The 107240-nt window shown below is 38.3% G+C and overlaps 4 protein-coding genes across 6 annotated transcripts; 2 read left to right on the forward strand and 2 right to left on the reverse strand.

Moving 5' to 3' along the window:
* Nucleotides 1–5936: 5936 nt before the first annotated feature.
* hapln1b (hyaluronan and proteoglycan link protein 1b) lies at nt 5937–20902 on the forward strand. Of its 3 annotated transcripts, none has more exons than XM_079600334.1 (5): nt 5937–6062; nt 15616–15759; nt 17048–17410; nt 18276–18578; nt 18765–20902. In XM_079600334.1, exons 2-5 carry the CDS (start codon nt 15654–15656, stop codon nt 19052–19054), a joined length of 1062 nt encoding a protein of 353 aa, XP_079456460.1. In that variant the 5' UTR covers nt 5937–6062; nt 15616–15653; the 3' UTR covers nt 19055–20902. The 3 variants fall into 3 exon arrangements, with proteins under 3 accessions (XP_079456460.1, XP_079456459.1, XP_079456461.1); XM_079600333.1 differs by lacking the exon at nt 5937–6062 and adding an exon at nt 14893–15084; XM_079600335.1 differs by lacking the exon at nt 5937–6062 and adding an exon at nt 15246–15263.
* A 797-nt stretch (nt 20903–21699) lies between these two features.
* vcanb (versican b) lies at nt 21700–49879 on the reverse strand. Its single transcript, XM_079600600.1, has 15 exons — nt 49747–49879; nt 48886–48956; nt 47113–47523; nt 41562–41736; nt 41344–41471; nt 39940–40233; nt 35925–36659; nt 32262–34274; nt 31955–32068; nt 31742–31855; nt 27094–27252; nt 25532–25614; nt 23675–23819; nt 23414–23596; nt 21700–22720 (listed from the first exon to the last, which is right to left on the reverse strand). Exons 2-15 carry the CDS (start codon nt 48947–48949, stop codon nt 22587–22589), a joined length of 4752 nt encoding a protein of 1583 aa, XP_079456726.1. The 5' UTR covers nt 48950–48956; nt 49747–49879; the 3' UTR covers nt 21700–22586.
* A 1915-nt stretch (nt 49880–51794) lies between these two features.
* Nucleotides 51795–87488, reverse strand: xrcc4 (X-ray repair complementing defective repair in Chinese hamster cells 4). Its single transcript, XM_079599386.1, has 8 exons — nt 87161–87488; nt 81086–81228; nt 80783–80976; nt 69519–69685; nt 67001–67150; nt 64361–64506; nt 61365–61506; nt 51795–52631 (listed from the first exon to the last, which is right to left on the reverse strand). Exons 1-8 carry the CDS (start codon nt 87163–87165, stop codon nt 52517–52519), a joined length of 1062 nt encoding a protein of 353 aa, XP_079455512.1. The 5' UTR covers nt 87166–87488; the 3' UTR covers nt 51795–52516.
* Nucleotides 87289–93405, forward strand: tmem167a (transmembrane protein 167A). Its single transcript, XM_079599387.1, has 4 exons — nt 87289–87361; nt 88484–88593; nt 92383–92417; nt 92515–93405. Exons 1-4 carry the CDS (start codon nt 87359–87361, stop codon nt 92583–92585), a joined length of 219 nt encoding a protein of 72 aa, XP_079455513.1. The 5' UTR covers nt 87289–87358; the 3' UTR covers nt 92586–93405.
* The last annotated feature ends 13835 nt before the right edge of the window (nt 93406–107240 follow it).

Below are 107240 nucleotides of genomic sequence, written 5' to 3' on the forward strand. Positions count from 1 at the left end.
TCTGCATGTACTGTGGCGCTGCCAACCACTTCGTGTCAGTTTGCCCAGTAAAAGCCAGCGCTCGCCAGTAGTGGAGGGATTACTGGTGAGCGCTACTTCCATCTCTCCGTCCAAGTCATGCACCTTGATCCCAGTGGTCTTAAAGTGGTCCAGCTCTTCAGTTTCGTGTAATGCCTTGATCGACTCAGGGGCTGAAGAGAACTTTATAGATGAGACGTGGGCCCGCAAGCGAGGCATCCCCTTGAGGGGTCGCAAAGAGGTTACTCCCCTTTTCGCCCTTGACGGTAGCTCCCTACCTAGGGTTCATCTCCAAACTATACCTTTATCTCTCACTGTTTCTGGCAATCACCAAGAGACTCTTTCTTTTTTGATTTTTCACTCTCCTTTTGCTCCTATAGTTTTAGGACATCCTTGGCTAGCCAAGCACAACCCCCATATTAACTGGTCTACCAATTCTATCCTCTCTTGGAACTTGTCATGTCATGTTGAGTGTTTAATGTCTGCTAATCCCCCTGTTTCTACTGTCTCTGTGTTACAGGAAGAGCCGGGCGACCTAACCGGCGTGCCGGAGGAATATTACGATCTGAGGGCGGTCTTCAGTCGTTCCCGGGCCACTTCTCTCCCGCCTCACCGTCCGTATGATTGCGCAATCGATTTGCTTCCGGGGACCACGCCCCCTCGCGGTAGGCTTTTCGCGTTGTCCGCCCCTGAGCGCGAGGCGTTAGAGAAGTATCTGTCAGAGTCTCTTAGAGCGGGTACTATTGTATCCTCTTCCTCTCCAGCGGGTGCAGGTTTTTTCTTTGTAAAGAAGAAAGACGGATCTTTGCGACCCTGTATCGATTATCGTGGGCTCAATGACATAACTGTTAAGAATCGGTATCCATTGCCACTTATGTCATCGGCCTTTGACTTGCTGCAGGGAGCAAAGTTTTTTACTAAATTGGATCTGCGTAACGCGTATCATCTTGTCCGTATCAGGGACGGAGATGAATGGAAGACTGCCTTTAACACGCCCCTAGGGCACTTTGAATATCGGGTTCTTCCTTTCGGCCTCGTCAACGCCCCGGCAGTCTTCCAGGCTCTAATAAATGACGTTTTAAGAGACATGCTCAATATTTTTGTCTTCGTATATCTGGATGACATTTTGATTTTTTCTCCGTCTCTCCAGGTCCACGTACAACAGGTGCGCCGGGTTTTGCAACGCCTCCTCGAGAACCGCCTATTTGTTAAAGCAGAGAAGTGCACTTTCCATGCATCCTCCGTCTCCTTCCTCGGATCGGTTATCTCATCCGAGGGAGTGAGTATGGACGTTTCAAAGGTACAGGCTGTGACAGACTGGCCCGTTCCTGACTCTCGCGTCGCGCTTCAGCGTTTTCTGGGCTTTGCAAATTTCTATCGGCGCTTTATACGCAACTTCAGTCAGGTGGCAGCTCCTCTTACTGCACTAACCTCGATCAAGTCAAGTTTTAGGTGGTCAGAATCTGCACAAAGAGCTTTTGACCATCTAAAGTCTCTCTTTACCTCAGCGCCTATTCTCGTGACTCCGGATAGTACTAGGCAGTTCATCGTTGAGGTCGACGCATCAGAGGTGGGCGTTGGGGCTGTTCTCTCCCAGCGCTCATCCTCTGACAATAAGGTGCATCCGTGCGCTTTTTTTTCCCACCGGCTTTCGCCTGCAGAACGCAACTATGATGTTGGTAATCGCGAGCTGTTGGCCATTCGTTTAGCTCTGGAAGAATGGCGCCAGTGGTTAGAGGGCTCTACCGTGCCATTCGTGGTTTGGACTGATCATCGTAACCTTGAATACATCCGTTCCGCAAAGAGGCTTAACGCTCGGCAGGCACGTTGGGCGTTATTCTTTACGCGTTTTGACTTCGCCATTTCGTTTCGTCCAGGCTCTAAGAATGTGAAACCCGATGCGCTTTCCCGTCTCTTTGATTCTCCAGACACTTCCTCCGCCTCGAAGGAGATCATCTCTCCTTCCCGAGTCGTCGGTTCGGTTGTCTGGGGAATAGAGAGAGTGGTCAAGCGCGCCTTGTCTCACTCCGTCGCTCCGCGAAATGTTCCTAGGAACCTACTTTTTGTCCCGACAGTCGCCCGTTTAGCCGTACTCCAGTGGGCTCACACTTCTAAATTGACTGCTCATCCCGGCGTTAGGGGCACGCTGTCCACTATACGTCAGCGTTTCTGGTGGCCAACTCTCGACCATGACGCGCGACGCTTCATTGCCTCTTGCGCAGTTTGCGCACAAACCAAGTCCAGTAGCGCGCCGCCAGCAGGTTACTTAAGACCGTTACCCACTCCGTCCCGTCCTTGGTCTCACATTGGCCTTGACTTTATTACTGGTTTACCTCCATCAGCCGGTAATACAGTCATTCTCACGGTCGTAGACCGGTTTTCGAAGGCCGCGCATTTTATTCCTCTCGCTAAGCTACCCTCGGCCAAAGAGATGGCGCAGGTTCTTGTCGCGCATGTATTTAAGATACACGGTCTTCCCACTGACGTCGTCTCGGATAGGGGTCCTCAATTCGCGTCCCAGTTTTGGAAGGAGTTCTGCCGTCTGGTTGGTGCGTCCGTCAGTCTGTCCTCTGGTTTTCATCCCCAGACTAACGGCCAGGCCGAACGCGCTAATCAGATCGTGGGTCGCCTTCTGCGCAGTTTAGCGTTTCGAAATCCTTCCACTTGGGCTGAACAGCTTCCCTGGGCCGAGTATGCCCATAATTCATTACCTACTTCTGCCACCAGTCTGTCTCCGTTTTTCTGTTGCCTGGGTTACCAGCCTCCTCTGTTCGCTTCTCAGGAGGTCGAGTCCAACGTCCCGTCTGTTAATGCATTCATTCGCCGTTGTAAGCGTACCTGGAAGAACGTGAGATCCGCGCTGTGCCGTACTAAGACCCGAGCCCGTAAGGTTGCCAATAGGCGTCGTAGAAAGAGCCCAAGATACCTTTGTGGTCAGAGAGTGTGGCTTTCCACCCGAGATTTACCTCTCCCGTCTACTTCACGCAAACTGGCTCCCCGTTTCATCGGGCCGTTTCAGATTTCGAAGATCATTAATCCTGTCGCAGTTAGGCTTAAGCTTCCTCCCGGTCTCCGCCGCGTTCACCCCGTTTTTCATGTCTCGTGCATTAAGCCGGTAATTCGTGCGCCCTCTCGCGCGCCTCAGTCTCCTCCGTTACGCGTTGAGGGCGCGTCTACCTACACCGTGCGTAAACTTCTTGATATGCGTCGCCGAGGTCGGGGTCACCAGTTTCTCGTTGACTGGGAGGGTTTTGGTCCCGAGGAGAGAAGTTGGGTACCTTCACGGGACATTCTGGACCGCTCTCTCATTGATGATTTCCTCCGCACTCACCGGGGTTCCCTCTTGGAAGCGCCAAGCGGCGCTCCTTGAGGGAGGGGCACTGTCATGGTTCTGGGCTCTTTCTGTTCCTCTACCTCCCTCTACTGGTCTTTTTGTTACACTCACATTAGTTCCACCGCATCAGCTGAACCACATTATCTCCTCTCATCGACTTTGATTAGGGCTCACCTGTTCTCTATATCGATAATCATCTTTGCTACATCTAGGTCCCCTTTTCTCCCTGCTCTTCGTCAGATTCTTGATGTTTATACCCCGAGTTTACACGCACCTCTCGTGTCTTTGTCCTGTCCAGTTGTATGTGTTCTACCACCTGTGATTTCATCTATGTTGGTAACCTGTTACGTTGGCTCTGCACTGTGTACAGCTTCGCTTACGAGATCGGGTTCGGCAGAATCATCTCGGCTCTGAGACGCAGACGAGGACGGTGGGCTGTGAACGTCAAATACCCACGCTCCTCCCGCTAGTTTGCCAGGAGATCTGAGGAGCAGACTTTATTTCCTCAAAGACTGTTTATGTCATATTTTACTGTGCCTGCCAGAGCGGCTACCTTTCTGTTATATAATTCCTGATTAAAGTGACCATTTCATTTCATCTCGCAATTGGGTCCTCATCTCCTTCTCCACTCCATCACAGAATTATAAAGATAGACAGATCTGCAAAGTACTCAACAAACCCATCAAGATTACTTCATTCCCAATGTGTCTGTAAATGATCTTAAAACTATGCAGATATAATAGGAAACAATTAGAGTTGCTTGCTCATGCAAAAGTCACCTCCTCAAAGCTGTTCTATGGCTCTGCGGTTGAATTGGGTGGTTGCAGCCAATAACTCAAGTTCTAAGTATGTATTTTAAGTCAAGCTCCGCTATTACAAATAACCATAATCTAAGCTGCCTAATACGGCCAATACATATAACATTCCCCTTCAAAAAACCTCATGGAATGTCTTTGGATACAACATACAGTGGATTGAGGTGTAATGTAATTGGTTGTATGCCAGAATCAATAAACCCCACAGAGAAGTGGTCAGTTCATCTCTCTGTGAATTGAACTTTTACAGGCTCAGCGTTTGCATTCTCTCGTGTTTACTGCCTTCCTCTTAGGCCTATGCCAACTTTTGGCTGTGCATGAGCACAGAAGAAATGCTTTCAAATTAGCACAACACAACTTCAACTAAAACAACAATCACCCTATAATAGTGCCTACAAAATAAGACATCTTGTATTTTGTACACATGAAGTGACGCAAGTGCCAAAACATCTATGTCATATTCTACTCTTTGTTCAGAGATTCAGCTGTCTTGATGACATAAGAACAGTGTGTTGGATCCCAGACTTTTGGCATCAAGCGTGGTCCACGGTGAATTCTGGCCAATAGCCCACTTCTAGTTTACAGTTTCATCATAGCTATATTAAATATACACTTTCCCTTATGCATTCATGTACATTTAAATATATTTTAATATGTTTTATGCCATTTTGAAGAGTCTGAAAGTCTGAAAATGCCTTATAAAAACACAACAGTTGTATAGAAGAAATATGTGGAATATGCACATAGACTTCATAAAAAGAAAGTCTGTTTGTCCAAAAGTACAGCCTGTAAAGCTGTAAAGCTATAAACAGATATGTGATCACTGTTAGATGGGCAACCTGCTACATTAGATCTGTCTTATATGTTCAGAGTGGAATTATTCTGCATTCATTTTTGAGTGATGATTATGTTTTGTTTTGTAGTTACCTCAAGTATTTATTGAAAGAACGTTTCGTCATGTGGAAAATGGCAGAGGGAAAGTTTCCTTCTGAAGCTAAAAATGTATTTAGGTGGAAAAGCGAATGAACTAATGCTGTCAGAAAATTCGAAGAAATCACCAAAAATGGATTTGCGACCTTATCTTTAGGCAAGGAAGATATTTAAGAGTGCTTTCTCTACATGGAGCATGGGCATATTATGAATGATGTTTTAAGGTTTTTACCAAATTAGGCTAGAATTATAGCTGCATGCTTTCAAAATTTTATCAAAAGGAAAAGTTTCTCATTTATTCATTTTGACCATATCTGGTAATAAGCAGAGAGGATATGTATGTGGCTTCAGATGATTAAATGCTGAGCAAAGTGTTTATGAAAGATATTTAGAAAATAAACACATTAAAGTCATAGTTCACAAAGCAATGGCAATTCTATAATTTACTCACCATCATGTCCGTCCAAACATGTAGGCCTACTTCTTTCTTCTGTGGAGCATAAAAGAAGATAAGCCATTTAAAACTTTGAAGCAATGTGGACTGACAACAAATCTGAATAATAAAGGTGATGACATGGTCTCTTCAAAAGTCCTGACAAGAAACATTTAATATTCAAATATACCGTTTGACACTATTAAAAATGAAAAGGTAAAGCAGGCTTTAAGATACGAAATTGTATAATACATTTTAGATAATGGAGGCTGAGTGTACACAAATATATCCCTGTGGATATTCTGTAAACATTATTGAAAAACAACTTTGTTACGGGTTAGTGTGCCTTTATAATATTATTGATGACACACTAGGCTACAGCGTCTCTATCAGACACCTCTCTGTCCGTGAGCGCGCGCGTTTTCCCGCGGGTTCTGCCTTGTTCTGTGACGTGTGTGAAAATCTGCGAGCAGTTCTGACGCCGGAGCCCATCAGAGATCATTCAGCAGGACGCACAGCTCTGCTTCACAAGGTAAGAGCCTATCACTTCACATCCCTTCTTCATTTAACGTTAGAGCGAATGTTGTTCAGGCACTTTACGAGTTTATTTGTGATTATAAATTCATTTATAGGCTTTTTTTTTTTTTTTTTTTTTTTGTGTAAGACGCATCAGTTCATAGATACGAATAAAACACCTGTAGAACAGAACAGATGTTTATGTTAGTGAGTCTTTTACATTCATAAATGTCTTAAATTGTTACACGGTTTTAGCCCATCATGGGTTATTTTGGAAATACACTGAACCTTTTAGGTAAATCGTAAAAGCTCGTAAATATGTTTCTTGTCTCGTAATGATGATGCTGTCTGCAGAATGTGCTAAAGAAAAAAACGAATTAAAATGTTTAGAATATTTTTTTATAGTAGCCTATATAAATAAGCCTACTTTAGAATAAGCTTTTATTATTGTTTCTTAAAAACAGAAAAGCTATTGTGTTACATATTAAAATATTAATAAAAAATTCAATGTGGCATAACCAACTTGCATTAAGCCATTTTGCTGTCATGTGACAATCAAGGCCTATTAAGGAAAGTATTTAGTGCTCTTTGCTTGAAGGTTAAACCAAACATTTTTTTAAGTACACTCTAAAAAATGCTGGGTTGTTTCAACCCAATTTTGGGTCAAATATGGGTTTGGGTTTGTCCATATTTGACCCAAAATTGGGTTGAAACAACCCAGCATTTTTTAGAGTGTATACATTTTTTTTTAACCAGCCAATGTAAACTTGTTTTTCAATATTGTCTACAGATTAACGATATTGTTTTTCAGTATTATGAATTGGCAATCTTTTGAGGTTTAATCAGAGCTGTAATTGCATTCATAATGGATAAATGTCTTTCTCAATCTCTCCCTCAAGTCAATTTGTTTTATCCTCATGGCTTCCTAAAGCTGTTTAGTGGTTTACCAGCAGTTGAGTCAATTCATGAATACTCGCATTAACATTAACACAAACAACTTCCCCTTGTTATTTCTCAATGAATTATGAGACCGCCTGGCTCCAAAGAGACCAACAAGAGTAGCCCACATTCTGCAGAGTAAAAAGCCTGCTTGTTGAGTCCACGCATTGACAGAATGTTCTTACGGGGCAAAATAGGCACATACAGAGGGTCCACTTCAATACAGGCAAAAGTCCTGAGAAGGAACAGCTGGTTAAACAAATATTAGGGGCTAAGAGTGTGTAAATGTATAAGTTAATAATGCATGGCTTTATTTGACACATGAATGAAGCACTCTGTATTGCATGGAGGGCAGAGTTTGCCATCTATCGGTTTGGAGCAACCTTTAATCTTGAGCTTCAGTAAGGCATAGGGACATTTTGCCATATTTTCTTACCCCAGTTATACTGTATATAGACAGACCTGGAGCTAGAGCTGAAACAACAACTAATGAAAAGAAGCTATATACAAACACACTCTGTCTGTCTGGTCTTTAAGGTGGTAACACCATTGTTTCAGCAGACATGGTTCTTTAACAAAGCTGGTCAATGCAATACATGTTGCCTCGCTTGCTATTTAGCGGTGGTTAATCAGATCTGTCTGGAGGCTGTTCGGCTGCAGATCTCAAGGTCATGTCGCCAGCTTTCTCAAAGATACGCCTATTAGTGGTCTGTGATGAACATGGTTGAACTCTGACCTTTTCCTTACATGGTTGCCAAAGCACATTAAACCAGCCAATTTTCCAAATGACCTTTCGTCCTTATTCTCCACTGTGTTGTGATGTATATGAGGGTGGCCTGGGGTGATGCAATTCATTTCACCCCTGGTCTCCTCCAGGTTAATGTCTTGCATAACTTCAGAGTCTGTTTTATCTCATTAAACATTGCTCATTTCAAGCTTTGATCAGTGTTGTTAATAAGTTTTTAATAGAGATCTACTCAGAAGATAAAAATGTTCTTCATTGGTTATTTGCTGCACTTTAGGTTTAGCAAAGAACATCTTGTTATGAAGAACCATTTTTCATTGTATTGGGATCTTGAGTTGCTGTGCTCTTTGGACATTATAAAAGCTCTTGATGTAACTTCATGAATGACATTTTTTTCTCTCCTATGGCATCAAGCTATAAAACTATTTTAGTTTTAATTGTGACTTTCTGGAATGTGTTGCCATTCAAAAGGTCAAAAGGCACTCTGTAGCCCTGTTTACACCAGGTATTAAGATGCGTTTTGGTCAATCCAATCACAATTGGACGACACTAAATACAGGTGTAAACAGGGTCTAAAATGTTTTGAGCAATGTTCTCTCACCATTCCTGATTTCTAACATTCACTCAGTGTTTGGCTGGTCTTGCGGCTGTCAGAGCAGAAACTAAAGTGGCTGCTTTCCGCATTGTTTTTCCGCCATCTCCAGTCGTGTCTATATGTAAATTAAGTGAGCTTATTTCGACCCCTAGATCGAAAGATCTGAAAAAGTCTGCACCCATCCATAGACCCTCTCCTCGAATAAATCAGGACAGAAATGGTTGAAAGGAGACAGATAAAAACACAAGGTATAAATGTGTCTCCCTCACTGACTTGTGATTTAATCGACCAAAACACATCTTAATAAAAGATGTAAACAGGGCCTTAAATACATGAATACATGCCTTTTGAGACTGGACTACAATACAACAGTATTAGTAGACTGTCTTTGTAATATCTGCAAACACTTTATTTTGATGGTCCCCCAACAGGCATACTGACTATAAGTAACTTTGCAAGTACATGCCAGCTTATTCTACTAACCCTAACAGTAACAGTCTGCTAATACTCTAATAAGAGATGTACTTGCAAATTAATAAGGGTTCATCATGTAGTTGCAAAGTTACTTATAGTTAGTAGAATGTCTATCAAAATAAAGTGTAACCCAACACTAAGATTGAAAAATGCTGACAATTAGACAATGCTGACCGTTGTTGAGGACATTTACAACTGCATATTTCAGTTTTAATGAATGTTTCAAAATGCTTCATTTCCTGTAAAGGGAACAAACACAGTCTGTTGTTTATTGTAACTATATTTTTTTTCTCCTTTTGTTTTCTATTCATACATTTTCATTTATGATATAAATTTGGAGATGCAGACAGCAGGTCTAACTCTAGGGTGTGGGAGAGTATCCGGGTTGTCGAAGCAATGTGTGGATTGGGTGAAGATGCGGTAGAGAGATGGTTTTAGTTTATGCATCAGCACTGAGGACTCTTTGTGTGTACTAAGGTGGTGCAAGGGGTGACGTCAAAACCCACAGAACTCTAATGAGATGCCGGGCGGGTGGATTGGCATGAACTCGCCCCATGTAGTGCGAGGAGAAAATATTATTTCTTGAACTAACAGTTTATTTGTGGTACGGAATATTTAGCTTTCAAATAAATAGACTCAGTAACAGGCTCTATTTTTTGCCTTCTAAGTAATTGGCTGTTGATTTCAAGCTACCTGCTGCCCGATCAAGAAGTCCATCTGCTGTCCACCAGTGACGCCTTAAGATTCCATTTTTGGAGTCGGTATGAGCACCCCTGTTAACACGCCCAGGTTGTGCCGCCAAGTCAAAGGCTCTTTATACACTGAGCACAGAGACCTTCCTCAAGCTGGAGTCTATGAATAGGAGGTACATTGTCTTAAACGAACATGGAACATACTATAAAAACATTAAGGAGCAGGTACAAGCTGAATGAAAGGCTATATTTACACAAATGCCACACCCCGCCATTAAATTAATGAAACATGAATGAAACTGGATCTTTGCTTTAAAGATGCCGTAAGCTTTTCCACTTAAAGCATTTTGTCTAATACTTGACAAATTTTTTTTAGAAACATAGCTGCAATCAGAAAATAAGTCAAATCCAAATGAATTCACAATACAGCAGATTTACTCATTTTAGGATAGTCATCCCATTTTGTGTACTTTGTTTTCATCAAATCCATTTCCAAACAGTTTACTATATGAAAAAACATGGCACTGCATCAGGACACAAATTAGGGTAAGAAATCAATCAATGTTGTACAACAGGCTTGAAAAACTGAAATCAAATGTAATTAAGCAGAAATTGATAAAATAATAGTTACACACCAGTTTATTAGACATTAAAAAGTCTTAATGCATCTTTAATGGGTTATTTATGTTTATCCAACAAGATACTTGAAAATAGAGGAGAATAATAATCTTTGTTAGTAACTAACATTAACAAAAAGTAATGCTGTAAAATATATTCCTTATTATTGTTAGTTTATTTTCACAAATGAGACCTTATCGTAAAGTGTTACTAGAAAATGTATTTCTTATTCATTTACCTCACACCACAAAATAGTTGTATATGTGGATCTTAGACAGCCTCTTTGTATTATCTCGAACAGAGTCTCTTTATTGTTCATTATGAATGGGTGAACTGTTTTCTGACCTGTGCATATTGTTTCTTAAATAATGTGAAATATTAGAATATTTTAATATAAGAAGGGAACCCCATTTAACTCTATAATTCAGGACCATTCCAACTCCAATCATACAGGTTTGGAACAACATGAGGATGAATAAATTCTGAATCTTTTTTTTTTTTTTTAGGTCAATTAGCCTATTTAATTCATTCATAGAATGCAAAAAAGAGGCTACAAACCATGTCCATGTGTAGTAATAAACTTTCATGACAAAAATGCTGCGTATGACACCTGTAACAAATGGATTTGACTTAAGAACAGAGTCCATGAAATGAACTCACTTTATTAAGTGCTTGCAAAGAGTGGAGGTCGAACACATGCCTGACCTCTAGAGAAAACACATGGAAAGATTTTAAATGTTGTGACATGGCTCCTAAGTTTTGGGAGTGGTGCTTTGGATACCGAAGACTGCGTAATGACCCGTCCAATTACCCCGTCAATGGGGCCAGTCTTATCCATGTTGGTGTGCTAAATCTCCAGAAGTGTCAGTGGGTCTTTCCATACTGTTCAATCAATGTTGCCTGAAAGTATTTAATTACACTTTAAAAGTGTTAAGAGGGTAAAGAATTTCAAACAGAGTGAATCATGTCTCCAAAACAATTATTTTTTTAACTCAATGTGGCTCTAATGCCAGGTGCAGACTACACAATCACTATCACCCCGATTTTGGCACGATCCCTTTGACAGAGGGTGTCGTGTTTAATTGTATACGGCAATGCGCGTCGTGCGCAAGAATCAATTGTTTATAGTGTGCCATAGTAGACAACAACCGATGTCGCGTTTGCGACGTTTCACTATGTCCCGACAGAAATACTAGCATGTTTGATTTTTCTCTCGGTCCTCTACGACGGGTTCTGTCACATCTGTGGCATTGACCAATAGGAGCATAGAAGCTCTTCCATACACAGCTTTCAAACATGGTGAAACGAAAGAGACGATGGTATTTGTGCTGCTATAGGTGGAATTATGCAATGGATGAAAGGTTCATGGAGCTATAGCAACAATACTCCTGCTTTTATGGCTAGGATCAAACTGTCAGTCCAAATCCGATTTATATCCGATCAGATATAGCAAGTGTGAACGGCCAAAAATCACATGAAATGCGATATTCTACAAATCTGTTTCGAGCTACATCTATATGTGGTTTGAAATCCTATTCTGGAAATTCAGTCAGACATTGTTATAAGAAACATGCTGAAAGCCGCTTCAGAAACAAGGTTATGTTGTAGCAAAGTGCAGAACGAGCAAAAATGAAAATATAATGAAGACGGAATAAAGCCGCTTATACCAGCCTCCTACGTTTCTGCCACTGCCTCAGAAGACGCAGTATTCCAGCACGACAGCTAAACATGGTCATGTTGTAAATACGACAACATCTGTATTGCAAACCCCTCCATTTTGTTTTTGTTTTTGGCATTTGTTTTTGGCATTTGCCTACCAACGCAAAGTCATTGCTATAAAAACCAATGCAGATATTCCGGAAAATGAAAGAGCGGCATGACAAAAATGAGTAACCCACTTCTAGCCAAAATAACCTTGAAATTGATTTTACCAAAATAACTTGCGAGATAAGTAAGCAAAGTCAACAGCGATTACGAGGTGTTTGGTTTCATTTATTTGACATGTTCTATGCGTAGCCTATTTTTAGGCTGGTTAGTCTATTCAATTTTGGATGGTGTTTTAAATGCAAAATTGCTTGCTGAGTTGTTACAGACAAAAATATTGTGTAGTCTGAACCCAAAAGAAGACAGATATTTTACTATAACTAAATGTATCTTAATGGTAGGACATGTTGAGTAAATTAAACAGGATGTTTCGGAGAAAAACCTGTGTGAGTGACATACATTGAAAATAAGCCTGATTTCAATGTAAATGAGTGGTTTTAGGATTCCATTCATACCCTGTCATCGGTCTAATGTCTGGTGCAGAGAGATTGTGTGGCCTTCAAAGACAGCGAGTCGTTTGAAGGGTGAAAACAGTCCTCTTATTGATGTTATGGAGATTAAGGGTTACAATGCACTTTGTAGAATCAAACGTAAGCTTTAAGCACAAGTCATTGAAATCACAGGTTTACACTGCATCTATTTGTGTTGACCTGTTTCTGTATTCACCTGAAAATCACCACTGCCATCTGCACAGGTCTACTGTGGACTCAGTAGGTTTACTGCCTTAGGCCATTCAATTATGTCTGCCTTTCATCGCAAGAATAATTAACCCATTTAACAAACACATTACAAACAAAATCTTAATCTAACATGCGCATAAATTAGAGCATGCTCACTATTTTTGCTATCAGGATTGCTAAAGAACATCTCTGTGCTGTAAGTTTAGGTAACATCTTAATTAAAATGGCCAAATGATGACTGATTAATCAGTATGGATTATATATAACGGTCCATTACTAGTAAAAATGTATTGCATTTCTTTGACAAACTGAAATTATACTTTGCAATGCTTTCTGAAAGAACACATTGCTTGAAATCAGGTTGACTAGCATAATGCAGGATCACTGAAAGTTACATTTGTCTGGCACTCAATAAATTAAAGTGAAAAAAAACTTAACCACTATCACTTCTCAAGATCTACTTCCAAATGAAGAAGGGAACAGCCCTCATAGCATTGTAAAGTGATCAGCGACGACTACTCAAATCAACCACTTAAGGGATTATGTTTTCGCACATTAGGGAATGGGGGTCAAAGGGGAATGAGGTTCTGGATAAAAAGAATCCATAATCTCCCTGAGTTTTACAGCTGCTCAGAAACCAGTAGGATTTGTTAGGGAGTGACATAATGAAATGCCCCCCCAAGTTGTCTCAATGACCATTGTGTAGTCAAACTTTGTATACGGTCAAGTCGTGCATTTAGTCTCCAAACCTAGACTTGTCTAGCAGAATATTTTCTTGTACAAACAAAATACTTTTTTAAACAAAAGTTCTAAGTAAAGACTGTAAATATTTAGTTCTATTCAGAAACACAAATCTTTTCTTATCTTTGAAATAGTTTTTTTTATAAGCCATACCCAATGCATTAAAAAGTACTATTTACATGAGAATACATGGGAAAGTTAATTTCAGAGCCATTGCTATCAAACATCACTTTAAAATGACACTAATAGACGTGTGCTTAAAAGCCCAGTTAACTAAACACTTTACATCATTCCCTTAAAAAGTATAACAGAAGAAAGGTTTGGAGATTTCCAAATGAGGATTGGAAAGTTCTACAGAAACAATCTGGGACAATCTATGCTTGAGTTAAACAAGCATGTTTAATCAGGACCGATCCCAGACCTCAGATTGTTGACAAGTTATTTATTTTCTTCACAGATGATGCCATGGTTTTCTGCTTATTCCACTGCAGCAAGAGTTTGCAAGTGACCTGGTCAAAGACCTTGAGCATGATTAATGAAAAATTGGCATTGTAGTTATACAATAAATTTAGCTGGAAATGCTTATTTCAAAGATCAGGATTTATTGTCAAGGTGGTAACAGCAACCTGGCTTAAACGTACAAAAACAAGAGGAGTACAAAGTTAAGTATCAGAGTATTGAGTCACTTTTCAAACAGGCTGTCTTAAATCAAATTCACCAATCAGATTTGTTTTCTGGCAGCAAGTGATTTCAACAACAAGGGACTTTTCCCCCCAATTGCAGAATCGGTGCCTCTTCCCAGAAGATAAGTTCTCAAATTGTGCAAGACTAAGATTCTTGTGATGCTTATGTGAATTAACTGGTGGTCTGGCACTGTTTCTAAACCATTGCTGTTTTCTGATCAACTGCAGTCTATGCGTTTAGGACGTTTACCCACATTTAAAAACTCAAGGCATGGATTGTTTTCCCTGTGCTTGACCTCACTGTATACAATGGAGTGTCACAAAGGAATGTGGTTGGTAACAGTGTTCTCTGTCAACAGCACAGTTAGTGTGGATAAGAGTTAAAGGTCTGTGTTTGGTTAACCATCAGCATGCAAAACAGAGCATGTTTGACAGTCGTTACACTAAAAAGGCCTTAGGGTCACTTGGGCGGGAATAAATTCTTTTAACAGTAATAGTTGTGCCGTAAAATAGCCTCGTAGGGTAATTCCGCACAGCAGACCCATGTGGCGTCCTTCAAGCCCCTACCCAAAGCAGGGTATTACTTTTTTTGAAAGAATGTCTAGAGCTCCTTTGCATTGTCTTTTGTCTTTTTTTCTTCTTCTTTTTTTGCAACAGAGGACTTTGTATCCTTCTCCTACACTGAACCCATATGATTTTACCTTGTCACAGTTGAGCAAGCTCACTGTACCGAGGTAACTTATCGGTCACAGGAGAGGGCACTGCATCTGCGAGTCCTCACTGTTATCAGCGGTGGCTTCCTGGTATGCGTAATGACTGTTTGCAGGCTGGGTTTGGGGGGGTTGGCTATTCTGCAGAGCAGTTCTGCTGACTGCAGTAGAGAGGAACTACCTCAGTGCGTCAGCACTCTGAAATGAATGAAGAAAAAAACGAATCAATCAGAGTGACTGCAGAGAGAGAGAAGAGTCTACACACTTTCTAAACCTGATCTTTTGTGTAGCCGTCCTCACATGCGCTAGTGGCTGAGAGCACGCGCTCCGTAAGATGGTAAGTCCTTTCTGAGCTTGGTGTCTGTAGGGAGACGATCTGTGTTGAAGAAGTGTGCCTGCAAAGTTTTGTGCTAGTTTGTGCCGTAGTGATCATCTTGACTGCACTTTTTTCACACTTCAGTGCCTCTTAAGGTGAAGAGTATGGAGGCAGTCCTGCAGCACTGTCGGATTGCGCTGGTATTAATTGGGATTTATGCATGCGTGAAAAGTTTAACGGTCCTAGGCATTTATTGCTGTAGCTGTCCTTTTTGTGTCAGTGTCTTTCTGAGCGATGTGGTGAAAAGGACACTGTGTGCGCTTGTGTCTGCGTGACAGCACTGCACTGGGGATTTACTGCAGATGGAAACGTGCATGCAATCTGGTGCAAGTCACAAAATACTGAACTCTGTCACAAACTCCATAAAGCCTAAAAATATAACTGTAAATAATGTCTCCTTCATAATAGGAACTAGTTTGGATATACAGTATATACATGGTTTTGTAAAATGCACACTGTCTGACAGCCCTTATTCTTGTGTTCTCTATGTAGTGAAGTACCCCCCAACCCCCCCGGTGCTATAAATCAAGATGGCCTTCCTGCTTCTCTTCCTCTTGGTCCTCTCCGAGAGCCGAGCTGACAACTTTGATGAGGCATACAGTGACCTGGAAAACTACAGGACAATATACATATCAGGTAAGAGATGGGAAAAGGTGTGTTTGTGTGTGAAAGTACATAGAAAGAGAGTGTAGAGAGATAGAGAGGGGGTTGAACTGCCCATCCCCTAAATGGTGCTCCCCCTCCAGCATTTCTTAACAGGGGCACTCACCGTAATTATCTCATTGGGTGTTGGCTTAGGTGATTCAAAACCCTCTGGCTCCCATCACAGGACGCAAAGTGGCTGGAATTACTTACTACAAGTGTTAAATAATTGATAAGCTCCATATTTACTCATGCTGAGAGATGATAATAGTATCAGACTCCCTGACCGCATATGCAAAAGTAGTATCAGCCTCCCTGACCACATATGCGAAATAACCAAGATTAGATTGTGTGAACAACAATATATTAAGTATAAAAAACACCACAATGTGTCGATAAGAAAAGATGCAACGATAAGAAAAGATGCCACGACAAGTGATTACAACTATCTCTATAAAATGTTGACCCAAACAACCACATCAAATGCACTTTGTAGCTTGGGTTCAATTTCTATTTTGAATCATGCAAAGTAGCCACCAGTAAAATCCCATTTGTTCCCGGAAATCATGTGGCACTTACTTTCCAACACCAAGACGAAAACGTGTTGCATTGCACCTGGTTAGGACACTGTGCCAGTGCCTGTATTTTAAAGCTTGGTTGATGTTTTGACAGAGAAGCATTCCATTAGCAGAAGCTGGATTTATCTACAATTTAGCTGCAGTGTGTCTTTGCTTACCGGAGAACTTGCAGGTTTTCATCAGATCCAACAGGGTGTTGCTGAGAACTTGTTTGTGACAGTCTAACTCAGATCCTTATCTGGCACCCGGTCCATGGGGAAGAGTATGGGAGAGTTTTACTTTCATATACAAATCCCTCTAACAGTTATTTATAAATGAAAACTGTCAAGAATTTTTATAGTTATATGTGCACTAAAATGGTTAGTAGCAAGAGTAGCAACACATACTGGAGTGTATTCATTGAAAGAGCATGCACAGTTTCTGTCATAAAGATGTTGGGGAGTTTTATTCCTAAGAAATGTAGAAAACATGATGATTCATGTATTTACATAACCACAACAGTATGTAGCAATAAGACAAAGAGAGATTCACAATATCATCTTTGTGAAACGCCTTATTGTTATTGGACACCAACCAATGCAACAGGGACAAAAAGAATCAGAGCCATGGCTATTACATCAGTTGCAATCTGCAATAATATTGTATCTATTTCTTTACTTACTACTTGAATAAACATCTAAATATCACTTTCTTTGATTTTTTAGAAAATGGCCCCCGACTCTCAGTTGACACAGCACAACCCAAAGTAATCTCACAACGTGGAGGCAACGCAACACTGCCATGCAAGTTCAACCGGGATCCCTCGTCTGCCCCAAATCCCAAACTGAGGATTAAATGGACTAAACTGACTTCAGACTATCTTAAGGAAATCGATGTTTTCGTAGCTTTGGGCTTTCACAAAAAGAGCTACGGTCAATTCCATGGCCGTGTGCACCTTCAGGCTGCCAGCGAGAATGATGCCTCACTGGTTATCACTGAGATCATGCTGGAGGATTATGGGAAATACAAGTGTGAAGTCATCGATGGCTTGGAGGATGATACAGCAGTTGTATCCCTTGACCTGCAAGGTAAAGCATAGATTCATGTTATCTTGCTGATTCCTACACAATCTCAAGGAAATGTTCCTCTAGCAACATTTAGCCTAGTCACACAACACCAAGTCTTTACGGTACTGTAGGTTTAGTTTTGTTTCAGAAGATTTTGGTAAGTCTCACCTTGGTAAAAAGATGCTTAAAGTTTTGCTGGCGAACAACATGGCTAGCAGGTCTACCATGTTGGCCAGCACCAAACAATAATCTTTCCTAAAATTATGCATTTTTAAAAAATCTTTGAAAGTTGTAATTTGGTTCTGTTAATGCAAGTATTGTACGTTATCATTAACCAAAAAGTTTTCTATAGATATTCTGTACATCTTCTGCATATTTTCAAACACGGTAACCTCTGAAGTGGCCACATTTTGTAGGTGCATGTAAAAATATTGCTACAGCAACATTACCATTGTGACACTGGGCTGGATTTTTTGGAATATTGCACAATACTATACACTGTTTATTCAACATACTTGGCTGTTCCTCAAGCCAATTAGATATGAGATAGCATTGTGCTGACTCTCTTCACACTGTGTGCAAGGTAAACGCTATTTAATAGTCTTATAATGCGGACTAGAACAACTTTTAAATCTGGACCATCAGCAAGATCCTGACACAAGAGCTATCAGGGCCAAATAATGGGACATTTATTTGGTCCTTGCTGTCTGCATTCTTGGCATTACTTCAGCTGCATGCAATAGATCAAAATTTAGATGGTCCATTGGAAAAAAAACAGATTTAGCAATCAGGAATTTGATTATTGCCAGATTACGCACATAATAGAAGGACTTCTATTATGAAATTATGCAATTTCATACCTTTTCTGGTCTTTGGCTTTCTACAGGCATTCTGTTTCCATATTTTCCTCGACTGGGTCGTTACAACCTGAACTTCCCTGACGCCGAGAAAGCTTGCAGAGACCAGGATGCCATCATGGCATCTTTCGACCAGCTGTACGATGCCTGGAGAGACGGGTTGGATTGGTGCAATGCAGGGTGGCTCAGTGACGGATCGGTGCAATACCCCATCACCAAACCCAGAGAGCCATGTGGAGGCAAAAACACCATTCCCGGTGTGAGGAATTATGGGATGCGTGACAAGCAAAAAGAAAGATATGATGTCTTCTGTTTCACCTCTAACTACAAAGGTTGGTCCTTTCCAACTGTTTGATAAAAGACATTTAAAATAGGCTAGCAACTCCAAAAAATGTAAAGCAACTGATCTGATACATAATGTATGACAGGGAAAAACTAATTGAGTTCAGCCATGCAAAGAATCTCTAATGAAAATGATTGGCTTTGAGAATAAACGCTTACCCTTTTCTTTTTTCCAGGACGTTTCTATTATTTGATACACCCTTCCAAGCTTACATATAATGAAGCAGTGCAGGCATGTCAAAAGGATGGTGCTCAGATTGCCAAAGTCGGGCAGATGTACGCAGCATGGAAGCTGCTGGGCTACGACCGCTGCGACGCAGGCTGGCTGGCAGACGGTAGTGTACGGTACCCGATCTCAATACCACGCAAGCGGTGCAGTCCCACAGAGGCCGCCGTACGCTTCTCTGGATTCCCAGACAAGAAGCACAAACTCTACGGTGTCTACTGCTACAAGAGTGACAACTGAGCATACAAACCATACAACTCACGAACTAAATGTAATAATGTAAGGCGTTAGTTCGAGTGCATTAAAACTGTGACAAAGTCTCTAGATACTGTAATACAGAAGGATTTGAGGATAAAGAAAGTAACTGGTGTTTGTTTGAAGGAAAGATTCTGTAGGATTAGGCACATCACGCGCCCTCTTCCCTCAAAATCAGGAATTCACTACAAGATGGCAACAGGACAGGAATAGTATTCATAGGATGCCACAGAAATTATAGCTACGTTTCAGGTCTGAACTATCATATACAGCAGTGCTGAAGGAAGAGATATTTGACAAGATTGCAGTAGAAAATCACACTGTGCTCTTCCATTTAGCATGCAGTAGCTTGAGGGATGTTCTAGAACCGAATGACAAAAAAGCTTAAATACTTTCAACTGATACCTTTGGGCAATTAGTTTGTCATTCAAGAACATCATATCCCATATAAATAGCATGATGGAAAATATATTTTCTGTTGATAGGAAGACAAATTCAACAAAAGTGCTAAATACCATATAGAACAGTTATGGCACAATGAACGCGATTTTTCCCTTTGCCATCCTTACAGGGTGCTAAATTGTATTATTTCTTAAAAACATACCTTTTTAAATTTAGTTCAAAAACAGTTTATGTGTGGACCAAACCATGTTGAGTCATATGTCGCATTAAGAAACAAAACATTGTTCTGTGATTTTTTTTAACTATTGAAGTATACAAGTAGAGTGTTTATAAATGTATGTTAATTTTCTTTTTCTTGAAACAATGTTTATAAGATGTCTCCCCTACGTCACAATGTAAGACCTTCAGAGCTCCACTGTATCGACCTCGTCACTGTCAAACCTTTTTTTTGTTGTCTCCAGTATGATGAAGAAAGTTGTTGTTCATGCCTCAGACATCATAACAAAAACATTGTGTTTCAAAAGTAAATCAATTGTTTTTTGTATTTCTGTTCTGTTCTATTTCAGACCTGAAATTAATCAATTCATGACACCATAGAAAACCTATCTTCAAACATAGCCCATAGCGATGGTGCCAAATGTTAATACAAATTGGTTTGCTAGAGTAAGTCGTGCGAAAGAAAGCACACGGCCCAGTTTCTAGCCCATGTGATGAGTAGTTTTAGTCTATGCATGTTACCGTTTACAGATAGCAAGACTGAGGTGGTCAAAAAGATGACAGTGCTAATGACCATGTTGTGTTACTTAGTAAAAGAAAAACAGCACAATGCAATTTATCTTCTATTGTAGAAAAAAATCAACCTTGCAGGTAAAGGTTTACTCAAAGACGAAGCAAAAAAATAATGGCACAACAAAAAAGTGCATAGTTAGCATGTTGCATTCAGTCTTGTCTATGAAGCAGTAGACCTTCAGAAAAACATGTCAAGCCAAGGCATTTGGAAACAAACAATTAAAACAGACTGCCAAGCTAAGACAAAAACAACTTAATATTGTTTTATTATTGTTATCATTACTATTAGAGACAACACAGCCAGTTTAGAACTACGTTCATGAGTTTTAGCCGCTACACTAAATTACCAGCTCCACAAAATATTTCTAAATATTAAAGGTTTCAAAATAATTGCATATGTATTCACATTCATTTCATTTTGTTTTGACTCTGGCAACTGTACATGTGCCTTGTTTACAAGACTTCAAATACATTTTAGAACTGGATGCTTAGATATGTCTTTATAGGCAGCGTTAACATTTTTCACCCTTGTTTTGTGTACATAAAGTATAATTAAACGGATGATTTGACTGTAGCAATGTAAAATAAATAAATAAATAAAAAAACATTGACCCAAAGAAAAATAAACAATCAGTCAAATATATATTTGGTGTGGTTGTTTTCTCACTGCCAAAACTGTGTCAAGGAAGAGAAATCGCAAATATTTCATTATATTTGTTTTGCCAGTTCTCTCGAATAATTTTTCTTGCAGCTGATTGGCTCAATAAATAAATAAATACGAATTATAACCCCCAAAACATATAGTGGGTTTGAGGTTGGTATCTCAAAAATTTACATTTTACATTTTAATCATATTATTCGAAACTGCAAAAAGTAATGGATTCATCAACATTGACGACTATAGCATAGCCTACAGTAAGATGGCCTAAAGTCATGGACCAATGCCAGGAAGCTATTTGTTATGGGTCTTTGACTAAAGGTAGTTGTGGTAACTGCATTTTCACTTTAGTTTTTTTTTTTTTTTCAGGTCAGGTGTCAATTAAACTGAAACCATATTTCTGGTCTCAATACATTATAGCCAAAGTCACTCAGAAAACACAAATGGAATGACATATTTAGATGGTGAGAGGATCCTCTAGGAATTGCTCCATTTATTATCAGATGTAATCTCAAAAGAACAATGAACAGTGTTCATGTTTAACCATCCACAGCCTTACCTTGTCAACGTTACCAAGTCGGAAGGCGTCGAGAAGAAAGTCGTAAAAACCATAGACAGGTAAAAACAGAGTCTGTTCATTCCCGTCACACGTCAACTTCAAGATGGCGCGGGAAAATCTCCGTTACCGTTACATCGCCCTCTTATGGTCAACATCAGCCATAACAATTTACTATCACAATTAACGTGTGATTTTTATGATATTACGCAATCAAACACACGGTTTAAACGTGTTCATAATACTTTATTATTTAAAATCTCACAGTTCATTCATTGTTATAGGCCTATGTATCTTCAGCAATAAATTAAACTTCTATGGCTTCATGTAACATTTGTAATGCTTGACAAAACTGCTAGTTCATTCAACCACACATACAGTATTCATATTTTCATATTTTACCATGACATTCATTTAAAAAAGTAAAAATGATTACAAACCCACATATTAAAAAAACAAAAATATATATTTCGATGCCATATGAGAATATGATTATGAGAGTGTACAATAGTTTGGTGTTATCAGAGTAATCCTCACAACTACAGAGGATGCTGTCGAGGAAAATGACGATGAAGATTTGTTTTCCAGTCATGAGTTGCAGTCCATTCAGCATTGTTTGTCCTCCAGCCCCGTGACATCCCTTTTGAACCCCCCATCACCACAATGTGAAACAAAATAATGCCTATTGTTCTTTGACTCTTCGTACATGTGTACTGTAATTGTTTTGTTTATACTCTGCTCGTACCATAGTGCTCTTTTATTGAGCCAAAGGAAATCCCGTTCTTCGCAAGCAAAGGTTACAGATGACTTTAAAAAAAAAGTCACCATTCACAGCTGTTTTTACTTGTTCATTATCTCTACTATATACATTTCATCCAGAGACCCCCCTCCCCATGTCAAAACATTAAGACATTATTACAATATGCGATGTACACTGTTGCATAGTCAAAGATAAAGTACACTCTCAGTGGGTGTGTGATGGTGTTTTTTGCAGTCCCTCAGGGTAATTCACTTCGGCTCTAAAACATTCATCAGGCACATAGTTTGGCTTCGCCCCTTTCGACTGAAGACCTTCTCTGTGGATGTGAAGCATCTGTAGCTCTGGATGGAGATCAGTGTATGGAGTCCTCCGTTGTTTTTAACCAGCGGTGATGGTACTGCGCCGACTCACTGTAGCGTCTCTTACTGTTGTTGTAATAGTTATTGTTTTGATATTTGTGTGCAAACGTCTTCTGGTAGGTAGATGCTGCAGATTAAAAGGCAACGATATGTTAACTTTTACCCAAAAATTATTTGAAAGATTATTGCAAAATGTCTTGAGTGAGACATTAATTTGATATATAGGTTTTTATTTTTTGAATAATCACTTAAATAGCAAAAATGCTTGTGTGACTGCAATGCACTTTCTATTTTTAAAAAAAGGTCATTTTCAATAATCAAAAATCATAAAAAAATTGTTTGAGTTAATAAAAAATAAAACATTTTATAATAAACATAACCTTAAAGACCTAAAAATGTACTTATAAATTGTTGTCGGTCACTGATTCCAAGTTACAAGACAAAAAAATGTAGTTAGTAACATAATCCATTACATTACACATTTAAGGTAATATGATCTGACTACTTTTTGATTACTTTTGACCTAAATGAATGGCCAATGAATATAATCTAATTACAAGAATCTGATTACGTAATCCAGATTACATGTAATTAGTTACTTTCCAGCATATGTACTGTTTATACATATATATTTATGGTGCTTGGTAGAAACTGATGTAATCTAATGTAACATATGTATTAAGTTTAAATACTAGTAAACACGACCCAAAAAAATTGACATTAAATGAAAATAAAAACTGAAAATATAAAAATAAAAACAAATTCAAAACTTTAATAATATATAAATAATACTAAAACAGCACTATAATCAGAGACTTACGATTCAAGCATGTGATCTTGGGCTTGTCCCAGAGGCCATCTTCTCGGCATCTGATAGTAGGAACGTGTCTTTGGATGAAGCCGTCCTTGCAGTGGTACCTGACCAGAGAGTTGATTTCATAGCGTGGCTTCATGCTGCCATAGATATGGGCGTCTTTAATGACAGGGGGCGGACCACAGGACACTGGGACAGAGGAAAATGAAGGTCAAAGACAATGAACTCACAGTAAGCAACACTGCAGACTAGCTGAGGAGGTCTCACCTGTGCCCTTCTTGCAGGTGAAGGTCAGGTGGTAATTGCACGGCACATCATTCCACTGGCCGTTCTCATGCCAGATCATCACCACGCAGTCCTCGCCCGCGGAGAAGAAGCTGTCCGGCTGACCCTCTCTCCAGTTCTCAAATTGCTAGTGCGCAGGAACACAAGTAGAGTGTGTTATTCTGTTCGTGCACCACTGCATGTGCCCACACGAGGGTGCAAATATCACATGTAAGAATCCAAATCGAATGCATTTTATACACATCTGGAAGGGCTACACGGGACTTTCCCTGATAAAAATGGGGGAAAGGGATGATGCGTTATTCAAACAAAATGTACTGCTGCATTCAATTTGCATGGGTTGAACACAAACACACAAGCCCCATTTCATGCGTGTAAAGGCAGAAACAACATCAAATAAATAACAAAAAACAGGATGACGCAAGGTCATTACAAAGATTTATATTCATAATATATATATATCATTTTAATATATTCATATTAATACATACACACAAACACATTTTTATATATATATATATATATATATATATATATATATATATAAACTGTTTAATATATTCTATCCTCAAACCCTAGAACTTCATTTTCAAACATCATCACTTAATATGATTTATATGTTGTTTTCCTCGTGGGGGACCAAAAAATGTAACCCCACGGACAGGGATTTTGGATATTGCAATATTTGTCAGGACATTTTGTTCCCATAACATAGAGTTTACCAGCTTTTATGTCGTAATGACTTTCAGTCAATAACATACTACTTAATATAAAATAAAAAAGCTACTACTATTTTTGCAGTGTGTAGTGTGTCCACCTTATTTTTAATGTAAGAGCAGGTGCAGCAATTATTATCGTAATCATAAACAAAAAGATTGACTGTTTACTGAACTTTTGATATTCTTCCAGTTATTTACCCATTGCCATTAATAAATCAGAAGTTTCACACATTTACAGGACATAGCTTACTTCTGTGTTGCAAAATAAGATGTATATACTGTAGACAGTATGCACATTTTCGGTATGCATGGAATTAACATAGAAATTAGCCAAAATATGCATTATACAACCAAAGCACACTACTGTATCCCACAATGCAATGCCCTCTTCCTATTTTCAGCATGACAAATTAACTACAAACAACATCAACATTTTTAAAACCTACAGAAATAATTTAATAATTTGTCAAAAGTCAAAACATTCGTAAAACGTAAAACATCCGTATTTTTAAGATGATAACAGGACTTCACTTGCTGAATTTAACATTAAACTTTTGCAAAGTGTGCAGTTTTGCATTCTGATTAATATGGTGTTTTGGTTACACTTTATTTTAAGATGTCATTGTCACAGTGTAATTATATATTTAAGTACTGAGTAATATTAAGCAACTACATGTACTTACTATAGGGTTAGGGTATATCATGCATAATTTACTCTTATTACTATGGTAAGTACATGTAACATGTAACAAGGACACTGTAAAATAAAGTATTACCGGTATTTTAAATTGATTAATTATTGTTGAGTGCGGTACGCTTCTGTTACCACACAGGATGATAGAAATGCTAAAGCAAGAACTTTCCCATTAGCATTAGCATTAGCATCATCTCATGGTTTATGGTAGAGACACTTGCACTTGGGTGGCACATTTTTATACTGTGTTTTTAAAGTCTGTGTTCTCACTCATTTTAGGATCAAACAACCTCATTTATTCATTGTCACACAAAACTTAAACAAAACAAGAATGACTCATATCTCTGCAATCCTGGACACCTGGAACACAGAAGTGCATCTAATAAACAGACATTATTAGGATCAAAATAATGAATCCCATCTTACCATAGGGTGTCCATCAGTCCAGCGGAAATCATTGTTAAACATTTTATCGTTCAGCCCGATCCACTGATAGTCATGGCCCAAACCTACAAGACAATTACACATCTCTGTCAAGTCCATACAAACAATCATATAACTTAAGATTTAGAGCACAAGTTGTATAGATTTCTGTTATATGCTACTGGTTATCCGTCTCATTCTGCTGCTATTGGTGGGAAAAATGGATAGTTCCCGCTTCAAACTGCTGTGTCAGACTGGTCAGGAAACTCAAACAAACAGAGCAATGTTTTGACAGCACCACAAGCTTATACTTTTGGGGATAATCAACCCACTTATAGTTGTCTCTGCATATGAAACGAGGAAATGCATATTTTAACTGAATAAAACACATTTTTAAGCTACTTTTTATGTGAGGACCTTTGCAGCTTCTTTGACATCTTTAATAGACCACCTGGCTGAAGTGAAAATAGCAGGAAATCATTTAAACCAAACCACACATCAAATGACAAACAAATGTAGAACGTTTCTGTGCCTGGAGCAGCCAAGATGAAGTTTGTTTAGTTTGGAGTCAACAGCGTGGTCAAGCACTTTTAATATGACATATGCTTTGTTTAATCATTGCAGGATCATTTGGTCCTGAATATCTGTTTTTTTTTTCCCTATTTAAAACGTACAGAAATAAAACTAGATTTTATACATTTGATGAAAATGTAGGCTATCTGTCTAGCCACCACAATGTTAGGCTGCTGTGGGTGTTTGCCAAAACTATCGGTTGCAAAAATGTTCTTGTGGTTTTTACAGCATTGCTTTAGATTGATGCAGATGATGTATTTTTGTAGGACAAAACACGGAAACGAGTTAGCATCCAGTTCCACCGTCCTAAAGTCAAAGGGTTTTTTGGTTAAATGCATGAAAAAGCTGGTTGCTAACAAGTGGCTAAATGGGACTACAGAGGTTCCCTGGGACATTAAACGTCATCACAGCGAACAGGTAAACTCATCTACTCACTAGTCCACTTTCACAGCCTCACTGTGTTTATAATCGCACTCTTGCAATCTATTTTACCTCAAACTTTCATGGAAAATGTTTTTACATAAAGACATAAGAGTTGGCAGAAGCGTAAAGATTGTGACGTTGAAGTCATGCGACCGCGGTGAAGTTCTTTTATAGCCTACGTTTATAGCCTTTTATACTGCCGATTGTATTTAGGCTTCAAAATGTTGTGTTCATTTGTGGAGATTGTCATGATGAACAAAACTTGTAAGAATCATAAACTTTTGTTGGTTCCAGAGCTTATTTTCTGCAATAATCCAAAAGCCAATGGAAAAATCCTATTGTTTTTTTTGTCGAGGGAACCACTGCAGTGTAAAGCGAATTTCTGCGTTGGCCTACAAAAATACATAATCATCACTGCAGCTCACTATATACAAAACTAAAAGAGTTAGGAAGTAAAAGAGTTAAGGGTTTGTTCAAGCCCTCTGCAACTATCAAGGCAACACGGATGTCTGCTTTGGCAAATACCTTTCATAAATTCAATAGTACACAGATCATGAAAAATAACTCACGGTTTACAAAGAGCTGCTCCTCGTGGGACAGGACGCTGGTGAGGTGACCGCCCTGCAGACGACACTCTCTTTCCGCTGCTTCCCACGTCCGTCGGTGTGTGAAGTATTTATAGCAGTGGCTCTGAAACTTGTGCCAGCCAAAGTCACAAACCTCTGTATCTGAAAGTTTGAACAACAGACATTTAATCATGAGAGACAGAGGAAAAGAAACCTAAAAATGAGTAAAACAGACAATACATATTGGATGGCTTCCATAATATCATCCATGCACCCCTATTCAAATTGCAAATGCTTTTGTAATTCATTATGCAGCTACAGCAAGCCTCATAGTGCCCATAGTTTATCAAAGAAAAGACGTCTCATGATAGCCATTTTCTTTAGCATTAGCCATGAACAAGCCTGTCTTTCAGATCATGTCTGGTTATGGTGCAGAATGGACGCACAGAACTGCATCTGTTTTGAGTACTATCGTCAACTGGGTTATCCTAGTGCAAAGCACTTTTTATTCTATGCCATACAATGGAGATCGTCAACATTTTACTTGGACTGAAATCCCCTGATGACCGCAGCGCTCAGTGTGAAAGCTAAATGCAAACAATGACATCTAATGAGGCTGGAAAGAAAACTAGTAAATGAGGCCAAGTAAATCATCTCAGACGCACGGCCCATAGTGTGGTTTTCTTTAACTGATTACACGCCGTTACAAGCTCACTTCATCCTTTGCCTTAAATGTCCAAACTGCTGTCATAGCATAGTGCATGTACTGTATATTAGAAAAGATTATATAATTGCTACAATAATATACAAATCTCAAATTTACTTGAGAATGTATATTGTCCCTCCAGTTTCAGTTGTGGATTTTTAATTGCCTACTTATTTCGGGAGACCTACAGTAGAACAAATACAGACAATGCATCAAATTAGGACAAATACGGTAACCACCAGTCAGTAACTAGAAACTGACTGTTGCATGCAACTTTGGCTCTTTGGGGGCTTTCACACCAGAGAAACATTTTCATAGTTCCTAGAACTATAGGCGGAAGTACCCGGATTTTGCCGTGTTCGCACCGCAGGAACTAGGAACAAATTTAGTTCTAGAACTTCTTTTGGAGGAACTAATTTAGCTCTTTCTGCAGAGTAGGGTCTAAACCAGCACTATAAGAACTACCAGTGACATTAGTGTATGCTGATTGGCCGAACGCATGCGAAACACCCGCCATTTAAAAAAAAAAGATGTGTAACGCAGATTATAGCCTATATTTTACTCCAGAAACTAACTCTATAAACATGGAAAACAGTGGGCCTCTTAACGTTTACTCGAAGGAGAAAATCCAATGCAACTTTGAGGGGAACAAGCCGCACCATTCTGCTCAGCAACAGTGGACATCAACCACATGGCATATACTGTCTATGTATAACAGTTCTATTTAATAGACAGATCATAAGCTAATGAACACAGAGAATGCGAGCACTGTGTGCTAAGGCTCTGGCGGTCTCAGCGACGTCAGAATAAAGGTCTGCCGCGCCGTCAAAATAAAAGTAACAACAACAAGCGTGCCTTACATCATTTCAGAGTACGAAAATGTTCCTAAGGGAACCATTAGTTCTCGGGGTGCCTAGTTCCTAGAACTAAGTTCCCAGAACTACCCAGTGCGAAAGCCTCATTTATCAGAAAAAAATTGAGAGCATTTGTACTTTTTCTTGGCTAGGCATCTTGGTCACGACGAGGACTCTTTTTTCCCCCAAAGTTGTCAAATGCTATTTAAAGTTTTGGCTAAAATATTGCATTTATCGCAATATCACAAAGTTTAATGCAGCAGCTATGAATTAATTGTTTTCATCTGTCAACAAATGTCCAAATTCAGCTTCACTGATTAAACAGAACTGTATTAAAAAAAGTTTATTTTTTTACATTGCATGGAACGCAACAGTTCTGCTTTTTGCGATCTCCCCTGATCTTTAGCTAAAAAGCCTGAGAAAACAGATGTCTTCAGAGGTGATGTGTTTGCATGGAGAAGATTAGCTCTGCTGACTAATGGCAGCAATATTTTGTATGAAGCTGGAACCAATCCATTGGGGGACCAACGCCCAATATGACCGCCAAGCCTGTGCAAGTGAGAGCGTAAATGTCAAGTCCTGAAAAGGTTAATAGCTCTCTTCAAAGTTAAGACATGCTCTCATTCACAAGTCGACTGATTATTTTCATAGTGTAAAGCTAAAGGAATAGCCCTACACAAGACTTAGGGGGGTGTTTGAGGGTTTCTATACTGTGGCTTGTCCCCAACATAACTCAAGGGGTCTCCATGAGCCTCTTGGACAAACAGATTCATTAACTGATTCCAGCTGCTTTCGCAGTACAGACCCATATGCCAATTACAATCGCCTTGCTGGAATCCTAAGGGGTCTCACCTTTAAGTGAGGGAACAGCAAAGAAGGGCCAAGAAACCCTTGTCCCAACCCTGCTTCATGTCATCGGAGGAGAATGGCTTGACTTCATCATCCTCGAACATTAAACACTGTCCACAGCCACGTTAAATAGAGATTCAATATTTTCTTTTTTTCTACGAGTTGTTTGTCATAGTGAAAACCACAACAGACACTCCAAAAGGGATGTTCTCATATTTGAAGTGCTTCACTGAACATTTCGATGGGTAATGGGAACTAAAAAGGCTCTCACTGCACGCCAACAAGACACTCTTTGTAAGTCCAAGTGATTTGTACCACTACTTAATACATTTTATCTTCCGTTCATGCATATCAAAGCCTAACCCCTTATCAGAACAATGCCAAACCAATGGCCAGAATAAATTATCAGCATGTCAGCAGATTTAGCACCTACAGATAAAATGCTTTGTTACCCCTTCAAGCCTCATGTGATGGTTTAGAGACAACATGTCATGAAGACCTGGTATCACACACAATAAGGCTCTAACATTAGTTAAATCAATGACAAAAAGGAAGAATAAACAATGGAAAATAATTTGAAAGCATCTTTTAAACTTGGCTATAGTTCATTTCTACATACAGTATAATTTGATTCACACTTCACCGACAGATGCTGATGAACGCGGGCAATCACCAGATTACAATATGTCACTTAGACATTCCACAACTTTACAAACACCGATTCAACAATCTGCGAAAACAAGTACCGACCAATGACAACAGAAGCAGACACTGATCCGACAATAGCAGATGAACATGTGAAATGGCCTTAAAATATTATGTATGGCTTCAGTGCAGCAGATCTAAGTCAGTCTTTTGCTATTGCCATAGCAAACACTGTTAATAATATTGGTAAAGAAATTAAATAATTAAAGGATTAAAAGGGATTTAAGGGAATAAAGAAGAAATAAGAACAGTAAAATAAGTTCTAGGTCTAATTATAGCCAATATAGTTGTGAAGTAATCATTCTTATTTGAAAATATGCACTTGTTTGTATGTCTAATATGTAAAAAAAAAAGTTCTTGTTTCGTCACACTCATGAAGGACATTTAAATGATTGCATATTATTAATTAAAAATGACAAAATTACATTAAAAAAGTTGTGTAGTTTGCATCACTGTATGTTACTGTATGTCACTTTTTTACTGTAAAAACTAAAAGCGTCACATTGGAACCCACACTCGTCTTCAGTGAACATTAAGCCCCGCCTTCTTTGATCTGATTGGCGTTGACATTTACGAGTGCTGCTAGACCGCTGAGACTGACCGGCCTAACAATAAACAGAGCAGTGCGTAATGGAGAGCAGCATTAAATATCAAATATTGGGGGGGATAATTTAATTTGGCCATTTCCAGTTATTGGGTGGGACTTGTCCCCCTCAATGCCTATGGTGATTACACCTTGCGCTGAAAGATGCAACATTATGAAGTTCAGTTCGTTGCAAACGTCATTTCATGCAGACTTTAATTAGTTTCCGAAGCCTTCTAAAAGTCACAGCCTAAGCTTGGGACCTACCAAGTCATCCTTTTGTGGTGGACAAGTATGACGAGGCGACCAAAGGAAAATGCACTCATCATTTACGTAGCCAGCCACTCTAATGTGCCTGGGACCATGCCAAGTAAGGCAGTTGGCTCAGAAAAGGCTCAGCGAATTACTCATTTGTGAGAAGTGCGGTGGCTGTAAAGGACAGGCAGTACTGTCGCTGACTGGCTGACCTTTTCTCTGAGCCCTTTTGTTGGCACAAATCTGCTTTCATCCCTCTGGACACCATACCGCAGACCCTCTGGAGGATCAGGCCTGCCAGATGTGATGAACTGTGTGGTTTGGTTTACCCATTGCTTACAGTTTGGACTGACCACCATATTCAATTCGCTTCAGTGGAATTATTAAACAGACACTATTCACTATTTAGAAAATAGCCCCATAAATCATAACATATTCCATTCACCAGCTCCTACAAATATAAAACTAGTTATAGAAATATTTCACTTATTGGAAACCTAGCTGGCACTCTTCATGTGTAATCATCATGTTTCAGGAATAAACCATAACATATACATTAGGCATTGTGTGTTGACATGAAAATTATGTGATAGAATCGCATAGCAACTTAGCATGCCAAAGATACAGTCCACATTTAGTTGCAAAAAACACAAAAAATAAAAACAATTAAAACAATTGTATAGCATCATGTTTTCATACCTTGCTCACAGTGGGCTCCTGAATAGCTGGGCAGACAGACACAACTGAAAAAGTTTAACCCATCAATGCATGTAGCTCCATTGCGACAAGGGTTCGACTGGCATTCATCAATGTCTACAAGAATTAGGATATAAAAATATATTACTTTTCTTACTGAAACTCTAAAAAATGTATTAAAAGTGAATAAAACTGAACAAATTAAAGGGTTCAAACCATTTTCACAATGTTCCCCACTGAATCCAGGCATGCAGACACAAATGTTTCCTTTTCCATTAGAATAGCATGTTCCACCATTTGCACACACACTTACAGAGCAAAGTGTGAGACCTGAAATAACAAGTACACATCTATTAGTGGATGGACATATCCACTATGGACAAATGAACGACAAAGCAATTAAAGTAATTCCATTAGTTGTAAACCCCAAGATAGGAATTTAGGAAATTACATATTCACCACTATACAAGTAAGCAAGATAATTTATGAGTTACAAAAGAATATATATTATGTGAAATTGTACCTTGCAAATCCAGCATATCATGGCTCTCAACAGTGTAGCTGGATTCCATCAAGACCTCTGGTTTTCTTGTGGTGAACTCTTCCCTGGATGGGGGTTGTCCTTCAACAATTAAGGGACCTGCCAGATCTTCATAATCTGTGGCTTCGGTAGAGGTGAGAATGTCTTCTGTAGCAGAAGTAGTGCCTCTATCCGAGACCTGAACTGGCTCTTGCTCATTTAATTCTGTAGCAACACTGGTGGAGGGATGACTGGAAACTAGAGTAGATGAAGTGAGAGGCTTCTCCGTTGAGAATCCAGGTGGAGAATGTGATATTTCTTGTGTTGTCTCCTCTGAAGTCTCAGGTGTCTGCACTGAGGTGGGTGTGTCTTCTGAAGATGCTTTTTGGATGAAAACTTGATTTCTAAGATTTTCTTGGGAGGAAGACATTACTGCTCTAAGACCATCAGTGGGCAGAATGGTGGTCTCTGAACTTTGGGTTGTGAATTTTGCTTGAGTTTGGACACTGGTAAAACTCAATGGTGTTGTGTCTTCTGCAGAACCTTGATTTCCAAGATTTTCTTGGGAGGAAGACATTACTGCTCTAAGACCATCAGTGGGCAGAATGGTGGTCTCTGAACTTTGGGTTGTGCATTTTGTTTTAGTTTGGACACTGGTAAAACTCAATGGTGTTGTGTCTTCTGCAGAACCTTGATTTCCAAGATTTTCTGTGGAGGAAGACATTACTGCTCTAAGACCATCAGTGGGCACAATAGTGGTCTCTGAACTTTGGGTTGTGAATTTTGTTTGAGTTTGGACTCTAGTAAAACTCAATGGTGTTGTGTCTTCTGCAGAACCTTCAAATACTTTAGTATTTGAAGTACTAATTTCTTCAGTTTGTTGAATGAGAAGTGATGAAGCAATAGTTGTAGTGAAAGGTTGATTTGAGAATGCTTCAGTTGGTTGATCACCAGAGCTGATGTCCTCAGAGATGTTGAAGATGTTAACACCTTTTTCAATCTCAGGGACCAACAAGGGACTCTCAGTTGTACTTCTGTTTTGGTCTTTCTCAGAATGTTTAATATAAGCAGTGCTTTCCTCTGAGATTGCCCTTGTTTGAAAAGTTGAGACCACCTGAATCATAGGCTCTGTACTGGACAAAGCCAAACTAGCAGGTTGTCTTTGCTCTTTGGGATGAGTACTTGTTAAGGAACTTATAGAGCTGAGAGAAGAAACAGTGAAAGATGGAGATAAAGTTGAATGGTTTGGTTCTTCTGCTGAATATATATCTTGTCCCGAGGCTTCTTCTTCAGTGGAGGTGGAGCCCTCAAAATCTTCTGTTTCTGGCTTCATTTCTTTTTCTACAGTTCTGGATTCTGGAGTTGTAACAAATGGTCCTTTGGTGGAGCAATCCACCCCAAATGTCTGTGTAGTCTTCTCTGTTTCAGCTATTTCAGTCTCATCAGTAGCTACCATATCCGGGTCATTAGATGCTGTTGTTGGCAGTGTGTCATCTGCAGAACCTTCCAATGGTGTAAATTCCTCTTCATCATCTGTTGGGCGCATCCCAGAACCTTCTTCGAACTTCGGCATGCTAAATGATATGGCTTGTGAGGTCATCTCCTGGCTTGGAGACTTAGTTGCAAACTTGGGAAACTCTGTCGTGGTTATATCTCCCGAGGTCTTTGTTGTGAAATGGGGCTCAATTGGGGTTCTCGTTGTTGAGCCAGATTCATTTGTCTCAGTGGAAGAAATTATGCCTTCAGGCTCCATCATCAGTATTTCTATCTCATCATCAGGGATGGTTTCTTCTGCTGGTGGGATAGCAGTGTCAAACTGGTCTCCTCTGGCCTCCTGAGTTTGGTCAGTGTCTGGTTTCAGAGTCAACTCGTGCTTTCCGTTAATGAAACTCAGTTCTGGGGTGATGGCAACAGGAGCTGAGGGATATATTTCCAAGTCTCCACTGCCCAAAGGTGGCTCATTTTCACCAATCAGGGCTTGAGTTTTCTGCCCGAGGAATAATAGAACATCATCAACTGCAAAAAAAAAAAAAAAACATTACACAAGGACTTTCTAAGAGAGTTAGTTTATAGTTGATAGTGATTTAGCCAACAGCTTTTTTCAGCTTTTAAGTGAATTGACGTGAAGGCCAAAGTATGGCAACTCATTCTCGGAATTTATCCTCTGCATTTAACCCATCCAAGTTAGTGCACACGCATAAGGAGCAGTTAGTAGTGAACACACACACATACCCAGAGCAGTGGGCAGCCATTCACTGCGGCGCCTGGGGAGCAATTAGAGGTTAGATGCCTTGCTCAAGGGCACCTCAGTATTTTCCTGTCGATATTGAGTCCAATGCTCTAACCATTATGCCGCAACCGCCCCCTAGATCATCTATGATGATCATCTAAGATGATCTACAGTAAAGCCTGCTTCCATATTCAGTTTCAACTTTAACTTTCAAAAGTTGCCAAGTTACTTTACAGACATCTTAGAAACTGGCACTGCATATACATTCCACTTAAAGGCTAGAGTCTCACTTGAGGCAAATAAAATGCTCAAGCCAATTATGATTTTGGCTGTCAAGATATGACTTATTATTGTTCTTACATAAGTATGTCTACTTAAATACAGTAGAGTGAATTGCTTATTATAAATTTCATTCAGAGATATGTCCCTGTGAGACTCTAAAGTCACTATATTGCAAAATCACAAGGCCCCTTTCTTGTTCAAAACTAAACAAAGTGATTCCAGCTACTGTTACATTACACATTAAACTGGGTGAAATATAGCCAGATATTTTACTTCATCCTGAAAGGCCTCAATAACATACATAACAAAATATACTTTTCCTGTGATGGACATACCAGCAGCCATACATGGTAACCTGATCTGTAGACTGGACAAGGTAAGGGAAAGTAATTAGCTTGCGGTGATTACTTTACTGATTGATGTTTTTAGGGGGCTTTGCCATTTAACCCAAGAGGCATTTGTCTGTGGCTTTGAGAGCTACTCTTTCTCACACTCAACACCTTTGTCTCTCTCTGGTGTTTTACTAGAGTAGATGCCCCTTTAACAGTCTCAAATAGAATAAATAGTTTGACTGATTAATGTCGACCCACAGGACCTACAAGACAGGAACACTGGCTACAGTTCATTTACAGATGTTTATCAACTTCATCACTCTTTCCAGCAACACTGGAAGTCAAATAAGGTCATGGGAAGGCATGGAAGAACCGTTTCCCTTTCCCCCATTTACGCATGTAGGCAGCACCCCTGTTTTAGCTTTACTTGTGGATGAGGTAAAGATTTAACACAAACCAACTACTAAAGCAACTGCATAAAATCAAAGGGTCGAGTCCAGATGTTGTTTGCGAGACAGCAGTAGGCGTCGCGACAGAGCCAAATGTGTCCTCTCTCTAGCCAAGATCTACATTCATTTTGCATCTCAATGTTTCCTAAACCCAGTCACTCATTTACAACATGCTGCTTTGGACTAGCAACAATCACAGAAAAACACTGCTGCACCAATTTATGAAAGGACAAGCAAAATTGGTTCATGTGAACGAGAAGTCAATGTATTCAATGACCATTCTTTTTCTGGTAAAATTAGATCAAATAGGATTTTTTTTTATGCATGGACGAAATTTTATAAAGAGTCGTCTAAAAACTTCCATCCGACCTACCTGACTGATTGTGGCCACTAATGTTGATTATAATCATATTGATGTCATTCTTGGATTCATTTTGCTGGCTGTGCACAACCTCTGCACTTAAATGCGGGGTTATCATGGAGGACTCAGCAACGGCCGAACCTTCTTCTGTTGTGTTTGCAGTGGTTTCGTTCTCTTTGTATACAATTTTTGGCTTGTCTGAGTCTCCTTGGAAGGTCGTAACAAACACATGCGAAGTAGGAATCACACTCTCGCGAGTATCCGTGTCACCACTGATGCTATCCTCAGTACCACTGTATTCCCCATGCGGAGTATCCAACACACGGTGGCTGCTCCCTGCGGTGGGCTGACCGGGCAGCTGGATAGAGAAAAAGGAATCTGAATAATAGGGCTTTTCAGTTGAGGTGGGGACTGAGTATGTATTTGCACCAGGGGGTTCCACTTGCACCAAGGAGCTGTCCTTTTCTTCATAGTCATTAAATGTGGTTGGGGTTGCCATATCTGAAATTGTCTCGGCTTCAGTTGGTACAAAAACTGTGGCTTTAGCAGAAGGATATGCTTCAGGAGTGGCTCTTTCACGTGGAGCCATACTTGTAGAAAACATGGATGGTGGTTCTTCTGTGGTGTCGTGGGCTGGTGTAGAAGACATTGCTTTAAGGGAAGAGACTTGAATGCTTTCCGAGATAATTGGAGATGTTGCGGGTACAGCTGTGGGTACAGTCGTGGGTACAGTCGTGGGATCCCATCCTGAGAACAAAACAGAGAGAAGAGGAAAGATGTCATTTTGACAAAGCATTTTGAAAATACCTTTAAAGGTGAAGTGTGTCATTTTGGTGCCCCCTATAATGGCACCAAATTGAATTACAAAAAGAATGGCTTGTTTCAAAACCATTTTTCCAAACACTTGCCCATCTTCCATTGTTTAGCTAGTCCGCCCATATTCACGCCATTTATTGACAACAGCTGACAACTAAGACTGCCCAAACAAACAGAGAAATGTTGAAAGTGCCACAGTGTCAACCAACGAATGGATTTTAACACTGACCAAGTATGCACAATCACTGTCAAGATATTTTTCTAAAAACAGCAGAATCATCTAAGCATGAAAGGATTTGTTGGCTGGTGAAGAGTTATTTTGGGAAAATGACTTGCTATGACAGGGTAGAACTTGACAGTTTATATTTATTTTGAAATTCTAGTTTCCTTTCCAGAATGTTTTTGGCTAGGTTGCATATTGCCTAACCACTTATTTAGACTCTGACTAGTAGGTAAATAGTCTTGAATAACTACAGTTGGAATGCTTTATAATATAAGTGCCAAAGTGGTTTCGTTTCTCACAATAGATTCATCAAACCGTACCACTGCTCTCTACGTGCATGCTAACTCTGACACACTTTCACAGACCTATATAAAAAAGTAAATGTGGCCAAGTTTACTAGACTATAATGTTCTCTCCAGTCTGTTCATACATATATAACTGTGTTCTCATGACATGTTGGCAGGCCTCCAAAGTTTTTTTTTACTCAGACTGTAAAAATGTTCATGCTTAGCAAGAGGTTTAAACAGCGAGGCAAACCCATTCATGACAACATGTGTTGCAGTCGCCCATCTGGCTGTATACAGGGGAATACAGACGGGGTCCAAAAGTCTGAAAGTACTAGTGAAAATGACTCTATTTTCCTAAATTTAAAAATATACATATATTTCAGATTGTCTTAGTAATATGTAATGTGTCTCCTTTTGCTTTAATCACAGCAGCATATGAGCACGAACAAAACCCAACAATCCATGTTATCCAGCGTGATTTGAGAATGTGAAATCGTGTGACATTGAAGACATTGAGGAATAAGTCACAGGAGTAAATTACATTTGAATATATTAAAATAGAAAGCAGTTATTTGAAATAACTGTTTTTACTGTTTTTTTACTGTATATTATTGATCAAATCAAGCATTGGTGAGCATAAGTATTTCAAAACAAAAAAATCTTACAATTTCAATATGTTGAACTCTGCAAAATTAGACATTTAGTTGTGACTTAGGACTTTAAGACAGCACAACTTATTGAACACATATCTATCCCATAATTTGCAAATGTATATGACGCCTACACTGATTTATATTTATTGCATGTTCACAGAGGCATTTCACTAACAATGTGTTCTGACTTATGAGACAAAACACTTGTTTTCAATAACCACCAATTGTTCTTCTTTCAGCATTTACTGCGTTTGATAATTTATGTTGTTTTGAGTCTGATTTTATATCGGCAGCATAATGCTGAAGTTATGCAGTGTTGTGTATGGACAAAGGCCCACACCCAACTCTCCTACTTCAGTCTCTTCATCTGTCAGTCTTCATCTTAAGCCTACACACACGTCACAACCAGGCCAGACTGAATATAAAATACCACACTTATGAAAAACTGATTCTAAAACATAAGCAGATAACAACATGAGGGGGAGTAAATGATAGAAGGATTTTTGGGTGAAGCCACCTACTTTTGCTCATGACAAGGCTACGACAGTACGATATCTCACTGCTTCGTTGTCTCAGTCTCAGTGTGTGGACACACAGACAGCTGTTCGACGTTAGGGACGTGTCCTCTTTTCTGTGCAGCGCCTCTGATGTAAAACATCAGGCATCTTTTTGCTTTATAAAACAGCAGTGATCTTGAAACAGCACAGGAGGAAGCCACATCCCCCCACTAGCGCTTGTTTATATATTATAGTGGGGCGCTCTTGCCCTCCACGCTCTTTCCCGGCCTACCCAGAGTCCTTTTGTTTGTTTTGCGGTACTCTGCGGTAGAAGCCCATTTAAGAGAAGTGCTTCAAGACCGGGTACATGAAACAAACCACAGCTAAAAGGAAAGCCACACAATCCCAGGAGGTAGGGGGTGAAAAGTAGATACCCGATGTAAAATTGGATTAAATGCATGTTAAGCTCTGATTTTGTGTGGCCTGTTTCCATTTTTCCCTCTCAAGTGACGACTGAGGTTGTACAGACAGAGAGTTTAAACAACCCCCAGCAGGACAGTTACAGGGTTCAAAGGTCAGAGTCATTCTGGGCAGCGGAACTGACCTGAAAACAGGTCAGTTAGTTTACTGTTTTAAGGCACATATTTGAGCTAGGGTTAGGAGGACAGACGTTTAACAGATGAAATGTGAGGCCGCCCTGGAGAGAACAAATTATTCTGAGAGAGAGAGAGAGAGAGAGAGAGAGAGAGAGAGAGAGAGAGAGAGAGAGAGAGAGAGAGAGAGAGAGGTCGGCTCGGAGTCACAGCTGTTATGATATCACAGCAAAACAGACGCCTCCCTATCAAAACAATAGTTGTGTCGTGTGTGTGTGTATGTGTACTGTATATGTACAGACTTTACAGAGTGCTGGACTCAATACAAGATATTGACCAAATATTTCCATGAAGAAGTGCATACATTTTTGGTCAAGATCTTGTATTAATGTGTGAAAATGATTCTTCATGCTCCTCCCAATCATTCGTTCACAGTTTGAGCCTGACGAACATTGATATTGTCATCCTGGAATATGGCCATGAAGTGTCTCATACATGGTTGTTTTAGAAATTAAAAGCTACATACTCCACCAATTAACAGTTAGAAGAACTGTTGCCAAACATATAACACACTAGAAGCATAATAATCACTGAAATCATGATTTATAACTTTTTTTTGGACCGGCAGTGTATTTGTTGCATAATGGTCCTAAAAAGAGGCTTATTTTTATTTATGAAAACATCATTTAAAAACATTACACCCGATATAAATGACATTTTCATAAAGAAAAACATGCATTTTTTTTCCTATATTTTATATTACTGGAATTTATTATTACCGTATTTAAAATAAATATAATATTAAGATAATTGTTTGTTTAATGTTGATGATATTTTGTTAGCATGTAAAGCATTTTGGTCAACGTGTTTATTAAAAAAAATTGCAATATTAAATAAATGTAAATGAGTTATTTCTTGTAAATGTAATTGAGTTATTGAGCCTTTCATGAAGACCTACCTTTGAAACAGAACGCTCCCAGCTTCTCGCTCGGTAAAGGAAACCCCGTCTGGTTGCGGTAGCGGTACATAGTCCTCACACCGAGCTGTCCTTTGCCGCACTGAGTTCTGGGCACCGAGATGGGGTAGCGGGCGCTGCCGTCGGACAGCCAGCCGAAGTCGCAGCGGTCCAAGCCGTCTCTCCAGGCTGCATGCAGGTGACCTGGAGATGCTAAAACTGAGTCCTGTCTTTCACACGCCGCCCTGGCCTCATCCAGAGTCATCTTAACATCCGCAGCAGAGAACACCACTTCACCTGAGGAGACACACACAATGACACATTCACCTTATACATATTACACAGCCTCTGTTTCAAAGCCGCTTAAGCTGCCAACTGTATCTAGACAGCATTATAGGCATCATAGACATACAGCCAACACAAATGCTAACCCAAATACAGCGAAATTAAGACCAATTTGGCCAAAATCTAAGGCACCACTGGATGTTCTTAAAGCAATAGTTCACCCATAAATGAAAATTATCCCATAATTCGTAGGTGTATATGACTTCAAAAACTCGGACACTATTCCATGTCATTGAAAAGCTATTATTTAATATAACTCCAATTGTGTTCAGCTGAAAGAAGAAAGTAATTTATACCTACGAATTATGGGATAATAAAATTATTTTTGGGTGAACTGTTCCTTTAACAAATAAAGCAACCCTACAATGCACTGCTACGGAATGGAAATCTAACTTAAGTAAATTAAATTACATTAAATATTTGGACCATTAAGATTTTGTCCCTACAAATTGAGACATTTTCTCTCTAAATTCTAATTACTGCAATGGAAATAAAAATTCCATTTACTTTTTTATTTTTATTTAAAGAAAAAAAGATTAAATAGTGATATTATTTACATAAAATAATACAAGAATCTGTACATGGTAATATTTGTTATATTTGTATTGTTTGGGCTAACATGTTTCCATAATTTACCAAGCAAGTTTTGGGGGTTTCTTAGTATTTTTTCTTTTGCAAGAGAATATTGAAGTAAATTAAAGATGTGATGTTTTGCTTTCATTACCATTAAAGCCGCACATGGATATTGTATTTGTATCTATTTCCATTGATTGAAAAAAAAAAAAATGTAAACAAAAACTAAAATGTAATATTTGTGGATCATTAGGAGTTTTTTTTTTTCAAAATGAAATTTTTTATCCAATCTGACATTTTCCCTTCAACTTCTCATTACTGCAATGAAGAACAAAACATTTAGGTGTTACTAGCGTTGCCATAGAAACAAGTAATTTCTGAGTTTGAGCATCTGAACAGCACTGAGCAGAATCTCCATACTGTCATCGCATAATTACAGTAATTCCGACAAGACGTAAAACGCAGCATGAGTCTGACTTCTAAACTTACCCTGAAGTTTTCCTACGTAGCAGTACACATCATACATTTCGGAGGAATTTCTGAGTCCGTATGTTCTGACTCCTGGCTTTAGTATCATATCGCCATGGCAACCTTCCCGTGGCTTTGTTATCGGGTATCTGTGGAGAACAACCCCAGATGTGGTCGTTGCATCAGCAATATTCAAACGTAGATAACATGATTTCAAAGTGTGGAGCTAAAGAAGTCACCTGACGGTTTGGTCTGCCAGCCATCCGGCGTCGCACTGGTCGAACCCGTCCTCCCAGGCGGAATAAAGCTGCTCAGCGGTGGCGATGGTTGCATCCACATCAGTGCAGGCCTGCTGGGCGTGCTCCAAATCTAAACTGTAGCGACTGCTGTTGGCCCGGTAATGAAACACAACACCTATGAACCAAAAGCAAGAACAAAACTTACATGATCAAATTGAATAGCAATATTGTTTTATGTGATACACTAATATATTTGTGTAGTGTATCCATGACAAGAACACCATCTAAACTAGTAGAGCTGCATGATTCGGCATACATTGAGAAACACAATTTCTTTTGTTTCAAACAAAGATTGTGATTCTACCACGATTCTGAACGGACAACTAAACAAAGTAACATTTAACTTACTAGAGGTTCTGATGAAATGTTAATTGTTACAGTTTATTTTAAAGTGTTTCATTAATTTGAATGAATTTTAATTTTTAAATCGTGTTGAATGAATGATTCAATGACTCACTCATAAATACTTCACTTGTTTTATTACTCGATGAATCGTAATTTTTTAACTAATCTCCTGAATGAATGATTCAATGTGAAATACATTTTTTAACAGTCACTTGCCGTCACCTAGTGGCATAACAATGTAATCGATGCAATCATTATTTGAAGCGACAAGTTTAATAGTTTTGATCACTTCCTAAGACATCAGTGTGTATATCCGAACTATAAACTTTTACCCCAGTTCTTCTGTGATAATTTGAACATTTGGGACATGGATATTATGAAACTGTGTGGTTGAAAAGACTGTTTGTGTGGCCGTTTCATACCTACACGCCTGGGAAAACCCAGACCACTCTCAGTTGTAACTGAGTTAGGGTCTGGCAAAGCTCCATAGACAATTCATTTCCACAGGGGCGTCACCAACCGACGTCGCTCAAATGGCTCTGGGCGCAATTGGATAGATCTAAAACCAATCAGAGCGACGGAGAAACATCTGAGACTCTCAGCAATTCTCTGTTTGTGTTTTTCAGGAAGATGTAGCAATGGCTTCTGACGACTTTTTCCGTTTTTGTAAATGACAATTTTAAATCGCTTGAAACAGACGCGATAGCTGATTCGAACGAGTGATGTTCCACGGCGGCATCCATCTTTGTAATGTACAAAATCTGCGTCACCGTCTCTGCTCTGTCGTCATTGTGAAAGCCCGCCCCAACGTTTCTGATTGGTGCCGCGATTTCGACGGATTGGAAATGGGTTTCAATGGGCTCTTTGCCAGACCCACTTGCAGAGCAAATCTAAATTTGCCGGAAGTGGTCTGGGTTTTCCCAGGCTATACCTACACATGACAACTGCTCTCTCTGTATCAGCGCCAACGCAGATCTGAATATTCTGCTGTGATTTTGTCAAAGGGTTTAATAGATAGGCAAATTTTTGTCATTTAGGAATAAGATCGTGTGGGTGTTTGAATTGAGATCACGATCTTTTAGCGATTAATCGTGCAGCTCTATACACTACTATTCAAAAGTTTGAGGTCAGTACGTTTTTCTTTCAAATTTCGAACAGTAGTGTATTTAAAAAAAAAAAATTAATTTCTTTCCAGTCACATGGTCATATGGTCAGTGTTATGCATATTTGACTTCAATCTAACAACAAAAGTGATCAAATGGGCTGCTTTTCTGAGAAATATCTAGATTCGAAGAGGGCCGCCTTTGTACCGAACCCTGGAGGTCTCAGCCACAACAACAAGCAGTTGTCTGGCAAAAATCAAGAATCCTTTTATTGTTCAGCTATTTAGGAACCTGCCGTGTCAAATACTGAACATGATCTGAATAGTAATCACAGCATTACACAGCATCAAAAGCGTCCATATCACCATCACGCACTATTTTTGCTGTACAGTATCCCATACGTTCTGAACAGTGCATGATGCAACACAATGACTAAAGACGTACTGTATATGAATGTGTAAAAATTGAATTTGCCCAACAGCTAAAACATGCAAATAAAATTAAATAAAAAACACTTAAGGGCCGGTTACACCAAGAACGATAACTATAATGATAACAATATTGGCATCCATGCCCAACACACAATATCTTTCTGTTCGTTATAAGCATGCACTGCAGTTTTGTCGTCTGCCGCTCGAGCTCTTTAAAGCAGGATGGATTCTGATTGGCTGTCAATGTTTTTATCGTTCATCAGCAGAAAAAAGTTTCTATTTTTCCAAAAGGGTTCCAAACTGTCCAACAACTAAAAAAAATATAAAGTAAAAATAAAATAAAACAGTAAAAAGGAATAAAAATAATAATAATATATATATATATATATATATATAGAGACTTTTTATCCTTAATCACAGGGATTTGTTCACCATTTTTCACTTAGACTTAGAAAGTGAATGAATTTATAGATTCAACTTTTCCAAAAGAGGGTTTTACTGTCCAAATTGTCTAACAGCTATGGTATGCAAATTAATAAATAAATAAATAAAATAATACTTTTGGTTCCTAAATCACTGGTATTTGTTCCCTAGACAAACCACACAATTTGAGTCTAGCACAAACATGCTTTGTTTAATACTTCAGCGCATATAAGCAAAAACTAAGTGATATTGCTTTAGCAAACACTACTAATCAGGCTCCCAGAACAGGCCATGCGGTCAGACTCTGTAATTTGTCCTTATATGGGCTTTTCTAGTCTTTTTTGGGTACATTAGCAAAACTGCTGAGCAGGCCAGGTTCTGAATGCGCTTTCCTCAGAAGGATGGCAGTGTTGGCTTTTTTTGGGCAAGCGCTACCTTTGAGTGGCAATCAGCGCTGCGCGGGCCTCAACGAGGGCATTGAGTGTATTTGGCAGGAAGACACACAGCTCTCTACGGGCCTGCAAACACTCCAATACCACCGTCTCACCTGAGCCAGATGTGCTCATGTTTTACTGCACACAACTGGGCATCGTAATGCGGTAAACAAATAAAGTCTTGTTTGTCACCTAAGAAAATCTTTAGCATGGCTTCTTTCACGTCTTCTGTTAAAGGAATGCTCTAGGTTCAATACAAGTTAGGTTATTGCATGTATAATGTTTAAAGGGATAGTTCACCCAAAAATGAAAATTCTGTCATTAATTACTCACCCTTACGTCATTCCAAAGACTTTCGATCATCATCGGAACACAAAGTAAATTTTCATTTTTGGGTGAACTATCCCTTTAATTGTTGGATATACAGTGTATATTCTCACTTTAAAAGAGTAGAGCATGGCTCTAGCAATGCCAAGGTCATGGGTTTGATTCCCAGGGAATGAATGAACTGATTAAATAAGTAAAGAAGAAAAAAAGCATCTGTTACAGATTCTGTTGATTTGGCTTGAATTGAAACCAGGACATTCATTTAAAGGTCCAGTAAGTGATTTCTGAGAAATGTTGTTGAAAATTTAAATCAACACCTGAACAAACAATTCTGTGAATATTTGCTAGACGTTTGTTGTGTGTGCTGAAAAAGAAAAACATTGTGTTTGTACATAGTCCTGGCAGTGAAAATAGGAGAAAAAACAAAGTGGATCGGAGCAATCCACAGAGCACCACAGAGCCAATCAGCAATAAGGGGCGGAGAGAGAGTGAGCAAGCGGGATATTTGTAGAAAGACTGTAGAAAGAGAGATAGCTGACAGAAAGAGGAAAAACTAGAGGAATATAAAGAAGGGTTACAATCAGGCAAGAGATTTAGAGCCCACGTTAATATTAGAAAAGCTTTCCAATGTTGGAGAGACCTAAGCAGGGAAGCGTGTTCCTTATTTTGGGGGCGGAGCAATGAAGGGAGGGGTGTGTTTGTTTGGGTGTCGATTTCAAATATCAACAGTGTTTCTCAGAAATCGCTTACTGCACCTTTAATATATGACTCTATACAAAGCAAAGAGATACAGATTTACTTCATCTAAACCAAGGTCTCATTTTACAACAGTTAGGACCCTTTTTAGCTTTAACTATTTCCTGGATGATTTTTCAGACATTTGTTTATAATGCAGTCATTCAGCAAACCCAAAAAATAACAAAAAATGTCTTGCGTTGGTTAAAACACAAATGGTTCACCCTTCATTTATCTCATTTAGAAACACAATAGGGCCTTGTCAAGATTCGAGGCAAAACCAGACTCTGAAAGTGATTTTTCCAGACTCTAAAGCAAAATAATCTTTCCGCCCTTGTCTCCTGACAGGAACGCTGTTCCATTTTGGCTTTCGATGACTAATTACATCATCACATGTGCTTACAAGAGTAAAAAAGCGCAGCACATCTGAGAGCCATTGCTGAACGGGTTTGCCAATGGAAACCGTGCAAGATGGAGGAAGCTAAAGAAACACCATTTTACTGAAAGTGACTTTTAACGAAATCGTTATCGTTATAGTTGTGGTGTGGACTCAGAACCCGGAAGTCTAATTTGCCGTTTGGTTCCTTTGAGAATTTCCTATGGGGTTTTATAATGGAGGTTTTCAATTTATGTGTAAAATAAAGTCTGTGGTAAACATAACTTGACGATAGTTTGACGTTTTCTTCTACAACGTAAAATACTCACACCCATAGCGAATACATGATTTTTGAAAATGTAAGTTTTTAACTCTTTCCCCGCCATTGACGTAATTTTCAGTTTTTCACTGTGGCGCTATAAAACATCTTCTGAAAGAGTAAACACAGGCGAAAAAGAAGCAGAAACAAGCAATATCATATGCAAATGCAAAATAACGCGATCATCAACATTAAACGGCATATAAATCAAAACTACTGAATGTTCCTGAATGAAATGTCGACCCAGGACGAGCTATACTGTGAAGCTTTGGGGGTGTTGATGGACTCGGTTTACTCAATCTCTGTTTTGATCATCGTTGAATCCCACCCAGACGTACTCTATGACAAAAAAAATGAGATTTTCTCAACTTTTTGCTTTTTTTAATGAAACTTAACCACATTCAAGTGTTGATAAAAAAGAAGAATGCATTGCTGTAAGCTAGAATAAAACGTTTTTCTGTTGTTGTTTAAAAGCAGATGCTCTGTTCTTTCTTTTGATATATTGCATGTTCATATACTCAAACAAAATATTCTGCGGGCCATGAAACTTTTGTGAAGATAATCAAAAATGCTGGCGCGGGCTGGCAACTTAAAAAAAAAAAAAACGTTGCCGTTGAAAGAGTTAATAAGCAACTATATAAGACTATATAAGCGTGTGAGTGTGTGCAGTGTACATTATAGAACAAAACATCAAAGTATCGTCAACTCAAGTTATGTTTACCACAGGCTTTGTTTCCAACAAATTAAAAAAATAGGAAATTCTTGACGGAACCCGCGGTGAAATTAGACTTCCGGGTTCTGACGTCATTCCTGCACCACTTAATTCAGAACCATTCCTAGAACTATATCTTTATCATTATCGTCCTTGGTGTGAACAGGCCTTAAAAGACCTCTTAAAGGTGACGTCAAACGAAAAAAGGAAGTCATTAACAATTATACGATTGAAATTTGACCACGGACATGCATTACTTTCAACATTAGCATAAGGAATCACTGACCAGTGACATCCAGGGAGACTGTGTCTTGAGTGTCTTCAATGCCGTGCATAACCTCGCAGCGGTAGACGCCCGCATCACTGGCCCTGAGCCTCATCACGGTCAGAGACGCGTCGCCCTGCTTCTCGGGGAGGCTGGGCACAGACACCCTGTCTTTAAACCCCTGGCCGATCTTGATGAACCCGTTCTGGGCCACCATCACTATGCTCTCCTCATCGCCCTCGAGTTTAGTCCACTTGATGCGCAGATGGTCCGGGTTGGCGCTGGAGACCGGGGGGGCAGCAGCAGCGGTGGGGGTGCTGGAGGTGCCAGTCAGGGCGGGGAGGATGGAGAAGTGGCAGGGCAAGACCACCTGCTCCGCCAGAGACCCTCGGACCGGACGACTCCTCTCCACCTTCATCCTACGGGCCGAGTCTGGAGACAAGAAGCAGAACCCAGGAGCAGACACATCATCTTCTAGAAGCGTTTATTAACACACACTTTGACACCAAACGAGAGACTATATTTTCACCTTAATTATGGGGTTAAAAGAAATATTCAAGTCATTAATCAACGGAATAGTTTCATAAAACAAAAACGCTGCAGTTCATCTCTCATACAGCATCATATGGCAGACAGGGGTTATTAATGTTAATCAAATTTACCTGAAATAAAAATATAAAAACATTTCAACATTTTTCAATTTTGTTTAGTTCAAGTTGAAATAATAGAGTAAATAAAACTAAATAAACTATATAGACATTTAAAATATTAACAAAAACAGAGTATCAATGACACTACAATAGCACTGTAGCAGACAGGATGTAGTCGTTTTATGCACAGGAAGTGTTGAGAAACTTGAGATTGGTTTACGGGGATGCATGATACATCATCATAACTGTCACTGGTCCATATTTCACATTTGTAATATATCCCATTGGTTCATTTCTCCTCATTTTAATTTTAGTTTCCTTTATTGTCATCTATTACTCACTTAACGTCAATCTTTAAAAACGATAATATTTATATAGCACTAACTAAGTCTAATCTTTAACAAATCTCTAAATTAATATTTTATACAAGTGAATATTTGATTAAAATATGTATTATTAGAATATGACAAATATTCATATCATTTATTAAATATATAAATATATATACTGAGTAGTAAAAATATGATTATATATATATTTATTATAATTTAATTATAAAATATGCATATAAATATGAATAATTAAATATAAATTTAATTATTATAATAAATAAAAATATTTACATTATTATTTTAAAATAATAAAGAAAACAAGCTAATTTGGGCATAAAAACATTATAATGTACAATATAAAAAATAGTGACATTATTTAATAAATATATAAATGAAATTATTAAAATAAATAATATCTAATAAATAATATTTACAATATATATTTATATGTAATTGTATCATTTATTTTTTATTTTAAAGATTAAAAATTAAAAATGTATTTACATTTTATTTATTATTTATTTATACGAATTTATTGTTTTATATGTATTTATTATTTATGCATTTATATATATTTATAAATGTATTTAACTAGTATAACATTTTTATATTTGCCATTCATATCAGCCATTAGCCTACATTAAAATGATTATTGGCTAATCAGTATTGGCACAAATTTTAATATCAGTGCATTTATCTACTTTAAAGGTTTGGAGAGTCGAAGTGAATGTAAAAAGGAAACATTTATAATAATGTGGAAGAAGTAAAAATGCCACACACACACACACACACACACACACTCATAAACTCACCATCTTGGGTTACAGCGCTGCAGGCACAGACCAACCAGAGGATGTGCTTAACGTCCAATAACATGTCAAATCTGGAAACAAATAAAGCTTCTCATTTCGTAAAAGTCATTCTACTTTTGCATTTGCAGCTACAGATTAGCCACTTCTAACGTGGGTTGATCGTCAAACTGATTCTGTTTCATGTCTGTCTATGTCTTTGTTCCACGTCCAATATGTCTTTAAACACCCACTCTCTGTTTGCTTTCTTGTCTCACTTCATCTATTCAATATAGGTTTAGCAGTCAAACAGAAAGCGAGTTTATGAAAGCTTCATTCATAGTTAGCGGTTAAAAAGCCGTAGCATATGTTCCATTTGAATAGTGTACTTCACCTCAGAAATATACGGATCATCATCCTGTGACATCTTTACGCATCGCTCTCTAACAATTAACATCGCCGTGGAAATCTGAGCGCGCGCTAAAGCCAGTATGCGCGATGAAGGCAGATCAATCAAAATCAGACCAAATCAAACCCAAAAGCTTATCTGAAAGCAATCCAAAGCTTATCTGAACCCCAGCACCACTGATACCACACACTCTCCGCTATCCGCATTAAAGCAGAACAGGCATTAAAATGATAATGATGAGATAATGATAAGTGGACCTCCACTGAGATGATGCCAAGCGCGAACAAAGCTTCAGGGTGACAGCCCATCAAATGAGAAACAAAGAGACGCACTGAGGCAAATGTGCTCTCATATAAAACAAAGGTGAGCAGAGGAGAGTCAAATTAAAAAGCGATTTAACTAAAGCAATTAGGCTACTTATTAATGTGCAGTAATATTCATCAAGTATAAACATTGTTAATAATAATCATACTTACTTATTTTTCCCAGTAGACAATATTGACTAGCTATTCCTGCTTCTCCAAATGCAGTCCAAATGTATCTGATGGTCCACCAGCGAGCCGCAGAAGTCAGTGCTCTTTCTTCCCCTGATGCCCACGAAAAGACTGGAGACATGAGCCGGCAGCAAGTTCAAATTCCATGTCCACCCATGATTTCGTCAGTTTCCAGAGGAGGGGCAGAGAGTGCCCACCCAAAACGAATCTGATCCATCCTCCTGCCTGAAGAGGAACAGAGATGTTCTGCGCTCTTAATATTGGTGCAAACTGGAGTTTGTATCACCGATTAATCTAGTCTGAACATAAGCTATAACTTTGGACATAAATAAGAAAAAGAAAAAAGAATGTTTTTTTTCTCTTTGATTGCATTGCGCACAATCTTGGAGCTGCAGGGAAAACTTCTGCGCAAAGTCCAAAGCATGTCCATCTGCTCGTAAAGAGCGTGTAACAGCTAAGATAGTGACAGTCTTCGAAAATTAAATCAACATTCATTCTAAAGATTATATGCACAGAACACTCGCACTCCTCCGCTAAGCAGCTCTCTGTATTACGCGGAGTCGCGCGTAAAGGCGCATCTGCAGGTCTGACAGGGAACTGATAATCACACGTGCTGAAGGTGCTGATGGAGTAACTGGGTTATTAAGGGGTGTGAAAGTGACCAAATTGCTCTTGTGAGCTGATGTGAACTGCTCTACTCCGCTTATAGAGCTTTGCCTGAGCTTTCCACACGGGGGAGAGAAGATACCGTTACCTCTGCTAGAAGTAACCCGCACCATTCGGTAGATTTAGCGATTGCAAGATTATTGGTAAAAGTCCATATAGCATTCAAATGTTTAGGGTCGGTATGATTTGATCCTCAGGGCTGCATTAATTTGATCAAAAATAGTAAAAACATTAATATTGTGACATAACTGTTTTATGTTACTTATGTTTAAAATGTTGACCATGAATTTTCATTTGTTCATGTTTAATTCCATTGTTAATAAAATTTGAGCTTTACTACACATAGACCTACAATAATAAAAGACTGTCAAAGAACATGATTGGTGCTTACCTGTCTTGATATAGGGTGTTGTCAGTGTTTTCCATTCCGAATCATAGATATAATATACATAGATTCCTCATTAGCGGCTGTTTTATGGGGCGGCCAGTGAACATTCGAGAGCAAGTTGACTGAGTGTCTGCAACCGTAGTTAGACATATGATGATCAATATCTGTAATAGACTTCAGGAGATGATTTTGCTAAACTTACACAACAAGACGACATTCAAAATTGACCATAGTATAAAATCCTGCAATATTGAGTTAATACTGTACATACAAACCAGGTTATCCCATTTCTTTGTGAATTTAAATCTCGACGGTTTCACAACCAGAAGCTGCGCTATGTTGTGGCTTCATTGATTCTTATTGTGAGTGACGACACGCTGAACATTGGAAGATAGCAGGAGGACGATGTATTGAGCTCTTGAATGTGGTTTCTACATATATATATCTATGTTTGAGTAGTTCCAGCATGTTGCCATGCAGTTGCTAAGGTGTTCTCATCGATTGGAGGTTGCTTATTGTCTAAAGAGTTCACTCACACCTATAATATTCTGATGATCTTGGGGGATCTTGCAACTTTTTTGTTTTGGATTTTCTCCCACTTTATCTCTCACAAGGTGAAAATCATCAGCTTGTTTAGAAAAGTAACAGCATACATCTCTTCAACAAGCTGCGTGCATCATTCATCCCAGCTGGAAAAAAACAGGCATAAACCAGTCAAAGCTGGTTTGCTGGTCTTAGCTGGTTTAAAGATGCTCTATCCAGCTAATCCAATTTAAAAAATGGCCAAAACCTCTTTAAAACCAGCTAACAGTCCTGCCTGAAGACCAAAAGATCAGCTTAGGCTGGTTTAAGATGTCTTTTTTTTAAGCAGAGATGTCCATAACACCAATAGTGCAGCATAACTAATAAAATAATGCATGCAAGTTGAGAATGTAGGGTTGGGGTAAAATGCATTACAAAAGGAAGATCACTACTTAAGGAATGAGAAAAACAAATCTTTATTCACATTTATTATATTTATCACACCATACAGTTAAAAATGGACACATTTCTTATTATTAAAAAGAAGTGTTCTTTTTCTCTTAAACTTTCATTGTTTAATATTGTAGCATGGAAGCTTGTTTACGCCTCATATCCAATTTAAACTCTTATTCTAACTTTTATTTTCCCATAATAGTGAGACATAAAATTGGGATTGCGAGAAAAAAAGAATAAAAAAAATTAGGCTTTTATCTCACAATTCTAACTTTTTTTCTCTCACGGTTGCTAGTTTATATCTCATGATTCAGACTTTTTCCCCCAGAATTGAAATATAAAATTGGAATTGCGAGAAAAAAGTCAGAATTATGAGATATAAACAAAAAGGTAGTAGCGCCTTTTATCTCATGGTTCTGAATTTTTCCAATTCAAAAGTCACAATTGTGAGATGTAAACTCAATTTAAAAAAGTAATTGCGGCTTTTTAATCTCGTGATTCTGAACTTTTTCTCACAATTGAGACTTTCCCCCTCATAATTGATATAAACTCACAACTGCAGGAAAAGAAAAGGAAAGTATTCCATGGAGGAAACAAGCTTCTATATTGTAGAGCCGATTCACTGTAAAAAAAATACTTGCCTAATTTTATTCCTCATATAGTTTAAAACCAGTACAAAAGTCATGCTTCTCATGAATGGTGCTCATTAGACCCCAGAGAGGGTCATATATCATCGAACAGGTCGTCTGGATCAAGGTTCGCAGCAGCGCTCGCTGGTTTCAGTTGGACTTTTGACGTTTTGCTCGTTTCGGCTTTGGCATCTTCCGTCGGCTTCTCGCTAAAATTACAAAGTGAAGGAACAACCGTCAGCAGAAGGTGGAGGTTAAATGCATAGCAGAAGCTGGTATAAGTCATGAACTGGAGTGAAGTCTTACTTCTGCCTGATTACAGTGACCCAGTCAAACAAGATTCTGCCACAGGCTCAAGTCTAAACGCGGTACAGTTCCCCCTGCTTCATCCTGTATAATCAGCCACATACCGTGTGCTTTTAGTGTCACTGGATGCTAATAAGAGTTTGGAAGTCACTGATCATGTCGCCCGTCACTCAAAGTGGATCTGACACTGATGTACAAGGTGACACTTATGTCTCAAAGTCACCGCAGAACTTAATGCTAACTTGCTTTCATTACTATACTGTGACAAATTTAGCATGTAAAAATGCTTCTTCAGCATTAAAACAAGAAATAAAGGTTAAACTCCCACAGGATTCTGTCTATACGGACGACGGAGAGCTTTTCAAAGCGCTAGAAGAAATCAGGTCAGAGGGAGGGAAAATAAATGAGATTTATAGTCCCGTAAGCCTGTTAATTTCAGGATGTGCCGGGGATCATGTAGCCTTTTAAGCAAAGCTTGTCCTGTGGTGTGCCAGAAAACACATGGACAACACGGCTGGAATTAAACATACACACAAATGAGAGAAAGTTAGTCGGATTACATCACATCTGGCAAAAAAGTGACGTGGATAAGATGAAACTGTAAAGGTTCTTCAATGGTTAAGCGAAGAACCATTTTTACAGTTTATAGCGTTCTTGAGTTGAGCAAACTGGTTCCTTGGAGATCTTTTGCTTCTTCAAGTTACATAGGTTCTTCAGATCAATCCAATAAATGTTTTTATCGAACAGTATATTTTCAATCATGACAATCTCAGAATAGTGTTTGTTATTGCATGTTAATGTATTTGGTCTATACGGACTAGATCTGCTACGCTGCTGCTGCTATATTGCTCCAGAGCAAGTATGGACTTAATACTGCTAATATATTATTCACAATATTCACAAGTCAAGTCACCTTCATTTATATAGCGCTTATGATTTACTCGACTGATTTGTTCAACACTGAGTGATTCAGTTCTGTGAGTCAATATGGATTGTATCAAAGCAGCTTTCCAGTCATAATAGGAACAGCCATCGTTTTGGCTTCACAGCAGCTCTAGATTAAGGTTATTGTCCAGCTAAAGTTAGATTTGATTGATTTACTTCCGTCGCAACGATCATTAGTTAACTTATTAAATAATCCGGCCAGCTCATTTGCACAAAACAGTGCCTGGTGTCTCGAGAACGCAAACCATGAAATACATTTTTTCACAGACACTGCTGTGAGATTATAAAATATGCTGCTGCATGAATAGATGTATATAAATCTTGTAGCAGATCTAGGCAGGTGGAGCTGGGGGAGGTGGAGGGTCACAGAGGAACTCTGATAATGCACTGCAAGACTATATATATATACAGTGTATATATATTTATATATATTGACCTGGTGATCCTGATGTAATATAAATAAGTAAATCATTTTAATTCACAATCATATAGATGATAATTAATTAAATCTAAGAGCCATTTTGAATGCATTAAGAATATAATGCATTAAATATACAATGCACCAGGAATCATATTCAGAATGAATTCTGTTTTGTCTCATGCATATAATATTTGTGAGCTTTAATAAGCCTCAACGAGGGGGAAATGGAGTTCATTAAAAGTTAACAGCTTCCACGTAAAGCAGTCACACACTCTTAAAGAGCCTGTCCCTGGAAACTAACGCTTCCTTATTAGAAACAGGTTTGCATCCAGCAGTGTCTCCTCATAATGCAGCGACAGGAGGAATCAGGCGAAGAAGACGCCATTTTAACGGATCATGCTGAGGAGCTTCCAGAAACCTTTTATATCCTGCTGAAATAGTAAGAGCTGCTCCATAAAATACCACCATAATAACAAGCGGGAAAAATAAAAATGACATTTTCAACTGCAATGAGGCTCATTTGCTCAACGAGCAATTTTTAAATGTTCAATGGAAAAAATTAACATAAAACATTTAAAGAATATTTTAAAAAGTTGAGAGGAATACTAAGAATGTTGTCGCCTAAAATTGATGACAATGTAAAGGTTCACCACAATGTAGTCGTGTTACTGCCACATACAGAGGGGTCATAAGTCTGCAACCACATGGAATATATGCTTTTCTTCATATAAATGTAAAAAAGACAAAACAATGAAGAAATATTTCAGATTCTGATCTATTTCTAGGTTGAATGCTAATCATAAATGCAACAAAGAAGCATTTTCACCAGTGGAATCAGACTTTAGGACCCCAATGTACAAGCAACAGGGCCTAATATTATAAAACCGATTGTGTTTCCAGGTTCATGATCCCTGTAGAATCACATCTGAGGTCTCATCTTGTGCAGTTCAGGACTCAAATACCTGCTTCTGAGACATGCAGTTAAAGAGGTGTCTAGCAAAAAGGAAGCAAGTGTTAGGTGAGGTCCACGGGGATTGACGCAACAGAACGCAGTGGAAGTCTTTAAAAACGCTTCAAAAACAGATGCCACATTCTGTTGCTTCAAATAAATCCATTTATTAGTACAATGTTCAGTGTCTATGAAATAAAATGCTTCATCGAGGAAAAATCTTGCAGGCCATTTGGTTGATGTGAAAGATAAAAACCCATGATTTAGCTAAAGTCACCATGATTTTAAAATAGACAACTCTTATTTTTTATGCAGTATTTATTATTATAAATTATTTATGCATTCGCATCCTTTTAGAAATTCATGTGCTCTCATAATCTTTCATCAAAATAACTTCCCTTTCCTCTTGCGGAGACATCTCATCTCTTCTCTCTCTCTGATGATGCGTTTACTGGTGTGAGGGCGGGGCAACCTGTCACTCATATGACATCCACCAATAGCAAACCACATCCATCCAATCAATTCCTGATGGACAAAATCAAGTCCCGCTCTACATTTTGTTTGAGAAGCCGTTTCACTCAATACGGGGAAGAAAAGACTATCGAAACTTCCGTTTAATGCAGACTTTAAAGTAAAAAACGGCTCCTGATTGCAAATATATGGTGATTTGTCCTCAAAAATACAATGAAACAAACGACAAAAGTCTGTAATTGTCCTTTTCTTGACCAAAGAGCTTTAATATGGTGTGTTGGTAGTGGTACCAAACAAACACAGAGAGGCTCAAAGATTTTGATCTTTTCTAACATGTAAACCCTTAAATGGAATCAGCTGATTAGTTCATTCTCATTTGACTCTCGAAAACCACATTTGATTGAACTCAGTAAATCAAGCATTAGAAATACATCTTTAAAAAGCAAACCCCAGACGTTCATCTGCGAAACGATGCTTAGTCAGCGCAATCTCGGACAATCTGCGTGTAAACAGTGCATTTGCATTTCTGCACATGTAAATACGGTGGTTTGATCAAGGGGTTCCCCTGTGCGGCTCGCATCTGGAAGTCATTCTGACGTGACTAAACTAAGAGCAGCTTTGATGATGAACAGAAAGAGTTGCTTTCCTACTGCCTTCTGGGAGGAAATCCGTAGGTGCGGGCATGGATAACGGGAGAGCACACGCGTAGATCACGTATATTTGCGGTCGTGATTCACTGGGAACAAGCTGGGAATTGTCTGCGGGTTGGGGAAAAAAGGTCTTAAGTTATTATTACGAGAAGCGCTGGATCTGGTTAAGAGAATGTAAAGGAGCCCAGAAAGGGGGAGAGATGTTACGGTATGATTTCTAATAAAGACCACAGCCATATGAGACATGAGAGTAAATAATGTAAATGTATATCATGAAGTAAACCAATGGATGATTTAATTATAATGATGAAAAACAGGTTAACACACTGAACTCAAGGAAAATAAAGAACCAGCCATGAAAACTCGTACAGGTTGTCTGAAACGCCACCACTGGACATTTCTTTGGGAGACCCACAAACTAAGCGAGCTGCAGCAAACACACATGCCGAGCGCTGTGCAATGCAGTGTAAATGGGCTGCTTGTTGTCCGTTGTCCCGCTCAGCCAGATTCATCTCCAGGCAGGTGCTGGGAGACTGTAGAACTGCACGCTTTCAGCCAGAGCCCAAATCAATCCGCTCTCTCCTCTTCCTCTTCTTCATCTTCTAATAAAACGACTATTAAAGTTCTGATGCACCTCTGAATCCTCTAACACAGTTTTTCGACTTCCTTCTCTTCGACCTGGGAAGGAGACACTTTACACTCAACTTTACTGTTTCAATGAATTATGTCTTTTTTTGCTTGTCTGGTAAATCTTTAATCAAAACATTCAAACTTTCTCCTCAGAAATGACTTCAAATACCTGTCACTTTTCAATCACCAATGCTGCAAAGCAACACTTGCTTTTCACAATTCACTCAATTTACGATAGATAATATTAAGTCCCGCCCTGCATTACAAAAAGATTTTCACGGCATATACATTTAAATATAAAGCGCCCCAAATGAATCTGCCCTGATCTGAACATGCGGTTCTGAAGCTGAATAAACAAATCATGTCTGCTGGGTGATTCTTTTCAGCCTTTGGAGGAGAAATGCTTTTAAACATGGTCTTTATTAGAGCAGATGCCATGGCACAGAGTCTCGCCATCTGTGGACAGCACCGATTGTGCGGTTTGTTTGTGCAAAAGAAAGAAAATGTGGGACCGATTCTTGTCTCTATCCAATGACTTGTATTTTGCCTGCTGGGAAGCTGCTACTGGCGAATTTCTTCATGCCCATGCAGGGCTTTTAAACCTACAATAACAGGCCATTTGCTTTTTGATTCCTCTAGAGATGTTGGCAGAGTGATAAAAGACACTGGCATGGAGCAGTGACTGTTCAGAATCTTCTCTCATTGGTGAACTTACGTTGATATCTGCTTTATTAACACTAACATTAAAACGTTTGAGGTCAATAACATTTATTTTTTTGTAAAGAAATTAATACTATAAATAATCTATTGAGCAAGGAGACATTAAATTGATAAGGTATGACAGCAAGTAATTTATAATGTAATAAAAGATTTTAAATAAATGGTGTTATTCATCAAAGAATCCTGGAAACAACTATCATGGTTTCCACAAAAATATTAATCTGAAGGATCATGTGACAGTGACACTGAAGACTGGAGTAATGATGCTGAAAATTCAGATCACAGGAATAAATTACATTTTAAAATATATTACAATAAAAAAAACATTTTAAATTGTAATAGAATTTTACAATATGACAGTTAGAGACAGTCTCTACAACAGTACTGCATTTTTGATCAAATAAATGCAACCTTTGCAATAAGAGAAAATCATTCATTTTGTCTGTGAACAACATTTGAGTTGCTGTTATTCATACAATAAAAGTAGACGCAGATCAGGGTCTGTCAAGCTCCAAAAAGAACAAAAATATAATCAAATATTACAAATAGTCTCATAAAGTAGTCTTTTGTGTTGCATTTAACATCTTCTGAAGCAATATGAAAAACATATTTGCATAAAAAACCCACATTATATATTTAATAAATGTAATTATTTAAAATTTTTGGTGCTTAACTGGCTCAGTCCCCATTATCTTCATTGAATGGAAAACAATATATATTCTTCAAATATTGTGTGGAGAGAGAAAGTCATGCAGGTTTGGAACAAGATGAGGACGAGTAAATGATGACAGAATATTTGGGTGATCTGTCCCTTTAAAGCTGCCCGCCACATAAAACGCACATTCATTTATGATACACCACCACTAATTTGTGTCGCGTTCTAGAAAGGCGCTCCAGCACTCAAATTGTGCGTAATTAGCCGAGGCATTCAAAGCCACACGTCTGTTTAAAAACCTCATTCCAGGAACAGAATGAGAGACTCCAGCTGGATTTCTCCACTCGTGTGATATTCTCTAAAGATGTTAGAGCCAGATCTCCATGCCATGGAAGTCTATTAATGTTTGGAAAGTCTTACACTTACACACAGTGGCAGAACGCGCTTCGTAGCGGCGGCCTGGAGAATGAGAAAGAAAGTCCAATACAAACTCTCAGTGTCCCTCAACACCTGATACGCGAGCACACGCACGAAACATCTGGCGCTGAGGCACCATTCTGTCATGGACCGCCTCGGTCCGCCAGGGCCTGCGAACGTCACCGCTCTAAGTGTTTGCTGACAGGGGGAGCAGTCGGCGACACTGGGAGACTAGAAACACTTTTAAACAGAATCAGTTTAAACATTTACTCTGCCTGCAGAGCCACACAAACACTCTTGTTTTTACCGAGTTTTAAAAGACCCTCATTAAACATTAATCTCTCCATATCCCAGCATAACGTCAATACAATATGAAGCCAAAGCGTCTTTCGTATATGTCTGCCAACTCGAGAAACTTTCATATATGTCTGCCAACTCAAAAAAACACGGGCTCTGTTCCAAATGCTAGTTAGCTGCCCTTCTGCAGACTTTAGCAGCTCCCTTTTAAGGTGGCATCCAAACTAAACTGATTGGAAATGTGTAACGACTCAGTTAACAAATCAATCACGCCACACACACACTCCTCACGTAAAGTGCATAAGACATTAATCTAGTGTGGATGGATGGATGGATGGATGGATGGATGGATGGATGGATGGATGGATGGATGGATGGATGGATGGATGGATGGATGGATGGATGGATGGATGGATGGATGGATGGATGGATGGATGGATGGATGGATGGATGTTTTTTTAAATATGATGGATTTTTTAAATACGATGGATGGATGGATAGACGGACAGATTTTTGAAATATGGATTGGAATTGGAATTGGAAATTATTTATTTGAAACAGGGACAATGCACAAATAAACATTAAACTTGTCAAGCAAGAAAATATGTCTTGGGCCAGGTTATAGCAGCAATTGCTAATTTCCACCTGTAGTCCCTGGGCAGGTACAACAAATTAAAAATACAAATAAAATAAAGATACTGATTTTAAAATAGAAATTTCACGGAGTAATGAATAAAAATGGTGTCCATTATAATTACAAACTGGCAGGTTTGAAACAGAAACAGGGAGGCCATCAACCATCAAGCAGTTCAGCAGCATCTCCAGCACATTATGGTACAATCCAACTCTAAACACTCAATCATACACACACACATACACACATACAGTACATATACATTACACAACAAAACACATTTTATTACAGATGTGTGCAAGCTTGCTTGCTTAACAACCAGCTTTTTATTAGGCACGAGAAGGTGCGAGAATCTGCACATAGGATATGCTCAGTTGGAAGGGTATTCCACTGCCTCATGGCCACACATGAGAAGGAGGAACTCCCAAATTTAGTTTTACGTTGTGGGAAGCTACATTCCCCCCTTGTGACACTTCTAGTTGTTCGTACTGTTTTTTCGGAGCAGAGTGTTACAAACTTTTTCAGAGGGGGAGCAGTAGCACTATATATGATTTTATGTAGCAAAGACAAATTTGAGTGTTTTATTAAATTATCAAAACTAAGTAGATCATATTTGACCAGTATATGACAATGATGATAATTACGTGTTTTTTTTTATCATGGATTTTAAGGCAATTTTTATAAATAGATTCTAAAGGTTTTATAACTGTTTTACATGCCTGAGACCAGGATGTAATGCAGTACAAAAGGTGAGGGATGATCATTGCATTTAAATATGTACTAGATGCTTCAGTGGTAAGACAGTTTCTTATGTGTCTAAAATTTATTAAATTAAATTTCAATTTATTACACAATTTTTTAATATGAATTTTAAAACTAAGTGTTGAATCTAGAGTTACCCCCAGATATTTAAATGTATCTACATGTTTTATATATTGGCCATTTACTAAAATTTTCCGGATAAGTCCTAAGTGTAGACCGATTTGTGAAGAACATGGTTACAGTTTTTTGGATGGAGATAGATAGATAGATAGATAGATAGATAGATAGATAGATAGATAGATAGATAGATAGATAGATAGATAGATAGATAGATAGATAGATAGATAGATAGATAGATAGATAGATAGATAGATAGATAGATAGATAGATAGATAGATAGATTTTTTTTAAATACTATAGAAATATGGACGATGGATGAATGGACATTTAAAATACTACAGAAAGATGGATGGATAGCTAGAATCACCTAGGAATACTACTAGAATAATAACTCAGAAACAATAATTAATGCCAAATAATCTCCAAAACAATGTGACTATTTTAGGATAAACGCAACACGTTTTCTCAGGATCGGCGTCCCTCAGGTGCCATCGAGTCTGAAGAAGTTGCTCAATGCAAATCTAAACCATTCATGGGATTTTTATTGTACAATTATGGAAGTACTGGCAAAGGAGGAGATGAAATTATACACATTTTCCTATTAATAAGTAAAAAGGGCTGCAGAGAGAAGCACCCAGGGGGGCCTGCACTGGAGAAATACAAGGTGCTGGCAAAAGACCAATGTTTTCCATCCGTACGACGGAAGAGTGTTCCCGCTTCTGTCTGCTCGACTGGCTGCAGGCGCGGAGAGAAAGCAACATCCAAGGTTGAATGAAGTGGACACCAGAGAGTAAGACAACCGGAATTATCACTGACATTTTTATGGCCGCAGTCGCAGGGGTTTATGGGTATCATACGCAACATTAGATAACAGGCCTCCAGGAGTCTGGGTGCGTTACGAGCCGATCGACCACAATAAAATGAGTAATTAAATGGAGAATGTGTGTAAATGTGAGTGATGTTACCTGGATCTCGGTCGCTGGTCCAGCGCTGCCCGTTTGGCCTGAGTCTCCAGCTGCTGAAGATGGCGGTGGCGGCGCTTGCGGCAGGGGGCCACATCTGTGATGTCGTTCAGGCTGTCGTCCATCGGGCTGCTTTCCGGCATCTCTGTTAGATAAAACATGGGAAAGTTCAAGTGTTAAAGTTCATTCACTGTTCATTTTTACATTTTTTTTCAGTTTTAGTCTTAGTCTTTTGATGAGAATGTACTTCACATTTGGACAATATTTCATTATGCCATTTTCATGAATTTTACTTTAGAAATGGTATAGATAACTAATTGTAAATGCTATGATTATGTATTTCAGCAGAAAATATTTTTCAAAAATGTATCATTTCAATATATACAAAATTTAACATTTTAACATTAATGTGCAGAAATAACAATGTGCATCGGACAGACCAAATAATAAACAAGTTTGGGAAAAGAACTATAAACTTTTTAATTTACATTGACTCACACCCACATCGGATCAATCCAAAACATACTATGACTGAATATTATTTATATATGATTAAAAAACCTTAGAGTTGAGCCTGGATATTGAAGGCCACAGGTAAATATGACACTTATTATAATAGCTTTATGTGAAGACTGTTTTAAGTTCACTTAAATTAAAAGTTCCTATATTTTTTTTTAAATATCATAAATGTTAAAATTAATAGCTCTCAATAATAAAGGAAATGATGAATGGCTATAAATAATGGCTAAAATTTAAAACAATTTGATAGAGACATCAGTATTGCTTTATCGGTAACGCCTTCATTCATAAAAAGATGCCATTAAACAAATATTTAAAATATACTGTCTTTCTGTGGTTTAATTTGGAGTTTAAATGTGAAATTATTACAATAAAAAAATATATTGAAAACTTCAATGTTAGGAGCGATTAATTAGAGAAAAATGTGTGATTAATTATTACATTTTTTTAACCGATTGACAGCACTAATTATATTATTATTATAATTTTATATTTAAATAAATAATTTTTATATTTCTATTCTTCTTCTATTCTAATTGTTTGTGCACTGTTAATGTCTTAAATTGATTCTTTTATTAACAGCATGTAATAAAAAATGAGTTTGTCTTAATTATAATTGATTAAAAACAAACAATTATTAACTAAATTATTTGCCAAACATTTCATTTCATTTTCAAACACATTGAATTTAAAGCTGAAATATTCAGCCAACCTGATCGATTATTACCATTTTAAAAATATGAGAGCTACATGGCATCTGCTGCCAATTTATTAATTTCAATTATTTAAAAAAAGGACAAGAAGAGTTATTATTTGTGAATGTTTGCTGGTATAATAGCTCTGAACAGGATTAATAGAGGTTCTCACAGCCAGTATTCAGGCAGCCGGCCAAGCTAACACAATCAACATCATAAACGCATTAAAAGCATGCTGAACATCAACATTAAAGCACTGTACATGCAGCTTGACTGCAATAAACACAGCAGGAGAACATCTGTCTCATGTGACATGACAGTGTAGCACAGTGGGAGATTGTTCAAGACGGCAAAGAATCAAATAGCACCTATTCTATAAGCCATTGACATTTTGCATTGCCAGACATGTTTCTGGCAGTTGTTTACATCTACATGAGTGCAATTTACACTGGTGGACAGATATCACTATGAAACTGGGAGGGTTTGACTTGCGTTATTTGGTGCAACAAACATCCTAACCACATTAAAGACTCTTTCAATTATGCTTCATGTACTGCACCCTTATGGTAAACTTTATAGTGGAGAAAAAAAAACTAAAGCTACAACTCTACTCTTTAAGAACAAAAACAGTACCAAGCACACACTCTGAAACATAAACCATTGCATCATGCTTGATGAGAAAGGGAAAGGACAAAGCCCAAAGAGCTCCGTCTGAGGTACCAAACCAAAGAAACTCACACCTAGCAACCATACATTACAATTCAGCTTGTTTACAGGGTCACGTGACCCTAAAGAAGGGGGTTTTTAGCTTTTCACTTTTACTCCACAGAGCTTACAGTGGGGAGAAAACAGAGACATTGAGCAACTCGCAGAATAAATCATGTGCGACTCCACCTCATTTCCCTTCCTGTGCCTCAAAACTCTGACTCAACGGCCTGAAGCCCCCAAATACAGTCTTTGAGTAGCCCGATGTCGAAATACACCAAAAGGAGACGTTGTTGCCAAGGAACAACTATTCTAGGAGATGATGTCATAGCTTGGTAAGCATTGACTGACAAATGCAAAGGAGGGCTAAGGGAATGAACAACCTGTATGCCGTCTTAGTTCTGGCTCAATGCTGCTTCAGCCCACCTTTACACCCTAATATTTCTTTACTGGTAGAAATACTACAATAGAAGTAGTGTAATGTTACTGACTGTGGCTGTGTCCGAAATCACCCCCTATACCCTCATTGACTATTCCCTACATTAGTCCGCTTGAAGGAGTGAATGAAAACGAGTGAGTGAATTGGACACTGAGTGCGCCGGAAAGGCTGCCGCTTTTGCATAGTTTGTGCTTGCGGTTTAAAGGAACACTCCACTTTTTCTGGAAATAGGCTCATTTTCCATCTCCCCTAGAGTTAAACAGTTGAGTTTTACCGTTTTCGAATCCATTCAGCCGATCTCCGGGTCTGGCGGTAGCACTTTTAGCATAGCTTAGCATAGATCATTGAATCTGATTAGACCGTTAGCAACTCTCTCAAAAAAATGACCAAAGAGTTTCGATATTTTTACTATTTAAAACTTGACTCTTCTGTAGTAACATCGTGTACTAAGACCGACAGAAAATGAAGAGTTGTGATTTTCTAGGCCGATATGGCTAAGAACTATACTCTCATTCCACTTTTCATTTTCTGTCGGTCTTAGTACACACTGGAGTTTTTGTTTTTATTGTTTTTATCGTCATGTTTGTGGTCTCTCACATTTAAAAAATCTTTTAGTGTGTGCCAGCCTTTAGAAGAATCACCTTGTGTAAGAGGCTTCGGGTCCGGGCGTCTGGGTTCAGCCTCCTGTTCGTCTTCTGTACTCCCTCCGTAATCACTCTCTTCTCCAGGACTCTTATCTGCCGCAGTCTCGATCGCCTCGTGGTCTTCACTCTCAGCCTTTTTCTTTCTAAGAGTAAACAGTACAACATGTTAACAAGACATGTGCATCGAAAGAACTAATGAAATTTTGTTCTGTTCTGCACTCGGTGGGAAGTTTCCGTGATTTGTTTTAATATTCACAACCATTCAAAAGTTTAAGGTCAGCAAGGTATGCTTTAATGCTGCTCTTTTGAAGTTTCTATTCATCCTGAAAAAATGTATCACGGTTTGCACAAAAATATTATGCAGCACAACTGTTTTCAACATGTTTCTTGAGCAAGAAAATCTAGATATTAGAATGATTTCTGAAGCATCATGTGACTCCTAATGTAATGAGTAATGATGCTGAAAATTCAGATTTGATCAAAGGAATAAATTACATTCTAAAATATATTGAAATAAAAAACAGCTATTTTAAATAATAATATTTCTCAATATGTTTTCTTTCAAAAATATTGAAATAAGTTATCGATCCCAAACTTTTGAATGGCAGTGTACCAATAGGCAGAACAATTTGTTTGAAATCAATCTTTCAGGTGTCGGATGATAACTATAAAGATAACGATAAAGATATAGTTCTAAAAATCGTTCTAACGATAAAAGATTAGCAAAGTTCACACCACAACTGTGACTATAACGGCACAGAGAAACGATATCGTTGAAATCACTTTCAGAATGATTTTATCCAGCTAATGAACGATAAAAACATTAACAGCCAATCAGAATCCATCCTACTTTGAAGAGCTCAAGCATTTAAAGTGACAGACGAGCACGAGCTTAGAATAAACAGAACGATATCGTCCGTGTCTTTATAGTTATCGTTCTCTGTGTGAACGGGCCTTCAGACTCTACTCCTTTAATAATTATTTAAGCGTCTTAATCAAGAGCACAATGCTGATGGACTGAACCTTCTTGGGTTTGTACCTAAACGTTTTAAGGTTTCCAGAGCTTGTTGCTGTCACTTTAAGTTTTGTTTTACACCAAAACATTCTAATTATAAGCGCAGATAGGAAAAGACTGCAGCGCATTGCTGACCAGGTGCTGCCGGAGAGTCAGTGCGGCTTCCGTGCTGGTCGTTCGACCTTGGACATGATTTTCTCGGTACGCCAGCTTCAGGAAAAGTGTGCGGAACAGCAACGCCCATTGTACATGGTGTTTGTCGATCTGACTAAGGCTTTCGATTATGTGAGTCGCTCTGGTCTCTTCCACGTTCTGCAGCGACTCGGTTGTCCGGCAACTCTTTTGGCAATACTCCAAGGCTTCCATGATGGGATGCGGGCAACCATACAGTTCAACGGTGCCCTCTCAAATGAGTTTGATGTCTGCTGCGGAGTAAAGCAGGGGTGTGTCCTCGCTCCCACCTTGTTTGGCATCTATTTCTCGGCTGTGCTGCAACGGGCGTTTCCTGATCCGGTTGGGGTTCTGCTGCACACCAGGTATGATGGCAACTTCTTCAGCTTGGCTCGTCTGAGGGCCAAAACCAGGGTGAAGCGTGTCCTTGTGCGCGAGTTGCTCTATGCAGACGACGCTGCCTTCGTGGCTCACACTGAACAAGAAATTCAGGAGATGTGCAATTCTTTTGCCGCTGCCTGCACAGAGTTCGGACTAACCATAAGCCTCAAGAAGACAGTGGTGATGGCTCAGAACGTTCCTGTTTCCCCTCATGTCACCATTAATGGCACAGTGCTGTCGGTTGTTGAGAAATTCATCTATCTCGGCTCAACCTTGACAGCAAACAACAGCCTTGATGCTGAACTAAATACCAGGATCGGTCGTGCCTCAACAACCTTTGGGCGGCTTCAGTCTCGCGTCTGGAACAACAGCCACCTTTCTCTCAAAGTAAAGGTGCGCGTATATGAGTCCTGTGTTCTATCCGTTCTGCTATATGGAAGCGAAACGTGGCCTACATACCGGCGGCAGGAGCATAAGCTTAATGCTTTTCATTTCCGCTGCCTACGACAGATCCTTGGCCTGTCATGGCAGGATCGGGTTCCGAACACCACCGTGCTGAAGCTCACTAACAGCAGTGACATGTACACAGCGTTACGGAAGAGGCGTCTCAGATGGATCGGCCATGTACGTCGTATGCCAGATGAACGTCTCCCAAAGTCCATCTTCCATGGGGAGTTAGCTGTGGGACACCGCCCTCGTGGCCGACCCAAGCTCCGCTTTAAGGATGTCGTCAAGCGGGACATGAATGTCTTTAACATCAACCCTGACCGATGGCATCACGTTGCGGAAGACCGGGCAGCTTGGCGGTCTGCGCTGACAGAGGGCACGACTCTGTCCTGCCATGCTTACACCAGCTTTTGCACAGAAAGACGGCATGTTAGACACCGTTCAGATCGGCGCTTGCGCTGAAAAAGGCCTTGATGGAGGAAAATGTGCTCAACACAAAACTGGAAGTGATATTCCTCAATGTAATATCATCATGGGATTACCGAATGAAACCAGATGAACTGAAAAAAAGTTTCAGCTTCATGTGAGGTCGTATCATAATGAAATGTGGCACACATCTTTACCTCAGCCGATTCTCTTCAATAGATTCTTCTAGCTCTTTGACTCTCTCCTGCAGGGATCTGAGTTTGGCTTTCTTCTCATTTAGGACCAGCACAAAGCGACTGTACAGGTCTCGCTCCAACGTCTCCTTTCCCTGGACGTATCTTTCCATCCTGTGGAGAGGAGAGTGTAAAGACCAATGAGACACACCCAAACAGTCTCCCTGGTCACGCAGACATCCGATCGCGTGGAAATGTTTAGTTATGAGAGTGTTTTTATTACTCACTATTTTTGTGTGTGTGTGTGTGGTATAAACACTCTATTACTTAATATGGAACATTTTAAGAGCGTCTTTGAACTCAGACACCTGTGGCGATTGTTTGCAAAGTACACACACACACGCCAATAAAGTGCCGTCAGTGTTGGGGAGCAATACTAATTCCCTATAATTCTGGGTTTGGGAGATTTTAGAAAGTGTGGCAGCACAGTCTAGTCAGTGATGTCACTGCTGTTGTTTCTCAGAGAGGAAAGACTGAAGCACATGGGGAACAAGAAAAGAAAGTAAAGACAAGCTTCTCATCAGGTTGGCCCAGGATTCCCTCGTGCGCCGCAATCCACTCATCCTGAATGCGTCATGTGCCCTAAATCAGCCAAATAGACTGTGTTCACATATCTATAGTTCCCTCTTTTAACACGAGTATCACAGCAAACACAAACTAAAACAATCTTGTGTATTTGGACTTCCTTAGTAACGTTTAAAAAAATGCAAACAAGATGGTCTTTCGTTCTGAATCATGGGAGAACATGAGGGGATGGGGAAAGGGTAATACATGAGGAAGATGTAATCATGAACAGGTGAAGGGCTTGTGTAATCACACTATTGTGTTTGAAATTAGTTGTGGACATAAACATTAAAAAGGTTGTGGATGTTCCCAGAAACAAACAAGTCAAGAGCATATTTCTCAGGTTTTGTAGTCCACTTACAAGACTGTCTAAGTGACAAAATATAATTTAGTTTAAAATAAATTAGAAAGTTTAAAATCATTAGAATATATATATTAATCATGATTAATTACAGGAAAACATGCTTTTAAAATGTTTTTACTTGATTGACAGCACTAATATATATATATATATATATATATATATATATATATATATATGTGTGTGTGTGTGTGTGTGTGTGTGTGTGTGTGTGTGTGTGTGTGTGTGTGTGTGTGTGTGTGTGTGTGTGTGTGTGTTGTCAATCAATTAATCGCACATTTTTCTGTAATTAATCATGATTAACCTAACCTTAAGTTAAGTTTTTAATATATTTTATATTGTAAAAATGTCACATTTAATCTTCAAATTAACGTAGAAACAACAAAGACAGTAGCCTATATTTTAAATACTTGTTTAATGGGATCTTTTTATGAAGGAAGGCCAGTATCACCGATACCAATACTGCTACTGATGTCTCTATGAATTTTTTTGATATGGTGTGAGTTTGGGAGTATTGATATGGTGTGAGTTTGGGTGTATTGATATGGTGAGTTTAGGAGTATTGATATGGTGTGAGTTTAGGAGTATTGATATGGTGTGAGTTTGGGTGTATTGATATGGTATGAGTTTGGGTGTATTGATATGGTGTGAGTTTGGGAGTATTGATATGGTGTGAGTTTGGGAGTATTGATATGGTGTGAGTTTGGGAGTATTGATATGGTGTGAGTTTGGGTTTATTGATATGGTGTGAGTTTGGGAGTATTGATATGGTGTGAGTTTGGGAGTATTGATATGGTGTGAGTTTGGGAGTATTGATATGGTGTGAGTTTGGGAGTATTGATATGGTGTGAGTTTGGGAGTATTGATATGGTGTGAGTTTGGGTTTATTGATATGGTGTGAGTTTGGGAGTATTGATATGGTGTGAGTTTGGGAGTATTGATATGGTGTGAGTTTGGGTGTATTGATATGGTGTGAGTTTGGGAGTATTGATATGGTGTGAGTTTGGGAGTATTGATATGGTGTGAGTTTGGGAGTATTGATATGGTGTGAGTTTGGGATTATTGATATGGTGTGAGTTTGGGTGTATTGATATGGTGTGAGTTTGGGTGTATTGATATGGTGTGAGTTTGGGTGTATTGATATGGTGTGAGTTTAGGAGTATTGATATGGTGTGAGTTTGGGAGTATTGATATGGTGTGAGTTTGGGAGTATTGATATGGTGTGAGTTTGGGAGTATTGATATGGTGTGAGTTTGGGTGTATTGATATGGTGTGAGTTTGGGAGTATTGATATGGTGTGAGTTTGGGAGTATTGATATGGTGTGAGTTTGGGAGTATTGATATGGTGTGAGTTTGGGAGTATTGATATGGTGTGAGTTTGGGTGTATTGATATGGTGTGAGTTTGGGAGTATTGATATGGTGTGAGTTTAGGAGTATTGATATGGTGTGAGTTTAGAAGTATTGATATGGTGTGAGTTTGGGAGTATTGATATGGTGTGAGTTTGGGTGTATTGATATGGTGTGAAGTTGGGTGTATTGATATGGAGTGGACCTACTTTTTGGTGATGTTTTCCTGTTCTCTCCTCAGCTTCTGGTTGTCCTCAAGCAGGTGCTGGTTTTTGGCCCGTAGACGTGCGCTCTGCTCCAGGCCGTGACTAATGAGCTCCCTTATGACTTCAGTGGACTCAGGCACCGCCTGCAGCTCCACCACGCCGAGCCTGAACTGAGAAATAAAGAGAGAGCAAGATTAATAATAGAAGACCTTGTGCAAGCCGGCACCTGGAGGAGACACCTGCCCATCAGCTATTAGCATTAGCATCCTAGCTAAAGACACAAGGGAGATTGACTAAGAGAGAACTGTGGCCACAGACAGCAATATTTATTTGTTGAGTTCGGAGTTAATAATTAAATTAATAAACAGTAGAGTAAATTAATAATTAGAAAATAAAAATGATAAATAAAAAATAAGTATATCAATTAAATTAAATTAATAAAATAAATCTAGAATAAATATAATTAATTTAAACAAAGTTAATTTTAACACATTTTTTAATAAGTATAAGTCATAAAAAAATATATAAAAAGTATATAAAATATTTTAAATATAATTATATAATAATTACTCATAATAATACATAGAATGGGTAAATTCACAGCAAAAAAAAAGACAAATTACTGCAAGTAAATATGTATGGCACAGTGCTATTTCAGCACAGATAGCACCTTAAAGTAAAATGTGGGTGGATAGTGAATATAACGCTTTTGAATTATACAATTGAAGAACTCAATTCACACTATAGGGATTTACTGCCCAACTCTGTCTACCACCTGGACAAACACAGAGACTTCCAGTCAGGACTCTTGTACCGATAAGACAAGCCAACCACTGTGGTGAGAGCCAATGAGCGACAGCGAGATCCTCAAATAGATGAACTCTGACAGGACGGGCGCTCGGCCTCTAGTGTGTGCCAGTCTGTGAATGATAAGGGTGACTGCTTCGAGACAAGAGCGCTGAAGATAACAGACTTCACAGAAACCTGAGAACACAAGGAAGTTTCTGCCGTAAACCATCTGAGGCTGTCTCTTAACCAAACGCTTTTGTACTATGAATGATTCTTGATCTTGACAGCTTTAAGCAAAAGACAGTGTGAACAATCAAGCAAATCTTTATGACCTTATTGAGCACGACTCTAGAACTGTATGTAGTCATTAAACACACACTTTATCTAAATTGACTTATAAAGCACTTGCAGGAACAATCATCTTGGAGAAATGGGAAGTTAAGAGTCTTGACTAAAGGCACAATAGGACTCATTGATTGTTCCTTGAGAACATTTCAGGCCCCATTTCACACCCAAAAATGAACATTCGTCATTCCATAATTTACTCACCCTCATGTCATTCAAAACCTGTGATACTTTCTTTCTTCAATTGAACATTAAAGGAGATGTTTAGAAGGATTTCCTGGAAGCTCACATACAATGAAAGCAGAGGATGGATGCCGTCAAGCTCAAAAAAGGGGAAAAAGCAGCACAAAGTATTGTAAAAGTAGTCAATTCTACTCTTGAGGTCAAAGAAATGCTACGTGTGAGGAACAGATTAAAAGTTACATTTATCAAATCTCCTTAATTATTTTTTTTACTACGAAATTGCTTCAGAAGACTTTTAGATTCCAACACACACGTCATTTGGACTCCTTTTATGGTGTTTTTGTGCATTTTTCCACAGAAGAAAGTGAAATGGATTTGGAAAATGACGAAACGTTTTTAATTTTTAGAAGAGCTATTCCTCACCATACCGCTCAGATTTCTCATTCTACACAGAATGCAAGAGCAAACACCAGCTCTGTTGCAACTGTCACATTTACCAAGCAGTAAACCAGAGATTCAACATGGAACGTTTTCCAGCCAGAATCTGACGTACCAGCGAGCAACACTCACGCTGAGGCCTTTAAATGATGAGCTAAGAACTTCCATGTCTCAGAGAGCTTGTTTGGACAGAACCTGGAGAGAACTGATTCATCTGATCTCACATCGAGAAGCCAAATTCTGGAGACAGATATAAGTTGAATTGCTATTAAAACTCTTATGACTAAGAAGTGGCGTTATATATATATATATAAAAGCAATTTGTCTAGTTGAATGATATTTTATTTATATCACACAATACATGAGAAGGCAGCCAAACTTTAGAGCTGAAGTCATGACTCATGAGTAATACTTTTTGTATTAATATTATTAAAGGTGCTGTATGGAGTTTTCAGCGGCATCTAGCGGCGATGTTTCAGATTGCAACCAATACGTTTACAAGCGAGTGCTCGTGCGCGTGCTTTCTTTTGTTTTTTATTATTATGTGGAGTTTGTGTTGGAGTCTGTGTTGTGCTAGTCGTTTCCTAGTATTAGCAGACTCCATGTCATAAAGTTGCAGTGTCGTCGCTGTTGAGTGCAAAGTCAGTAGACGAGGCGAGAGGCGAGACGCTCAGGAGCGCGCATGCAGGTCTCAGTCACGTCACTGGATTTCGCGGCAAATCCGACCCGGAGCATCACATAGAAATAGGAATACTTGCTTTCAGAGGTAATAGCAAAACCCGCCAAGTGGATCATTTTATTGTGAGATTACAACCCCTTCACACACGATTCATTTTAGTAGAAAAACTCCATATAGCACCTTTAATACAAATAGATAGATATTAATATTATCTATTAATACTCTACTAGAATAGGTTTTCATGCTTGAATGTTCAAAAAACACATTCTTTTTCACATATTTGACATTGTTGCAGCTCCTCTCTTTCCAGTCTTTCAGTAACGCTCTGTTTAGTTCCTGTCTCTATGAAGCCCCTCCTTCTGAAAAGAGCAGTGTACTCTGATTGGTTGGCTGGACCAGTGTGTTGTGATTGGTCAGCCACTTCCAGTGTTTCGGAAATGTCACGCCCCTTACCATAACTGAGTTTCAACACACTACTAACGCAACTCAATCAGGCCTCGCTTCTCTTTTTTTTTTTTTTGCGTATGCCTTTTGGCGGGAATTATTTTAATGCGTAATATTGTGACGCGTTCGTTCCTGGCGAAAACTCAAGACTACAATTCAAGGTGTTTCAGGGAATTAAAAAAGGCTGAAAAAGAAGCAAAGTAAAACACACCCCCTTTAAATGAGGAATACTGGTGGGTTTGATGACGGACGTGAGGTAAACATGACCGTAATCCAGCGGAGTTAAGGAAACGAAACGTTCCCCCAAAAGAGTGACTAAGAGTGACCTCTCAACAGAGCCAGCATTGTTTCTGAACATGGCTGGATGGTCTGGAAAGTATTAGACAAGTTTCATCTCTGCAATCAGTCAAGTGGCCGGCAGAACCCAGAGCAGATGCCATCATATCCCCGCGAGGACGCTGGGAACCGATGTCCGTTTGTCCCAGTGGGAACACTCGTTTTCTACGTGCCATACGCACTACCACACACAGAGCGCTGCGGACCTCCCAAAGTTTCACAAGCAAATGTTGAAAATGTGCATCACTCAACTTCCAGTGAAACTATGAGCAAAGACGGCTTTGCAGGGCACTTTTGGTTCAGCAGTGGATAAAATAGAGATTTCATATTTCATATCTTAAAGCCATATATTAAATTGCACATTAATATATCAGGGGTGTTTCCTCAGGGGAGGCGAGGGTGGCAGTGCCTCCTCAAAGAATTGGATGAGAAATTAATCCATATTACAAAAATAAAAAAAGCTCAAATGTTACAAAATATGACCTGAAAAAAGATGCGAGCGCAACTGTTAAAGACGTCCGTCTAGTGTGCGTTTTTATATTGAAAAATAAAGGAAAAGTAGGGCAGAATGGAAAAACGCGCTCTGTGTGAATGGCTAAAGCGTCCAGTGGGGGGTAATTGAGAATGAATGGGGGAAAGTCACATGAGAGGAGGCAATGCCTCAATTGCACTGTTATTGAATATGATTGGTTATGATTGGATACGATTGGTTTGTGTGATAAATTCCGCCTCTTGTTTTCGTGCATGATCAAGAATTAACAAAATGATGGCGTTGATGGGAAAACGAATTAAAAAGTAAGTTAACAACTCAGCTAGTTAGATATCACCGCTTTATGTCATACTAAAATCAAACTTGAAATGGCCTGAGAACATGATAACTGTGAGGTTTAGTGATTAATCAGCTCGGTGAACTTAGGTAGGGTAGGTAGGATTTATATAAAAACTTTTTACCAAATTTGATTAAACTTTCTATATATATCAATGCATAATTAAAATGTAAGTACTCTGATAAAAAGAGTATAAAAATCGAGTGACTCTAGACCGTTTAATCTTCATTAAACACAGCTCATTATTTCCATTCGGGACGAATCACAGGATTGGCTTGCGCGACTGTCACTCTCCGTCGCCATGACTACCGCCGCTATTACTGGCTCTGCCCACGTGCGCGCAGTCGCGCACCCGTTTTTAGGTGGGAGTGAATGGAATTAATGAGCTGTGTTTATTGAAGATTAAATACACTAGAGTCACTCAGTTTTTTATACTCTCTATTTCAGAGTACTTGCATTTTAATTATGCATTGGTATATAAAGACAGTTTAAACAAATTTGAATAAAAGTTTTTTTTAGAAAATTCTGACCTACCCTACCTTTAAAGGTACATCTCCCTGTCTGTGAGCAATGACCCGGATCGATGACCCGAAAATAAATTGACTACAGCTGACCATCAGTTCACAAATAAAATATATTGTTTAAATTGTTACTTCCTTTAGTTATTATTTTGGAATAAATGTCAAAATGCCTAAAAACACTACTTGATAAGATTTGTACTTGGTTTTAATGAATAGAAAATTTATGAAATTGTTAAAAATAAATAAAAAATTATATATTTTTTAATATAATGTGAAGTAATGTTTATTTAAGCAGGAAAAGGTGACAACATTTAGGTATAACTGGGACATGAATGTACATATGATTTATACTAAATATTATATTAAATATTATTATAATTATATTAATATTATATTAAAAAGAGGATTTTGCCTCCTCATTTCAGGATACCACTGCATGCATATATATATACACTATGTATTTTATAGTATTTTAAATACTGGTACATTAGAAAATAATACATACTTCAACATACTACATATCAAGAAATGGACTAATAAACATAACACGTGAATACACTTTTTTGTTGTAAGCAATTCTCAACGGTGTCACTCTGAGCCGTCATCAAGTAAACTGTTCTCTTCAGTTTAAACACATCCACATGTGTTGGAGGAGAGTTTGTGTAGCCCAGCTCAGGGGTGCAGAGCATCAGTGTCAAGCTAGTTTACAGCTGTGATCTTCCACGCGCTGCCAGGAGCGCTTCCACATGTGCCACAAAAAGACTCGCTTCAGCGTCAACACACGAGAAGTGCTAAACAATTAACAGCGAAGGCAACAAGAGCAAAAAAAGGCAGGGTTTTTTCCTCAAGATCCCCCTTAACGTGGGTCTGATAGCAATTACAGCATTTACAAAAGATGTGGAGGCATTGAGACCCAACCAATGGCAACGTTTAAAATCCCTCATGTTTGCTGTTTACTTGCTGGATTATTTGAGTAAACCGGATAATATCATTTTTAATTTGGCACTAGTATCTGTCTGAGGAACCATGAGAAACTCCAAAAATCAAATACTTCGGAGTACATATGTAAGCATTTAGGCACAGGGTTGTTTAATTTAAACCAATCAGATCCTTATTTCCTCACCAACCTCACCTCATGCCACCTCGGAGCGGCCGTGTGCCCCATCACGGCACAATAAGAGCCACAGGACCACTACGTGAGGGAAATGTGCTCCTGGCAGTGGCCATGGGAACTGGTGTTCTTTCATCAAAGCGTTTACATCACTGCACATCTGTTTTTAACCGAAAAAGGCAATGTTTTGTAATAAATTTCTATAACACTAATAAACTTTAAAAAAAAATATAAATACGAAAAAAGCAATATATAAATATATTATATAAGCTAATTATGTTGTATATTAGTAATTATATAGATATGTTGTTCTGCATCTCATTAGAATGATTTCTCAAAAGATCATGTGACTGAAGACTGGAGTAATGATGCTGAAAATTCAGCTTTGCACCACAAGATAAATAGAAATAGTAAACAGTTATTTTAAATTGTAATAATATTTCACAATATAACTGTTTTTACTGTATTTTTGATCAAATAAATGTAGCCTTGGTGCGCATAAGAGACTTCTTTGAAAAATATTTTATTATCTTGATTATTCCAAACTTTTGAACGTCAGTGTGTATGTTTATGTTTTGTAGTAACTTTCTTTTACAAACATTTAATAAACATCATTTTTTATAAATTATATATGGTTAAATATATAAAAGAACTATAGGGATTATTATAGTTATTTATTATCTATTATTATATTTAAAATAGTTATACATTTTATTAAAAAATATATATACAACACATACACACTTATATAACATTTAATTAATCAAATAAAAATAAAAAATGCAATTTTACGGTTACCATTTTTAATCATCTGTATAGTCATATATGTCTTATAGTAATGAGCTCATGATTTTGACTTCAATGATTTTTGTACCATATTTGCAGCTATTTTTCATAAATGGTCTGAGTGTAGATTTGGTTGTTATTCTTAAAGTCTAGTATATTTTATATTGTGTATAGTATATTGAACTAATTAAAAAGAGCGATAAAAAAAGTTTTTTGGCCCATGATTTGGCCCTTTAATGATTTATTATAGACATTTACCATATTTTTTTCCCAAATCTGCCCAACCATTACTAGTGAAATGTGAATACCACTATGTCATCGCGACGTGCAGCCTCGGCTGTTCAAGAAAATGCCTGTTTGTATTTCGGCCCACATGTAAAGCGCATCGGTGAAGGAGTAATGCATGCTTTAGGAAACAGAAGTCAGGGTGTCTGCAGGTCTTTAGAGGGTTACTGTAATGAAAGTGCCGTCTTCAAACGCTTGTGTCAGAGCTGTCCTGGCAGGCCAAACACCTGCTTTCCCAAACCTCAACCTGACCATTTGCACGGGACTCTTTACGGCTTTTCTGTCGGCTGTTGCACTGAAGAGCACTGCAGCTGTGTCTTATACCACCACACTGGAAGCTTGAAGAAAACCACAAACAAATAACGTCCTTTCGTTACTTAGAAAGTAACTTCCCTTCAGGAGCAACAAGCTGCAAGATTTGACAAATCATTCATGTCTGAAGTACAAAAAAAAGTTGAATACTTATATTAGGGGTTTGCTCGCCTTAGAAAGTACGGCTAAAAATAAAATCTTGGTTGATGGCTTTTAAAAGCACCGCCATGATAAAAGCTGTTCGATGTGGTCATATTTAATATCAAACAGAACGCTTGTGTCTCACCAGTCCATTAATTACCTCCAATATTTACTAAATCCTAACACTGGCACAATAACACTTACATAAGAGCGCTGGTCCCGATTTTTAAGGCGTATTTGGAGCCAAGAAAGCAGGCGGAGAACCTTCACATGTCCAAAACAGCTTTACTCAAGAGCATAATAATGGATAAACTACAGCGTGGGAGCTCAGACATGCTTGTGGGAAGCTACAGAAGCCCTAAACACACTCAAAAGTCAAGAAGAGGACAACTGGAGCTTTCTGTTAGCCTAATTCATAACCACAGTTCAGCGCGCTTAAACATAATACACTACGGTTCAAAAGTTTGAGGTCTGTAAGAGTGTTTAATGTTCATGTTTTTAAAGAACTTTTGATCTATCTGATCAGTAAAAATATTATTACAATTGAAAATAACTGTAATATATTTCAAAACGTAATTTAGTCCTGTGATTCAAAGCTGAATTTTCAGCATCATTACTCCAGTCTTCAGTGTCACATGATCCTTCAGAAATCATTATAATGCTGATAATATGAACAGTTGTGCTGCTTTTTTGTGGAAACCACGATACAGTTCAGGATTCGCAGATGAATAGAAAGTTATTTTGTAACAATAATACTGCCATCATTACTGCAGGTTGTTATAATATTAAGCAATATTCAATGTTACAGAAGTCCACACAAATGTCAGCAAGCAACCTAGTGACGACTGTTTCACACAAAATTACGCATTTGGCCAAACTTCCCTCTCCAGCCGATGGTCAGTTTCCCTTTTTCCGAAACAGACACATGCCATTTCCATTTAGTCACCTCTGCTGTGACAGCAAAAAACGAAGAAGAAAAGAGAAATAACTTAATGTTGAAAATGACATGATTACGTCTGTCGAGTTGAGCAATAGGGTGTTAGTGAAATGTAAGAAAATAACAGATCATTTAACAATTTTACCAGATTTTCAGGCCTACAAAACAACTTACACTACAACACTTTTGCAATCTTCAGTAAAATAAATTCTTAACTGGAGGGTCACAATCCAAAATGGGCCACAAGTCTGTTCTGGGGGGGACATGACAGAAATACCATTTACCTTCAAAGTTCAGGAGACATTTACATTTTCCAATATAGTCTATTTCATTATAATTTGTATCAAAATCATTTCCATATTGTTGTGCTTTTTCAATTGATCAAAGTGACAATAGAGACATTGATGTTCCAGAAAAAATTCTAATTCAAATATGCTGTTCTTTTGTAGTTTCTATTCATTAAAGAATCCTGAAAAAAAAGTTTTGCATGCAGTTTCTATCAAAATATTAAGCAGCACAACTGTTTTCATCATTGATAATAATAATAAGAAATGTTTCTTGATATTAAAAGGATTTCTGAAGGATCATGTGACACTGAAGACTGGAGTAATGATGCTGAAAATTCAGATTTGCATAAATTACATTTAAAAATACTAATATTTTTTATTTTGCATTGTAATAATGTTTCACAAAATCACTGTTTTTACTGTATTTTTACCAAATAAATGCAGACTTTGTGAACATGAGGCTTCTTTGACAAAACGTACCAACCCCAAAAGTTTGAACAGTAGCGTATAAGAAATGTAAGAAAATGGCGTGTAGATGCTATAGAAAAGGATAAAGTGCAAATGATCATGTATTTTCTGCCAAATTAATGTGAATGGCCAGGGTGTTAGGGGTTGTTTCTGTACTTTAGCGCAAGTCACAGGAGCTCTTCCCATGTGTCTATATTTCTCTATCAGGGCTAACATTTGAGTGCAGCAGCACTGGTGCCGCTAAGTTATACAGATGGTGGCGCCAGCACCTGATTTGGTGGCGCTGGGGGGGATTTTTAACCATAAAGGTCATTTAATCATAAAATGACTATTATTTTGCACTAGTAAGTGCAGTAACTTTAAATATTACATGTTTATTAGCACAGTTGACAGTAAAGCACTGAGCTTGAGTTGAGATGCAGATACAAATTAACTTTTATTAACAACGTATGTCAAATTTAAAATGTAAAAACCTTTTAAATAAATAAAATATATTTATTTTTAATTTTTGATCATCACATTAAAAAGAACATTTAAATTGGATGCTTTAAAAAAGCATTAAAAAATGCTTGAATTTCACTCTCAAAAGGTTGTATGAACCCTGAAATGAATAATGTAAAAATATTCGACTATTTCTTCACAATACCATGGCTACAGTTAGCGTTGCAACGTTAAATCCATGGTGAATGTTGGAGATTTGTCAATTGAAAAGCCTTCTATAACCCGTTTACTCATATCAGTGTTTCTCCTGGTTTCCATTTCAGTGCTGTATGGTAAAATATGATAATCTATGGTTTATTAACCGTATTTGAATGCTTCTCTACTAGCTGTGTAGTAACGGTGTCACATGATCAAGATTGTCCCGCAAGTAAACCTGGTCTGAGCTTGCGCTGGTCTGACTCTGTGCTGATAAATGGTCTTCGCAGCTCAAACGAGAAGCGCGGTTTCGATCCACTTTCATTTCGTTTTGATGTTTTTCATATGCAACAGATATGGCAGCACTTATCAGTTGGGCAACGTGGCAGTGGCACGAGTGTGACCTCTAACAAAAAGAAAAAAGTTCACAGCCTGGAGCCCTGTCTATCCATATATATATATAGCACATCTGTACATCTCCAATACTACTTGAAAACATCTCATGTCAAAGAGGCTCCCCCACTTAATCCATTAATAATGAGCATGCAAGATTGGCTTCAATTTAAGACCGGTCTGAATTCGAAACGAGACGTTCAGAGTGAAGGAATTCCCTCCTGAGACCTGTTTTAGACAAAGCAAACCTTATGTCACATTCATCTTTCTCCAGGCTTCAATAATTATGCCGCACAATTGCACTACAAACAGACCGTTTCTGCTACATTCACACTACACAGATGGAAATGATGGATGCATTTAACATTAACAAATGCAGTAGGCTAAAAAAAACACATACTTGGATCCGGTTCGTGATCTATGTATTGACGTTAGAGTTTAGCGAAGACTTCCCAGACACTGGAGTTCCTCGGCACCCTTGAGCTTGGCAAGAGATCAAACGAGGGGAACCTCCTTTAAAGCTCGACATAAAGAGCGGTAGTTCTCTGGGAATGGTTAAGTGTTGAGAGTGATTTTGGCCAATCACGAGTGCAGTAGAGCCTCAAGCAAGCTGAGATCGCGCAGTCCTCCTCTCATCCATGAAACAGATGTGTTCCCGTAGACTAGAGGAACGAGACGATATATCTATCTATCTATCTATCTATCTATCTATCTATTTATCTATCTATCTAGTATCTAGTATCTATCTAGTATCTATCTAGTATCTATCTAGTATCTATCTAGTATCCTATCTCTCTCACTCTCTCTATCTATCTATCTATCTATCTAATATCTATCTATCTATCTAATATCTATCTATCTATCTATCTATCTATCTATCTATCTATCTATCTATCTATCTATCTATCTATCTATCTATCTATCTATCTATCTATCTATCTATCTATCCATTTCCAACTATCTATATATCCATCCATCCATCTAAAATTATAAATAAATACATTTTAAAAATACATATAAATGTTTTGAATAGATAGATGGATAGATAGATAGACGTTGAGAAAAAGTTACCTCACATAAAATGCTCTTACCAGCCAGTATTTTACTTTTTATATATATACTTTTATCTCTATATCAATGGAATTATTTCACTTTTGTGACTTTGTGTCACAAACTGGATTTCGCTCCGCATTTATTATATTGGGGAATATTTTACTCAAAAGTCCGGCCAACTTTTTGCATTTGCTGCTCCGCTCTGCGAGTGTTCATTTTGAACCCCGTCTTCATACTAGGCAAGCGCGTGTCAATCAGTGAGACTATTACATCACTCTGTCCTGCGTGCCACTCACCGAGATGTCGTTCTGCACCTTCTCATAAGACAGCTGCAGCCGGGGGCTTCTGGGTATCTCAGGTGTCAGGTGGAAGCTGTACTCCCCCTCCGCTGCCGGGCCCTCTCCGGTCAAAGCCAGGTGCAGGTCACCAACATACCGCTCTCGCTCCATCTCCATGTCCTGAGCTTCACGGGACACGTCCTCCTCTGAAACTAACCAATCAACACAAGCAAAGGGCATGTGGTTTGAAAACCAAAAGCATGTTCATGGCAGTTTTGAAGGATGTCGATGTCATTTCAATGTGATCATTTGACTTCCTACCTTCACCACTCCACGCAGAGACGCCATCGGACAGAAGGATTATGAAGCCAGATCCGAGATCCTCGGCCCACTCTAGCTTGAGAAAGAAAATGCGATGAGGCTCAGAGGAAATGGAGATCTGCCGCACGCTAGTGCTACGACACCTGCAGAAAACATGACCATAATAACATCACACAGCTGAAACACAAAGACAATGATGACAGTACATCACATTCATGACATCTGTGAAAATGAACAGACATAATTCAACAACTTCAAAAGTATCTGCATTGAGTTACAAATAAGTCAAATATATGGTTAATTCCAACAATTTTGTACACACACACACACACACACACACGGGCTGTAAACGATTAATCGCGATTAATCGAATCCAAAATAAAAGTTTGTGTTTACATAATATATGTGTGTATTGTGTATAATTATTTTGTATATATAAATACACACACATGCATGTATATATTTAAGAAAAATGTGTTATTTATATATAAAATAGTTATATTTATATATAATATAAATCATATAAAAATATATATGCAGTATATAAATGTAAATATTTCTCAAATATATACATGCATGTGTGTGTATTTATATATACAAAATAATTATACACAATACACACACATATATTATGTAAACACAAACTTTTATTTTTGGATTTCGATTAATCGCGATTAATCGTTTACAGCCCTAATATATATAACATTTTATTATATAATAATCATAATAATATAATTATAATTAAATAATTTAAATATATAGAATTTACCATTGTAAATTAATAATTATACAATTTACATTTTCTTATAATTATTATAGAATTAAATATTTGTACAGTATCAAAATTAATATATATATATATATAAAATATATAATTAAATCATTAAAATTATGTACGGTAATTAAAATTATGCAATGGACAATGCTAAGTTAAAAAGTATCTAAGTATATACTAAGTATATATACATCAATCTAAGTATGTATATATATATAATATATATATAAAAAATATCAGTGTAGTCTTTTGTGCAAAACCTATGGAATTCTGTGAAATTGATTTAAATAAGGTAAAATGTGTGTAAGAATTGGAAAGTACCATACTCTTGATAGCTTAAAAACTTTAATAAATTAGTCCAAAATATGACAAGATCAGAAACCGTAGAACCTTCTGCAAAATCCATTGAATGCCTATTGCCTAGTCATCGGCCATCCTGCTTTCTAGATACTGGTCGGCCATTACCAGATGATGCAGACCTTCCAGCAGCCAGCAACATCCAGAGAGTGATGTGTGAGAAACATCTGACCTCTCAGGTCACAGCTGACAATGTGCAGCGGCGAGGGGAAAGGTGAAGGACAACATGCAGTAGATCTGTGTTGACTGACTTTAGCTTGCTTGTCAAACTGATAATCAATGTGTCCAAAACCCTGAGTGAACAGAGTATACATCTGTTTCCGTCCCGTCACACATCACTAACCAAATTGTTGCTATTTTTGACGTGACTTTTGGCCAATGTAAAGGAACAGTGGGGGTCGTTGACTCGCCGTATCTGAAGAACCAAAGGGAACAGGACAGCCATTCATTAGCTACAGTAACATCTGCACAGAGGTGATTTCTCGTCCTCGGTAATGACAGATGCAGCCTATAAGAATATGAGAAGGCGGCTTTGACAAATAAGACAAAGCATTCTCTTAAGATGTGGCTGAGAAGCCAAGAGGGGGTCAGGGTGGAAAAGTTCGGACGTGGCTCGGTTCTCAAGAAGTTCAATCTACGGTAATCACCCAAACATTTATCCACAGCCCTGTTTCATCCAAACATAACAAGTTACATGTGCCGTATTCCCATCCAGAACATGCGCCTATGGCTGCGTGACTCGGCCGCTATCTTTCCGGCGGCGTCTGGCTGGCCTGGGTAATGCTGGATGAGAGAAAGCTGTTCTTCTAGATCTAGAAGGTGGTGAAGCAGATCTCAAGTCACTTTCCATACATAGGATTTGGGAATGAGAGGAGATAAGGAATTAGGTGGGGGCCATCATGATAACAGAAGAAGAGAGAGCAAAACAATGCATGTCACAAGCTATGTTTCCATCCAAAGTTGCGAATTTAACTTTGAAATATCACATAAAACACCGTTTCCATCCCATGTGTTCAAGAGAACAAAATGGTCACTTTCTGGGAAATCGGTGCAAAATATCTGTAATAAAAATAGACGTTTCTGCAATTGAGGAAGCCACTGTGGCTCTTTTAACCTCATTATAAATGAGACGCAATGAATGCTGTCATGTTATCTTTTTGTGTACAGATGCCGGCGGTTTGGGAAGACACTCGTGTGAGACGGTTCTGGGAGGAATAGTACCCAACCATTTTGATGACAGACTTTGTCTCTCTCGGGCATTCCAGAATGATCAAATCAACATTTGAGATGCTGTGCAATGATATTGTCCGCTGGTTAGTCCAGTTATGCTGTCCCACTTTTCTGATCACATGATCTGTTGAGGCAGTCACATGACTTTTTTGTTAATCATCAAGCGCTTTATTCGGTAAATATGTGTCCATCATAGTTTATGCGAATGCCTTTTTTTTTCAGATAAATTTTTTTTATCTGCCTCAACTGAGCGCATACGTTTTTTATGCACATTTTTTGAATTTCCATCCAGCGTTTATTTATGCACTATCCCAAAAATAAAATCAAAATATGTGATGAAAACATAGTCCAGCTGTAAGAGTATATTCTTGGGTTGCTGCTGGCTTTGTGAGAGAATAATTATGATAATACCCAATTATACTTCAACCCAAGGTACATTTTTAAACTCATGGTTGGGTTTGTCCATGTTTGACCCAAGCATGGGTTGAAACAACCCAGCATTTTTTAGAGTGTACCGTTCAAAAGTTTGAGATTGGTAAGATTATTAAAATGTTAACATGCTCACCAATGGTGCACTTATTTCACCAAAAACACAGTAAAACGAGTAATATTGTGGAAATATTATTACAATATTAAATAACTTTTGTATTTGAAATATTTTTAAATGTATTCCTGCGACGCAAAGCTAAATTTTCAGCATCATTACTCCGTGTCATCCTTCAGAAATCATTCAAATATGCTGAATTGCTGCTCAAGAAACATGTATTGTTATAGTAAATGTTGAAAACAGTTGTGCTGCTTAATAATTTTGTAAAAAAAAATCAAAATTCTTTGATGAATAGAAAGTTCATACGAACAGCATTGGTTTGAAATGCCTGTACAATTTTAAAATGGACAAAAAGGTAACAGGAGGGACTTATAATCATGAAGGTCTGGGTCAAACTCACACTACCAGTCATAAGAGATTATTGGTTTCTTAATAACATATGTGAGAGCTTCTGAACGACACTGGCTGAGGTGTAATTAACAAACATTCCTCTCTAAAGCGCTCCATCACAGATGGTCACGAGTAACTCAACAAACCCCTCTTGTCTAAACAAGACTGACATTCTCTATTCTTATGAAATATCCACAAAACATTTTTTACTGTCTCTTCTGTCCTGCACAGCTGTGGAAGCTAAAGGAAGTATCACAAGAGTGGAAATCATGAAGACATATCTGGGTTTCACCCAAAAATAAAAAAAAATAAAAATAAGACATTTTATTTAGCATGAATATATAATCTTCTAATTTTGAATGAACTGCATTACTGGAATTACTGGAATTTTTATCACTGCATTACATAAATGTTTCCTTTAAATCATTGTAAATTAAATTCATCAAATACTACCATGACGTATAAATGCTTTAAATTTAAATCAAATATTTGCATTACAGCAAAAAAATATCTTTTTTTAAATAATTACAGTACTGGGAATTTTGGGTGAACACGTTTAGCTGTCATTAAAATAATGTCACAAACAAAATATACTTTGAATTTCATAAATGTTCTTTTGATTTAAATTTTAACGAGAAAGATGAGCCAAACCCTGACTTTAAAGGTTTCATGAGACCAAAAAAAAAAAATCTGCACTCCACATTTCTGATTTTTTTTTTCTTCTGCATCTGAGCAACATGTTCTCAATGTATCCACCCATGAATAGAGATATTCATAGGCCACCAAAAGCTAAGGATTTATGGCTTGCTGAATTGAGTACTATCTCCTGATCCCAAAAGTCATCCGCGGTCAGATGCAAAACACAATGAAGCAATTCTCCAAGTCTTTTTTTTTTTAAAGGGAAAAGTCCCACAATTTCTAAGTTTTTAAAGGGAAAAATGCTAATCCTCAATGAAAAAATAGATTGTTGAAACCAATGGCTTGTGTTTTGTACGTCCATACACACACTTTTAGACTGACAGCATCATTGGAAAAGGAAATAGTAAATTCTGTAACAAACGCCTCAGTGTGATCAGACGGGTGTGATGATAGTGACATCTCAGACCGCAAAAACCTCAGTTCCTTAAACATTAATGCATTTCTGAAAATGTCTTTGCACAAAAGTCCTGCACAGCTGTGGAAGCTAAAGGAAGTATCTCTAGAGTGAAAATCATGAAGACATATGTGGGTTTCACCCAAAAATCGAAATAATAAAAAAATAAGACATTTTATTTAGCATGAATATATAATCTTCTAATTTTAAATTAACTGCATTACTGGATTTTTTTATCACTGCATTACATAAGATAAAAACTTCAGCTTCTGACAAAAATAACGTAATTTTATAATAAATAAATGGCTGCAAACATTTATATAAGTGCTTGCCAAAAGGATCAAAAGTTTATACTACATCCCAATTTGTGTTTACGAATCATTCCATGTCAAATCGATCACCGTTGGCATATACTGCAACAAAGATTACTCAAATAAACAGATTTTACTAATAGACCTACCAATCTCTGTTTAGAAATAAAATAATGATGCTGTCATCTTTTTAAAGTAATTTTTACCCCATGTAATTTGGCTCCAAATATCAGGTGAAAATTGTCATTTTGATCCCCCTCGACAAATGAGTGGATTCGATTCAGTAAATATACATCCATGCCATTTAATATTTTGGATTTCTTCTTCCTTTATGTAGGCCTATTTCTTTCACCAGAAGAAGAAGAAAAAAGAAGAAGAAAAAAACAAAAAAATGTAGCCGGGGACCCTTTGACACACAATGACCCTTATGTGAAAATGGGAACAAAACAAAAACAAAGTTCCAGTGCCACATGGAAAAGACATCACTATAGTTTTTGTGCTGGAAACACTACATTAATTCATAGACCTGCACCATGCCTTTTTACATGTGACCACCACATTATGTTAATTCATATCTCATTTACCCTTATGCAATCTTGCCATGGTAACCATAGTTCCCATCAAAATACCATAGGTACTGACAATACAGCAACCTATATTGGCATAAGTATAATAAATTAATACATTTAGGACACTACATTAAGTATATATGTATGTATGTATGTATGTATATATATATATATATATATATATATAGTATTTAGTAGTATCAATGGCTATATCATAATTAAATAGCAATTATTTTAATAATAATAATACATACATACATACATAAAGTACACACACACACACACACACACACACACAATATATATGTACTTTATGTATCTGTATTTATTATTATGAATTACATACACACACACATATATATATATATATATATACATATATGGAATGTAATTTTTAATGGAATTTCCTGTTAATAAAAACATTAATTTGTGTTAAACTTTTATTTATTAAATATTATAATTTGACAGCAATAATACTACGGGGATCAAAGGAATCAAAACAAACAAAAAAAGATTTCAAGGTCAAATAAATGTTGATAACACACCCCTCTTCAATGCTGCTCTTATATTTCTGTTAAATAAGACAAATAACGTTTCTCATATTCTCATAACTATGTTTCTGGCTGGTTTATATATTTTGGGTGTATCATTTTACGGCTGATGCAGAAATATTAGCTTGTGTTTTGCTAATAATGAAACTAATAAGCATTTCAACAGAGAACACAAACACCATCATAATGATCATAAACAGGCGCATTTCCCTCCAAACTCAGTCATATCGCGATCACATTGCAAAGTCTCACCTCATTCCGAGAGGAAATGGACGTTGTGTGTTAAATGAGTTTTAATTCAAAGTAACTAACACACTCCTGCAGCAGCAGTTGCTTTCATTCCTCTCCTCATCCGGCTTTTCGACACTTCGCGCTTCCAGGTTGCCGTACCGGTGACGTCATTTCCATCTTACACCGGAAGTGTGAGTTGGCTGGCCGGGGGATATCAAGATGGTGAGTATAAAACTGGTATTTTAAAATAGTTTTAAAAACGCGAAGTAGGAACGAGCTGTCGGGTTGATTTTATTGACTGGTATGTCGTCGCATGCTGTCTAATGTAGTGATATATCTGTCAACGGTGCTGTGAAAATGGAGACGATGGTAGCAGAAGTTAACTGTGATGATGCAGAAATCCAAACAACAGAAAACAGCTGCTCGTGTTGATGAATGCAGTGAATCTGTGAGCTGTGTTTGTAGTGTCGTTCTGAACTGTCACGGTTGAGTTCTGGTCAACACCATTTGATCATATTTTGCACTGAGCTGCAAGTGTGTGATGATCTGGCAGTGAGAACATGGGCCTTGAACTCAAGTAAACTTATGTAATTAAAATGCACCAAGAAGAGTCATTTCTTATTTAGGAAATCTGCAAAGTAAACAGAAAATGCAATCACGAAATTAAGGTGAAGTAATGAAAATTCAGCTTTACAACCACAGGAACAGTTGACATTTTAAACTATAATGAAATGTAGGCTATATATAGTGAGTGAATTAATAATATTGTGAATTGTAATATTGTGATATATATTATAATGTTTCACAATAATAATATTCAAAAGAAATAATATTTATTTATTTCACAATATTATTAATTTACTCGCTGTGTGTGTATGTATGTATATACACATATACACACACACACACACAGTGAGTAAATTAATAATATTGTAATGCAATAAGTAAAATTACATTAAGATGAAAGTTGTCACAAATGAACTTTATTTATTTTATTTTAGTAAGTGATTTTCAGGGGATTTTTATATGAAATGATTGTAGATTTCATTGCAATCACTGTTGTGCTTTCTTTGCATGTGATCTTTTAATCAGAACTAATTAATTTTTGTTATGTATGTACTCAACACTTGCCTCAGAGTGAATGCATACTAGGCTCTTAAACCAAAAATAATGGTTTTTATAGTCATTTTATCAAAGAATATTAATAAGCTGAACCATTTATATAAACAAATAAAGCTTTCTAAATGTGAATTAAATATGCTTATACTTGTTACAGTGCTTCACAAGTTTAGTTGTTCATTAATAAGTGTGTAATTATTAATTTCCCCTATGTTTCTCTTGCAGTCTGCCATATTTAATTTCCAGAGTCTGTTGACGGTTATCTTGCTGCTCATCTGCACCTGTGCGTATATGCGAGCCCTCACTCCCAGCCTGCTGGATAAGAACAAAACGGGGTATGTTTACTGCCATCTGCATATTTATATAGCACACCTTTTTTAAATAAATATGCCATGGATGTAAGAAAGTCTTTTCGCTTTGAGCACCTAAAGACAGGTGAAAAGTTAAAGATGTAGTCCAAACAGGTCTGCTTTTGTTTTACAATTTTTTTTATACACAACTTTTTCACAACTAAAGTGCCCCTATTGTGCTTTTTGGGATATAAACCTTATATGCAGTGTGTAATATAATATAGCTGTTTGTGAATGTAAAAAGTCTACAAAGTTTCACAAAGTCTACAAGTGGGTGACATTTGGAGTTATTGAATCCTAAAAGAAAAAACTATTTTGAACATCCTGAAACTAGTAATTCCACTCTTACTTTCTGCACAAACCTACGTATGTTTATAACAAATTTGCATAATGCCCAGCCTATGGTTTTCATTGGCGGAGTCAGAATTATAATAAATTGAAGAAAAGTTTTACTGTAGATAGTTTGCAGTTTCATCAGCAGAAGTCAGCTTCAAGTCAAGACTCACACAGAGTTCGTAGGCCGCCCCGCTTACAGTTACAAAGATCACAGCAGTTATACCCTTCACCAAGCTCTAAGCTACGTCCTTGCTTCAGGTTGCGATTTCTGATTGGCTAAGAAATAGATAAACATTGTAATTTTCCACACATATACAGATAGACTGAAGCATATCTCCATCGATTATGCAGCTGACACTCGGACCCTGAAGTTAGGCACGTCGTGACCTTCCAGGTCGCAGATTTGTGTTGCTGGACGCCAGGATGTCCAGAACAACAACAACTCAATCTCCAATAATGCCAGTGGTTCCTTAACCTGTAACCAAGACTAACACACACGCCGACACACAGCTTTTCCGAGGTTGGATTTGGCCAGGCTCTAACTATAAACAGGAGAGTCCTCTCAAAACATCAAGATAATGCGTTCTTTCTCTCAAGGAGATGACACTTTAATCTAACTGGAAAGTAAGGCTTTAACAAAGAAATGGACCTGTAAACTATTGGCTTCAATGACCCCTATATGTTTTAACACGTTGAAGACCTTTCTCAAACACAAAAGAACTCCATATTTCATTTCTGGAAGCCGGGCTAAATAAGCAAGCACTGATACTGCAGTCAGATATCAAATACAGACATTAGAGAATACATGAAAAGAACATTTCAGTAATCACACTAGTAACTTCAGAGAGAAGTCATTCAACTCATTTGATATTTAGAAGGAAAAATATTGATTAATACCTTGATTATAATCACTCATTACTTATACATTGAAGCAGAAGTGGATTCCAATCCACCCCCTTCACTCTGATCAGGAAACTTTCCCAAAACACACTGATAACATGTACTTTCAGTTCGAGGTTCAGACAATATTTGTCATTATTCTCTGGTGATTGAAGATGAGAAGTAAAGTAAATTCTTTAACTAAGAGTTGGTCACGTAGGAGGAAGGCCAGAGTGACCCCAGTGACCTCGACTGTCAGGGTCAGCTAGAAGAGTACATATGTTTTCACATGTGTACTGGGTGCTTCTCTCACAAACAAAGAGAGCGCACGTTCCAATGAACAGACACAATTCTAAAACTACTTAAATCTCGTAAGCTTGAAGAAGCCGTTCAAATCATTTCATATTTAGAAGGATAAATATTGATTAATAACTGGATAACAAACCACTCAAAATGATATACATTGCAGCAGCAGTGGAAAAATCCCCTTCACTTTACTGAGAAAAGAAGGTCAGGGAAAAATCTGTTGATGGAAAATCTCCATAGAAGTGCCTTTTGTTCATTTGCGTGTGTTTTTTGTATTTATACTTGTTATTTTGCACTTTTTGTTAGCAAAGGCTTATTTATTCAACGTTATTATTTTTTGACTCTTCAATTCCAGTATCTGAATATTCTTAATTTTTATTCTTAAGTTCATTGTCATTTGAAAGTGTGTTGGCCTCCTTGCATTATTATGCTGTTGTGTTATGATTATATATTCAGTGGCATAAAAAGGTCTTAAAATATCAATAATATCACAATTATTTCTGAGACAATATATCACTCAACAAAAAGTTGTTATCGTGACAGGCCTACTGCAAAAGCAAATCCACTTTTTTTGTGCACTTCCAAAGGATGAGGACTCGTACTGGTTTACGAGTAACTGTTACACTGTTACTGTTTGTGTCAAGTGCTGAGGAAGGTCCTGAGCTGAAATTCAGATATGGTAATGGTTTTTCGCTGGAAGTCACAGCCGACTGGGCCAATCAGAACAGACTGTGCCATCTGACCAATCAGAGCAGAGTAGACCAATCACAACAATCATAGCAGAGTTGACCAATCACAACAGTCTGGGTCATCTGACCAATCAGAGTAGAGTTCTGGAGGGTTTTTTTTAACCTTATTGTGGGATACCTTCAAAACAAAATTAGGACCTTTAAAATAGCATAAAAGAGGGTTTAATTTCCAGAAACAATTAGAAATTAGTTTTTTTTTCTGGGAATTTATTCTTATGGCCGAAAAGTAAACAGAAATCTACTCTCTATTTTACAATAAAACATCATTCATTTACATTCCTCTAAGTTTAGTGTCATTGGTCATTGTTGGTGTTGGGGAGGTCTGTGAGTGTGAGCTGTGAGGTAAAGCGGTCTTCTACAAGATGTTCACCACATGTTTGGACTTCAAATGACAGGACCAGGAAATGAAGGAGATAATTCACATCCAGCGATCTGATCTCAACAAACACATGCGCTATCCAAGACAAATTAGCTGGAGTTCCTTCATTATAGTAATGGTTTTCACACACTCCTCAAACCGCGTACAACATAACCTTGTTTGTTTTCACTGTAAAACACTTCCCAACATCTGCATTTAGGCCATTTATAGTGAATTACTGCAAAGTACTCATGGGCAGAAACTGGCAGCTCACAAAGTAAATGATCGGATCAAAGGACATCACATATTAAATCATGCTTGTGTGATTGTTTGTTAGGTATGAAACCTAAAGAGCGTTTACTGGAGAAGTGTGTTAAGACTTGTTTTAATTTGGGGAAACAGAAGCACGGTTTTGTTCCCGGGACCCTGCGCAGACTGTTGACAGTGGATGTTCTCGCTGACCCCCTGTTTGTTGTTTCTGTTCATGCCAGATGCCCGTCTGCTCGTAGATCTCGGGTCTGTCAGGCGTCTGTTATGACATTTCAGCCCCGGTGAATCTTGTCAGTCATCTGGTTCTGCCCCCTGTAATCTTCTGCTTCATTGAAGCTTCACCCTGAAGCTGCCGCAACACTGCTTTTTCTTTTACTCGCCAATGTGTATTCTTAAGCCATGAAATCCAGCACAGGGACCGGTTGCAAAAAGTTAGACATCACATTATTTTCTTTAAGACTGTTGTGTTCGTAACTTTTTTTATTATCAGCTACATAATTTAGATTGGCCTAATTTGAGACTGAAAAGTACTGATTGCCCATTGACTAACTTCTAGTGGGTCATACTAGATATTAAAGGGATAGTTCAAAAATTAAAATACTGTCATCATTTACTCACCCTAAAGTTGTTCCAAACCTGTTTGAGTTTCTTATACTGTTAAACTCAAAAGAAGATATATTAGAGAATGTCGGTAACCAGACAGTTGGCGGTAGCCATTGACTTCCATAGTATTTGTTTTAATATTATTATTTAAATGAGTAAAGTCAGTGGACAGTTCCCAGAGCTGCTGCTGCTGTTGTTAATATGGATTCAGTTTTAAGTTTTACATTATATCTGTTCAAGCATTAACCTTTAACCCTTTCCTTTTGCCCTCAGATTCCTCGGAATATTCTGGAAATGTGCAAGAATAGGTAAGTAACGTCACAAAAGATACCGTGTCATGTATGGTTTGTTATTTTAGTCGGATGTATTATTTTGGTGGTAATGATCTTTTACATTACTTTTCAGGAGAGCGCAAAAGCCCTTACGTGGCGTGTTGCTGTATCATCATGGCCTTCTCAATTTTATTTTCGGAGTAGCAGCGGAAGCATTTGAGGATGTGGAGCAGGCTGAGATGATTTCCAAGAACAGCTATAAGATTCTCCAGCGGTGATCGGGCGACATTTCGACTCTCTCGGGCAGAACTGGGCTTCTGCTAATGCATGTGGAGGCAACTCTCAGCCTCCCGGACCTATTTTTGTAAATACACATTGTTATTGGTCTCCATGGTAATGCTCCAGTTGTCATTGACTCACCCAAAGCTGTTCTGATGTACCGTTTGTTGTTGGAGCAAAAATGCTTGTCACTGACAATTTTATTAAGGGACACTGAGGATAAATCTGATGCGCACAGATGTGCCTGATATCATGCTTGTTCAATTTAATCTGTTAGCTCTTTGTTTTACATGGAGATGTGGCGAAGTTTGCATTAAAAAATGAATTTATTACAGAAATCTGATTTAAATGTTGATTATGGTGACATGTCTGTATAGTAGAATAATATTAGTGATTCAGATAGCTGATGAGATTGATATTATAAATCAATCATCATAATCAATACAAATCAATACAGTAGAATTAGTCAAATCAGCCATTACAATTATTTAATGTGTAGGCTATATACATTTTTTTCATTATCCGGCATAGTAAAAGTTTGACTTAAAAAGAAAAGATTGGAAGTTTAATAGAAATAAAATAGGATTAATATCTACTTTCAATATAATAAAAATCAAATCACAAGTGATAATAAAGAAAATTCTAATATGGCTAAAATCTGCACATTGTGCATCTCTAATATAAGGCTTTTTTTGTAAAGGTGTATAGGCAAATTTATTGGTGATTCAAATGTAAGTGCAGTGTCAATTATTTGTTAATTAAATTGTCAAAATATAGTTGTTGTTTTTTTATCTAAAAACACTAGACATCGAGCGCCAGAGAAACAAGGACGCAGCCATCTTTAAGGCCATTGCACACTGAGTCCGAAATTCGCATCCGAAATTTTCGCACGTTAAAAAATAAATACGACCTCACGTTATGTCAATCACGCTTGCACACTGCCTCCGAAACTTTCGTCTGTCATAAAAAAAATCGAAACGGGTTCGGATTTCTGCGTTTTTCGCATCCGTAACAAGCAGTTTGAATGGTTCTTTGACAATTCAGAGCCACGAATACGAAAAAACGCATACGAAAATTTCGGACTCAGTGTGCAATGGCCTTTAGTTTGAACTTCCGTTTTTTTTGTTGTTGCGGTAGCTCTGTATTAGTTATCGAAAGTTATCACCATTGTAATGTTTGGAGCGGATGTCATAACAAATGTAAAAAAAAAAAAAACGGGAAGATGTTAAAATGAGCGGTTCATTCATAAATCCGTAATATCTTCTACATGCTGCAGAAATACAAACCAGAGGAAACACACCGCGCTGAAAAGGGGCGTGGCTACGGAAGGGCAGAGCTCGCAATCAATGTTTCTTTATTCCTGTTAGTACAAGAAACCCATAAAAACAGGGGAAATAGACATGTTAAAGATAGTCTATTGAGCTCAATGCCAAACGTGATCCCTGTTTCAGACTCCTTTATTTAAACTGGCAAGTGAGAGTTTAGTTTTATCACAGTCAGCAATACATTCTCTCATAAAACGCTAAACTTACAATGTCAAGTCATTAAAAATGTGACAGAATATCAACAAATCATAAGAAATTATGTTTTTTGGGGCTCATTTGCATTTGATCACAAATCTGTCAGTTCACACAGGAGGTAGCCTAGGCTACTAAAGATGTTATTGGGGAAAATTGTTTTCTCTGGCAGTGTTTGAGGTCATAAATCTGTGCAAACTTCAACCACGCTTGACAGCGATCAAAGTAAAAGCTGTATAGTATCACTCATCAAAGTGTGAGGATTTTGTCTATTAGCCATTGTAAAAACGTTTAGCCTACTTCAAGAGAACAGACAACTCTGTTCTCCTTCATCATCACCCTTAAGATCTTTGTAGTTCCTGTTGTCTTTGGATCACTATTCTTTCTTTTTTTTTTTGTGAGTAGATATGTTGAGATGCTATTGTGAGAATCCTTTCTTCAAATGATATTTTGTTAGACCTGGTAAAACTCTCTTCAAATTCACTCTGTAACAGTAGATGGCGCTTATGGATGAGCAGAAATATATCAGTTGCCCCAGTTCAGGGTTGCCAGGTATGCTTGACAAAAGCAGCCCATGCTATTCAAAACCCAGCCAAAAGCAGCTTGATCACGTTCCGGGGGTGTCGCTTCAACCCGCGGACTAAAAAACAACCCGTGGCAATGGTGTAAAAGTAGTCCAATTCAATGTGAAAACCGTGGACTTGGCAACACTTTTGAACAGATTTCTTGAATGAATGATTCAATGGCTGCATCAGAAATCTCATGCATGCCTACTTAACATATAGGGTGAAAAACAGTATGTGACAAAAGAAGTATGTCCAGATTCACAGTACTCAAAGTATAGGCAAAAAGTACCCGGATGTTCTTCCGACGAGATTCTGAAGTGTGCTTATGGACACTTTACTATCCCATGAGGCCACAGGAGAGGATTTTTGAATGGCAGTGTATGATGACACATGATAATGACAACATGGCGAATGTAGTACATCCAGATTACATTCATACTATATATACTTATAGTATATATAATTACTTATTCAAAATAAGTACCTATAGAGAGTATGCAATTTAGGACGCAGCCATTGACTCACTCATAAATGCTTTATTTGTTTCATTACTGAATGAATCAGCGCTTTGAACGAATCTCGAATGAATGATTCAACGACAAACACATTTTTAACAGTCACTTTCCAGTGGCATAACAATGTAATCGATAATCGAATGCTCCGGCATGAATTTGTCAAAGGTTTAATAGACACAGGTGATTTGTTGTCATTCAGGAATAAGATCGCGTTGGTGTTTGAATCAAGATCTTTTAACGATTAATCGTGCAGCTCTAGCTATTTCCTTTTTATTTCCTATAACTTTTTATGGCCTTACATTTGATAAAAGCTACAGAAAGATGTCGACACTATCAGTGCCATCTGTTAAAAGACTAAGACTACTCAGACTCATCTCGGAGCTCGACCTTTGGTGTCCTCCTCGCACTGAACAGGAAAGACTTTTATCTGCTCTTAACAAGCACTAAACATTTATATATCCAGTCAGATGACTTCAAGGGCCTGCCCTGAGGAGCTTAACCCATATTCCTGCAGCGTGCGTCGGTGCAGAAGACCCTCTCGACGGGGTTCAGAAGCACAGCGCGCCAGCGGGGAAGATGCTTTAACTCTGCTCCTGTTTAAAACCAGACTTCAGAGCTACAGGTCGCTTTCTTCTAAGGCCATTCATAAGTACAATAGACGTCACTTGATGTTAAAAGCGATCGCTGGGGGTTGTTAAAGCAGCAGGGAAGCGTTTTAGATCTTTAACAGTAGCAGCTCCTCTTCAGAAGCTCGATGGAAAAAAATCTTACACACCAATAGAGATTGATTCGGTGTTGCAGGATTGTCGATAGCAAGCAATATCAAACGCGTTAACACGCGTCAATTCAATTCTTTCAGAACAAAACAAAACAGAAAATAAGATGCTACACCTAAACAACACTTATGGTCAGAATGGATTGGAGTATAGCTACCGTATACTACCTACTATTTTTCAAAAACAGTGAAACAATAAAAGTAATCCATGCAAAATGTTTTATGCTACATGTGACTTCATCCCATTGCATATTTAATTCAGCGAGAGGTTGCTTTAGATGTTCAATTTAGTTTTTAATAAACATGTCTTGACATTTGCCAATGTGATTGAATAAGTGTAGAGAGAAATAGAAAGGTCAAGTTGAGTGTGTTTCATTGTGGGTATTATCAAAATCCCTTTAGGCAAGTCATTTCACTCGGCGGCCATCTTTGAAACGCCTTCGGGACGCTGTTTTAGTCATGCAAGTGCAGCTACTATCTCTTTCAATGGGGAAACATCCAATTCTCCTAAGCTTAAATTTCATATTTGAAATCACCAATGAAACCTGTCTCATAAATATTGTTTGTCAAAGCTCAAATCAAGCTTCTAATGGCAGCTGCAGTCATGCAATGACTTTAACAATTGCCGATTAGCTCTATTATTTAAAAGGTGGTACTTATTCCACCATATTGCGCATTGCACTTCCATTCATAGTTATATGATTGCATATTATACACTTTCAAAAAATTTATGTTAAAAGATGTTTCTAATGAAAATCAGAGAATACAAAATGGTATCATTGCTAATTTCTGTTGCTATATGCGGACATAATTAGAATTAAAGCAACTTAGCTAGTAGAGCTTATAAATGTACATCTTAGTGATGATGTGCCATTAACAAAAAAATAAATTTTCTCCACATAAATGATCAGATTATAATCAGGTCTTTCTTATATTACCCACCTTGACTCTGCTAGATCCCCAGGACTCACCTACAGTGATCATGGACTCAGAATGACTGCATTCATTGTTCCTGCCACCCATCGCACAGAATTTTTACTGAAAACAGGATGAAACCCGATTCCCTGTAAAGAGCAATGGAAGAGGCCAAGTGATTTGTCTAAAGATCAACTACCACAATACATTTGGTTCTCATTCCAATTTTGCTTGACTAATGAAGGTCTTGCAATGGATATGTTTCAGAAAGTGAAAATTAAAGTGGTTTTAAAGGGATAATTCAATAAAAATTGTTCAATTATGTCAAGCCTTCATGTCATTCCAAATGACTTTCATTCTTCTGCAGGACAGAGAAGACGATTTTTGAAAGTCAAACAATATTGGACCACATTGGCTTTATTGTAGAATAAAATGAACACCTAACAGCTAGACATTTAAAAAATATATATATATTCTTCTGTGTTCCACAAAAGTGTTCTGGAAAGACATGAGGGTGAGAAAAAGGATGACAGAATATATATTTTTGAGTGAATTATCACTATATGGTCAGCACACTTGACATCTTATGGTGTAATCAACATACAATCTTAAAAATAAAGGAGAATCATTTCGGGTTCCCAAAAGAATATCTTAGCGAACAATTTTTTTCTTAGTGCAAAGAACATTTTAATAATCTAAGAACCTTTTATCCACTATAAAGAACCTTTTGTGCAATGAACAAACAAACTGTGTTAAATGTTCTTCACGGGACCTTGATGCCAATAAAGACCATTTAAGAGTGTAGCTGCAAGTGCACACTAGTTTTGCTACATTGGGTCTTTCGTTTTCAGTATAGATGCAAGATATCTCAGAAAAAGAAACAATACATTTAGGCTAGTACAGGAGGGTTGTTAACCTCCTTGTTGTGTTAAATTGGAAACAGGAGCTTTTACAGAGCGAGTTCCCATGAATAGATTCTCTGTGTATTGTTATATAACTCAACCCCCTACAGATGAAATGGTTATAATTGTTTAATACACAACACATGAGCAGATCTGTGCTGGAAACGTCAGCTGGGCCTCTGGGGCTGCGTTCGCTCTCTCCATGGGAAGCCGCGCTGGGCACATTTCATCATCAGTACAGTGCCCCATGGTGCCCGCGGGCACACCTTTGGTGAGCGGAGCATTTGGCCCATCAGTGGTCTTGTCGTTTGAAGACTGTGGGGTGCACGTTAAATGATCCTGGAAAACAATTTCAAGCTGCTGTACGTGACCCTTGGCCCCCCACTTACAGAGAACCCAATCAGCCCTTGCTCTCTTTGTTTAATATGGACTTATAGCACAAAACCTTTCAGGGTGTTTATGTCAATTACTACGATAAAGGAACACGATTCTCTTATTCTGCAAAGTAGACTGCATAGGGCATATGCAAACATTAAATCACTGCGTGAACCCAGGGTAATTACAATGTGGTGCCAATAAAGACTCTTAAGTGGCTCTTTAGTAGCTAATTTTATATAAATTTGGCCCTATATGATTCCATGGAGATTATTAAAGTTTCTGATGTGACATTATTGGTTCTTTAGTGCAGTGCATAGGTTCAAAGTATCCTCCTGGGTTTACAGATGGCTTTTCATAGAACTATGAAACTAAAAAAGATTGATTTCAGGCTATAACTGGATGGATGCATGGACTGATGGATGACGGATGGATGGACGAATGATGGAACAAACGGATAGATGGATGAATGGATGACAATCACATAGCACACATGAGATAGATACAGTAACAGGCTAAAACAACCACCCAAAATACCCTAGCAACTGCACACAACACATTGAAAAATCAAGAACACTATAAATAACAGCTGGCACGGTCATAGCAACTCTAGCAACATGATAAAAACCACTCAGAACAGCAGTTTTCTGCAGCCACTCAAAAAAACATAGTAGCAACATACACTCTTAAAAATAGTGACAAATTGTACTTTAAGGGGTACATCAGCTTGCCACTGGAGCAGTACCATTAGAGTGACAACTTTATACCTTTTTACCTCTAAAAGGTTAATAGTAATACTTTAAGGATACATATTACTACTCTGAGGTACTACCGTAATAGCATGCACCTTTTTATGGGTAGATAAGGTACAAACGAGCTACTGAGGAAGACGAGCAAGGTCAAGGATGCCGTCAACCAGGCCAAGAGGCGTTGGGCCGGACACGTGGTCAGGAGTTCGGACGTGCGATGGACGCGGGCTGTGACTGAATGGCTTCCACTAGATATTAAAAGGCCGCTCGGCCGCCCCGCAACCCGATGGCGGGACTCGTTTAGAAAAGACATCGGCAGAGACTGGATGAGTTAGGCCAGGGACCGAAAAACCTGGCAAAGTTGTTGTGGCCTGCGTCGAAAGACCGAAATACAGGCCAATTGAAGATTGAAGGTACAAACTTGTGCTTTTGAGGGTAATAAACAGTGATAATCTGTTGGACCCCTAAATATAAAATGTGTGTGTGTGTGTGTGTGTGTAGAAGCATGATTAAGATAAATCAGAACACCTTAGCAATAGTAACTCCCTCACAACCTCATAACCAGAATACCAGAGCACTACATTTTGCCACTTACAATTTCTTCTTAGAATGTCTAAGGCTGCATCTGGAATCCCATCCTGCCCTACATAGGTGAAAAACAGTATGAGACAAAAGAAGTATGTCCGAATTCACAGCATAAAAAAGTAGGCAAAAAGTACCTGGATGACCTAATTCTTCCGGCAAATGTCTAAAGTGTGCTTACAATGGACAGTTTACCATCCCATGAGGCCACGGGAGAGGATTTACGAATGACAGTCAGTGAAGTGACGTGACTGACACTGGTAGGTCACATGATAAGGGCAACATGGCAGATGTACATCCATATTGCATGCATCATACTATATAGAACATACTTTTTAGCAGTCGTGAAGTAATTACTTATTCAAAATAAGTACCCACTCGAGAGAGTACTACGCAATTTCGGACACTGCAACGTCTAGTTTATTAGTAAGCGGCGTGCCACAGATTTGAGTCCCTAGAAGAGTCTTGTGCCAACATCCCTTACAAGAACTGCCAGCCATGTCACAGAATCACACAACTGTTTCTGTGTTGCCTAACACTTGAATGGAGCTCTAAAACAAATAATGACCAGACAGTATATCTTTATTAACCGTTTAACAGAGCATTACTTACCGCAACACAGCGTTGTTAGAATTGGCCAGAGTCTTCAGATAAATCTCCCCCTGACAGTGGATGTGCCCACAGCATAAAACTACTTTTCCAGCATGTTATCATTGGACTCGTTTCAATTGTTGTATATCCTCTTGCACAATGAGCGTTTTAAAAGGCAACAGCTGTGGCAGAGCGTCGGAGGGGACATTTTTATTCTCCCTGTGGTGTAACTGCAGCAGAGGAAAAAAACATCTATCTCAGTAGGGTCTCTGCAAGCGTGTCCTAGTTACATTTCATTTAATTCGCATTTAAGTTAGTCGACTAGAAGTCTTGGTCGACCAACATTTTATTAGTCGGTTAGTCGCAACAAAAAACCTCCACAGGAAGTGGCGAATCACGCAGTCCGTGAGGGACAGATCGTTAACGTAATCCAAACATTCGCCTATCGTTCAGCAACATCAAATATGGCGTATCACTGGAAACATGTTGCTACGTTAAGTAGTAGCAACTTTAATAGTCGCTTAAATGAACGACTAGAGGGCAGCCCTACTAGTTGATTTGCATGTGAAAATATGAGTTTGCTACAATTTCATGACAATGTTTGCAATATTTGCTAGAATATTATGTTTTCGTAAAGGCAGCCAAACTACACAAGCCAGTTTAGGGGAGGTGTGAGTGTGTAATAGGTGATGTATAGTAAAGGTGATTTCAAAAAGTCAAACCAAGATAGCAGACGTTGGAGAAATTCATCCAGGAAAGTTGTAAACTAAGATTGCTGTTACATGCTAAGCGTAGCGTGACGCACACATGACCATATGCACATGGTTGTTTTTAAATGACTCATCTCTGAGCATCAGGGGTTTTTGTGGGCCGGGGTTCTTTGAAACTGCCTGTAAACTTTTACTACTAGCATCTTACGTTTCACAGAAACCAGTGCAACATCCAGCCTCCCAATAAGAAGCAGCTGAACGTGAGAGTGATTAAGACGACTTCACACACATGAAAAACAATCTGGAAAGCCACACAGGTCTAATCCTGCTTTTGTGTGGACATTTCAAGACATGCGATGAATAAACGTGCGATTTTAACAGATCAACTTTAAATACCACTGTGAATAAGCCATTTTCGCAAAAGACAAATAGTGCATTAGCCTAACTTTAGGTTGTTTGCGTTTTCTAAGCAACGTAGTGAATATATGGTGCATTTTCAGTTATGTCGGAAAGATCGCATGATGAGTTGAACGCACATGAATGGCACCGAATTACGTGTATATAATGGACTCTGGGAGTTGGGGTCACGTCAGAGAGAAAACATGGTGGACAAAATGTGTCTACATTCACAGTAAATTTGTATTGTATTGTATTGTAAATTTTAAAACAAAAAGTTTTTGAAAATCGGACAAAAAAGATTGTGTGCTTAACGGCTAAAGAGCTATTTGAGATTGTGTTGCTTTTTTGATTCTCTGATTGGTGTAATTTTCTGTAGCATCATGGGTAATGTAGCTTTTCACTCGTAATTCCACTGTTAAACGCATTTATTTTAAAATAAGATGAAATAATGTGGGCTGACGGCTTCAGCAGAAATAAATACCATGGATTAACAACCTCGCAGCTCACAGTAAAGCTGTCTTTAGGGGTTGGTAAGTTATTGTTCAAAATCAAATCTATTATGGAGAAAATTAAGGGAGTTTTTATTTCCCGAACCTGACTGTCCTATATAGCATGTGCGGTCACAGGTTACAATGGCTTCATCCAATCATAGAATCTGTTTTATCAGTTGGATTTAATCGGAGTAAACAATCCACCACGTAAAAGGATTCATTAGCATACTGTGGGTTGCATCTTCACAACATACTAACTTGACAATTAATACAGAATGTGCAATTGACCGTTCGCAAAAGCCACGCCCCTTAGTTATTGTTACTACGCCCGTCAAACAATTGAGAACCATAGCCATGGCTGGGTTGAGCTCCATACATTAAGTGATTGGTTTTGGAGTAATGTAATGCAGCAGACATATCCTCCAGGGCACGACAGAAAGTATAGACAGAATAGCGCACGGGAGCACATGCACAAAACAGTTTTGTAAAATTATATATCAATCATTTTTATTTGATCACATATCATTTTACAAAACTGTTTTGCGCATGTGCTCCCGCGCGCACTATTTCAGTCACAAGACTGCAATCAGAGGACGCGCTGAAACATCAACTCTCTGTTCTCTTCATTCATAACTCAGCCGACTGAGAAGGATATAGTTGTGTAAATAGTTGTGCAACTGCGCGAACTTTGTTTTGAAGTTTAATGTTTGAGTTCCAGAGGAATTTGTGTCTGTGTACCTGTTCAACCACATCAAAGTTTCGTAATTAGTAAGTCCGTGCTCTTTTTCTTTTTTTTCTCTCTTGTCTGCTGACTGATGAGGGGGCCGCAGTGCCGTAGTGAAACGGTGTTTGTACATGTAGCCTATTTTTTAATAATAGTTGCAAGCAATCATAAAATACAGCAAGTTTTAAGCCCGTGCAGACCTCACTGCCATAGGCGCATCGTTGCACTACCTTGCTGAAATCGGAATGTTTGACGGAGGTCCTTCTCCTTAGTTACAGTTGCTGAGCTAGGATTGGACGAGAACCGTTCGAGGGCGGGGTTTTGCGAACGGTCAATTGCGGGTTTGGGTTTAACAACATTTACAATAACACTGAATGTGAGTCATCCAATTAGAATTTAGTCGAGAGTCTTTTATAATATTAACCATTTACTTTTAACATTAAATATTCAATTTAATAATCACTCATGAATCATCATGGTAAAAGATCCTATCCATATGATTTGCTTTCCTCCAGTGGCACCATAAAACCAAGAGCGGCCGTCTCTTTTCTCTGCAGGTGTGTGTCATCCACCTGAGTTGTCCTTCCTGTGCACTTTTCCAAAGTTCTAGACGTTAATCCGGTTGTATGTCAGCTCCGCTAGTGTCTGATTCCCTCCACATGGGACTACTTCCCTGACCTGTGATCCAAACCTGAGGAGAGCATTTTAACAGAACAAGCTTACAATGCTGTGATTCTGAAATCTTTGGTATGTTAAATTCCTTGATTGAACCAAATTTTCTGTTGTTAGCCCGATCAAGCAATTACACTACAGTAGATGTTTTACCAACCTTTTCTGAGTGCTTTGTACAGCATGAATAGACATACAGTCTTAAATATTTTTAAAAAATGCAGGGCTACATGCGTTAGCGGAGGAACTGCCGTTGAGGTGAATGGCAACGCTATAACAGTTAGCTTTCAGGTATTACAGACCTCTTTGGTTCTTACAGCCGATACCTTAATTTCTCTCTCAGGTTTCCGCTCTGGATGTAACATCCTTCAGCAGGTATATTAAAAAACACTAAGCTGTGCTCAGAGAGTTCAGACGCTAATGAGAAACACATGTATGGAGCGAAAAGTGAGATCAGAACCAGAGGAGCATGGGAAAAACAAAGCAACACTGGCATAGAAAGGTGCACTCTCAGACTTGCATCATAGGTGTCTCCTGGGCTGTGTTTTCCAGAAGCATTGTAAGCAGAAGTTGATCATAGAGACAATTGGTGGCAATGGTTCTAAGATCAACTTAGTCTTATACAATACTTTTGGGAAACGCAGCCCAAGACACACATAGCAACTGCGTAACAATAGACTAAAACCACTCAGAACACCCTAGCAACAGGATAACAACATGCTAAAACCACTAAGAACCCCCTAGCAACAGCATAACATCATGCTAAAACCACTAAGAACCCCCTAGCAACAGCATAACAACATAATAAAACCACTAAGAACCCCCTAGAAACAGCTTAACAACATGCTAAAACCACTAAGAACCCCCTAGAAACAGCTTAACAACATGCTAAAACCACTAAGAACCCCCTAGCAACTGCATAACAACATGCTAAAACCACTAAGAACCCCTTAGAAACAGCTTAACAACATGCTAAAACCACTAAGAACCCCCTAGAAACAGCTTAACAACATGCTAAAACCACTAAGAACCCCCTAGCAACTGCATAACAACATGCTAAAACCACTAAGAACCCCCTAGCAACAGCATAACAACATGCTAAAACCACTAAGAACCCCCTAGCAACTGCTTAACAACATGCTAAAAACACTCAGAACACCCTAGAAACTGTATAGCAACATGCTAAAATCACTCAGGACACTTGCAGCCGTATAACAAAATGTTAAAACCACTCAAAACAGACTAGCCTAGCAACAGCATAACAACACTCAGAGTGGTGTTAGCCTGCTGTTATATTGTTAGGATGTTGTTGCTCTGCGGTTGCTAAAGTATTCCAAGTGGTTTACTAGGGTTACAAGTTACTAGGGTATTCTGGGTGGTTTTAGCATATTGTTGTGTTGTTCTAAGTGGTTTTAGGATGTAATGTGGTTGCTAATATGTGATTAATTGTTTTAGCATGTTATTTTACAGATGCTAATGCACTCTGAGTGGTGTAAGCAGGCTGTTTTGTGGTTGTCAGTTGGTTACTTAGAGGCCCAAATCAAAAGATTATGATATTCGGGTCTCTAAACATGTCCCGGCTCCCTCTTTCAAAGTAAATCTTTGTCTACCAGGCAAAAATAGTAAGTCTGAAAATAATATTCATGAATAAAACAATAAGTAATAGGACGCCCTTTCTCAAATGGCCACACAATCTGAGGTATCACTGCACACAAATGGTACAGGACAAGTTGCATGCCAATAAAAAAAAAAGTTTTACAAGTTAAACACTTTTAAGGTTCTGTTCAAGTATAACAGTGACACTTACCTTAGCAAGCACTACTTATGGTTTATAGTTATAAGTCCACTCTTATAAATAATGTCATAAGTAGAAACAAATTTACCTTGACGTTTGCTTGTGCTGTGGGATATGAGGCCATCTACTGGTCCTGGAGCTCACAAATCGTTGGTTCTTTCCCAGAAAACACTGTTTAACTTGGCAACAATGACACTGTCCAAAACTCTTCAGGCGGTCGACGAGAAAGAGCCAGAATGTGATTAAAGCCTCATACCGAAGAAAACAAAAGGCCCTTTTCTCAACAAATCCAGCACAGTGACGATTCCAACGTGAGTCAGAGATACTGAGAATGACCAACGAGAAACTGATTTCTTATTGTTTTACTGACTTTGTGCATCCTATAAAAATCACTGCAACACAGTTGATTTGATTAAAAGTCATTATCTAATGCAATAACATTTTTTAGGTGTCACTTAAAGGAACATGCCAACTTTTTGGGACTTTAGCTTATTCACCGTATCCCCCAGAGTTAGATAAGTCCATACATACCCTTTTCATCTCCGTGCGTGCCGTAACTCTGGCTGACGCACCCACCGCTAGCCTAGCTTAGCACAAAGACTGGAGGTAAATGGCTCCAGCTAGCATACTGCTCCCAATAAGTGACAAAATAACGCCAACATTTTCCTATTTACATGTTGTGATTTGTATAGTCACAGCGTGTACAAATAACAAGGTCACATGAGACACAGCCATCTTCTAACCGTATACACACTGGGAACTATATTCTCAGAAGGCGAAGCACTGCTACCTCTGCGGTTTCCTCGCAGCGCCTGAGAAGCCCCGTGGTGAGGAGACGAGAGTTCGCTCAGTGTTGCGCTAATCACTCCGCTCGAGTAGCAGTGCTTCGCCTTCTGAGAATATAGTTCCCAGTATGTATTATTTTATTATTATATGTTATTTTGTCACTTATTGTGAGCAGTATGCTAGCTGGAGCCATTTACCTCCAGTCTTTGTGCTAAGCTAGGCTAGCGGTCAGACAGAGTTACAGCACGCACGGAGATGAAAAGGGTGTGTATGGACTTATCTAACTCTGGGGGATACCGTGAATAAGCTAAAGTCCCAAAAAGTCGGCGTGTTCCTTTAAGTGTCCAAATGCTTTTTAGGGAGACTAAAGAGGTAAATCAAGCGGTTATTCTATTCTCTCTCTCTCCAATTTCAGATGAGGTTAAATATACGACTTAATATTATAATTGGTGCAATAAGCAACCATATGGTTTTGTTTATTCAACGTTGGCATCAGTGAAACCATGCAAACAATGATGTCTTTTAGAGGATGTAGTCAAAAAAGGTAGCTTTTTCCACAAAGGTTATGTATACTAAGGTCTCAGAGGAGTATGTGTGTGCAAGAGAGAAAACAAACAAAAGCTGTATCAGTCGGAGCAGATCGTTTGGAACGTGTCCAGTGTTTATGCAGCTAATTTTCTGATTTAAACACATTTACAACCTCAGCAGTGCCTTTACTTTATAGCAATGCCTCATGCTGGCTTGTTATGATGCATATATAGTTGTAAATACATCAGATATGACATACATTTACATGTCTAGACTCATGCTCCAGGCATTGACTGAAGTGTACAGCCCCAATAAAAACACAATTAAAGTTTTTTTTAAAATGATAAATAAACTCTGCTGCTCTACGGAGGCTCGGAAAACACAACCCTAAGCATTTGGAAGGCAATCATTAATGCAGAAGCACAAATTTTACTCTCACGGTAACATATTACAGATGAAATGACCTTGTAAGAGAATGTAAGAGAAAACCTGATGGATTGATTCTGCATTTCCCTGCTGTCTGGTGTAGACATGCAAAAGATGGGTTCTGTTTGGTTTTATCATTATCTGGATTGTGCTGGAAGCCAGGATGATGTCTGGATTAATTGGACGGGAAAGGGGTCTTCCTTGTCTGGAATATCACTGCCAGATAAACAGTCTCAGGGAAATGAAAAAAATTTGTGAGCATGCCCAAAGATACAGTAAAACCTGTCGGGAAAATAGATTTATTAAATTATTTTACTTACATCTGCACTTACTAAAAGTACTGCAGCAGGTCAGCAGTGGTAGCAATACCATTGTATTTAATATACACCAATATTCTAATTATCATATTCATATGCCAGGGTACTACAAGGCAATGTTGTTATTGTTATAACTATTCAAAATAATTGAATTAAAGCTCAAATAAAATGAATCTACTTAATGAAAAAATGTAAAGCAGCATTTTTACAGCACACATGATAAAAAGGACAAACTGACAAATCATTCA

The sequence above is a fragment of the Phoxinus phoxinus genome (genome assembly GCF_949152265.1).
Source record: "Phoxinus phoxinus genome assembly, chromosome: 23".
Classification (NCBI taxonomy): domain Eukaryota; kingdom Metazoa; phylum Chordata; class Actinopteri; order Cypriniformes; family Leuciscidae; genus Phoxinus; species Phoxinus phoxinus.

Coding starts and splice junctions, on each gene's coding strand:
- hapln1b (XM_079600334.1), top strand. CDS start 15,654: ATGGCCTTCCTGCTTCTCTTCCTCTTGGTCCTCTCCGAGAGCCGAGCT. Junction 15,760..17,047: donor CAGGACAATATACATATCAG/GTAAGAGATGGG, acceptor TTGATTTTTTAG/AAAATGGCCCCCGACTCTCA. Junction 18,579..18,764: donor TTTCACCTCTAACTACAAAG/GTTGGTCCTTTC, acceptor TCTTTTTTCCAG/GACGTTTCTATTATTTGATA.
- vcanb (XM_079600600.1), bottom strand. CDS start 48,949: ATGTTATTGGACGTTAAGCACATCCTCTGGTTGGTCTGTGCCTGCAGC. Junction 32,069..32,261: donor TGATATGCTGGATTTGCAAG/GTACAATTTCAC, acceptor TTGTTATTTCAG/GTCTCACACTTTGCTCTGTA. Junction 23,597..23,674: donor CACCTGCAAGAAGGGCACAG/GTGAGACCTCCT, acceptor CCTCTGTCCCAG/TGTCCTGTGGTCCGCCCCCT.
- xrcc4 (XM_079599386.1), bottom strand. Junction 61,507..64,360: donor CCCGAAGCCTCTTACACAAG/GTGATTCTTCTA, acceptor TTTATCTAACAG/AGATGCCGGAAAGCAGCCCG. Junction 52,632..61,364: donor GACCAGCGACCGAGATCCAG/GTAACATCACTC, acceptor TTGTAATTTTAG/CGAGAAGCCGACGGAAGATG.
- tmem167a (XM_079599387.1), top strand. Junction 88,594..92,382: donor CTGGATAAGAACAAAACGGG/GTATGTTTACTG, acceptor TTTTGCCCTCAG/ATTCCTCGGAATATTCTGGA. Junction 92,418..92,514: donor CTGGAAATGTGCAAGAATAG/GTAAGTAACGTC, acceptor ATTACTTTTCAG/GAGAGCGCAAAAGCCCTTAC.